We start from the raw sequence: 140,852 nt of genomic DNA, 5'->3' as shown, positions 1-140,852 counted from the left end.
TCCGTGAACACTTTGGTGCCAATATTCCGTGATGGTGAAACCGTTCTTACAACCAGCCGGACCAAACTGTTCGACAGCCGACAAACCGAGCACGAAAAGGGGGAAGAACGGGGATGATGATGCAATCAGCATTATCTCCCGTCTTCATGCCGTCCCGAAGTAGGGCAACAGCAGCAGGATGCTTGCAGGAAGCGTGTATGTTGGCTCAAAGTCGAGACGACATTTGCCCATTTAGTCCATCACATACACTCTCCAACACCGTTCCTTTGCTCGTGTGCTCATTTTTGTCCATTTTCTTACGATTCCTTTTAGGCATTTATTTGGTATAGTTTCGTGTACTATTTCGGGTGGTTTCCTTTGCGGATTGTACTGATGGGACTAATAACACCAAATGGGCCGTTCTAATGCAAAATCAGTATAGCCTCAGGCTTGGCTGCGCAAGGGTGATTTGTACCGGTGAAAGCTTTTACAAAATGATATGCCTTTCAAGTGGTGATCTAGGTATGTGAAGGATAAGGCACACTCGGTTGGCAATGATGAAATTGAAACATCTTTTATCTACATCAGGTTGAACCTGATCAAAAATCTGAGACAAGAAATAGAATTTAATTATGATGCAACTTATCTATGGACGATGTTTTAGTATTGTTTTTTTGAAGTATCGAAAGTATTAGTAGTGGTGAAAGTAGTGGAAGTTGTGAAAAGTGTTTTTTATTGTATTTAAAGTATTGTATTTTAAGACACTTGGATAGTTTTTACAGCTATTTTGCTATTTCAATTTTTTAATACAGACAGTTCAAGAAAACAACCTGTTGATTTCGGACAATGACTCCAGTGAATGTTTTAATTTATAATTGAACAATTACTACAAGTTTGGTTTTCATAAAAATAAAATTGAATACGTATGTAAAGTTTCGAATATTAGTGATGGAAATAACTACAACCGGACAACGAACGTCTTGTTTCCGCTACGTGTTTGCGACTCCTCTTTATTATCCAAATTCCATGTTACATAACCCATCGTCACATCGTCGCTTCTCTTTCTCCTACTCTCTCTCTTACTTTTGTACAGCGGCACTAATGCGGCGGTACACCTGTCAAAAATTCCTCCTTACATGTATGTAAGGGCTCATTCAATTATTACGTAACGCAAAAATTGTCAATTTTCGACCCCCTCCCCCCCTATTGTAACAAAACGTAACACTGGACGCAACCCCCCCTTGTTAAAAAAAAATGAAATTTTCTTAAGTAATCCATGTAATTCCATCGAATTTCGACTACTGCAAAAAGAAACAAACATACTGCCTAATACATTTACTACTCACGCCAGGCTGACTTGCTTCATCGTTGCTAATAATTTGAAGCGGTTTTAGAACTTACTTCTTCCATACAGCTACGTTTCTGCGTACAATACTTCCTTAACCTTGTTTGTTTTCCGGCTGTCTGTATCTTTCATCTATATAATTCATCATTGGCATGTACATGATTGGCATGTAGTGAACTAACCTAGGTTGGATAGGTTCTGGATAAACATAGTAATTTCTGGATGACGCTTCGTATAAAAGTCTTTAACACCACAGATCTCAAACGAAGGATTTATTTGCTAATCGTCCACTGAGAAAAGCTTAAGAAGCTCGTTTTAAAGTTTTCATGACGAATCGATGTAAACTATTAAGAACAAGAATTCGTACGTAAATTATTTATCAGTACTATTCCTTTCTTATTTATCTAGCAACCTTTCTTTTGCATAGTTGTCTTCAGTAAATTCTCATTATTCATTCTCTTTTTTAACTAACTTATTTTTTTATAAAACACAGATTTAAAGGATCTAAAAAAATAACGAAAGTATAAATACATTTGTTGATAAAGTAGATTTAGTGAATAATTTTCAGTTGTACGAAGCTGGGAGCATATAGAACTTATATAGCTCTAGTACTTACATACGCCAGTGAGACATGGACTTTGTCCAAAACTGTCGAAACCCTCTTAGCCGAGTTCGAGAGGAAGATGCTCAGAAGGTTTTTTGGCTACGTATGTGTGGAAGGACAATGGAGCCGCTACAATGATGAGCTCTATGAGTTGTACGGCCTACATTCGTACAGCATAATAAACGACCCAACAATTTTAGCCGGTATGCTGACTTCGAACACGGCCATACAAGCACCGATCACGATGTTGCACGTTCTAGTTGGCAAAAGTTATTCATTGTACCGTAAATGAGCTTCCGAGCACTAAATGATATCGAATAATTAACTGATGTATAAGCTCTTTACGATAGTGGATAACTTGGATGCATCATTCTGAGTCTGTTTAGAGCTCTTCAAGCTCAATGTAAGTTTTTAACAGTCGACGATGTGAACGTCGACGAAGTCGACTATGTGACAATGGATGCAAACTGGATCCACTACAACACACAGGATTCCAAAATCACCATCTGATTGGACATCAGAAGTCATCAATGAGTGGATACATAGACTATGAAGCGGGAATCTAAGTATAATCTTATTGTATGTTACGTAACAAAAAGTTAAACCCCCCATCCCCCCTATGTAACAAATCGTAAGGCTGGTACTGACCACCTCCCCCCCCCCCCCCCCCCCTATCAGCGTTACGTAATAATTGAATGAGCCCTAAGTAAAATCTTGGATTTGGGTTTTCACTAATTTCGTCTCAACATGTATGCTAATTTTGAGGAAAACCTAAATGGAAGCTTAAAACCATGACAGTGTACGAAAAAGTGTTGAAAAGTGGATTTAGAACACCAGGCACCAGATTAGAGCAGACGGAGCCTTTTACGTTGCACAGTCAACTGCACCCAACAGGGAAAAGTTTCCCGAGCCAAAACGATAAAACCTGCAGTATGGTTGCGACTGCAGTGTGAAAACTAGTTCGTTTTTTTCGGCCGCAATTTCGAAAGTTGCATGTTTGGTAAAGTTTTGCCAATCTGTTTGTGAATGGTTGTATTGTTTTGCTTCATGCGACGAATGCTCAATTATCTAATTTCGTTCGTTTTCGTCTGCGGTTGGACGTTCTGCCAGACACAACAATGTGGTATGCAGTATGTTGTGGAGTATTAAAGTTTGTTTTTAAAAAATGATAAATGAAATAATTATCGTTTCTCATAAAGAAATACAACTAAATCGAAAAGGCACAACTAAAACTCAGGGTCTTGTGGCGAACGGTTTATTTGATAAACATCCTTTCAATGTTCCTATTCGAATTAAGTTATTAATCAAAGTGGTTGTGTTGTGTTAGGTTGGACAGAAATGAACAATATCGAAATGGCAATTCGACCAAGCGCCAACAGTGCCAACAGACTGGAGGGAAAAACGGAACCGGCGAGAAAACGGACCACTTATGTTTCATTATTGCCATTTCATTGGTCGCAATCCATCAATAACGGTCGGTAAAACAGCGGAACCACGAGCTGCTGGCGTGTTTGGTACCAATTTGAAACTTGTTTCCATTTCGTATTTCCTTGCGTCCTTTCTATTCCGTTCACTTGGTGCGGGTGCGTTTGTAAAGACGGAGCAGCATGCTTATGCTGTGCTGTGCATTCAAACAAGCGCTCAACACTCCACGCGGGTTTTGTGAAGTTGTTTCTGGCGAAGGAACATAATTTGTTACATCGGTTTGATTGAGTGGGCACATTTTACAGCAGTAGCATGATTTCGTCCGTTTTCCGTAATTTATGTGAACCGTTTAAAGCTTATCAATCGATGCTTAAAGTAAAGCATTTGTAATGTTTCCGAGCGCTAGGGCCGGGATTAATAATTATATCATACGCACGAATGTGTGAATGAGTGGGTGAATATAAATTCTTCAATTTAAAGACCTTGCGTCTTACGCGATGAAATGTTGCAATCCGATTGCTGGATGTTAATTCAGATGATAGAAATGAATAATCTTCCGAGGGAAAACGATTCCATTAAAAACGGCACAGTTTCCATTAGGCGTACGGTGGCAACAATTTGTGCCGACACAGGAATACCGGAACGGTAAAGGATTATTGCATTGCATGCCCAGTTCTTATAGAGGCCCGCCTGTGCTCGTCTCGTCTCGGAATGTGAGGGAATCGGATGGTTCAGATTTCTTAGTCGTCGGTAGCGCTTACCATCTCCAGGCCACATCTCCTTCCATCGGCACTGTTCAGGCAATGCCGAATGAGACGTTCAAGCCTTATCCCTGGATTGCTGATGATGAGTTTTATGTAAATGAAACAGCACTTTGCAACAAGACCGGGGTAATTAATCATCGCTCGAGATAATCCACCGGGCACTCGTACTCGCACCAGGAGCGCTGGTGTTCGAAAGCCCATTCATTTTCTCGCCTTCACAGAAAGACACTGCAAACCAGTGCCTAAGCCGGGTTGCGCATCGGCTGCTAAGAAGTTCTTGGTGAAGGTATTGCACTGCTTTTTCTTCAACTTCCATTACCAGCTTCAGGATCAACCCGTTTAGTGAGAAGACGGATCGGTTCGCTCGGATCGCACTGTTATACCCAGATTACAGGTTATTTTATTATTATTTTCTTCTCTAACCGAACGTTTTTTTTCTCGATTATGTTTGACCCAAACTGGGCACCTTTTATTTTAGCTTTCCATCAACATGCAGCAGGCAGTGCAAGTAATGGCTTAGCCGGAAAACAACTTCTTCCTACCGTTGCCACTCCCGTTCAAGTAAGTAAACCCAATTTGAATTAAAGTATCATTTAGTCTGTGCATTCTTCATATTTCTGGCTTTATTGTAATGCGAATACGTGTCGAAATATTTGTTTCTTCTGCGGCTTTGAACGTGAGTTTTATGTGCATAGTTATTTTCTTGCATTATTTAAAATTCAAAGCCGTTAATTCGATTACTCAAAGTGTGCCGTAAGCCACGTGTTTCATGTTTTCATATTTCAATTGCAATAAGTTTTAAATAATAAAGTAATAAGTAATAAAAACAATAGAGGGCAAAATTTGCTAACGGCAAATCACATGCAGAGTGTGAAAAAAAACAGTTTGAAGGAAAAAACAGAAAACAATTTTATTCTATCCATTGAACGTTAACCAAATCCGGCTAAACCGATGACCTTCAATTGCAGCTTAAATCCTTAGTCCCCGTAACAACCGCCTCCACGACCCAACACCATGGTAACGGCATCAGCTACACCGCTTTCACGCAACCTTCGCACGCTGCATCCATCCCTTTGGCAGCGCATTTGAAGCCCGTACCACAGAGTCTGCTGCAGACGCAACCATCCTACTTTAACACCGCCGCCACAGCCAACGTCCAACAGCAGCAGCAGCACCAGCAGCAACAGTCGTTCCAACAACAGCCCAATGTCTATTACCGAAATCAGTTGCAGCAACAGTACCAGCAGCAAGCCCAGCAACAGCAACGAGTTCAGATTCACTCAACCGCAGCAAGTCCTCTGCAAAGGACTCCATTGGTTTATTCGGCCGGTCAGTTCAACCATCCGGTACCATCGCAGTACGGCGCGTATGGCTACGCTCCTCAGCAGCAGCCGGTTGCGGCCGGAGCGCTTTTCCAACCGCAGGCTTCACAGGGGAAAATCACCTACGCGCAGACCGGCGTTTCCAACAACGTAGGAGGCCGTGGGTCCATCTATCTGTTCCACTAATCGTTCTCGTTTATTCTCCGCGGGTTGAAAAGTGACAGACGATGGTGAATTTTCCTCTCTTCTAGCGGTGGTTCTCAATTCCGAAAATGTGGGTCACGCTTTGCAGCAGCTGAATCGGAAAAATGTGGAACCGGTCCCATACATAACGTTTAGACCGTTGGATAGTGTAAGGAGGGAAAACCGCGAGCGCATAGATTTAAGGGTGGTTGGGACGATTCGATTACAGGCAAGCTTTGATCCGCATTTATTGGTACCAATTACACGTAGACACACGTGGAAGCGAGCGGCGTCAGATCGCATCATCGGATTGCAGTGAGCCGAATGCATCATCCAATCGAGAGGTTAAATGGTTTCAATGGCGGTCGGTGTCGTTTTTTTTTATAACATTTCATTTGGAAGCTGTTGTGATAAAGTGTTTCTCCTCATGCCTACTCAATTGGCCAGGTAACACAAAAACGCTGTTGACTTAAGTATGCCGATTGAATACCGTGTGCGTCGAACTTTCTGTTAAATTGTCAGCCATTTGAGTTTTTGTAAAATGGGAAAAAATAATATAAGCAACTATCTGTTCAATGGGAGATTAGGTTTATGTTGCTGGTTTGCGAAAGCACAGTGTAAGGCTATGAATATAGTTTAGTTTCAGAGATAATAAAGTTTTAGAAGAAAAGAGTTTAAAGCCAACTCTTTCGCCTCTGTTTTTCGTTTATGTGTTTAAGCTTTATATGAACTTACTTACTGTTTTATTTTTTTTATTCATGCTCAAAAACTACACATCAAGCCAGAACAAAAACCAGAATGATCGTATCTATGAAGTCGATCAAAATTTCACTTTTAATCCTGAGCCCAAAAATCAGCAAAGACAATCACGATGAGGTACATCAGTTCTTTTCCAATCTACGGCTCTCGGGAACCTACACTGTGGCCTGAGACGCTTTTGCTAATAACTGAAACATAAGGAACTAAATTTGTTGTTAAAACGGTAAAAGAATAGATCAGTTGTGGGTAAGTGACATCTAGGTGTTGAACCATTTCGGTGAGAAACTGAACATTATTTACAGAAAGTACTTGTTGCTGCTGCTGATGGATAAGTATTGTTTTGGCCAGAAGATGTTTCTAGTAAGTAGATATTTATATTTCACGGAACATTCAATGGATGAACTGATAATCGTAACGAGAGTTTGTTTTACGTTAGTTCGAGGTATGCGACATAGCTCAAGGTAATTCTTGACGGATCGGGGCTTCGATCGATGGAAGCAAATGCAAAGACTTGTAAAATGTTACGGTGCACGATGGCTTTAATGCTAACGCTGAGCAGTATTGATCGGAAATAAAATCTCCATAAATAAACAAACGTAAGATTGCTACGACTACCGACATTATGGCTATATCAGTTCGTCCAAGAGTTACACAGTGTCGTTTACGAGACAAACAAACACTATTACATAAGTAAGGTACGACACCAGGGAAACATTTGAACTAGTTTTCAAGACCCATTGTCTTCGTTTATGTCTTGCTGGCAAAATTGCACCACGTACTTGAGGAGCTAGGAAAGAACTTTCGCTTTTTTTTTGGGGTGTTCCAAAGTTTGAATGCTGCTTGAAGCAGTAATCATTTTCGGCAAACTGATGCAAATGCAAACAGTCTCGTCACCGCGAAAACAATTCCCGCTAATGATCAGCCAGCGAGACGGTCGCAAACTTTGTCGTCTCAATCACATTAGAAATGCATGATAGCAATATACACCCTTGCAGGTTGCCGGTCTTATCGTGGCGATGGAAAAGTTTCGTGCCGTCGATCGATTCGCGATTTACGATAAATAATAAGGCCATAGTAGGGAAGCACACAGCGAAGGCGACTACCAACGAACTGCCATTACCCGTACAAGCGGGTAGCGATAGTGACAAGTTGAGCACATGATGTGACTTGATTGGATTGTGCGAATTGCGGCCTACGCCTGTTACAGCGTAATTCGAGTTGCGGAACGGTATCGGCTCGGACGGGATCGTGCGGGTGCGGGCGTGCAGAAGACAACTCCAATATAAATCACCCAAAGGTCCTTTGCCAAAGACAAATAAATGTATACAAAAGTTGGGCTCGAAGTTGCCGGGGAAGCTAAAAGCCCGAACAACATGCTCGAGGTTTGAAAGACAGAAAAAGCTTCCGAGTAGCTCAAGTAGCAGCCAAGTACAGCACCGAGGTGCAAAAGTTTTCCCGAACCTGCTTCCGTTGCGTTCCCCATCGTTTCGCCGGAACGGAAGCGGTCTCTTCTGTAAAGGCATCCTTCACTGGCTTTTCACACGAACTGTAATGCCAAATGAGGAGGTGGAAGGATGGTGTTCAGCTTTCGGTAGGCCAACAATACCCAACAATCGTTGCACACACACACACAAAAAGGGGAACCACGCCAAGGGAACACATTAGAAATGGAACTGGAGCACCGGGCGAAAAAGGGGTTGCCCTTGGCGCTGGTGGCGCTTACTGCTCGGTTGGCTGAATCCTGCTCGGCTCCCACAATATTAGCCATATAAATCAACCAAATCGATCGTAAAAGTATAACTTTTTCGGGTGGCCCGAAATCGACCGTCTCGAACCACACTACCCAGTTGCCGGTGTAGACCCCAAAAACGAGAGTCACACTCCCGAAACAGGCGAGCTCTGTCGTTGGTAGGAAAATTCGTTCGGCATGTGTATGTAGTTTACGAGAGTGAGTCGTTCCTCAATGGAATTATCCTCTAAATCACGGACCTTGCCATAAGCTATGCGTTGCGCTACCACACAACCGGTACCGCATATAAGGGCGTCTCAGGGCCATATTTTGTGCCGGGCGTCGAGAGCTGTAATTAACGATTAAACGGAACCGGGTGGCGTTGGTTCTTCTCTGCTTCACTGCCAGAGGTGAGATCGGTACGGGGGTTTTATTGACTGCAATGACCAAAGGCAAACGAACGAAAAGACCACCCTTGCGTTGTGATGTCCAAATCCTGAATTAGCATCATTAGCAGAGCAGCGGTGTAGTGAATGAACCACCGCCAACTGCTGCCCTTTCCACGAGCGCGACGCTAATAAAGTTTCGCACAAAAGGCGAACTAATACCATGGTTAGTTTTCCCTTTCATCGGTAGTGTACTGCTTTTCGCAATAGTACGGGTCTTTTTTCGCCGCTTTTCGTACTTCAGCCTGCGAGAGAAAAAGGTTGATACTATTCAAAAGCTTACTATGTAAGGTACCGGGGCGAAGCTGATGATGACGATGATGAAGATGATGAAACGCCCTATGGCAGTGCAGTTGGTGGCTTTTATGATGCTTGTCGCAGTGGGTGTACCGTTTGCAGTAGGTCGTACGGTCACCTGCCGGAGAATCGTTTACTAACGAATTAATAGTTCCATAGGCTCACCGTAGATGCCTCATGGGAGGCTGACCGGGTTCCGTAAAGTCGCGTGTAAGGAAACAACTGAATGGTTCGTCTGGCAACTCGATTGCATGTAGCCGCTACATACCAGGTTTGTGAATTTCTGATAGAAAGCAGAATCTAAATTGTACATTATTCGTGGTGAGTAGTAGTAGTAACATATTTATGAGAATCTTTTTTTGCTTTTCATGGAACGATGCAGTATGGTTGATTGTAGCTTGAAAACTATTTTTTCTCAAATAACTCAATGGACGTGCTGTGGATTTATTGAGCGGTTTCGGGTACAAGTAAGCAAAACGATATGCTACATTGTAGACAAAGACGCATATTAGACGCATGTCGATATCAAAACGTTATGATCAGTGGAGGATTAATCCCCTTGGAGGCCCAGGGCGGAATTTTTAAAGAGGGGCCGATAATTTTGCTACGGCATTATCGGTGTTAGGGAGGAGTACTTCAAACATGATTTAACAACACCAGCAAAGTCTCGGAAAGAAAGATCTCTTGCGTACACTTCAGAGTTCTGTTGCGTAGCTCCTCTATATATAAACGTTTGTATGCGCTAAGGAGAACCATAACGCCACTACTTGGACCACATTTTCTACGATTTACGTACATTTACGATTCCTGAATAGTCCAACGCCTTCTACGATTTTTCGCCCAAGGTACAGTTTTTAATCGGTTTACTTCTTCGGTAACAATCAGCGAAATTTCTTAGAAACCTGTTTCGCTCAAGTTGATGTTTCAGACCACTGTTTTCAGATTTACGATACCAGGAAAACATGTTTTTCAAGAGGTGACACCTGCAGTGTGGAATAAATTTGCCCATTACTATTGCATTGCATACTATCAAACCCGTGAGAGCGATCGCTAATGTAAGGAAGATCGATGAAACGGAAAGCGTCCTTCATCTCGCTCAAACTTCCCGTCAGCTGGTACGAAATTCCATACAAACCAGCTAATTTCAGATTGCCGATACCAGGAAAGCATCCACGGAAGAGGTAGCACCTTGTACAGCAATTTTGGTCGAAAACCGCCGAAAGGTATGCAATGTTTAAACACTGACTTTCCCGTTGGTCGTGAAAAATTTCTTCGAAAACTACCAGTTTTTGAATTTAAAGTACCAGGAGAGCATCCACGGAAGAGGTAGCTCCTGGTACTGCGCCGTAAGGTATGCAATGTGTATACACTAACTTTGCAACCAACTTGCAATGCAATGCGCCGTAAGGTATGCAATGTTTAAACACTAACTTTCCATACAACCCAGCTGTTTTCAGATTTTCGATACCAGGAGAGCATGTTTTTCAAGAGGTAACACCTGGTACCAGCCGAGTACCAGTTTGTTGCACAACACATGTTGCACAACATTTTGCATGCAACATCTTACATGCAACAACTTGGGATTGCAACTACCGGGAAGCGCGTGATTTGTGCTTGCTCGGCTGGTACCAGGTGTCACCTCTTGAAAAACATGCTCTCCTGGTATCGGAAATCTGAAAACAGCTGGTTGGTATTGAAAGTTAGTGTTTAAACATTGCATACCTTTCGGCGGTTTTTGAGCAAAATTGCTGTACTAGGTGCTACCTCTTCCGTGGATGCTCTCCTGGTACTAAACATTCGGAAATCATGGTGGAATTTCGTTCATACTTTAAAGTCACAAAGTCGATATTCTTCTCTGAATTTCATTTATCACATAGAAACAAATGTTTTATATAACCAAGGAAGATATATTTTATCAATTTTTTACCTTTTAAATTATTTTGTTTTTGCTATAAATAAACTCTGCTGTAAAATTTTCAAAAATCGCACAATCGGCACAAATTTTTTGGGGCCCCCAACACGGCGAGGCCCTAGGCGACCGCCTACTCCGCCTACCGTTTTATCCGCCGCTGGTTAATATAAACGTGTGCGATTTTACTAAATGCTTTTTGCGGTTAACACATTAAAAGTTTAAATATATTAACGAACAAAAATATTTGATGTCGAGATAATCAATTTCAACAAAAGGATCTTCATTTTTCTTCCAAATTTTCTAATTTTCATACAGGTTCTTTACGAAGGATTACGTTTATGTAACTCGGATATTGAAGGATGTATTATTTTTTCATCGATAAAACGTTCAAATGGAATGCAAACATCCAAAGCACCAACATTTTCACTGTGTTGCTGTGTTGTGTTGCAGTTGTAGTCACTGATTTTCTAATGCATAATTAGTACATTTTATCAACCGACCGGCAAGTTTTACTAGAGAGTTTCTAAGCTACAAATATTCATCAAGATCCGGGAACGTAAACTGACGAATTGCTTTTACTCATTCTTGCCTACATGTAAACAACTCGATATTTAGATAAAAGGAAAGGTCTTATGAAATTTTTTTTTAAGGAGATATGAGCTTAAGGACACATGGAGCTAATAGAGTAGTATTTCATGGGATATACTATGAAAGGCTGCCCTTAGATAGATACAGTCCTTCGTTATGCACCCACAAATCTCACCAAATTTGTCGAGGTGGAACGCTTTAATATAAAACCGGGTTGTTCCTTCGCGATGTAGCCGGCTGAAACACACAGGATCGACTCGTGAACCAATATCACCAAAACTTTAACGCATGCGCATAAGGAAGTAATGCCCCTGTTACTGGTAGCGAGATGCTTGCCCCCTTTCTTATACAACGGTCTTTAAGCGTTTTATCGAATAGAAAAAAATAATACATCCCAAAAATAACTCGCGTCTTTCACGCGGCTCATGACAGACACTCCATCAATTTACTCGTTTGATCTCGAGCTTACGCCGTATCCATTATCGGGCCGGACCTGCAATGTCCTGTTGAAGCACCCGGAATAAACAAACAAATGGGAGAAGATGTAAAAAAGAGGAGGAAAAATGATCACTACACACTCACATCGTCAAGTGGGTATATCGATTTCAAGCCATTGCGCTCCCAGATAAACAGTGAAATAAATTGAAAATCCACAACGTTGCGTGCGTACAGGGACATTACCATTCATGGTATCACAGACTACAAGGATAGCATGTGCTCGTGTTTTCGTTTATCCTGATCAAAATCATGACCATCGCTTATCGAAACACGTAACCACGGATCAGTCGTCTATTTCCAACCGGCTTCGGGTGCTCGGTGAAATGTGGTGTCAATTTTCGAAAATATTCCGTTGATGTTGGGTGTTTTTTTGTGTTGCTATCAAGCTGGTTTGGTCCTTGTAAATTTGCTGGAATGCTGTTACACGTGGACCTTCATTGAGCTTGAACCGATTGATCCGGGGAAACAAAAAACCTCGACGTTTGGTTTAAATCAATCACAAACAACGGTCAAATCGTTTATGAAACATAATGTCCACAGACAAACGACCGGGCGGGGCAAGAAACGAAAACAAGACGATGATTTTGTCGAACCATACCAAGTATGAAAGAAAACCAAAATCAAGAAGAAAAGTCGAGATAAACGACTCTCATAATAACGACATTTGGCTTTGAATTGGATTTTCCATCCACCAAAGCTACGTTGACAATGGAAAAGATAAAAAGAGCACATAATTTCCTTCGTAGAATTTGTATAGCTGTGACTGCTTTGAATAAGTTTTTTTTTTAGCAGAATGAAAGTAATGCGAATCAGTGAGCAACACAGGGCCGATGATTCATGCCACTGTGGCCAGTATGGCAAGATGATGACATGAAAACGGGTTCCATTTCTTTCGATATTGCATTGAAGGGAATGTTACCATTTCCGTCCGTCGTTTTTTTTTAACGAAATCTCCATCTGCGTTTTCAAACAACCGTGTTGCTATCTGGACATCGAAAGAGTCCAAAACAATATGAATCCCCAGTTATCGAGGTCAGGGCATACAACTCTTGGCAAGGGTAAGCAGAAAAATCAATCGAACGAACACAGCAGAACAGTTTGCGGGATTTCGTTATCTGTTTGATCTCTTTGACATTTCGCGTAATGAAGGACACCAGGTCACCTTAGCTTTGTTTGCTCATCGTGTGCAGCGAATTGAAAGTCCAAGGATGGTATTGCATTGGCTATTCATTGTGTTTCAAATTGACGGAGCGTATTGGGTTGGTCAGAAAAAAAAGCTATCAAAATGAATACTAAGTTCCTTTACTAAACCAACAATAGCAATAATCAAGACTGCAGAAACAATTTCAGTTGTCAATCTGACGATATTATATACATACGTTTTAATCATGCTTATGAACATGCAACAAATATACTTTATCGAATTCCATACATGTAAGAAATAAGGATACGAGCGGTGTAGGTAATTAAATGAAAATTAGTATATTGTTCAGGTTGCTTCCGTTGACAGTGACGCTCGCGGTAAGATTATTTCGCTCATCCTGCTGTCATGCTCTCGCTACCTAGCTGTCATTTTGACGTTTTCGGAGGGTAGCCCTCTCATCCTACATACATACTACGTGGATTCGCAACAATCATCGTTCAAATGGTATGTTTCTCACGACGGTAAACCTATGCATCCTAAAACTTGGTCATGCAAGAGCATGAGCTTGGTGTTCAAAAAGAAGTTTCTGTCCGACTTTCATACATCATAGGTCCTTACTCGCACACATCAGACTATGACCATTGTCTATCGTAGTTGAGCGGTGATCCAGCGGTCTAGCGCAGGTACAATCTTAAAATCCATGGTTAAGATGTGAGAGCTGTGGGTAGTATATCAACTTTATAAAGCCTCATTCCTGGGAGTACATGCAGTATTCTAAATCATATTTCAGTGTACTCTATCGTCAGAATGGTTTCTATATCAGATATTTTAGGTTTGCTTGTTCTGGAGTTCAGTACTCTGACTTCAGCTATTGAAATTTAGAAAATCTCATGGGGTCTTCAACAGCGATTTTATGGGAAGTAGTGAACCAGTATCTCTTAGGCAGACCAGGAGGAAAGCATACCGATATCATACATTTTGAGTACTTAAATTGTTTGTCGAATACCTTCACAACTTGGAAGGAAGAGAAGCATAGAAGGGAAATCTAATTTGCCTTGATGTTTGTGAGTAATAATACAATATTTCCTGAATTGATATTGATAAAAATAACCTTATTTTAAATAGCCTTTTGTATGTGTAATACTTACGTCATTAGCTAGGTGTAAAGAAAAACGGCGTAAAAAGAATACAACGACACAGCAAGACTTCAATGACGTAAGTAGCCTTACAATTGTTGACAACACTGAAGTATTTCCACACTTTCTTCTCTCGAATGGATTCAAAAACTTTACAGAGTTCATGGTAAGTAAAGGTTTATGAAGAACCGGCTTGTTAAACAGAATTTCGGATACGTGATCAATTTCCATATTGTAATAATACATCGTGGTTGAGAAATTCCATAAGTTTAGTCTGCCTTTTATTTTCATATAATAATATTTGTCTCTCTTTTTCGCGTTCTCTAGCGCTTATACACACCACCACATTTGCTACAAATTCTTAGGTAGTAGGTCTAAGAGCGTACTGCCCGGTTCTGTAACCGGCCATCCGTTAGCTTTTTTTAAAATATATCTCACGGAGCACGGAAGGTTGACGCACATGTACATTAGCAGTAAATTTCTGATTTGATTTTTAATTTGTATTGTTTTGTTCACTACGGTAGAATGAATGGTCTCTAGCGTGCCACAAATAGAGCAATCGTTTGTAGACAAGTTTGATTTCGAAGGTTTGCCGTCCACTTTCGTCTCACTCCGCCACAACGATGCCATCTTCCAACTGATGGCACACTGGACAGAATGGAAGTGGCATTTTAGCTTTGCTGCTGTTCACTAGTTGACGAACATGGTCTACTGGAGTCACACCGTTTGCATGCGACAGTGCGTTAGTTTAATGTGTTTGATTTGATTTTTGGCTGCTACCATTTACGGGGTCTTTACTCTTATCTGGCTACACCTCACCGCACCTACGATTAATAGTAATGTGTCGCGTTTATTAAAGTGTGTTCGCTACCATCTTTTATTGGTGATTAGTGTTTTACTTTTCTTCCGTTCTCCAAGCCTACTTTGATTTGCACTTACATGTCGAAGAAATCGTTTCGTTTGTGACATGCGCTTGTTTTTGATATAGCGGTTGGCATTTACACTGTTGTAAAACCTTTGTTCTGAGATAAATTGGATCTTCATATTTACTACTTACTATCTTTACTTGAGAGTTTTCTGTCATTTAATGAGTGACGGATGAGCAAGGTGCTAAAATGAGAGGAATAACTTCCAAAACAATCTAACGCACGATTAGGATTGGGTCTCTAATAAATCATTGAAACTACCAACATGAGTTTGAGTGTTTTGCTGTTGAAAGCTCTAAGCTTTCAAACTGCAGGCAGTTTCATGCAGCATTCGTAGTAGTTAACTGTCGCGTTGATTCGCTATAGAAATCGTACAACTTTAATTTGATTTTCATTTCTGCTACAAAACTAAAGTATCTGTATTGTTTCCTCACTTTCCATTATTGTTACCGACTATCTAGGTAAGTTAAGAAAATGCTCCTTTAGGTAGATGACGCAATGAAGATGTGTTTGCATCCAGCGTACCTTGCGAGTAAGGTGAATAATGCACATGGCTTGCGTGAAAAAGTTTCTCCCACACCCGAAATTGCTGGGGCTCATCGAGTGTAGCAAAAGGGGCTAATACATCCCTACAGGTTACAGGTCTAGAATGAGCATTACTGAATGATTTATTGTGCTTCGATTGTTTTGCCGTTACACGTCCCGTTTGTTCAAATTAAATCAGCACACGTTTTGCTACACTCGTACACTAATTTCGAGCATGGGGTGTTGCGTTGAAGGTAAATTTTTTTCGTATTGGTAATTTGAATATCGTGCTTAAGCATGCGAGATACACGAAGTTACAAATATTTGTAACAAAAACCATCGATTCAGTTCGAAATAGATGCACTTGCGGTCCTCCACTCTGCTTAAGCATGCAACGAAACTTGTGAAACTTTTTGACCAAGCCATGCTACAATGGTGGGGGTAAAGCAACGATTGGCTTCGGTTGAGCAGTGTCGCGCTAATGCTATAATTTACATATCTCACATATTTCACATTTCTAGCACGCGGGTGCTTGCGCAGGTACGTAAACTTATTAGTAGTGATGTAAAGACAAACGATTCAATCGAGTGAACCAAAGAACGCAAAACCTTGTAACCCGGACCCGGGGTAAGCAGCACGAAGCGGATTGAAATTGTTTTACTTCTGGTAGTGACCTTGCTGTCGTTAGCGAAGAATTGTGAAAGTAATTGAATTCCTCCCGTACAATGTTTCATTTTGATTTGCGTCAAACATGCCTTTCGTGTTGGCTTCAACATTCTTTGGTAGTATTGTTTTCTCTTCCATCTAGATCGGTTTTGATATGCAATTTTGGAACATAGATATGTTATCGGGCTGTTACATAGGAAACACTGCATGTTGACGATTGATTTTTTCGTTCAACCAAATTCAAGAACATTCAAACTTTTTCCGGAGCATGAAAGGCGAATGATTTTGCAACATTATCTGGTTTGTTTTCATGGGAAGCAATCTGCTAAACTGGCGATGAACAACGTATGACCGTTCAACTGATAACGATTTAACAAAACACAGTCAGATGTTAAGGATAATAGTTTCGCAACCACCACCATCAATTCGCCTACATCCTTCTTATCGCCCCCCGGGTGTTTGGATGGCTTTTAAATAGAGTAATCATTTATCAATTTGTCAGATAGCACCGAGCAAAGATGGATAATGTGGTCCCTGCTGTTGACATGGTGTAGCACTTATCGAACATGTTCAGCGCTTACACCGACTGTTGCTGTGTGGTTTTGCGGTTTGTTTGCGGCACCATTGAATTACAATTTCTATTACACGTGCTACCGGCTAGTGGATGCTGTCCATCGCTTATCGATCCTGTGCCAACAGAAGAGTGTGGCCCGTGCTGTGGCAGGAATTAAATTTTAAAAGGGTTTGTGAGTAGTGACATGAAGATGAATTGTTTTCGGGAGGAGAACGTTGTTCTTTGAAGATGGGTTTAGCTAAAGCTAAAAATAGCTGATGTAGAGATGGGATACCGCATACGACGGAAAGCTTTCTATTTAATATCAATTGCTATGCGATGAAAATTTTCGGATGATCGCGATGTCTGAGAGTTATATTAAGCAAGTTAGGTTCGTTCAAACGACTTTGTGCGATAAATACAACCATTGTTCATGTCTGTCGGTTGACATGCACTGAGTTTGATGCTTTGCTCATTCACCAGTGCAACAGAACATAGCCGAGATCAGGGAAAATCTAAATCAATTGTCAGTGCGAAGGATCCTCAGGTTTGTCCAGAATTCCTGTTACTGAAGTTATTATCCGATTGGCTTGCCTTGTTTCAAAAGTAAAGTTCTATTGCATTCTTGTGCATTGCTTGTGTACTACATTGCAATTGTAACACATTTCTACACCAGATATTAACCTTAACGCAACAGAAAATCTCCAGCTAAACGCAACAGTCAACCTAGCAGCATCTTTCTCTGATGTTGTGATACCAAATAGCTGGAAAAATGCGTTATTAGTTCCCAAATATTGTAATGAAGATTTAAAGCGATCGACAACCCACCGTTATAATTTATTTAATGGTACAGCAACATTTTAACGAACTTAAATGCCAAACTAATTAGCTTGTCAAGTTGTGAACCTGCACATACGATCTAGTGCAAATGGTTTGGATTGATTGAATTGGTTGCCAATTTAACAGGCGAACCACATTCAGATTGCCTGCTGCTACAAGTGCCACAAAACAAAAAATCGGATGCATATTTTTACAGTGGCACGATTTCGACGGCGAAATTACACTAATTAGCTTCAGCCAATGGCTCATTGGATTTTTTTTACTGACAAACGCCAGTTACCCGTTCTGCAGTATGGTGCTCAAGAAAAATGCTTTAGTCCCATTCCACACCGTTTGACCTATTGGCCAGTTATATTGCGTAGTAACTAACGCCGGTGGTTTATACGGGTTGTGGTTTAATGTCGGCAGGTAAATGTTGCTATTAACTGGAAATGATTGCATGTTAAATATTTGCGGATAGATTCGCGGCATGACTGAGTGTAAATAAACTTATAATGCAGAAATGTTGCCGGTATTTTATTGCTTTACGATCAGTAGCGGTTTGTGTGGGTTTAATAATTCTTACTTCATTAGTTTATCGATTAGTAACATATTTTTTTAATGACATCAAACTTTCAGGATATTAAAAAAAGTTTTTAACTTGGTGTTGATTTGTTAATGTTAAAAGTCTTTAAATAAATAAGTAAAGTCAAACAGAATTTGTGAACAGTGAAGAATTCCCCATTGTGATCCAACGCTCCAAAATGGATGCATTCAAGCATGCGCTCGATTATTGATGCGACCGGATTTATTGTGACGTTTACAAATTGATTTTCTTCCATTCGCTTGTCGAATTTACCGCCGGCCAGCGTTGTGTTCGGCAGGACCAATCATATCCTATCACACCCACATAGTCTCCGTACCCTGAGCTTCGTGTCACTGAACTGTACGATTGCCTGTTGTACAACGCAAGGAAACATTTCATTGACGCAGCATTGGGAGTTTTGTGCTTACGCTTTGTTGTGCTGCTCTGATTGATTGATTATGTGAGGCACAATTTGTCCGAATCAAATTCAATAAATGATAATCACGAGCTGATGGTGACGATGACGCGGCTATCTTTCGACCTGGAATTTGCGGAATTGCGAATACAAAATGATTACTCCGTCGTTCCGGAGGTAGAGTGAAGAAGCGGCAATTGGAGTGGCAAATTGGTGTGAAAAAAAAGAAAAATAGCAAAAATGTGCCGAAATCAGAACGACACGTAATGAAGCATCAAACATGGTATGTGTTGCATTAAATTATACATTCTTCTCGCTGCGATAAGCATGGTTCACCTGCACTGGTTTCAATAACTGAGCTTTTCATGTGTATCCACTTTGGATTAACTGGATTAAGTGGACAATCGAAGAACGGATTGATGGATTGAATGACAATCCGTTATCATCGTTTGTGGACATTCTTGGGCGGGAATCTTGCATCACGTACGTGAATATGAAAATGGTTATGGGATTGTCCGATAGTTATTAGGAATTCCAATCTCATTTTCGAATTCTAACAACATTGCGAAAGCAAAAGTATAACGACCTAAACCAATCATGTCAAAACATAAACGATCATATCAAAAACTGATGATGAATAATGATGATGATGATAATTGAGATGCAGATTTAGTAGATAGAATTATAACAGATGCACCTATTTCAAGTAGCAGATCTCTGCAGTAATTGCTATATATAGTTTATAACACATCTTTGATTAAATACCTGCCCCTAAATGATAAATACAAAATCACAGATCACAAAGCTTACAATACGGTTGTATTGTAAAAGTGTAGCTTAAAATATTGTATGTCATATATGGACTCATACAAAGCAGAGGCCAACACATCAATAGTTCAGAAGATTTTCATCTTTGAAAAATAAATAATCTCTCTTTAAAACCCTTCTGTGATCGATGGAGTCTACTCACCTCACCAGTACCAGTAGCACTTAAGAACATACTGGCACATAAATAATCGTGTGCTACGCGATCTGCATCGAAATTGACAAGATTTCACAAAACAAAATTTTAGTTTGTATTCCCCATTTGGGGAAAATGCTTTTTTCTATATGAGGTGTAAATTAAGTCATCCTACCACAGAACGCCACTCCCAAATATTGAATTCACGGCGCTACACTGGACAAGATTAAAAAAGAATATTATCAATTAAATGATTGACATGACATTAGTCCGTTCTAAACAAACTGGTTACCCAGAATATTTAGCATATATAAATATGTAACGCGGTAAGTTACTCAGTAGAAATTGTGCTTATTCGATAAACAATATATAAATAGTACATTGTTACGATACTGTTTGAATTTGTACTTTATGATGAGGAAAGATTTCAAGAATTTATGTGTTGTGTTTGTTTACACTTTTGACAACACTACGAGCTAGCAGGATAAACGGACGACAGATCATGACAGATTAGAAACAGTGTAGAAATGAATCAAATGAACTGCATGTAAAATGAACTAAAATGAACGATAGAACAGTTGAAAATTGTAAGCCCGCAAGTGATAACGCATCCACCACGGATATTACACATCATTGGCTACGCCGTGTAAGGTAGCACTTTACCAGTGGAAATTTCTTACAGATACTTTTTGATTTGCATTAAATAACACTCATTGTACTGATATCTACTGTTATTTGAAACAGCACTTTTAATAAGCTCAAATTCCAAATATTGTTTGAACCTCATACCGAATAAAGATGTTAGTCATTTTTAATATCCAAACGAAATGAAATAAATCGTTCAAAACAGAACACACTAACTGCAAAAAAATGTCCCAATATCATAATACTGAATCGTTGCCAACCAGTGGCATCGAGGATTTCTGCCTAGCAAAAAAAAATCCTTTCAGCTTACTGGTCTCCATAGACCAGTCCGCTCGATACAGTGGCGGAAGAAAGTGAATCCTTTTTTCGCCTGCCTTCTCCACTGGCTCGGCGGTGATCCAATTTAAGCATCGTTTTACAGTGAATTGAATTACTGGGTACGTGTGGTGGGCGTTCCGTTTCGTCCGTTCTGTTGTTCCGCTGCTGCGCACCGACACAGATGGAAAGACATTTGGTGCTACAGTTGCGATTTACAATGGTCCCTGTCGCTCGGATGGTGCGAAATTACTTCCTTGATGGCAACGATGGTTGAAAGCGATTCGATGGTTTATGAATTCCAACCGCGATTGCACAATGGCCGCGTGATAATTGCTTGTGGCTTGTGGTGCAGTATCGTTTCAGCTCGCCAAGACGTTCAAGTCCAGTGAATCTGTATGCGCGGTACATAAAATAAGATGCAAACCATGGATTACACAGCTATCCTTTCCGGTTTTGGCAGAAAGGCATCGAAGATGACAAAAAAGTGCACAAACGCAATGTCTACGCCTATCGGTTTATGAAGTGGGAGCCGGGCAAACGGATTGCTAGGCTGTCGAAGCAAAATTTAAATCTTCCAAGCTTATTGAAGCTCGAGCTACTTCTATACCGGGGTGGTGGTGCCGATCGTTGATTTAACTTCCTGCCAATTCAAGACGCGGTAACACATCCTTTCTCGTATTGGTAGCTGTTAAACTGATTTACTGAATTGAATGCTTTCAAAGCACCTTAGGTGATCCTTGGTTCGTTTCAAGCATCCGATGCTAGCAAGCAAACTAGTAGACAAAACCTTCCGGAACAGAACGTGATGAAATAAGAGAGAGAGAGAGAGAGGAAGAGAAAAAAGCAGAACCATCGAAACCTTTCGAACGGTAAAAAGTATCGAAGGCGATACACCCGGATACGAAAGGCATCCGTTTCCGGCATGGTAGCAATCGCGTTATTTATGTCACACGATAGGACGATTTGACTGTTGGGGTTGTTTGTGTGACTGTGGTTTGTTTGTTCGTTGTTGTAAGCAGTGCAAAAACATATTTTCCGTTCTATTAAATTTTACTAGCTTTAGTATTAACATTTTATTTTTTTCGAAAACCATGATAAATGTATTCTAACATATCGTCTTGTATGTAAAAATTTTGGTATTATAAACGGTCTCAGAAAATTCAATTTTATATAATGAGTTCTTTTTTGGCATGGTCTTTTTTAGTTTGATATGAATAATGATAAAAGGGAAGACAACAAACGTAATTTTTCAATAAGGTTAAATCTGTTGTTTAATCTTGTAATGTTTATTAAATTAAATTAAAATTCAAAACTGTAAATAAAAACAACAACAAATGGCTATCACTCCCAGGGGAAGCAAAACTTCTAAAATGGAATGTTTAAAATGAGAATGGAATATTTGAAATATACCGAACCCTTGTTTAACTAAGTAATACTATAAGTAGCAAAATTATTAAAGAACAAAAACCGCATAGTTAATAACATTATTAATGAACGATTAAGATAGCGAATAGTAGCATCGGAATGGTTGATGGAAAAGTTCTCAAGATTGTCCATTAATAATTTTAGTACAAAAGCGTGTAGTGTTAAACTTTTATTGTAGAGTTGTACTACCCCTCTTTACGAAAAAAAGGATACCCCGAGCCGGAAATATGGATATGTCGTGCAGTTCAACAATTCATTGCGATTGCTCCAGATGTACAAAAAAGAAAAAGCATGTTCGTTCGCTGGTTGGTTCCGGCAGGCTATAGTCGCGGTTTACCAACGCAACATGTATCGCACTCGAACGGTTTATCTATGATGGGCTGGATCGCACCTCGCTACAGAAAGAATAATGTGATGTGGACGATAAAAAATAGCCACGATAGCCAAAGCTACGATGAATTACTGTAGCCCACGTGCATCTGGTGTAATGAATGCAGTTTCAAAACTGAGTTTCTGTATGTGTGTATCGTTTGGCGGTCGTTTACATATGCAGAACGTATAGTATGTGTGTCTCCGCGTGTGCGACAAAGGATGGGCGACGGTTTCACTTGTTAAAGCACCACAGGATGCACCCGATTACGAGGGTTTTTTGTTCACTGTCCGTTCCCAGCTGAAGGAAGCACCAGTTGCGTTAGAATCCCGGCCTGCATCACCCGCTCCGAGGGGAAGGAAGTTGGCCAAAGGCCATATCGTCATGGTGATGGTGTAATTTGTTGCGATGCCTCAGCATACGATAACCGCCACAGAACCATGCTCGAATGCACAAGCGAATCTGCAAAAGCAAATCAAACGTACGTGATCTGGATACGCGAGGTGCCGGGCGAATGTGGGGAAAAAATTGTCCCATTGCCAGCAGCGTTCGTGGTGGAAAGTTCGTGAGGAAAGTGCGATGAGCTGGTCACCCAACCGAACCACGTGAAATGGAGAACGTGAATGAGCAAACGTGCTGATGACAGCTAACTTGCAAGGTGCACTCAAGATCCTCGGTAACTGCCAACGCTATGCAGGTGTAGACGACCACCGCCCACCTGTCCGAGGTTCACGTGCTAACAGGTAAGGATGGTGGTCGAATGTTCTTCGTTCCTGACGTCTCGTTCAGACGTAATGTTTAATTGCTGTCTGTTCCGATTGCATTGTACAGCGCCGTTACCACCGTTACCGGTTTCTGGTATCCCATAATTGAACTTTACTTTCCCCTCATGGACATGATGGTTGGTTGAATGGAATGATAAGAATAAGGGAAATAACGCATCCACTGCTGTGCTTTCATTGTGCATCAGAATGCACCGAAGCCATGTACACGATGTTCACACTCATTAGTTGGTATGAAAGGAAAAATCGTCAAGGGATGGTTCTTTGTTTCTTTTATTTTTGGTAGTGTGCCAGTGGAACAATTGGGGACGTATTGAGACTAAATGATAAAAACATTAAGTAATAATGACGTTTTGCAATTAGTAACAAATGCGATAAACGTTTCAAGTAGTTCACACGATTTCATTGAGCAGTTTCAAATGCCAAAGGAAGAAAAATAAAACCCCAAATGAAAGCATGCCATCAGGCTCATTATAGATTCACAAAATAACAAAATATCAACAACAAGTTCTCGTTCCACACTGGTGCTGGCGCCAATCAAAATGGTGTATTTGTGGTGACAGTTTTGACACAAAGTTTGCTCTTCATCACACACGTGGGGCCGGCAATGTGAACGAAGCTTTCCGTCTTCGCTGGAACTTGTTATCGTTCGAGATTAGATGCATTTTTTATTTCCACCGGGAGTTATTTTTCGTAAGCATTTCGGAATATTGTTGTTTATTTCCTATACGAAAACATACTACAGTAGGAAAAAAGATTGATCCGCAGTATTATATCCAAAACAAATGTTTGAAGACGATGGAGGCGCCTGGTGGATGATGAAATTCCAAGAAAAAAGTAAATCACTACTTGGATTAAATAAAGAACCATGTAAGGAAATATTTTTATAAATAGCAAAAAAAACAAAATAAATAAAATACATAAAATAAAATAAATAAAAAAAATCGAAAAAATAAAAATGACAAACAAAAGTAATTATATTTTCGCTAATTGCTAAGCTATTTCACACCATCCCATAGTACCGAGGCCGAAAATAAATTCTTTTTCACACAAAGCCATGTGGAGGGGTAAGATTGTGATAATGTTTTGTTTCATATTGCATCTTGTGATTGTTCGCAATTTTATGAATGGAAAATACTTCAAACATTGCCACCGACGAACATGATAATATTCTGATCGTTTCGCAAATGAAAATATGTGTCAGTTGGTCAATAAAAAAGCCATTAAACAGTGCCACAACAATCGAATCAAGAACGTTCCGAAATACCCATTTTCTGGTACCACTCAGTGCCAAAAATGCCGTTTGTTATAGGTTTGTAATCATTTTGCCAATAGCAATATTTACGAGCTATGCAACGGTTCTAGACGACGTCCGCCGTGCACCTGGCCGGTAAGCTGTCCCTTTAAATAACGCTCGTAACAGCAGTCATCACCATCACCATCACCATCATTGGCAACATACCCGTCATCACTGGAGCCGAACCGGATCGAACGTGCAGTCAATCTCGTGTTCCGTTCCATAACCCGGTTTAACTATGGTAATCATAAAAAGAAATAATCAGTTTAAACGCCAACCGATTCATATCGGCCATTAAATATCGATATCCGTTTATTTTCGCCGCGCCTCGCTCGTACAAAGAAGAAACAACAAACGAATGAGCCTCCATCGTTTTCCACTGAACCGTGGTGAGGGGATTATTTGATGAGGGCTTAAAATGTGGCTCGGTGTACAGCTTAAGGCTGGGTAGCTCGTGCACGGTGGAATAGGTCGAGACTTGGGGGAGGGCTTTTGTTCATTTCGGGAGGTTATTATCGGATTTTATGAGCCGAAAGAAAAAAGCAGCGAGATGAAAAAAAAATACAACCGAACCCAATCATATCGTGGAAGAGGTGGAGATTGAGGTTGCAGGCTACGGGAGCCTGGGAGATTCCCAGGATCAGTTCAAATTCACGAGAAGGGTGAAAAGTCTCCCCCATGGAAGGAATAAAAAAAATCTTCTGTTGCCGTAGTAAATTTAATCGAGTCTCGTTCTTTTTCTCTCTTTGTATCCTCTTCTGTCACTCTCTCTTACTCTGTCTTTCTTTATGGCTGTTTCGCTTTCTCTCCTTTTCACACACACTCACTCACTCTCTCTGTTCTCATTGTAATAGTATTTGAACCCGTGTTGTTTTCTTCCCAGTATGGTGTATCCTTTGGAAAATTGCTTTGATCATCAGTCCATATTGCCAGGGAGCTGTGCATTTTCTTGCCTGCCCTGCTGTTGGTTGCGGTCTGCTTTCACTGGCAACCTTCCGACATTTCCCTTACTAACGATTTGTATCTCCGATTTGGTAACCGATCTTTAAGCGACCCACAGTGTGACCCCTTACATAGGTGAAATACGATTACCGGAAAAAAAACGAGCGAGCGAACAAACAAAACCAAACGACCGGAACGCAGATAGTGCGAGTGCGAGTTGTTTACGAGGGCATACGGTGAGCGTCAATGAGCTTTTCATTTCGGTGTACCCTTTTAATGCCAATGGGAAAGGAATGGCTGTTTTTGGATAATCATTCCGTGCCTTTTCCACCCCCAGTCAAATGCAGCAAGGTCTGTAGAAGTCAGCTTTTAAAAAGGCAAAATGTTAAAGAGAGAGAGAGAGAGAGAGAGAGAGAGAAACCATCCCCAACGCACCAAATCGACCTCTGGCTGATTTCCGACCTAGGCTTGATTTATTTTATGAAGCTAATGTTTTATAATGAAGAAAGATGAGATTTTCTAATAGGGACGGATGGCCGAAAGCTAGAACGTTCGAAACTTATTGGTCGGGTCGAAGGGTGTTTCATTCAGAATGCCAGCAAATGTCTCAGAGCTACGAGCCATCGTCTGTACGGCAAGTGGGGAAGCCGACAGCAGGAACAAACTGGCAGGGTGAGGATGCTATTAGCAGATTTCCTTCCCTTCCGAGAAGCTTTTCTTGTGTTGTGTGCTTGGTGTAGCAAGCTCGCACACGGCACACGAAGCATCAGATTGATGGATTTTTCAATGACTGTCATTGGAAATTTATCGTCCGATGACGCGCGTATTAAAGGTTCATTATATTTATTAGCTGCCGGATGTCGAATGTGGTCCATTGGTTTGTCTGATAACGACGCACATGTGGAGTGGATAAGTTTTACGTATTGCTCACATTCCTCGTACCATAAGTCGGGTTTGCAAAAGCTTTATGACAAACTTTAATGAATTGTGATGATGAATCAGAAAACATTGCGAGCGTTTGCGACGTAAGCGGCTTGTTTGAGTTGGTAGCAAGCGACTGAAGCGGATAGACGTGGTCCTGGTAACATAAACGACAGAAAAGATAAATCCTGTCTTCTCAAACCACTTTGCTTCTCCCTGGCGGAATATCCATATCATAAAGATTGAATTCATTGGGTTTACATGTTTTTAATAATTGAATTTATCGCCATTTCCCTTAAACAATGTAAAAATTTTCCCTGTATTGCGCCAATACACTTCTAATCAATCAATCAGTCAATCAAATTACGCAAATTTATGCCAAATGAGAGAAAGATGCAATGATGATACAGTTAAACTGCTGCCACGGCGGCAACCGACTCTTGTCACCCGATTTATATTAAAGTTAGACAATCGCGTATTTTAACAATTCAAGTTTATTTTAAACGGCGCTAAAAAATCACGTCGACGTCTCGGGTTCCTTGGGTAGAGTGCCGGTTGCCGGTCGAGTCCTTTCCATCAAGGCCACTCGGTCATTCCCCCTTGGAATCGGGAATCCTCGTTATCATACCGATCGCGATCTCTCCTAGCGCCATCTGTCGTCGAATACTCAGTTTGGTCGACTTGGGCAGCTGTCAGTTGAAATTGACCGTTGATTTATCAACATAAACTTTCAGCAATTCACAAAACCAACATGTTATAAAATTTTATACAAGTGTTGTAGAATAACGTAAAATTCGTGGCCATTAGTATGCAGACATAAGCATACAATTTCTACGAAGCTGAGAATATGTTCTTTGCTAAATAGAAACCAAACACCGAACACCGTGCACTCGGTAATCGGTGTTGAAAGGTTTCGATTAACAATCACTTAAGTTTTAGCACTCGCTCAACACAGCAGACGATCAGTTTAGTTTCACGAATTCTGACAACACCCGTAAACCAGCAAAACAGCTTACTTCGTTTGTCTTGTCATTTCCGCGAAGCAAGTCTTCTGTCCTTGCTAAGGAGCAGGAAAATTCTCTCTCCATTCTACCTGTGCACCACAGCGATCCGAAGTTTGTTTCCGTCTTTCCGCTGATTTCACTGTAACATTGCTACGGAACAGGTAAGCTGATATTGGGGCGAACGTGCGAGTAGACAAAGATGGTGAGTGCTTATACTGAGAAGTAGGAAAATCCCTCTATCGTCCCATCCGGCTATCTAGCGGACACGCTCGGATTATTGTGGAAACTCTCTTTCATAGCCTGGCTAAATTGGCCCTTGCAGTCTCCGTTCTCTCCGATCCACCGGCGCAACACATCCTCCAAAAGACTTTAGATGCATGCAAATGATGCTTGTGCATTTATGTAATTACGAAAGCAATTAAATTCATCGCAAACCGTACGCTTCGCTTCAGCTCGTCTTGTCCCGAATACGCTGGGGCAGCAATGCATCCGAGCGCGTTGATAACCGGCACCATCGAGCCAGCTGGACGTACCGTGTGTATTCATGCCTTCTAAATCTCTAAAACCCCTTTATCATCATCGTTCGTTATCCGTACCGATGCATGGGGGTCATGTAGCAGGGAAGCATAAAATCGTACGGCTGGATAAACAAACGCTTTTAACTGAATCGAACCACCGGAGTCGGAGGTCCTGAAGTGGGAGCGAAGAATGGAGGTTACAAATGCAAGTGAGTAAGTGCAAATTACACGTGGGGAGAGGGTTTGGTTGTTTGAGTGTCAAATCTAAACCACGGACAAGGGACTGGCTCAGAAGGGTGTCAGTTGCAGGCAACGGGTTTCGCGTGACTGGAGCAGCTGTCATCGGGTGTATTAAATTCAGTCATCTAACGTTTTAGCATTTAATGACCATCGTATGATCAGCCTTGGGCTTATGGCGAAGCTGTGAGTATGTTCATGTGTATGTTGGTGAATGGTGGGTTTTAGATTAAATTTTTACACCTCTCATTAATCAACTCCACTGGGACTGGTTGAGCGGTGTGGAAACAAAAACAAACTTTTATTTACACTCCAACCCCTTGCTTCGTTCCATGGAGAACAAGCGCTGGCAAGAAAGAAAGAACAAAATCAAGAGAAGAACGAACAAAAAAAAACGAAACTTAATTAACTGTGGTTTTATGAATGAAAACTGAACCACTTTTCACCGGGCCACAAGCAGATTGATGTGAAGAAAAAGTTTACAGCACTAAAACGGGCACGGGTTACGAGTGTGAGCACTGTCTTACCTTCCAATCTAAACACTTTTGATGAATCGTTTGTTTGCAGCGATATTTATGAGTTTGTTGATGTTATGAACGTGAGCTCCTCCCATACCGCAGGGCTGGTGTTTTGATCGTGTATTTTTAATGAGGAAAAGGGTTTTAGCGGCACAAATTGATTAGAAACCAGCGCCTCATTTGCCCTGCCCGTTGGCAGTAGGCTGAACGGGGCCCATTTTCCAAAATTTGCACCACCCAGCACAAACGTCCAGCTTTAGTAAACGTCGTCTTGATTTATTGATTCACGTCATGCGATACTGGAAGTTTGCTGACAAACCGTAACAGTTAAGTGAAGTGAAAACATTTTATCCCAATCGCTGCAAAGCAAAATCAAACATCAAGTTCTGGTGTAGTCTCGCGTGAATAGATTGTTGACTGTCGCGTTTTTGTTGCTGTGCGTTACAGCGGAGAAATATTATTTCACGTGTTCCATTTTGTGTGCGTCTGTTGTCAACTTTTTCGTTCAGGCATAGAAAGTTTTGACTATCGATTCTTAAATACCGCAGTGAACCTTTCATTTTGAGGCATGAAATGGGCAGGAATAGACAAAAAAAATATCTTCCGGTTCTTATGTCATTTTGACATTCGCTGTAGTAGTTTCCAGAGAGTTTCGGGGTTTTTTTTCCAGCTCTTATGTTACCGTCAAAGATAGCATTAAAAAGTTGTTGTTTTTCATGGAACCTACGGAAAACAGAGCATTGAAGTAATGCGTTTTACGTGACCGAAAGTAAAAGCTATGGCAGGATTTCCCGCACCACCTACAGATGGACTGCAGAAGAGAAGAGGAGAAGGAAAAGATCACCCATTTCTCACTCATAAAGGAAAAAAAACAGCAGCCTAACGGAGAGAATATAAATTTGAAACGTAGTCCGCACCGGGGCTATTGACAATAAAAACTTTAGTGGCGCGGAGGCTTCCAGAAATCCAGATTTTGATTGTGTAACAGTGAGTCTGTGGGGTTTTTTTTGCGTGTGTGTGTGTGTTTGTGGGTGCTTTTCGTCGAGGAAAAGCTCGATTCTTAACACCCTGTAACGCTGACAAAGGTTGTCTCATTTCTGTTTTTCGCTTTCCAACTTACAATTCCTCATCCATTTGGACACGTCCTTTTCGTAAGATACATTCTTTCTGGTAAGTTCGTTATCTTGCGTACGGACGAAAACCATTCAAAACACACCTAAAATCGGTAACAATATTTGGCCAGGACGAGACAAAACGATGGGGACAAATGTAGGAAAGAAAAAAATTCACCCATTCGAAAGAAACTGCTTTCCAGCAACGAAAACCGGACACCGGACATTGGACGTTGACAGGTGATTAATGCGTTCAGAAATTAAAATCCCTGCCCGAAAGTTCGGTACGGGTGGGTATTTTTTTGTTTGTTCTGCTTCTCGCACGGTTAGTTGCTTTTCACCCAATTCACCGCAAAAAGTTTTCTCCAACAGCACTCACAAGAAAGCATCCATTGGATTTGTTTCCTTTCCCGGGCCGGCTTGCAGCCTTTCCGTCGCTCTTAAGGTTGAATCCTGCACTGAAAGGCATGAGGCGACAATCTTGTGTCCCAGGGATGCTCGAAACGGTCATAATGAAATATCAGATTTTTCAGACAAAACCGAAACAAAAAATGACCGAAATGTTTACCGGAAAAAAGTCCTTTACCTTGTGAAAAAGTCAAAATTCACACCGGAGCTGAACACAGCGTGTCGTGGCCAAGTCGTGCCAAATTAATAGCAGCTCTTTCATTCCCCGTTGCATTAGGATTCCGCGCCCGTTCGCTCATCGCTTCTGGACTCGGATCTAATCGCACCCTACGAACATGGAAACTTTTTTTTTCAGGCCAGAGGGTCAGATTGGCGCAAGATAGGAAAGCTTGGCCTATCGGTGTCAGCGGTTTTTGTCAGCAGTTTTGCTGTACCTTCCATGTGACACCGGTAAAGCTGAACCCACGGGATGACAAATTAATTTGACCATATAAAGCAACCGCAACCAGTTCAAAGAAGCCCTGCAAACAAACGACCGATCCCGCCGATCGGAAAATCTTCCTCAAAACAAAACCAACACTCTTTGCGCTGTGAGAAACAGAATTTTGGAAAAGAATATAACAAACAGTGTAACGTATAATAAACAACATGGAAAACGCAAACTTTTCCGAGTTTGATGGTATGGCACGATAAGGTCAAGGGTTGATATCCTACAGATCGGATATCTGATTGACCGTAAACGGGACGCTGATTTTTCTACATCGTGCCGTTTGGCACGGATATTTTCCCGGAAGTAAATGAGTTTGTCACGGGTCGTGGTTGGTTGGTTTGTTGAAAAGTTGGTATTTTGGGCTTGTTTTTCCTTTTGTTGTTCCTGGTAGAAAATTGTGAAAAGCACCAAAAACAGGGAGAAAAAAAAACTAACAGTACGAACTAATTGAAAAGCTTTAAAAGTTTTTTTACAATGCCCGCCAGGTAAGGGACATTACGACGTACTAAGGTAATGTTTGGCGGAATGTTAATTTTGTGTAGAGTAATCGATTAAAACACACCTATTTTTGTTGACGGGTTTTTTTAATTAGTTGTTTGCCTTTTGCTTTTAATTGATTCCCATGAACGAACGCAATAAAATTTCGTTTTTTCAATCGCCTTTCGCGCAAAGATCAATGGAATGTAAATGTAATAAACTTGATTTGACAATCAGCTGGATGTAGTTAAAATTAATGTATTCCGCTTCAACGTTCAATATACTTGAGCCATTACGATAGTAAGCTACAAATTCCAATAGGACAGTCTTTAAACATGTGATCGTCTGTAACATTTCAATAAACTTTTAAAACGAGATGAAAACTTAAACAAATGTACACAAGCCTATGTTTTCGCCTTTGATTTTACTTTCTGGTAACCGAAAGCTTAACAGCATTATTTACATTTCATTATCTTCCATCGTTCCACTGCCATCGAAAATTCACAAAGGAAAAGTGTTGCTTTCCTGCTAACGTTTATCGGTTGCTAAAGGATAGTTCACGATTCGCCTGTTGTTACTCAAGCAATCCCATGTACAGACACCCGCCATAGACACCACCCAAGTGCGTAGGGCTGCTGTAAAATTTTAGTTTGACTGTTAAATGTTTTATCAAATAGTTTGTACTGAGCTTAAATTTCCTTTCCAATATTTGTTTGCTCGTCTGGGTATTTTTACGCCTTTCCATTATTCTCTTCCAATATGTTTCCTTTGGATTTACTTTACTGTGTGATCAGGATAGGACTTACGCTAATAGTGCCCCTAGCCTGAAGGCTCTTAAGATGCATGTTGTTTGTTTAGTTAAATCTCTCCTTTGACTTTCGTTTAATTTGTTTCTACTACCATTACTACTAACACTAGTTATAGTTTTAGAAGAGTCCTCTCAGCCGCTTCTCCGGCCCCGTTCCGAAGCCATAAGAAGGAAGAACTATTGTTCGTGTGTTATTTAACATTACTTAGCATTTACACATTTCGTGACAAGCGGTACCCGGTCCACGTTCGTCTTGCCAGCTACGTGCAAGCTACACACAACGAACGGTGGTTGTCGGATGCACGTTCCGTTTGCCACGCCTAAACACTAATCTCAATTTTTTGTCTTTCACTTTGCTTTGGTTTGCGTTTGTTTTGGTTTTGTTTAGCTTATTTGGAAAGAGAGCGTTCGGTTGCGATCGTAAGACGATCGAACCGGGGCGATTGGCAAAGCTGGATGTAAAAACTACATGCACCCTTTACTGCTCGCTGCATTTTCCATTGGTTCCGCATGCATTTTCCGATGCAACGATGAGCTGTGGCTATGAGTGAAACATAATAAAAACGAGCGCTATATCGTTGTCGTTTCATTTGTTGGTTTGTAGCATATTTTACATGATCTGTACTGTACCGATATGTACAAGCATTCGTTTGTGCGTTCGTTTCGGAGCAGCAACGAAAGTGGAATAAAACAGGTCGCTAAAACAGTCGACACTAATCACTACATTACGGCTACATAGAAACATGCGTACGAGGCGTTCACTTACACCAGCTTTCAGCAACCAGAACACCTGGTGTACGTTGCGTGTCAGCTTTGTTTTGTTTAGTTTTTCCCTATTTTAGGTGTGTGTGTGTGTGTTTGCTTATCGAACTCACGAGTATTAGTTATTCTTCTATTTCTATTAGTGATTCTATCCGGGGTGTGTGTTGGACTTCACACCGAGCTTAGATACAATATTCTTGTCGTTGCTTTTTCTCATTTTGGACGAGAACGATACGTTGCAGGGATAACTATAGGTGTGCCGCTCGATGTGGACTTTTGTTTTAAATTACCTCAACCTACACGTCCCCTACTGGCAAGGTGTATCGGCATTTGGCACAGAGTTCGCTACCGAACGCTTCTCCACACAGATGCAGTCCCGTTGAGCAAAGGTCTCGTGTACACTCCTGACGAACGGATACGCTTCAAACGGTAGCAATGCGATTGTTATCCGTGAGAAAGTTTCATCATATATGTATATCCTTGCGGCTGCAGGGTGCAGATGATTCGTTTCTTTCATTTTTCGGGGGAGTCTAGGAATAACGTTCGAGACGAGCACCATGCCATGGTGCGTCGCCACGAGGGAGGATGAGCACGAATCGACTTGTGCTGATGGAATAAAACTTAAAAACAACCGCTCCTATCCGAGGTTGCACACTTCAACAAGAGAGCAGATGTCTTTCATTGCGAGAAGCGCGGTGCGGTGGAGCTGGATGTTTTATCCTTCCGGTTGATCATGCGATGAAATTGAAGGATTTATTGTGCCACACTAGGGCGTGGTGAGTGCAGATGTTTAGATGTCGATATGTTTGCATGGACTCGCCCTATGAGAAATGGAGCAGCTGCCGGCTGCAACTATGACCCACAATCATCCGGAACCGTTCGTAAGATTTGCTTAGCCCCCTGGCTCCATAGTAGGGAACCATTTCCATTGTACAGCACGTATAATCTCGTCCGTACTACACCACCACCGGACTTCGATCCAATTCCGGAGAGTTCTCCACCGCACGACGGTGGTTTGCGGCGAATAAATAAAATGGCCCCCGACCTTTCGCTTGTTTCTTGTTTATCTTAACGCTCACCTGACAACGGCTCGTCGAGGGTTCCGGGGAGAGTTGTCGCACGCCCGCACCCTTTTGCCCACCGCCGACGCAGCCCGTCGGATCGGGTTCGTTCGAACGCCGATTGCCCGGCTCCCTGCGCTCGACGGTGGCTTCTGGCTAGCTCCAGGTGACGTTACGTCGCTGGGAGGTGTGACGTCGGACTGGTTCCGGCACTGCCACGCTGCATCCGTTGCCGCGTTCCGCCTCGTCATCGTCCCGGTCGCCAGCGCGAGCTCCCGGTCCGATGCGTCCCACTCACTCGATGTGCATGATCTTTTTAAAAGCTTTCCGGAACTCGGGGTTGAAGATGGTGTAGATGACGGGATTGACGAAGCTGTTCATGTAGCCGAGCCACGTGGTAAGGTTAAATATCGTGACGCCCGGCCGGCAGTCCTTGTCGAGCTTCGCGCACATCGCGTCCATGATGTTGCAGGTAAAGAACGGCACCCAGCAAAACAGAAACACTCCTGTTGAGGGTAACGAAAAGAGAACACAAAATTACATTATTTATTTACACAACGTATGACCACAATACGCTGCTTTTCAATATCAGAGGAAATATCAAACTGTAAAATAAATGTTTTGCTCGCGTGTTCATTTTGCTGTTTCATCACATGTTTACATGTTCCAAAATGGAGCAAACCATACTGAAACTGATGATTTTGATATTTATATGTTGGGAAATGTCTAACGAATCAACAAGAGAGTCAACAAACCGAGACGATTGTTGTAATTATGCATGTGTTGCAGCCTGAAGGTTATGCAATTTGTAATACATTTAGTTTAGGTACTTGGACCTGACCAACGAAGTAGGCCGAAGAAGTTTCTTTTGTGTTAGTTTAGTACGTAAGGAAAATATTGTTACAAACTAGGAATATAAGTCTCTTCCGATTCAAACGCCTTGCGTGAATCACACGTAAATTCACCGCTGCGAAATATCACAAACAGTGCAAATGTTAGAATTACTTCAGAATTTGATTAATGTATAATTGTTGCGACGAAAGCGTTCGATACCCCTGTCGGTAAAGTAACGGCGCGCTTCGGCAGGACCCGACGATAAACGGCGCGCAATTGGCACGCGAGTAGGCAGCTAGGAAGCGTGTAGGGTCAGTACAAAAGTAGCAGTGAAGAATATTCAACGTAGAAAGTGACCAGTGAACAGGAAAACACAGAAAGGAGACGAAAGTAAGTGGACGGTTCTAGGATTAGAATAAATGGTTAATTGGTAATGTAGTTTCAGAACCGTCCGCAAATCCGTCCGTCTACAAGCTTATGAGAGTAGAAACGGGCCAAATAAAAAGTGACGGTTATCGAAAAACCTCCGCAACAATAATTATCACGACCTTAGCCTTCTCGTTAGGCTAGAAAAGCCCGCAATATACGACCCGCGGGCCACATGCGGCCTTAAAAACTCCACATGCGATCCTGGGTTCTATTGCGAATCAGAAACCAGTTTTTTTTAAATAAAGTTGTATTTTGTTCTAAACGATCAACAATCAATTATTGCTATATTCAAAGAAGCAGAATTTACGAAAAAAAAGATTCGAGCACAATATTACTGAAAATGGTCGGCAGGTCCCTATGTGAATGGCTTCCAGCAAGGGCGTTGCGGCCCACGAGTTAAAAAGTTTAAAGATTTCTGGGCTAGTGGAAAAGATGAGTTTGCTTAATGTAAGATCAACAAAAGAAACGTGCATAATGATCAGAGTATAAACATTGGGATGGAATCAATGGGAAACGAAATATGTTTTTTTGGACAACAAGCAAACCCTGCATGTAACGTTTTCTGTAACGCTTTGGAGGAACTCTGAAACGTAATCGTTGGAAGATGTGCTAAATGATGGCCAAAGCATTTATTTTTTAAACATAATTTTTCTATCGATGCTTACACTGTCCTATCTTATTTCCAGGAATACAAGTGCAAGCACTTTTTTTACCACCCAGAGGCCGATAAAAAATCGGCCATCGAAGCAAACTTTGTTCCCATTGTCCAAAAGCTAGAGATTAACGTTTTCCGAAGTTGCGCGCTTTAGACAAGTTACCAACATTTCCCAATCTGTGTTAAACCCATCCTGTGACGTGTTTGTCCTGCGACTGAGTCGCAGTGTAACAGCCGCTTATCAACAAACTGAATGATTAATATCTTGGCCAAAGTTTTCCAACACCTGTCCGTCAGCCTGTACAGCTTTGTACGACGCGTGCTTGCTTGCGCTGTCTATTCTGTCCAGAGCTTATCAAAATCATGGAAAATCAAAATGAAACCAAAAAGAGGTGCTAACGATACTTGTTTCGCTAACAACAACCGAAAAAATCACCCTTAAATCGAACGCTACATTTTGCATCGAAAACTCGTGAGCCACCCTGTCAGGCAGGGCTTTCGCAAATCGTTATGAAAAAAAACGTATCGCTTACGTGACACCATCAGAAAACTAAAAAAAAGACACGGCTGAATAAAGCCCATGCTGGAGCGCATAAAATGCTTAAAAATATGCTTCTCTACACTTTCAAACTGGCGTGACTTGCTGACACTTAACGGTGAAAAATCGGAATCGTTTCATGCTGTGACTTTTAAGTTGCAAAGAGAAACGAAAGCATTTATCACGATACCGCGCATCTTGGTAACCGTGGTGACGGTTTTACGCGCTAGTGTTGTTTGTTGCATACAGGAAAAAGGGCAAAACATTTTAATGGAACAAAAAGAATGCAACGGTGGCGCTACAATCTTAATTCCTGAACGTCCTAAGCAAATTAGTCGCTTCTGCACTGTAATTAGTAACGTTTTTTTCCCCTTTTAATTAATTTCCACTACTTACATACATTTGCATCGCATTCTTCTTCATCTTAGCTCCAAAATGATGGCCGAATCATTCCAGAATCACCATCACCACCGCATGTGGTTAAAAAGTTCATTTAGCTACACTCGAGCATAACTTTTACTCGGACGTAACCTTTATGTTTTAATTTTTCAACACATTATATTGTCCCTCGAGTCCTTTACTGGCCAAACGGTATGAGGTACGATGTTTTTATTGGCACTAAAGCATTATGGGTACTCGCTGGCTAAACCATGGGTTGCATGGCCATCAACTTGTTTATTACATTTTAAGGTGGGTTTTCTGCACCAGCCAGAAATGATCCACTTTTGCAAAACAGGATGCGGGAGATCCAAATGAGTTCGGTATGTTCGTTCATATTTTAGTATTACAGTAATGCTATTTTTTTTCGATTACTCGCATACTTACCTAAGACTATCGCTAATGTTTTGGTCGCTTTCCTTTCCTTCTTGGCTGATGATTTCTCTCGCTTCTTTTTCGACGCTTTGTTTACTTTGTAGATAGTGAATCTGCAATTTGGGCGCAAAATGAAAGTAAGTTAAAGTATGAAATTTTTTTATTGTTAATTCGATAAAAGATCATTAAAACAACAATTTAATGAAAATTATTTAATTGTCACAGTACGAAATGTTTGCGTAACAGGCCTTTGAAAGGGTGAGGGAAATTCCTTTACCGGTACAATCATACAATATCCGTAGGCGTGCGGAATTTAAAGCTGCAATAACGAAGTCTTCAATCGTCGGCACTACCGTAAACCCATTTCCGAAGCACAAATAAACCCATCTCAAACTGAAATCAAAGTGTATCGTTTTATGACGGCCATACGGTCCCAAATATGAACAGATTTCGCACCGTGATCGTCATCGTCGGTGCTGTGCTATATTACAGCTTCCCCGTTTGACCTTTGTACACGTGGTGCTTCGAACGTCGATTTAACCGTTTCAAGAGTCTGCTTGATGCCATTCCATGTCAGTTGCAGCCATGGACGGAACGATGGCTCATTCCATTCTTTTTTGGGGGAAAAACTGAAAATTCTAACACACACACGCATACAGGAGCAAACATTGGTGATACTGTCCTACCGACCGCTGGTTGCACGGTTCAAGTTGTCAGGTTTCGGAACGTGCGAACGGAAATATGGAACAGGCCTTTTTAAAATACGTTCCTGAAATGATGACAACGGTCACGATTGAACCATTCAACTCTGCCCGTGTACGTGGACAAAGCGCCCCGAGAAGGGGTTGCATTTTATGTTTGAAAAAATCAAATTAAAATACCTTTACCCGGGGTCTTATGTTGGCGGGAGAGCTGCTTTCATAAATGAATGATGTTGTTTGAATTCCACCTGCGTGCCAATGTTTCGAGTACTTTCGATTGACAGTTGACAACAAAAAAAAAAAAGCTCATCAGTTATGCAAAATAAAAATAAATGCAATCGCTCGTTCGATTATATCACATCGTTGGGACCACTCGAAGGTAAGGTGATGGCACAGCTGCTACTTTGAACCATTTTAAATTGTCCACTAAAGTTGCGAAACAGGCAATGCTGCATTTGTTTTCTTAAAAAGAGGATTTATGATTGACTCGGAAATTTACTCCAGCAGCCATCAAAGGATTATGTGCCAAGGATGCGAGTAGAACTCTCGGTCGTGCCACGGAAGTTCTCTTATTTACTTCCTTGTTCTGCTTTGTGTTCTGCAATGTGCTAAATTCGATAGCAAAACGGTACCATTTTATGGGTTAGGTTAGAACAATTTTATATGGTTTCATTCCTTTTTTTGTAACACACTCGCGCGTACTAAACGATCTTCTTGCATCGCCATCTTATGAAAACAACCGCAGCGTCTTTACCGGCATGTCAACGGTATTAAAATTTAAGAACAGTCCACAGCGTCGCGGTTTATGCATCCAAAACGATTTGCGTTTTGTCCGCACCCATAAGTGTTGGTGTAGGCGTCGTACAAGAAACGACGTAATGCGTCATGCCACAAAATAAAAAACACCCAACAGATACTTAAAAATGTACCCACAAACAGGCAGAGAGATTATCCATCTGCTGGCGTGCTTTTTGTGCGAACGGTTGTATGGAAGGTTTGCTCAGAGTCGTCAATCTCACGCCCAGTAGCGGGAGGTGCAACAAATCATGGAAATTTCATCACTCGGAGATAAATTTGGCGGAAATTTAACAAAATTTTCATTATGATTTTTATTAGCGGCAACGTGGTGTAGTTTATTTCGCGGGCACCTTCGCGTTATATGCACCGGTCTCAGGTAAGAAGGCATGCGTACGGTGCCAACCCATTGCGGGAAGGTGAAAGTGTCCCCATGGCAATAACAGTAAATTTCTTTCGCCCATTAAAAAGGACCTGGAACCATTCCTGCAAGCATTCCGTCGTTACAGTATGCACCAATGGCTCCTAAGGGTCCAAGGATTAGTAAAAGGATTTAGGGGCCCTTTTCTGCACAATGGCTTGCGTTGAAACCGTGGAAGTAAGAGAAAAAAAAGGAAACACATTTCAAGTGTGTGAACTGGTTGAGCGACGGCTCGTAATTTATTCACGAGGGATATTTTTTACTGCTTACTTCTTGTAATAGAAAACAAATCAGCTTCAGTGTAACAACCTCGGGCGGATCCCGCTTGAAGTGGAACGACAAAAACGTTACTTAAGTATCAACTATCAGGAAAATGTATGATCGTGATTTGTGGCATAATAAAGCAAATTACATGCCTTGGTACTACTTTCGTTTAATTTTTCTTTCTTTTTACACTTTTCAATTGTAATATATTGCAGCATTAAAATAAACAAGCCTTTTATAAGTAAGAACGAAACAGGAAGTTTTTTGGTCATTGATTTTCTGTACAATAAAAACTCACTGAACTGAACCATCAATCCTGCCCCCCAAAGTACTACTGTTGCGAATTACTATCAATCAATTATAGTAATTGCCTGAGCCAACCAACTTTGGCGGTTGACAGCAACGGTTTGAAAAGATTCAACAAAATGACTGATACGAACGGTTGTCCCGATGGAAATCATTTTTAAACGAAAGTCTGTCGAAAGGCGTTAATTAGATTGTGATTCTTGCATAATTTATCACGCTGAGTGATGAGGCTTCCATACGCGATGATTCAATTATAAGTACATATGACAGTATTTCATGGAGATGTCGCTTTAGCCAGTTGTGATGGTATGTCAATTTTTATGTTTAATTTTTAACGGTCTGTTAGCCTTAAGCATAAAACAGTGTGTTGTCTCAGATATAAAAGCCTGGATTTTCAAAAAATTAACAAAAAAGTTTGATGTTCAAAAACTAACCCGGAAAATGACACATCTTACTATCCTTTAATTTAGTAACTGTGTGTGGTGATAAATTCCCCAAATTACTAAAACCAAACTAAATATTTCATGTCTTTAAACAGTGTAAACAGAGAAGCCTCAAGAATTTTACAAATAACCTGAAGTAAGAAGAAGGTTTTCTCAAGCTTAGCCGATGGTTTTGCCTCATTATACGAAACAAATCATGCCAATGTTGTGATTGGTGACGCAAAATAGAAAAGAATCCCGATAACGATCCTTCCACGTGTAAATGAATGGTACGACCACCCAAGCCAAACAAAAGGTTTCACAAAATCGAAACCGAAATCGGTAGACGCGTGTAGCCACGCGCAAGCCAAAATTAAAATGCTGACCGCAAAGGTTGAAAAGGCTTAGAAATAATAAATTATCCAGCATTCAATAACACCTAGCACACTCCACGAGTTGTGTAGGTCACCGGAACGAAATCAATCAGCTTGGGGTATCGCATACCATCAGTGGCTACGATTAACCCTTGGATTGCAATGAAACCTAGAAAAGTCATAAATAGTCATAGGAAATGATCTTTTCAAATTTGTGTGACAACAGATAAAAAATGCCCTTAAATATTACAACAACCTTCAAAAACTCTCTAATAAAGAGCTGCATTGTGTTTTAAAATTAAATTGCTAAAATTTAAACACATCTTTGAACGGAGAACTCCTGAAATGATGTACAGAACTTTTCTGCCGCTAGTTGCCGCTTTGCGGTTGTATATTCTAAAGTATATTTCTATCGTATATTCGAACCTCGGTTTCCTGTACTGTCACACAGCATTAAAGGTGGCATGCATTATCAAACTTAAACTTTTCAGTAGATACAACGCACCTGGATGCTTGGGTATTCTTTTTGTCCTTCCTGGAACTATCCCGAGAGTTCGTTGATAAGGTGGAATCGTTCCGATTGAGTGACAGGGCCTGTTGGACGCCGCATCTAACTAACGATAGGGGTTTTAAGGTAACACTGGAACGATAGGGTAAATTTAGGATAATGCATGTGTTTTGCTTTTCGGGCAACTTTGTCGTTGGGCTGACCTACCTTGCCTCCTTTCTCGGCGAACCGTTACGGCTGCGGATGGTTGCACTTTTATTTACAATCACCGTGGCGGCCACGTTGAGGCTTTCCGGTGGGGTTGCATTCACCGTCAGGGCGTCGGCGATGCTGGATGGAGCATAGCCGGAGTCGTGGTTCCCGTTCGGATCGGACGGTACCTGTTGCGTCGTTGCGATTTGTGCCACCACGCTAAAAGTAGACGTCGAGAAGCTTTTGCTAATGATAAACCGATTTTGTGTGATTAGTGTTGATGTTGATTTGACGGGTGCTGTCGCACATTTCCCGTACATCGAGGTGAGTGTTTTTTTTTTTTCATTATTCCCTTTCTTGGTGAGATACAATGACCAGTACAAATCGACGTACACACAGTGCGCAGGGTTGATATACTCATCGGAATGGTTGATACTTGAAAGTTTGCAATAGTTTTGAAATATTTTGGAATCTGTTCAACCGTACTGGAGGTGATGTCTAATATGTGCTTATTCGGAATGTGATGTGATCATTTTACAGATTTTATCTCTAATTTGATGAAATGAGGAAAGTGAGCAATGGATTTTATTGTCAATAAATATACTTTCTTACAAACTGATAATTAAATAAATAAATAATAATTCGCTTATGACAAATATCAACCGTACACATTTATTCCTATCGATTGGACAAATTACCACAAAACTACCTATTTCATCACGTTTGAATAATATCTGTGCACATATTATCTTTCACATAATTGTAAAGCACAGCTAGATTTGAGCGTGATACTTGTTCGTTACACGAATAAAAGTAATAAAAAAAATCAAACATCTTGAGATCAACGCAAACCGATCATGAAAAGTCGTTTAGTGTTGCGTTTGATTAGTATTACATTACAAAGGAAACTCATGTTATACCAAACCAATGTTTGGGAAATGCAAACAACCGAGCGCCTTCAATCAAACGCCTTCAGGAAATATTGGAAGGAAGAGTAACAACAAACCAAAACCAAAACAGAATGAGAAAGAGAAAGAACAAGGGCACATACTTTCCCGCCTCCTCCACGACCGTTGCCAACATAAATTCTGTTGATTTATCGTTCACAATCACATGACAGTCGTCAATGTCAGGGGACCTGTGAAACGACCAAACGAGAAATGGGTTATCATCCGATGGAGGAAAGTGAGAAGCGATCACAACACGGAATTCATTCCATGCACAGGCCGTGTTGCGGGCATTCACACGGAGGATGATTAATCAAAGCAGTAAGGACACCCGTGCTTCAACGGTAGCAACAAAGCTCACTAGCACCAGATCGGACTTCAAGCACATCCGAACACAAAAGCTTCATCGCAACGAACGAACTCTTTAGCAGAAGTTTAAAAACATTCGCAGTAAGGCAAACAGACAGGCACAGGCAAAGAAATTGATTATTGAAACTTCTAGTAGAAGAAACGAACTATATTCAGTAGCATCAGTAGTTGATAAATGAGGATTGAAAAGAAAGGGAACTATTTTTAAAATGCGTTTGCTTATAAGAATGAAATAGCAAAATTTGTATAAATATCATATAGCGATGGTTTATTCGTAAGAAAAAACAATAAAATCGAATATTTAGCAATTGCAAGCAACGGAAACAAAAATTGTTATTTTTTTTTTTTATTTATTCAGAGACGGCCAGGCCGTATTGCTGAAAAAAAAATTGTTATTAATAAGGAATACAATATTGATATAACAAGCAGAAAGCAGCAGTGGGAGATTAAACCATACAAGTTGTAGCTCAGATATTGTTGGTTCAAGCTTCAAGCTTGTGCTTAACCTTAAACTATGATCATTTAAAAATATAAACAACTCAAAAAGGATTTCAAATATTATATAAATCAAATTATTTTGATATATGTTATACATTTGAAATATTGTATTATTATATCACTTAATGTATGTTATGTTTCAATAAGATACGAATTTATGTCTCATTAAGTTTATAATGAACGTAATAATGAATTGTGGAATAAATGTATCTTGAATAACCTTATTTTGCTGAATGCATTTAGTACACTAAAACCCAAACATTTCAAGAATATAAATTAATATGTACAAACTTCGAACAACTGAACATACAGCCAAAAATATTGAGCGAACCTTGCATGCAGCAACAAAGCAAAATTCATCATTCGCACAGAGATTTATCAAATTTCGTGTACACTCTGACAAGAAGCAACACCCAATGAATGCGACTAAATATTCACAGCAGAGCAAAATGAAAACTACATACAACACAAATCAACGCTGTCGGACGAGTGCATAGTTTCAAATTTATGATCTGCTGCGTCAAATATAAATGTCACAACAGGCATATTTATACACACAGAGCCACACACACACACAAATACAAATACACAAATAGAAGCGAAACAGGAAAAGGCAAAGATACCGCCATCGCCACTTACCCGGCGTTCTCGTCGTCTTCCTCATTGGAGCCGGAAGCTGTGTTGGTGGGTCGCTCCTCATCCGGAAGGATCTTGGACCCGCTTCGCGTACTTCCATCTAGTTGCGTTTCCGCTAGGCGCTTTGTTTGAGCAATGTTCTCGATGATGCTGCCCCCGGCAGTGATCTCCGAGAGGTGCGGCTTCCGGGCGGCTCGTTGCTTTTTCGCTCGCGTTCGCAGTGCCTGAAAAGAAGAGGAGGGCAATTAAATAATCAAATATAAATGTTTATCCGAGCCCAAACGAGATGTTTTTTTTTTAAACATTTTGTTGCTAAATCAGTAACTTTGAGTGATTGCAAAGACGAACTTTTCACAGCGTTCGGTACACATCGTGTTGTTCTAACTGCTGCATGAAGATAGAAGGCGTTTGGAGTACTACCATCCCACAGAAAAAAATCACCTTTTTTGTGTTTCATACATGATATTTCATTAAGCTTATGCAAATGAAATATAAATTTTGAATAAGGATTTGAAAAAAAAAACAATCATTAAAAGGCAGTATTATATATCATTAGAGCTATTTCCTCTGAAATTTATTTCAAGTTTCACATTCTGGGTTTGTATTAAGTTATTGTGAAATAATAAATTATTTGTCACCTTGACACGTGTGAGGTTACCGCTTTTGTCAATTGCATTGCATTGAATTTGAAAGTAAGATAATAAAACCGTAGTAGTTTCTTCTATTGCTATTACGATTTCATTATTTAGGTCAGAAAAACGTTGTAAAGTATAACACTAAGTAAAATATTCTTATTTCATTTTATCCTTATTTATTCCTTCTTTTTCTACATGTGCAACTGGATAATATAATTGCTTGTAGAAGCACCTGACAGAAAGGCATTTTGTGTGTGTCTTTTTCAATATCCAACTACTATCTTTTCTAGAAATCCGGTCTAAACCAAGGAAGCTTCTGCGTTTGTCGTTGAGACACACCTGCAGTATCCTACTTTTACGAATAAGAAAAGTTTCACTAGGCAGTAATGTTGTACCGGTTCCACACGAACACAAGTTAATCATAGTTTTGGCATTAAAAGTTCTACCCATATGCCACCGCTTCCACACGGCATATCGTGTGCTTACTTCCAGGACGCTGAAATCTTCCATTTGCGTGCTGTGTGGAGCTTCGCAGTCAGCTTTCCGCAATATGCTTTCAGCGTAACGGAAAACAAATGCACGCGATAATGAAATTCTTCCAACGAAGCCATTACCGCTCATTAAAGCAACAAGCGCGAGCAAGTTCTATTTGTCGTGTTTGACATGTTTAACTACCCTCCAGCTTGCATCCAGTCCGCCATCACCGCTACGCTCCTTTCCCAAGACTAAAACCACACCGGATGCTGGTACACAAGTCATCTCCGCTCAATCCAGCGCACTGTCGAGGGCAAACTTTGTGGCATAAATATTGTACACCAAACGAACGGCTAAATCATGAGGCAAGGCGTTTATCGGGTCGAAGGCCTGTGCAATGCAACAGACGGGCGTGACTTGGAAGACTGAGGACTGAAAGTTTTGCCATGGTGTGTGGAACGATAGCTTGACATCGGGTTAAACCTCCTGCACAATAGATTTCTGCTTCCTCACAAACAGCGCTCTATATGCACACACACACACACACACACACACACGCGTGATGTCTGCATAGGCTACTGTGTTGTTAAGTTGGTGAAATTGAAATTTTATTATTCATAAACTATCTGCAGCGCGTATACGTACGGATCGCTTCTAAATGTTGTTTGCTATGATACTGTCTAGCTCTGCCTCTGCCAAATCACGAATCGACGGAAAACCGGTCCAAAACAAAATAATACCACAAAGGCAGCGGTCCTTTGGTCTCAAAATAAGAGTAGACAACGTTTGGTGTTGTGTGTTTTCGTTTTTGTTTGTAATATACATCTTTACTTTGTATGGTATGTAAGTGTTGTGGATGTGGTCACAAAATAAATGAATAATGGTGAGCAACAAGTCACCAAAATAGGAAGCAATACTAAAAGTAGAATTAAAGCCAATGAAACAGGAAGCGGCACCAACGGTAGAGCTTAAAGTAAAGTATGTAACTATCTTAAAGTAGCTAAAATTAACTCCAAATAAACTCAGACTAGAAAGTCAATTGAAGTCGGAAGACACCGGGAAACCAGTTAATAGTGAACCCGTTTTCAATGAGTAGATTCGGAAGTATTCGCTAGCTGCTGTAACTATTTGACCTTCGTACATGATAACACTTGTCATTTCATTATAAATCAAATATTTTCCTCCGCTTTTCGGCCGTTCTTCAAGAGTTATTATTATTTCCATTCGTTATTTTTATATCGATAGATTGACTTTTTTGACAAGGCTCTATCAGTAATACTCTTCTCATACCTTTCTTGTTCTTCTTCTACTACGCCCTAAGGCCTACTGGGCCATGCATACCATTTCTAGCTTAATAAACTTATTTTATCACGTAGCCGTATAGTCAGTTTTAGCTACGGGAGAACAGTCTGGATGGGATTTTGAATGAGTTTTGTTGTGTAAGATTGGTGTCGTTAAAAAAGACAACACTGGGCCATCCAAATATAATGTAGAACGGAAAGTATAAAGATAATTTGAACACAATGTATTGAACAGAACAATAAGAAATAATTCACGATCAACAAAAGATCGCAGATAGTCAAAATAATTGAAAAATATAGGGTTTGCGGTGGTTTTATTGACAAGTTCTAGGAAATGTTGCTTAGTTCAAGAAGATAATTTATACACTCACAGTGGAGGATCAGTTCCCTTGGAGGCCCAGGACGGAATTTTTAAAGGGGGCCCTATAATTTTGCTACGGCATTATCGGTGATAGGGAGGTGTACTTCAAACATGATTTAACAACACCAGCAAAGTCTCGGAAAGAAAGCCCCTTTGAGTACACCTCAGAGTTCTGTTGCGTAGCCCTGTAAACGAGCCTAGTAAGCTAGTCTCTATATATAAACGTTTGTATGCGCTAAGGCGAACCATAACGCCACTACTTGGATCGCCATTAGCTGGTACGAAATTCCATACAAAACCAGCTGTTTTCAGATTGCCGATACCAGGAGAGCATCAACGGAAGAGGTAGCACCTAGTACAGCAATTTTGCTCGAAAACCGCCGAAAGGTATGCAATGTTTAAACACTAACTTTCCCGTTGGTCGTGAAAAAATTCTTCGAAAACTACCATTTTTCGAATGTATAGTACCAGGAGAGCATGCACGGAAGAGGTAGCTCCTGGTACTGCGCCGTAAGGTATGCAATGTTTATACACTAACTTTGCAACCAACTTGCAACGCAATGCGCCGTAAGGTATGCAATGTTTATACACTAACCTTGCAACCAACTTGCAATGCAAGTTTGGTGCAAGCAAGAAACTTGCAGCAAGATGGCGCGCAAGATGGCGCCCAACTTCGTACTTGCATGCAACAAACTTGCATGCAAACTTGCATGCAAGTTCTTTTATGCAAGTTCTTGCATGCAAACTTGCATACAAACTTGAATGCAAACTTGCATGCAAGTTTGCATGCAAAAATTTGCTTGCAAGAACTTGCATGCAAGCTTGCATGCAAGTACGAAGTTGGGCGCCATCTTGCGCGCCATCTTGCTGCAAGTTTCTTGCTTGCACCAAACTTGCATTGCAAGTTGGTTGCAAGGTTAGTGTATATACATTGCATACCTTACGGCGTATTGCGTTGCAAGTTGGTTGCAAAGTTAGTGTATAAACATTGCATACCTTACGGCGCAGTACCAGTAGCTTCCTCTTCCGTGCATGCTCTCCTGGTATTATACATTCGCAAACTGGTAGTTTTCGAAGAAATTTTTCACGACTAACGGGAAAGTTAGTGTTTAAACATTGCATACCTTTCGGCGGTTTTCGACCAAAATTGCTGTACTAGGTGCTACCTCTTCCGTGGATGCTCTCCTGGTATTATACATTCGGAAACAGGTAGTTTTCGAAGAAATTTTTCTCGACCAACGGGAAAATTAGTGTCCTGGTCCTGGTGCAATTTCGTTTATACTTTAAAGTCACAATGTCGATATTCTTCTTTGCATTGAATTTATTACATAGAAACAAATGTTTTATATATCCCAAGAAGATATTTGTGATCAATTTGTTTACCTTTTTAATTAAATTTTTTGCTATAAATTACCTCTGCTGTTAAATTCCCAAAAATCGCACAAATTGTTTGGGGCCCCCAACACGGCGAGGCCCTAGGCGACCGCCTACTCCGCCTACCGTTTGATCCGCCGCTGTTCACTCAGCAATTGAACAAATGATCGCTTTGATAAGGTCGGTAGAACTATTGCTGCTATTAGCATTGTTATTATTTATGTAAAAATATGCTAGAATGAACACATTCTTTCTAATCCGCCAAGATCGACCCGTCCCATGAGGTAAAGAATTGTTGCAGGCGATCAAAGGAGATTTAATATTAACATTCTCGCTGCCAGGATATAAAAACGGTGTTATAGCAAAACCAGTGTATAACTACATTAGCTCTACAATTCACAGGCGTTCTTGTAAAATACATAATACCAAGGCTAACCCGAATAATCAGCGTTACATATTAGGCAAAGAAGAAAGCATGTCCACGAGGACTTTTATCACTATCAAAAGTTTCCTCTATTCGGTTGTAGGCATTCTAGATCCTGATATACAATATTAATAAATGCCTCACAGAATAACGGATATCCTATCCACATAAAAGAATTTAGGTGATTGTGGGGTTGTTTATTGATGAGCCGGAACTAAAATAGCTGGTTTTGAATTGTGATTAGGGATAATATAGTAATACAGTTCGATCAAAGCTCATCGACAACTACGTATACATATTTCACAAAACATTTGATATTATTAAGCACCTGCGTTTGGACGTGCATTAAATAAGCTTTTAAAAGGATTTAAGGACGAAGGATAAAAGAATTGTTCAAGCATCTATGCTATATACCGTATTATGTTTATTAGATTGTGTTTAACCAATACGAACTCGATACTGCTGCTGTACGGTTTCATATTGACCACAAAGTTTTGAAGAAACTCGTATGCTTGGTGCAGGTTTGCATGTGTTGTTATATTTTCAAGATTGTTTTTCAACACAAACTTCTTCAAAAGGCACACGACGAATACGGCCAGCGCTACACTATGATTTATACATTATGACAAACATCTTTTTGAAATATTTTTTGTTTTCCTTACAGTGTGCTTTCGCTCAGCGCCAATAACGATCTGCCAAGATGGTTTGTTTTTTTTGTTCATTCCTCGTGTCCAAGCGAACCATATTACCGCGAATGGAGCAAAACATCGTTGCCGCTTCTGCTGGTAACATTTCGTTGGTGAATTTCCATTTCCGCTCGACGTTTCATGGTGGGATTTCTTTTACAGCTGTGAATATTCCCGTGTATACGAGGATAAATGATGTATGATTTGTATGTGTGTGAGTTTTTTCTTCACTATTTGCCTGCTTATATTTTGCCAGATGTTTTACATTGCCGCATTATAGTAGCGGAATATTTTCACACAATCTTCACATCGCACTGCCAAGGCGGTGGAGTGCGGTGGCCTGTCATATTGCTGACGGAAAGTTCATTTGTTTGTGCAAGCTGCCTGCAGCATGTTGCTTCCAGCATTCGCTTTGGCTGTGTTTAATGCTCGATAGCTCTATCTATTTGCTAGCAGCTACCGTAACGCACAAACAAAAACACGCATACACCACAATGAGATGAAGCACGAACGAAAAAAAAAACGCTCTGCAAAACAACCATCCAGCGGGATGATCGTGAGTAAAAAGTCAAACGAAAAATTGCCAACAAATAAACACGTCTACCGTCTGTTTGGTGCTGCGGTTTATCTCTGTCAATTGTGTTTGCCGTTATTTCCACATTTGCGCTTCTTCTGGAGATGCAGGGAGGAAGTCCTAGCACGAGAAAATGGAGCGTTTGTATGCGTCGCGACTTTTTCCGGTTTATTCTTCTGAGAGTTATTTGTTTGTTTGGAAATTTCATTCTTTATGCTATTTTGTCAGTTATGGGTGGTCGATTAACAGGGAAGGGGAATTTTTATTTGTTTGCCGTCTGGGGCGTTGTTGTTTGCTGGAGGAATGGCACAGTCAACATAACTATGAGCAATGGGGCCTCCAAGGAATGCCCCGGGAAGGTTTCGGTGAATGAACCGATTAAACCCATTATAAATAGAGCTACAATCTGATGGGTCGATGTCAAGATATAATCAGAGCTAATTGGAAATGTTTATCAAACGGAAACGAAAGGCTACGAATCTTACCTTAAAAATATTCCAGTATAAAAAGACCATTATGATACACGGGATATAAAAGCTAGTTAGGGACGAGTACACTATAAAATCGGTATTGTAGAACACACAGAGGTCGGGCGATCGGTCTTGCGTGTTGTTCAGTCCCAGCACTATCGGCGATCCGATCGCAGCCGATATTGCCCACACGAGCAGGATCGTCAGACACACCCGGCGGCTGTTTTTATGTTTCGCGTACTTGATTGGTTGTGTTACCGCGATGTATCTGGAATGGTAAAACGGAAAACAACATATGAAACATTTCGATTCAAAATATTTAGATTCAATCAAATAACGGTTACAAGACATTAACAACATTTCATGTTTACCATCTGTAAATAATGCTGTAAGTGAATGGTTCCAAACTTTAAAAGATTCACAACAAAAAAACCAGAGCAATGTTGTTGTTAATTTACCACTTTAATGACACCTTTAAACATACAATTTCATATTGTTAACAAACCGGTTTAATTCCCCGTTCAAATGCAAAAAAAGTAATGGAACAGTGGTAGCTTTCCTTTTAACTTCTAGCTCAGCTTGAGTCCACAGAACAGGTCTACTGCAATAATTGAATTCTATTCATTCAATTTTCTCCACATTCATTCCAACGGATGCAAATTTCCTACAGTGCTGTCAAGCCGCTCTAATATGAGACACGTGTACATTATGATGCTCTTATTGTTCCTTTCCGATCGAAGCGAAGCGAACCCATGTGGTTGGAATTTGTTTGTAAAAGTATGGTAACACATCTTCAAACGCCCGATATTGATTGCAACATTCCATAGACATTCGTGCATTATGGTTATCGAAATGAAATATTGTGCCACAACTTGTGCCACGTACGAAACGGGAGGCGGTCCGCCTTTAGCCAGCTCCGTAACTACGAAACCCATTATATCAACCATGTATGACCATAGATAAACAAAAGATATGTCCCGCTGGCGGCGTGCCATCGATTCGCAGACGTATCATTTCGAGAAGGGGAAGGATCGTTCTATTTCCTTTAAACGGAATGCCCGAGGATGATGAAATGGAATGATGCATGTACATTTCTCAATATTTGCTCATGATTCGATGAAGGTGAACCCGTGCTTCTTGGTCGCTTTGTCGTGCCCGGGTAGTGAATGGTGACAAATTGGCTTCGAAAGCGATGAAGCCTTCGAGCGCCCAGATGCTTTCGATACAATGATGATTGGAATTCTATTTTCTCTAGACATTATCAACGAAATAGATGAAACCGCTGGCTAAAGCGGCACATAAAACTACCGACGCACGTTACGGGTGTACGTTCGGCAGATTAGCATAACCAGGGGTATAATCCTTTTTCCTGGGTAAAAGACAAGGTTCCCAACCGGTTCCTAAGTTTCATGATACGTTCGTGTTTCCTGTGTACACGAGGCACAGAAAGCGCTCAGCAAACACTAGATGGTGGGCGATTTGGATAAGCACCTTCCGAACTGTTCAGGTGGGCGTTCTATTCCACCGGCAGCCCCTGCCTCACGGCCTGGCCGAAGCCGTTCCAGAGTGGTATTTGAAAATTTCTCGCTCAACCACTAGGTTTCCGGAAAATTGTGGTGCATCCTACCGACAAAGTCAACAGCTCGATCAGGGACGATTTCTGTGGGTGTTGGCAGTTTGTTTGTCACCACGCCACAGACACTGACGTCGCTAAAGGTGAACAGTTCGTGGTCCTACGAGTGAGTAGTTTTTTTTTTTTTTGTAACTACATTTCCCTTCAAGCTACGGTTCCATTCATGGTATCTTTCACGTCTCGAGAGGATGCTTTGTTAGGCTCCCTTGTGTATGGAGTCATCAATCACCTGCCGGGAAAGTTGTAATTCCTGGCAGAGCGTAGCTACAAAACATCCACAGGCCTAGGCAGATCACCGGGGTGTGACTGGCTAAGGTTCGGGATAGAAAACCGGTGCGGGTTTTTAATCAAGTTGACCGATTGATTTATTTAGCTGGTCTGTAAGTCCAGGATCCATCAACTTTGGTACGGTAGAAGAAACTCACGGCAATACTCGAGACGGGAAGACTTTTTGAAGATTGTTTACGTCTGGCGGAAAGGGCTGTTTCGTGTGCAGTATATTAATTTAATTTCTCATACATTGAGTGTGTCAGTTGTGCCGATCAAACTTGATGATGTTATCTCAGGTACGGATAAAAATTATCGCAAAAAATAACACATTTAAGTATAAATCGCTAGAATTACATTTGCTGCTGACAAGACGAATTTCAAAATGGAGCTCGCTCGTCGTTAAATGGTTCACCAAGCAAAAAGAAAACATAAGCTGGCAATGACCAAGTTGTGGGGCCTGGAAAACCCGGTCACCAAAATTTTTGTCAACAAAAACCATTGCGAGCGAGTAATGCATACAGGAAATTAGTACTAATGTCAAAAGGCACGAAAGGTACTAGTTTCCTGTTCAGTCGGAGGCTCTTGCTTCTGGTCCGAACAAAATCCAATTTTCGAAAGAAAATTTTTGAACATCCTTTAATTAGAAAATCTAATTTTTTGAATCTATGTAACTATATAGTGTTACCGATTTTGTAAAATTTACTTAAATCCTTAAAAAGATAACCCAAAACAATGGTTGATTTATTTGTTTTGAATGCAAGCTTACGTCTCTTTTTGTTTCATACATTTTCCACTATAATTTCTTGATTTTTTGCGTAAAATCGGATTGTAACCCTCAACATAACATGGAGCTTATAAAAAATACGCTTAGAGCAATAATAATGGGATAATAATCTTAAAAAAATACCAATTTGTATTTTTTTTAATAAATTTTAACTAAACACGTTCTTTGGCGATTTTCAAAACGATTTTTTGGCAAACTTACAACAATTGAAAAGACGTATTTTATAAGTCAATTAATCACATATTGATTATTTACTTTTTACTTAATGATGTTCCTCACGATCCATATCAAAATATCAGTCAATAAATATGTGTATTGTTCACCAAGTGTTATGAAATGATTACAGGGTCCTCACCACCTTCAAGAAATATCGGTGCATACATGATCATTTAAGATTCATAAAAATGGCAAATAATCATAGCAACCAGTTATTTTTAAGAACTAAAATCGAAGAATCGTTATCCGATTTTAAGCTTAATAGAGGAATTTAATCATCAACTAGGTACGGACCGGTTAGTCCTTTCGCCATACACTCAACCACCGCAATTCTCTTGAATATTTAAAAATACTATCGTATGTTTTATCACAATGTTCTGTTGTAATGAGAGATGATCGCTAAACTTCTATAAGCACGGTCTGGATAAATGACACAAAGAAGCATATCAAGCGAATGAGTGAGTGAAAATCGCATCGCATTAAAAAAGTAAATACATTTGAAACTACAAACAAAAACAAGTAAAAAGGAGCATTGAACGACATTTCCCCGTCAGATGCACTGTTCCACGTGCATTCGAAATTGGCTGCAGTTGTTGAGGCTTGCAGTGGAAGAACTGCATAAAAAGGACATAAACAATGGGTGGCTGTGTTGGTAAGCTTATTTTCAAAGTTCATCTCCATCTGTTCACTCGGGAGATTTGGTGCTAGCCAGAGGCATAGAAGGTGGTAGAAAAGCGTTTATATTTTGCATTTGACAGCCTCTGCTCAAAGTTTCATCGTCGTTCCTGCTTCAATAGTAGTTAGAGTAGACCGTTAAAAAGTACAGAGAAACAGAGAGAGCGAGAGAGAGAGAGAAGAGAGGGGGAGGGTAAGGTATAATAAAAAAACGAAAACAAATGAAATGTATGCAACCACCCAAAGCGGAGATAAAAATGCAACAAAATTTATCTACAAATAGTACACGCTTCTGTTGCTGCTGATGCCGTCGCGTTTATCCTTCGGTTCGGTCGTGTAGCACGATTTTGTTTCCAAATCAGCATAATCTGTAACTTTTACGAGCCAATTCTCCGATGCACAGCTGCATCCCGCCGGTTGACTGTTTTCGAGCATTCGAATCACGGCAACGCCTTTTTGTGACCATTTTTTTTCCTTTTTTTGTTGCTGTCACATTCGGCAGTGATGGGATGGGATGTGGGATTATGCAGCATTGTAGCAATAGCTTTGACAAGTCGTGACATTACATTCAGAGCCCACCGGAGGGGGTTGTGTGCCTGCCAGTTTTGTACGAGCCCCGAACAAGGGGAATTATTTCAATTAGCCCGATTTATCTCAACCCAACCTTCAAACTGCGAACGAAAAGCGGGAAAAATATTATTTCGATTTTTATGGTTCACATTTCGGGGCAGTGTTTGCGGGGCGTTTTTTTTTCCAATGCGCAGTGTCATGTCTGCGACCCATCGTTGTAACGATGGCCAACAAACATGACCGCGAACGAGACACGGTGTATGGAATGCATTTTCATTTCAACTACAACCTGCCCGGGTGGTGGAATGTTTTATATGCAATTGCCATACTGCCTTTATGGCATGTTTTTCACATTCGTTAAACAAACAAAGTGATGCTTCGGACGGCACTTCGTCGGGACTTGTGCTTGTTGCAACAATTTTGCGGTAAGTGACCCGAACATTTGTGTCGTGACACGTAGGTGCTAGGGGACAAGGTGTGTGGTATTAATTCTATCCGGTGTTTCGGTCGTTTTAGAGGCTAAACAAAAGCAAAAGCATGTCCTGTTTTTTTTTTCGAGCAGTATCGTTTTAATCAGAGCGTGACAAAATTACACACCGATACCTCCAGTCACGTTGATTTCCTGGCATAACTACAATAATATCTCGTTATTTGTTGATTTACACGCAATGGATGGCATGAAACATTATTCATCGACTTGAAATGCTTCATCTAAATCAACTCCAATTCAGTAAGCACCGCAATTTTTGATTATCCCAAATATTATTACATTTTCACAGTAATATGAACAACATCAATTCACTGTATCGCATCATGGCTGCAACTGGTGTGGACCATTCATTTGGAAACAAATTAATGGAAAATTTCAGTACAACAGCAAAATAAACCCCTTTTCCATTGTTCCCCGCGTTGCGTTAGTTATGTCTAGTTTGTTTGTGACGCCGGTTACTGATAAATTGCGCAGCCTTCTGGCATTCTGGAAACCATTCGCATCGCTGACCTTTTGCTCACAGATGGTGATGGTTTGTAGTTGTTTATTTTTCGTTAGTTAGTTTTATTTTGTTTTGTTTTTTCCACACCGGCACCAACCCACCCTGCACCAGCAGCAAACGAAACGCATCGTGGCATGTGGAGCAATTTTGCTTGCTGCAGTTCTACCCTGCTTTATGACACCATTTGCATACCTTTATTTGCACCATTAGATTGGTTGTGCGCGTTGCAGCCCTTTTCCCGGGAAGCCCCTTAACCTTTCGAAGGCCGTGTGAATGAAATTGAATTTCGACCCTCAAGGTCTGGCAAACCCTGCGGGGCGATGCAGCTGATTGGAATCGATGTTTTTTTTTTCGCCTCACTTTTATCCATTGGCCGCACCGTCGACAGCAAAGAGCAGTTGCATTGCTGCAGCGGGCTGTTGTTGTTGTTTTGAGATGAAAATGGCAAATGTTGACTCAGCTCGGTGGGGATCACCACCTCATCACTCACAGTCGAGTGAGGGAAAAGGTTAATTAAATACAAACTCGCACACACCCCGGGAGTGTTGCGGTTCGGTTGTAAAAACTACAACAATGCAACAAAAGGGCAAGCACTAGCAATAGTTGCACAGTGCTGTCGGTGGTGTTAATAGACGAGAGATGAGACTACAAAATGAAACCAGTGAAACCCAATATGATTATCTAAGAATGTAAAATGTGAAACGATTTGTGAAACCCTGGGTGATAGGAGAACAGAACATTCTGTTCGCGTGAAAATGGCTCCCTGGTGCGATGGACTACAGCACTGACAGTCTGGGCAGTGTTAAGAGCTGCATAATTACATCATGTTCCGGATGACCTATTGACAGACACACCGTGTAATGGTGGGCGTAGCGTAACGGTGTGGTAGAAAAAAAAACACCCCATAATGCGGTATACCTGTCGCTGACGGAAGTGATGTACCTTTGTTTGTTTTGCTTCTTTCGTCAAGCATTAACGCTTCGGAATAATGTAATGATGTGGTTTCGGGGTCTGCTAGAACAGCGGAAGAAGCGTGTTGTAATTTTCAACATAAGCTGTGGTTTTAATAATCAGATTAAATCAACCAATGCTAGTTAAAACGGTACACCCGTTTTGATATTCGAGCGATTCGATAAACTTCATGAAGCTCTACCTTTTGATGTTTCCGTGCGATTTTTTAATCTCCATTCCCATCTCTTTTCGTGTTTCGTGCGCATAAATGAAATACATTGGATAATGTTTAGATAGAATAAAATGCATGTTATGATACCATATTATCATTGCACTTCAATGAAAAGGATTTTCATATTATTTTGAATCCCATTATAAACAGATATGAAAATTGATTGGAATCCGAAATGGAACAGTGTTATCAATTTCGTTTTCAGTTGACAATTTTGAACAGAATTTTCATATTATGAAAAAAAACATTGAACGATTTAGGAAACGTAACGTGAAAACTAGAAAACTTTTTATCCGATTTTGTGCATTGAAATCAACAACCATTGTGCTGTAAATTAGCAAAGCAAAGCATAAGAAAAATTTGTTTTCTACACAGTTTCCAACACAGCAAATAAATTTTTCATTCCAATTAATTGAAACAGAATTTATAATGTTCAAATAGCCACAGCAAGAAATTGGATCAACTTTCATAACCTGCTGCCTCGCCGTAACTCTCCTTTAAATCTAAAACAAAATACTGTTAGCAGAACAATGTTCCTGCTTTCATAATTGTAAATTATTAACATTGCATTCTATAAACCTATAGTTGATTGGCGCAATGCGCAGTGCTTGTACCAAGACACGAACCGCGGGTTTATCTTCCGATAAACCGTCCCAAACGTTATTCAGAGCGATTCCTCGCAAGTTGAACTCTGTTGCAACGCTGCACTACTCTTTCAGACCTTAACAGGGACAATGGGTTCCTATGTGCCGAACGGATCTTGTTTAACATTTTAATACAAATTTTAAATTAAATTTTCCTCCCATAAACCGCCCATAGCCGGTAACGCAGGATGGAAAACATCCGCCCAAATGTGCACGATGTGTCATTACATCCGAACGAGCTGTAGGCTGATAATATTGAGCCATCCCGCTTTTGGGAAAACACGAACTGCATTTTTAAACTAAAACCCTTCCTGTGTGCTTGCCTGTGTCGGTTAGTCTGCAGTCTACACCATTCTGTATCCATGTGGCGGCCGATACCGATAACTGTCAAAATATTCAAATTAAATATGATAATAAAAGTACGCACCGGATACATGCCTGTTTCGTTGGAATTTTTGGATATTGCTATTAAGTTGCCCGGAAAGTGAAAGGATACAGTTAGGGAATAATATTTCTCGATTGGTTTTTGTTTATTGCTTTGGGCAAAAAATGATGGTGATAAACACGAGAAAGGATACGATATTCAATACACCTATTGTATCAATGGAAAATTCATAACTCTTCAAATGGAATAATGCAACGAAGCTTTTCCCCTAGGTGTTGTTTTATCGTCAAGGCGTTGTGCAATGTTTATTAAAAATATGTTTTTAAGATGCCATTAATTATCTTATCTTACCACCACATTAGTTGTATCACCACATTTGAATATCTGAATTCGCACCAGAAGGATTGGGTAATTTGTAAAAAAATATTGTTTTAATTTTAAAGGTTTTCTTCGCTGCGTTATGTAACAAATGAATTAATACAGACGTAGTTAATTCTCTAAATAACAAACAATAACGAATACATAAATTAGATTTATCGATATTTATGTTTTTATGACACATAAACATTCCTTTCATCAAAACTGTATCATGTGATATAGCAGGATGATTTCACTACATTCAACAAGAATAACAACTCGTTGTATGTCAGGGGATCCGCTGTATGACAGAGGGCCTATGGAGAAGGGGAAGTGAAACTAATTATTTGATAATAACTGTTTCAAAATAAGCATTTACCATTCAATTAACTTCACCGCCTTTCTGTTCGACAAGGGACCGAAATATATTTCCCGGACTCCCACTCTGGGAGCACTGCATAAGTTAAAATAGCGGCAATAGGCCTTCAGTAGCAGTTGGTGTACAATTTTGATTAAAATTTTCTCTCAGCACATTGGCGCAACATTGGCTTTCACCTATCACAAACTGGTTGGGACTTAGTTAAATCAATAATTCCGGATTGGTTGTGCCGGATCCGGTGGTTTATATTATCTATCAACGGATGTTTACGGAAACCGAATTGTAATCTCTAGCGGCATCTAGGTCCAATTATGAGATTCGAAAATGTTTTGCAGATTGAGTGTGGCAGACCGTTGTATTTAATTATAATTTCAATCTGCTTTTAATGATGGCCGTACAAAGGATGCAGCGAACGGATTGATAGAATTACCAAAAAACCAAAACAGAAACAAAACAAACTTTTACTCGAATCAAATTAAAAAAAAATTACATATATTTTAATATAATTAATCGATCCCGTTTTTCTGATCCTACGGCCGAGTTGCTGGTTCATTAAAAACAGCTGACATCAAAAGGCCTTAATTAAGTATTAGTAATATTATATATGCGAGCCGTATGAGCGGTAAGTCTTCTGTTTGTGATATATTGGTTGATGATATAGCAGAAATTGATAGCTTTTTTGAGCGTGTTTCAAAAAGTATAAGTAGAGTACGACTTCGCATTTAAACGTTACAATGAATACATGGATACAATGTGTATAAAGATTGTTGCAAAAAAAAAACATTTTAACGTACTTGCAGTGGTCCTCAAGCTTCATTTCTGACATTTTCGAAACATCATCTAAAACTAGATCATTCGACATCTTAGGAACAGCTCAATTATGAACACAAAAGCACGAATAACAAGTACACAAAAATTATTACATTCTGTTTCTCCTAAAATACGACGATCACTCGTTCTAGGCATGATTTGCTCAGCTCTCTTTTCACAGATCGACCTGAGTTGAGGTAATATTTCTTTTTTTCTAAAGCAATAAATTCGGAAATACACAACACAACACAAGCAAATGGTAGATCGTAAACCTTAGCTCATCTTTACTAACGTGTGCAGCCAAATGTACGAGTTTGGTTCATATTTTACCGCATTTCGTGCAGCTCCGGTATGATAAATTACTCACACTACTTTCTACGACGAGTATTCGTATTGAAGCTAGTGGGCAACACTTGAAGCATGCTTTCAAGAGGAAAATAGCATCATGTATGCTGCTCAGTTTATAACAATGTAGAAACATGATTTCGAACAAGCGCTCTACCTATATGACCCATGAAATAAAGGTTTTCACCTGCGGATTGGAGAGCTTTCGCTTTGAAAGGCATAAGTTTAAGATTTCGCCTTGACCTTTATTTACGTTATTGGTCGTTTTCTATCGCCCGCATTCCTTCTTTATTAATTAAAACATCAATTAGCCACTTGAAAATGAGAGAAGAAAAAAATGCAACCAGTAAATCAGCCCATGTTCGTACTTACCTGTCTATTGATATTGCAACTAAATTAAATATCGACGAAGTTGAGCATATCACATCCATAGCTATATAGAAATCACAAGCAAAATTTGGCAACGTCCATGCACCATTCACCTGAAAAAGCATGAAAAAAGAGACAGTGTTAGATAAAGGGCGGAGATAAATTTAACAAAAAGTGTCGACGTAAAAAAAATAGCAATCCCATGTAAAATAAATCAGGGCACATGAATGGCTAAATGGGCTCTTAAAAGTAAATTTTATGGTTGAGGCAAGCGCAAAAAATGGTCCCCCGGCCCGATTTGGACGCTGACCCATTTCCCAGTGCCGTATGCTCTGGAGAGCACTTTGAAAAGTTGACTTGCACGAAACCAAGCAAGAAGCTATGGTCGAGCGCAAAGAAACGAATGTTTTATGCAAAGTTCATTTTAGGGTTTCGGCACCCGCAAAATGGAAGGTTCCAATCGATCCGTCTACCAGACCCGGTTTGAACGTACGCCCGGTTCGTTGGGTATGGGAGCTATCTGTCAGCTGCGGAAAGTAATTATAGACTTCCGACCCCTTGAACGATCTCAACACTGCATCGATGCCGCTGCTGACAACGATGCTTTTCAGCTGACGAATTTGACTGCAGCGACGCTTCTGCTGTGCTTTGTTTGTGCTTTCTCGTCACGTTCCGGCCGAGCCACTTTTGTTCTGGGTCGCCTCATTGCGCCAAGAACTGCAGACGACAGACAAGGCCTGTCCGTGTTTGCTTCCAGCACTCGGTTTATCCGCCCTCGGGGGAATTGATAGGAAATTAATGTCCGGGGCAACCGAAACGCGCTGCCTTGGACATGGTGGCTCTGAACTAATTTTGCTACTACATTTTCATGCCTAGACGCTGGTCAACCCACGGTTTCAACCGAGTGGTAGCAGCGTCTGGTGAAACCATGCTTTGCTAATGACTAACGTTCCTTTCCGGAACAAACAGAAATTACGTCTTAATATCCTTTCCGGAAGAAAAAAAAAACATAGAATTTTAAAGAAGATATTGTTTAAAGACAAAGCATAGATAGAGCAGACAAAATTAAATGAGCTTCATGGGCACACTTACTATAAGTACTTTTTTATCAGTGCATAACAGCAGTCCTCAACCATGAATAATATCAGTGCATCTTAAATAGTTATTAGATTTTAGGTCATAGATAAGCAACCGTTCAGTGTTGCAGTTGTTTGTACAGTATACAACAAAATAAAAATTTAGAAAAATAAACTGTTTATTATAATGTAAAAACTCTGATTCAAATATTGGCATCCTTCATGTTCAGCATTTTCGTTCGGCAACATTCAGCCATAGAAATTAAATTGTCGTCATCGTGTACAAACTTTACAGGTGGAGGCGCCCGGTACTTGACAAAATCAAACCCGGTGGAGGCGCCCAGTGTTTGACTAAAAAACGGAAATACCCGATTTAAATACGATTCAGGGCAACAAAACACAAAAATTAGTCACAACCCAGCGGTCAAGCTTTTACTCGTTTCTCTGCGTTTCACCCACTTCCAACCCTCGTTGGCCTATACTTTTACGCATCGACACATGCTATCTCCGTTTTTTTGTTCGTCAAGCATGTTCTTCTCTCGCTCTTTCCGAACTTTACGAAAGTTTCGCACCGTCCGCGATGTGTATGTACACGTTGAGCTTATGGAATTATCCATGTGTGTGTAAAAATCATTTTGACAGGACCGACTTTCCGTAGTAGCCATAGTTTGTTTTGCTTCGACGTGGAAAGGTGTCTTGTCAGAATAGAAGAAAAATGGTGTATAAAACCATTAAAAACGATTAAAAATGGCATCCAATCGAAAGAACCAACTACCTCCCAGTGACTGGAAAGGGAAACCACAGAAATCGGAAAGGCAACATTGAAAAAAGTGGTGGAAAGTTGACCAACGCATCGTCGAGGCAAGTTGACGCTGAAAACACATTAAGGCTACTGCGGGATGTTGGTAAGTATCTGAATTCAATACATTTGGACTAATTCATCTAATTTACATCTTCTTTTTATCGGTGTAGGTATTTTTTTGTTATTGTAAAGTGATTGGCACGAAGGACAAGACAATGAACACTGCCCAAGAAGAATGAAGCGGAAAGGACAAAAAATGAAGCATGGTAAGTGTGTACTTTGGTGTGTTTTATACAAAATATAATGATTTATTTATTAATTGATACATTGTTTTATTTCCAGACCTACGCATAACAACATATCTATAAACAAGATAAGTGCTAGTGGAAAATATGTTAATAAAAGCAATAATAAATTATTTAAAAAAACACTTTTTGTCCTATGGTATGATGACATAATCCCAAAATGCAAGAAAATAACGCACCCATACCTAAGCGGTTACCGCGCTGCACACCAATACATGCACAAAAAAGCTCTTCGTTAAGCGGGCTTCACAGAGGCTTCACTCGGACCAACTGAAGCCTCTGTGAAGCCCGCTTAACGAAGATTTTGACCGCTGGGAAGCTGCTCCCATTCCACCTACGTTCAGATAATTAAACATTATTACACACTTGACATTTGGAAGGATGTTGTGATACTTAACTTGTGACACAAACTTTAAAGTTCCGATTTAATCATAGTTCAAGTTTCATTTAATCATACAAGAATAACAGGACGAAAGAGCCAAGAAGACAAATGCTTTCACATTCGTTTATTTTATTTTTTTTCTCGCTGAGCGAATAAATCAATACACATTGATCATTACACTTTACAACGAAGAGGGCAAAACAACTTTAAATAAGTTTTTTCAAGTTAAGCGTTTTTACTAATTAAGTCATTTAGTTTATTATTACTTGTTATGATTAAAGGAATATCAGTCATGAATTATAATATGTACAGAGAGTATGTAAGGACTTTTCTTTAATGCTAAATGTTGAGTTCCGGAAATGTTCCGGAAGTTTTTCTGTAATCGTCTTACAAATATATTTATTCACCCTAATCCTGGACTGCCCATCGATTTCCTAGAGAACGAAACGTACTTACCACAATTCGATGAACATCGCTTACGCGATACTATCTAACGCGCTTAGCTGTGGAGCTCATTTTATTTTATTTGCTTTGAAAATGAACAGCACTTCTTACTGAATATTTCTTCGAAACATTCAATGCCGCCTTGGATGTTTCGTTTACAGCATCGAGTGTATTAAAAAAAACCCTCCCTGATGCCCCTGATTGTTGTCTCATTCCCCTCTGTAAGATGTCGGAACTGTTACTGCGAAGGACATTCAAAAATAAAACGACACAAAACGACCATTACCCGCGAAGTAATGCGTGCCTGCTCCGGTAAAGGGCTTCGGTATTTTCCATAACACTTTGGGGATGGGATTTTCCGGGAAATACCATCACCCACGCGGTACACGATTTAACAGATTTTGGAAAATTGTTCTCTTGGTCCGTTACCGAGTTCGTCCGAGCGGCAAATAGCCTACAGAGTTGTGGTTACCGCGAGAAATCGGGTCAGAGCTTTAACAGCGGATGGGGGTGTGCATGAAGAAATTCCACCCCGATAGTTCGTTTGTTCTTTGCCGCTGTGGCATTACGTTGTCTTATGAGATGCTTCCGGGCACATCCATAATTCTGACCAGCTCGTGTGCTCGTCGGTTTGTTGGTTTTCTGAGCAGAAAGATAAACCTGCCACACCTGCCGCCAGTCGAGCAGTTCCGATTGCCTACGGACAGCGGGGAACATTGGAAGCACGAACAAAATCAAATAAAGGAAACAACCTTCAGGTTCGTTCAGTAATCCTGTCAGTATCCGGTTCTGCGACGAGAAGAACGCACCAAAAAAAAAACGCAACACCACGACCATCCGTGCGCACGCCGTGATTGTTCGCATGAGTGCCATTTCGAAATGACACGAGGGGTTCTAGTAATCGATCGTTTCGGCTAAACCGTCCGTAACTAATGGCACCATAATTTCCCTCGGGGAACGAGAAACCGAAACACCGATATCTGAACGCAGAACGCACTCGTAACACGGCAAGCGCAATGCTAGGTAGCGCCGGTGTGTATCCGGAAACGAGTGGCCGGATTTCTGGCCCGAGATACAAAACACACTCAGGACAATGATTTGGCCGGAGGAGGAATCGTAACAAAACACACGCACATACCTGCAAAACTGCAGGAGTGAGTATCGAGCTGCATGGTTCACCACAAATCTTTCGAATTCCTCAGATTCACGCGCGTGAGTCCACAGTTCTTGCAGTGCTTCCCAAAGAAAATGACCGCACACGATCTCGTTGGAAGTGTAATTGTTGGCTGGCAGGGAGTGTTGGGTTTCTCTCAGGATTCCGTAACCATTTTCCCACGAAGAGCTGCACACACGTACAGACCCGTCACTATCGTTCGCCTGGCAAAAGGGAAGGATATATTCGGTTCGTGCTGTTTACAGCGGGGATCTTCAAACAACGCCACTGACGGACAGCATTACGCTGGTAATCCAACGCCTCCATCGTCTGACCCACTACAACATCAGCAGGTGTAATGATTGGGGCATGGGTTTTTTTGTTCAGACGGGGCCCAATACCTCCCGCGGTTCGCAAACATTCATTTCATCTTCTGTTGCTGTTATCCAAAACATCCCGGGGGAAATGATTTCCCAAAAAATCCTCGATTACATATCGGACGCAACCATCTTTCGGTTCCATGCAAGGAATGACCAGAAGCGTATCTCGCGTATCCGCTTGCGATAACATTGACATCCTACGGGTTCGCTATTGCGTGTCACCCGTGTCCACACTTTGATCCACCATTTGATGGTGCTGCTGGTTGATGGTGTTTAGCATCTGGAAGGTGCCGAAACCTGAGCTCCCGGCCACCCAAACCCAAACCCACCCGGGACATCTTCCCTGTCTCGCATGGCCGAAACCATCAATATTCGGTTTCACGACGACTGATGCTGACGGAGTTTTCCCAGACGCGGGAGACGCAGCAAAATGAAAATACGTGGATTATGTAGGGAAATTTAGTGGTGCGATTTATGGAATTCGAATCCATGCCCGAGCGTTTGGGTGGCGAATTGGCAACATAGTGTGCTCAGCTGCTCGTTAGCGCTTGTACGCCCGAGGTGAGCTGGGAATCGTAATGTCATTTGGCGGATGATCCTTTGAACGAAATTTCGCCCCATGTGCTTTTTGGCACTTGGCTGGCTCGTTGGCTGGCTGGCAAAAGCGTTCCGCTACGATGGATGGTTGTATTGCGAAATGGTGTACAAGTCGTTAATGTCAGTGACGCCTTAGTAATCGAAATGTGCGATAATTTGCGAAATTAGTTCCGTTAGGTTGCTAGGATTTACGCAATACGGCAGGATAAGGCGATAATCTTTGGGATTTCAGCTTATGACCATACAAGAACTGTGATGGTCTCTTATGGTTGGCATTGCATTGAGTAGCGTCATAATGTAAATGTTCTTTGGATGAAGAATTAAAGATAAAATATTTTATTTGACACTTACATTAAACATGATGATTGAAATGATTATTATTTAAAACATTAAAAGATACAACTTTGACTATTTTTTGCATTTGATGTTATTACGAATATTTTGGCTGAAATAATTTTATTATTCCAACATTGAGCATAGCATCTTCGACAGCTAATAGAAGCCAAAAGTGTAAAGCTTGTTGTAAAGTTGGTTCTACACAATAATTGCCATAAATTGACATAAATTGCTTGCTAAAACGACTGACCTGATCACATAATACACTATTTAAATTCAGTTAAAATAACCTGCCAATCATCTGTAGTTTGTAGATTTTGTCTTAGCTTTCTCCAAACTGTCTACAAATTTCGTTTACCATCATCCTATGAACGTGACATTTTTACCGTACAATCATAAATTAAATGAAAAATGCAAACGCCAACGCACGTGACATTCACTTTCCGTGGAAAGCTTGCATAATTAATTGCTCCCGAAGGTACATTCAGGTGGTACGGCGAACGCAGCAAAAGAATAAATAATGCTCGCGTTGAAATTAAATCTATGCTGAAAGTCTACGACCATTTGAACACATTTTTCAACACACGACGTTCGGATTGTCAGCTGCATTATAAAACAAACATGAAATACATTTCAACAAAGTCTATCCGATATTTTTAAATTGTTAGTTCTACTTTAGCAGGTGCTGGTGTGCAATTGCGCAAACGTTTCTCACTTCACTAAGCAGCTTTAATCCGATTCCGAAAACCGCCATAAGCTAGGAATTGAATCGCCCGATTCAATGCATATAAAAGAACTCGCACAACTTGTCAATTCATGGACGATTTCGGGCAACAAAACTAAATGGTGCTGGGACGTGATAGAGACATTGCATCACACAGTGGCTGTGGTCAAAGGATCAGGAATGGGAAAAAGGTAAGACATGAAAAATGAAACCGTCGCTCCCTTTCACCCCCACCGCCAGCAGCGCCATCGGTTTGAGGGTCGAGCGTGATTTACGACAATCTGCGAAAATCTATCAATTTTCATGTCTCGAGCTTCAACAAAGATCGCCTACTTTGCCAGCCCGTGAAGGTAAGCACGGGCCACGCCGGACCACGCCGCAATGATGCCAATCGAGTGACGGTATGGTGGGAGAAAATAAGTAGAAAAGCGCAAGGGGATTTGGAGGATTCGAATTTTTTATCATTCCCACAACTGGAAAAAGCAAAAATTTTATCGAGTTAAGATATTTCATCCTTGCTTTTCCTTGCCTTCTGCTTGCTGCCCAGTCGGTACGGTTAGGCTGGTACCTTTTTTTGCTGTTGCTTACTTTCGTTTAGTTCTGCCGTCTACCAGTATTTCGTTTAATATTCTTCGGGAGACCGCGTGCTGCGATACCCTTGACGACGCAGACGCTCTTCCGGGAAAATCTAATTTTGTCCCTTGAAAGTTTTGATTAAAACAACCGCTATCGCGGCCACTTTCCGCACATTGTGACGTATCGCAGCCGAGTGGTTTCCGTTGTTCGGTCTCTGGACCTCTGCAGCCCTCTACGTTTAGTTTCGGTTGTCTAAATATTTATGGTACGGGATTTTGGTACCGGGGGGAACTTTTTATTGCCCCGTGGATTTTGTTTTGATAACAACAATCACGTTAATTGATTGTACCGATTTTTTACCTCATTCGGTGAGATTTGCTTTGTTTTCAATGCAGCCTCATTGTCCTGTTCATTACCGTGTGGTCTGCTGTGTACGAAACTGCCTACCATTTAATTTGATCGGTTTTATGAAACGTGTTGAGGTAAATAGACCAACAACAGCAACAAAAGAAATAGAATAGAACATAAACGATGGTGTGCACATCAAAACGAAATGAAAAACCATCCTATTCTGCTGGTGAACATGTCATCTCTTTACGACTGTCCTTGATACTTTATGTCCATTTCAGAATGAAATGAAACACAATTTGTCTAAATGATTTCTGTGGAAAAAGTGCTATTGTGTGAGCATTGCCTGCAAATCGCCGAAGGGTACGTTGGCATAAGATCTTGATTAGAGAGGGGAGATTTACGATCGAAGTGCCAAATTAATTACGCCATAAAGTTTTAAACCACTGTGATACGGGCAACCGGGATTCCAACGAATACGCGATACTTAATCAAGATGGTCAAAAAACCATGCTGACCGACTGAATAGCCCCAACCCAAAAGGCTAACGGAACGTTACCCGGCAACGTGCTGGTAGAAATTACAAATGGGCCACGTTACGTGCTATCGGTTCCAGGTTTGAGCGATTACTTGGCGCTTTCGCCACGGCAAGCGAATGGCCGGAGGCTTCCATCTCACGATAACTTTTCTATTTAATTGGTTGGTAATGACCTCAGCGTACCAACTAAGCATTACATTTGAATGCTTAATTATTTTTGAGCCTTGCCCAGCTGTGTTGCGCGTATTTTGATATCAATTATGGTCAAACACTGAACCGAGTGAATTACCAGGATGAGTAAAAATGCGCGCCAGGAAATGTGCTAACCATAGTGCACTAAAATTAGCTCAAACATTATTGCTGGTAATAAAGCAAACATTATCGAAATTAATAAAATGGAAAATAATGTTACTCTGGCCAGACATTTTTGACATTTCCGATACAAGAATCTGGCCTCCCAATGCAGTTTATAAAAATATTCATAATTATCATAAGGGCTCATTCAATTATTACGTAACGCTAAAATTGTAAATTTGAAAATACGGCATTGCCGTCATAATATAAATTAAATAAAATAAAATTGTAAATTTTCGACCCCCTCCCCCCCTATTGTAACACTGGACGCAACCCCCTCCATTAATTACGTAACAGTTCGTTGACCCCACTCCCCCTCTTGTTTAAAAAAAATGAAATTTTCTTAAGTAATCTATGAAATCCATCGTATTTCGACAAATGCAAAAAGAAATTTGTTTCTTACTGCCTAATAAATTTACTACTCGCGCCAATTTACTACTAACTTGCTGAATCGTTGCTAATAATTTGAAGCGGTTTTAGAACCAGCTTCAATCTATACAGCTACGATTCTGCGTACGATAATTCATTAACCAAGTTTGTTTTCAGACTGTCAGGCGATTTAGACTAGCCTGGGCCCCGGTGGGCTGGTCACGTCAAGAGAATGACGCCGGACGACCCTGTCCAAAAAGCCGTTTTAGGTTGTCCTCATGGACGGAGAAGGCTTGGTAGTTGGCAAATTAAGTTAGAGGGATGCCGTTGATGGGTCCAACAGACCGATCGGGATTATGGATTTGCTAACGACGGCACTCGACCGTAGGTGGTTTAGAGAGGACCCTTGCAGCGGGTCAAGACCACGAAGCGCCGGAAAACTCAAAACTCAAACCCATTGTTATCATTTAACACCCAGTTGAACATCATTAATTTAAAAAGTCAATAAAAAATTGCATTTGGTTAGGAAAAAACAGCTAAATTGAATTGATACGCATCGTAAAATTCAGCACCATTAAAATCAACTATTATAGCTGGTATGCTGAGTTCAAACACGGTCATACAAGCACCGAGCACGATGTTGCACGTTCTAGTTGGCAAAAGTTATTCATTGTACCGTAAAAGAGTTTCCGAGCATTAAATTATATTGAATAATTAACTGTAGTAAGGTTAATGATTGATGTATGATTGTATGAAGCTCTTTACGATAGTGGATAACTTGGATGCATCATTCTGAGTCTGTTTAGAGCTCTTCAAGCTCAATGTAAGTTTTAAGAGTCGACGATGCCTGCTATGTGACAATGGATGTAAACTGGATCCACTACTCCACACATCGGAATTCAAAATCACCAACTGAGTAGACACCAGAAGTTCTCAATGAATGGGTAGCAGAAGATACCAAGAGACTTGACAAGTAGATAGATAACATGGAATTTGTATAAAAATCCCTTAAATAAGTTAATTTTTTTTTACATAGACTGTGAAGCGGTAATCTAAATATAATCTTATTTTATGTATCGTAACAGAAAGTTCAACTCCTCCTCCACCCTATGTAACAAATCGTAACGCTGGTACTGACCCCCTCCCCCTATCAGCGTTACGTAATAATTGAATGAGCCCTAACAGTTGTTCAGTTTTACTCACGTATGCAAACTGTTAGCTATTATCTCCTGCAGTGACTGTGGCGATCTTCGTCAACGTATGCAAACTAATAACGGATTTACAGTGTTTGAGTTACCACATTATCTTTTATCATACCCACATTAGCGCTAATACTAACCGTAACAGCATTCAACATTGTCGAATTATGATTGGAACCGGAAAACGTAACGGCAGGTTGCCATATGCCTACCATCCACTCAATCGTGAACTTTTCAATCCTTAATAGATGTGAAGGGCAATTTCAACCACAAATGTTGATATCCACCGCCGCAAGGTGTGCTTCGATGTTTTTCATCAAAAATTGAACATACACCATGTTGGCCAGATTATGGCACCAACTTTACCAACATTTTGCACCCCAAGAAAAGTGAACGCGGTGTGCTATAAAACCGATTTGTTATTTTTCAAACAGCAGCCGTCTACGACATAACACAACGTAACACGTAACTTCACAAATTGACCTACTCCACTGCTGGCAAGAAGTAAAAATTTAATCTTTATGGTACTTTCTCACAACTTTCCCGGCGAGCGACGGAGCTTAGAACAAAACGATGCAGATTATGATGGTGCGACTTACGGCGCCGTGCTCTCGAGCGTGGTAAGAAAAAATAAGTTCAAATTATGATGAGCGATCGTGTTAGTGCCCGAACCGACTAAGACACTTTGCAGAGCATATTATCGTCATTGTCATCATTATTAACAGCATCATCGTTTCACTGCGGATGGTAATGGGTGAAAGTTATGTTCGCCCAAAAAAAAGGCCCCTCCCACAGCCCCACGGTGGAAGGGTTTCTGGAAACCACCGAAATTGTACGAATATTTCGGTAAGCATGTGTCCGAAAGAGCGTACGGTTATCGCCCAGTGGACTGTTCGTACCCGGCAGAACTGGTAAAGGAGTCGTAAAAGAAAGAAAGCGCAACACAAAGAACTCACAACACGCGCACGAGAACTGCTCCAGGAAAGGCCTCTAGCCTGCCGGCACGCTGCGGAGCAAACTCATAACGTAACTAATTTACAATGTTTCGTAGCTCATTTATTTTCAGCCCTTAGTCTCAAATTTCTGCCCACTTGCTTGCTCTCGAAGCAGGGGCGCTGAAGAGTCAGACTTCTAAAGATCTTGCAAAACGGGGTTCTGTAACCGAGAAATGGCTTTCGTTGTCCATTTTTAACCTCTTTCTTTATGTTTCGCTTGGGCAGACGGCAGAGGATGAAAAATGAGTGTCAAACTGTTGCTTCGCATCACCAGACTGCGGAACATTGTAGCATAATAAGCACACAATAATTGAACAATGTATAGACGCAATTATTTTCGCCAAACTTTTGGATCATTGTAAAGGAATATTACTCATGGTGTTTGCTACTTAATTAAATTTACCTTACAACACCTTTGCGTGTATTTTTTGTTGTACAATAATTGACATTTGTTATATACCTTCGAAACAGATAACAGTCTTTTCCCTACGTCTATTTCCCGAGCGACACTCGAGATGGATTCACGATTGGGCAATATGCGAGATTTAAAGTTTTTAAAGCTCATGTTATTATGTATGAAGGGTTCAGTTTTTTTTGTTCAAAATTCAGATATTTCCAAAAACAATTTTATTATAAAAATTTCTTACGGAAAAGCAAATTGTCGAAATACACTTAAGTAAATCAATTTTGAATGGGCTTCATAACGAGAGTAAATTTTCTAGACTTTAAAATAAATAGTTCCGATTTTAAATTTTAAACGAAATTTAAACAATGCTATAAAGAATATTTGATATATTTGAAAATTCCAGTGCCTACTTTGCCGACACACTTTTTTCGCGCAGTTCGAAAAATTACTGTTCTTTAATTTACCCAACACGTTTATCATTTTCTTCTCACGCATTTAAAAAAGGGGCATAAAACGACTTAAAGTTATCATTTATTGGCATAGTGAACCTTCATGGTGTTGTTAGAATGTGTTCCACACAAAACAAGATAATGTTTTGCCGCCATTTTGCGCTCCACTGACAAAATTATTAACAATGCACTATGCGACACACGGTTCCTATCTCACCGCACTACTCGCGCATAATTGTACACGTATACGTACTTATGCATGATGCGATAAACAGAATGATGCCGCAGCCAAAATGGGAGAAAAGGTTTTACAAATGCGGCTTTTGTCTAGACATGAGAGGGGATTTTATCAGTCATACTGTAACAGAGCTGAAGCTTCACTACTTGACAAACGATATCATCCCAACACGTCAATTGTTGGGCGACGCTGTTTATTAGAACGATGAACGAACGTACCCGATTTCCACGTGCAATGTTGGGCTGCATCTAATTAACAAGACTAAACCCCCAGATGCATACGGAAGTCAGCTATGTTGGTTCACAGTGCTCTATAGCTGCCTTCGACCGTACGCACCGCAGAGAACCAGGCAATTAAGGTTCCTTGTACCATTCAGTTGCGTTCCACAAGTACGAATTCCCATGCACATTCCTCGTACTGGCAATTCTTTTCCAGTTCTAACCATCATGTGCTTGGATGGTTGTTTCGCAGAAAAACTCCGCTAGCTTCATGCGCTCCGTCCCCTATCTGGAGAGATTGATATCTCATTTTAACAATCTCTAAGTGGCATGCATACAAAAAATGATATAACCACGTAGTTCGAGCTGCAAGCGAACAAATTTCGCTATGACAGAGTGAATCGCCGGCATTCACTACTTGCTGGCAAACTATTCAAATGCGGAAACTGACTTTTCCCGCGGGATCGGCACATGATCGCAACCGATAAGGTAACACATCGAAGGTGGAATGCACGTTAAATAAAGCATTCGTGAAGTTTCAGCACCGCAGCGCGTTTCACCTGCTGCCTTATGCTGGTAATCAGGGCGGCTACCCACAGCCATACGTGTAGCTGCCAATCGTCGCAAATCCGATCTGAAGTTCTACGGGTTGCGTTCATATCGTGCTCGAAACGACATGACAACAACCTTCGTGCAAAAGGGTGTACAGTTGTCAACCGTAAAAGGATGAGCGCTGTTACGAGAACTTTGTTTGCCGCCAAATGAGAGACACTCCAGCGGGATGACGGAGAGGCCTAGTGGGCGGAACGGGGAAACAATGGGAAAGTTGTGATACACGAGAAAATACTGTCGTGTTTGCTTCGGAAACATGACAACATTGATTTCTTCATGTCGAAATGAGTAAAGCAAAAATACAAAAGAAAATGAAACCGATTGGGACAAGTGGGTAAGTTATCTCGTGTCATTATTCTTTTCCTTTCGCTAACAAATACCATGTGTATTAATAAAAGGACATCCGTCATACCGGATCGTATGGCTTTGTTGATGAATTTCATAGGAAAATGCAATTCTGCTAATGCTGATTATTTTATATTTTTATCATCTATTACAGTCCAAAAATCCATCAGTAGCACAATTACAATACCACAAATAATACAAAAACATCCCACATTGCAACGGCACAAGATATGGAGAAACATCAATGAAAATTAGCTTAGTTCTAGCGAAAGAAGTATTCTGTATAAGTTGGTTTATGAAAGAATGTACACTCAGGAATTAAAATTTAAATATAAAATGGTACAGCATCCTAACTGCGAAAATTGCAAATATGTGGACAGTATTGAACACAAACTAAAGGATTGTAAAATTAGAAACAAAACTTGGAACTATTTTTGCCAAATCTTTAAAGATCACGAAATTAAAATGCCTACATGTAGCCAGCTAAAGAAACCGGAGCTAAAACTGATGAGTACAAAAAAAACGAATTACAATATTGTCAATTTTTAGCAAATACGATCAGTGTTTTTTCAATAATGAATCAAATCAGAACGTTTCAAAAGATGAGCTAAAACAGCTGATAGGGTAACAACGGCATGGTGCATTAATAGGAAATTCATAATGTAAGCTTATATATACGAATAAGGTAATAAACTTTGAAGTATTGTTTTATATATAAAAAAAATACTTAATTGTCGTAAAAACCAAGTTAATGGGGGCACCAACAATGGTCCTGCTAACAAATCACAACTTACGCAGGGGTGACGTACAAATAGGTGATCGCACTTTCAACGTCATTCAAAATTTCACTTATCCGTCAAAAGTGGTCAAAAGTCAGCACTGACAATAACAGAGATGTTGAGATACGCGCTAGGGTGCTGGCAATCAATCGGTCTTTCCACAATCTGAGGAAACTTCTCCACTCAAAACACCTATCGCGACGAACGAAGACGGGACTTTATAGAACTTATATAGTTCCAATACCCACATACGCCTCTGAGACATGGACTTTGTCCAAAACTGACGAAACCCTCTAAGACGCGTTCGAAAGGAAGATGCTGAGAGGGTTCCTGGGCATAGCATGTGTGGAAAGACAATGGAGGAGCCACTACAATGATGAGCTCTAAGTACTTAAGTTAATGTAATAGTGTTTACTTTGCTTCAATTGCTAATTTAAGCATTTGCTTCTTGTCTTTGGCCTTATTCCGGGCATGCTCGGCTATTTAAGCAATCAATAATTAAATTGTCACTCTTTCAACTTAATATTATCTATTGTATTAAAATATGGAAAAGCGATTTTTTGGCCGAGTAAAACTAAACCATTCATGAAAACCATTAGATATTATTGAATGCTTCAAGTCCCATTTCTTTTCATAATAATACACCTTGAAAGCACAAATGACTAGAGTCCTTGTGAAAGCGTCTGAGTAAAAGGAATGACCGCATAGTTTTACCACGAAGTAATGTGCGTTTAACAGAAATTGTATATGTATACGTGATCATTACATTCAAGCGACAGGCAGATTAAATGAATGTTTATGCAAAACAAGGCAAATAAAACAACAATAGAACCGACACATACTCGAGCACATTTATCGATGCTTAAACCCATAACGACGCCGATATTAGGAAAATTCTTCCGTCCATCGGTTTGCTACGGGAAGGTTGGGTTTCTTTGCAGCTGCATGATTTCCCACGATGTTCGCTGTGGAGGGCAGGATGCATCGTGTGGCGAGGGAAGAATTTAATATATATCCACCGCGCTGAGAAGAACAATAACATTTTCTTGTTTAAAACGCAACACTCGGGTAGCCGCGTTGCGTCTCCAAGCGAACCATAAAACCGCCACGTTCAAGGCTTTTGTGATGTGGTTTACGGTGCGAGCGGTGGTGAAAAATTATGACATTCACCATCATTTGGTTGCAGTGGTCTCACTTGTTTTCTTCATGCAAATCAGCTTGAAATGAACCGCAAGGCCGTAAGAGCGATCCCCATCCATCGGAGGAAGTGTGAACGGAAATGTTCCGTCCTTATTGTCAGCGTTTCATTTCTTTTCATCCGGCGTTGTAAAACAAATCATTACCGTAAAAGCTGGCAATAAACGTTACAAAAATTATTCAAAATGTTTCATGACATGACGTATCTTCACGGCAACTATGAATAAAATTAAAGTTCTGAGGAGTTAATAATATCTCGTCACAAAACTTATACTAACGCATGAGAAGCTGTCAGTGGAAATGACCTACAATCACGCATACGTACGGTTTTATTACCATTGTGTATCATGAAAGTGCATCTCTAGAAGCATTTCACCGTGCCAGAATCCATTGCTCTCCTGAATGCAACTGCACTCTATGTATCGCTACTGAATATTGTAAGCTTTCTATCACAAGCTAATATAATCGATCGGAGACGTTGCTACCACACAGTACATTACTGAATCTATTTCACTAGAACTGAAGCCCTAAAGAAATTGCATTCACTCGAGGGAACATAATTAATGCCAGCTTAAGAAGCGAATGGTGCCCTCTACTGCAATTGCGATTAGTTTGCTTGCTGGGAATTTCTCGTTCGTCTGGAAGGATGACCTTTGTTAGGGTGAGAGTAAATCGATAATGGGTATGTCGGAACATGAAACTACTTAGTCGATGCACTTTGACACTATTTGTAAGCCATCGAAAACCAACCCTTTTCTAAGATGACCAGACCGTTCCAGACCAGTGGAATCCTTATTAATTGCGTATCATAAAAGGAAGGTTTAAGTTAAGCAGTGCAAGAGATAATGCATGATATATAATATTAAACTTTGTACTAATGTATAACACATCAACTCAAAAATATGTTCAAATAAGGTTTTGTTATTTTATGATAGTTCTAATTCAATTTATCAATATTATTATTACACAATTACTTATACGTAAACAAAAATTGCAACTATCAAACGAGTCTTCTTTTATTAATACACAACACAATCTTTTCTATCAATTATTCACTAAATAATGCAAATAAGGCCAAATGACTATTTTGATTTTCCAAAATCAAAGGCACTGTGTATGAGAATATTGATTTTCCACTTCTCTTCCACTTTCATACATGTTTAGCCTAATTGAATATCCTTCGTTATAGTTTCACCATCTATGACATTTCTACTATCGCCAAATCGGATCATTCCAGCAATGCGACTGCAACGAGAGAGATAACATTTTGGTTGCTCCTTCTTTCGCGTGGTTCATTAGTAGAGATTTATGATCAAACGTGTGCAGCTGAAATTGCATTCCACCCAGCTATGCTAGTTTAGCTAGTGAATATATGCGGTCGTTATGGTGTACGCAAAGTGACGCAGTGAAGAAAATAAAACTCAAGTGCTTAATGTCGATTGCAAGAAGATAAAATTACGTTTTTCTTGTTTCATGGGGGACGGTGTGGCCGCATTGCTTTATTGCATTATTTTGAAAATGAAATTGAAAAAAAGGAATAAATACCGTAGGTTTGTGGTTTAAGGCAAATAAAACATCCTTGTTTCGTTACAACGACACAGTTTACATGGATTTCAAAATACAGTTAATTGCAAAAGTTTCTTCAGTTAAAAAAAAGTTTGAAATAAAAATATTCAACACGATCAACTTTGATTGCAATTTTCTTTCACATGCCACAACGCCACAAGACGATCCATGTATCGTTCTACTCGCCCCAGTTGCAGTAAATACTTTCGATTGGCAATCACTTCCCACAAAATGCCAACGAAGTTTCGCGCATGAAGGCCACATAATCTATCTCAACGAAACTCTTAAGTCTTTTCCCATGCAAAAGCCTACCAGCCACTTGGCATTGGGACGTTTACGTGCTGTGCTCTTCTTCTCGCGTTTCATCAGTTTGCAATTTTGTTCCAATTCGAATCAACGTAGGCATTGCGACGATTCGCGCTCACGGAACACACTGGCGTTCATACACGTGTTTTCACACGCCCAGAAGCTGAAGCAATTTTCTGAAGGATACTTTAACGTTTCGGTCGATTGATTTGTTCTATTGCCTTTCGCACTGGACCACTTTTCACGTGCAGTGAGTTGGGGTAAACATATTTACAAGAAAGTCTTGATACTCGCAGATTTGAGAGTCAAAATCCCCTTTTGAGTTTTTTTTTCTCAGAATCGTATGCTTTGCAAGGATCATAACGCAACCGGTGCGCTTCGCTTTTTTCTATGTTGGATTTGTTGTTAGGATACGTTTGTTGGATGGAATAGTTCATCCATCACATCAGTAACGAAAAGTTACCAGGCTTTAGTTTATTTATGGACAAACAATAATTCATAATGTGTCTCATACTCAACTAATATTCAAATAAATTAGTTTTTAATTTATCAGTAATTGTATGTAAATTAAGCATGTTAACAAAAAAAAAACAAAATATATCAGTATCATTAAAAGAGAGCTTTTTTCGATTGTAACATTTCATGCTAAGTCCTGTAATCTCACTTTAAGCTAATTAAAATCTTGGAATCATGTTCAATCGTGTTTCCGACTAGTTAAGTATGTGCATCACTCAAGTTTATAAAAAGAAAACCATATTTCCCAACGACAATACACCACAAACTCCATTTACTGGACTCGGATAGTGATGAAATTTTGTTACCTTTCATGAAAAGCGTGTGTGCTCATACATGCTCATGTTGCTAGTCGCTTTTCATCAACATCAACATTCCTTCCCTTCCAGTGCGGCATGGCACAGTGGGAGTCATTCATTCTACATCACCTACTAACGGTTGGAAGAAAAAGGTAACGGCCACGAGTTAGTTATGATTTACGAGAGCAAGCGCTGGCTCAAAATCTACAATCGGTACCGCAACCCGTGAGCAATCCATGTGACCTTCTGCCTCGGTCTGTTGGATATCTTTGGTCCATATTTTTCTCTCGTTACCCAACCATCTATCTCCATCACATAAATAATGATCCTAACAATGAGCGGTCGCTAGCATTGGCTTTTGGTTGAAATGTGACTTTTTCTAGCAGCTTTCGCCTCAACGCAGCTGGTTTATTTTTCAAGACCGGCAGGAGCGGAATATCCATTTAGTTCTCTACCCGACGGGTGACCAATGTTATACATCGGTTGGTCTTAAATCCTTGCCTCATTACACCGGGACCATTCGTGATCCTTCGTCGTTCATGTGATCCCGCAAGGACAAACACATGAAATTGAAGTTCGAACCACGTTACAACGGCCCCTGGACCGGCGGCACCGACGGATGTTGGGAAGGGTACGGACAATAAAAATAAAATAAATATCATGTAGCGTTACAGAATGCTTCAACCGTCGCTTTTTACTCGTCTGTTTGTTCCCCGTAACAATTGGAAAGAATCTTAATGTGTTGCTTACTCGCTTTACGTTGTACTGTGCTTAGAAAATATGACATTTTTGTACATTTTACTGTTGCTTTAGGCTCATTAAATAAAACTAATGTAGGGAGTAAATGTTAATAGCTGCATTGATACACTATTCTAACATGATAAAGTTTAATAAAACATCACATGCTTTTTTTGTGTCAACATTTTTCCAGTAACATGGCCTCGTCATGGTTTGAATATGTACAGTCTCAATAAAATGACCCAGTTTCAAGAACCCTCGACCAGCTGTTTTATGGCCAGTTTCCTAACGCAGTTTTTGTGCAAACCAAACACAATTATGTTCGGTTCAATGAGCTCATAACCATCATTGTGTGCATTCTCTGCTATCTGCTGCCAATATACGAGACATGTACAGCAAATATTTTACGACAACCGTACCCCTTCTCGTGCCTGTATCGCTCCAACTCCCAAAACATACACGATCCATTAGTATGCCCATTTAATCATTTTCCGTTACTGCCTTGCCGTTGCTGCTAAGCTTTTCTGTCTATGCTGCCTAGCCTAGGGATTAGCGGAATTTCGTTTGTGTGCCGTTGGCTCGGCAAGCAACAACCTCACTGCGAAATTGTTTGATGTAAGCGATTATTAAATTATTACCAGTACAAGACAGCAAAAGCAAACAGTTGTCGCCCGTCTTAGTCGCAGCGAAGCTTCAGTTCACGTGAATTGTCACCGCCACCAACGCCGCGTCTCATAATCTTTATTGGCCATTGGTTGTAGTTTATGAATTATAAATTACTGGATAATTGGACAAACTGTCGGCTGCATTACATTGATTTACGCACCCGGTCGTTTGAAGACCTGCCTCGAAGACCTTCTCACTGTTTCGTTTTGTTTTTCTTTGTTTCAATTTATTAAACCACCATGTGAATGGTGAATGGAAGCATTTCGGTGGCTTGGCAAAAACGAAGAAATGGGGTTTGGATCAGCCACCGAGTGTCATAAAAGAGTCAATAACAAGAGCTGAACGGATTTGATGCTCGGTTCGTGATAAAGGCTGAAGCCAAGCGCAAACCGAACGAATGTCATCTGCACAGATTTATGCACCACCATGCTTCTCCATCATTCGGCCCAAGTACAGTAACGGACATTAACGGCATGCAATGATTTCGCCGGACGCAGCGGCGATGAGCACGCACGCCGCTTTCGTGAGATTTGTGGTTGCTACGTGCAGGTTGTTTAAAGGACGCGTGGGTTAGCGTTGCTGGATGGTATTATGCACATATACGGTAAGAAATCAAAACACACAAACGTGCTAGACATTGCGGTACGGGCTGCAAACTCGAATGATCTGAATGAAAACATTTTCATGCCAGGATGAATCATCTGACAACAAACTAGGATTATAGTGAATAAAATGTGAATACTCTAATTCCCATTAATTGATGGAGTAATCAAACTTAGGCTTAACGTTTCATGGCGAGATAGATAAAAACACTAGAGTAAGTTAAAGTGTCACATGTTCTCAAGTAACTTATCCTAAACTTCACTTTTGCATCATAATAAGAGTTACTTCAGCCGAAGGCTACTAAAAACTAAAATGCTTTTGACGAAATATAGAATATTTCATAATGTTCGTTATGCCTTCTTAACGATTTTTTTAAAGTATCCAGACGTCACCACCGTCTGACGTTTGGAACCGTGGAATAACATCAGTCAGTGAGAAAAGTCAGTGAAAAAGAAGCAAGCGTTGGATTTCTGAATAACACGTGGAAAAATACACACAAGTTGAAAACTACTCAAATAAACTGTACAGGCAGTCCCCGAGATACGCTATTATAGCGGACCGCTATAATCCGGGAAAAATCCGCGTAACTCGAATTTCCGCGTAAGTCGAATCCTGGTGCAAGTTTGTTTATACTTCAAAGTCGACTTCCTTCTCTGGACTTAATTTCTTCACCGAGAATCAGTCGATTTTAAGAAAGAATACATTAAAATAAGTTAGAAAGAAATGTTTTATGTGACAAAAAAAAGGTATTTTCGACCAATTTTCATTCGTTTGCTTAGATTTTGTGCTATAAACTAGCTCAGCTGTCAAATTTTCAAAAACCGCGTATATCCGAATCCGCGTATAAGAGGAACCGCGTATCTCGGGGACTGCCTGTACTCGGATTAAAAACACAAAACTGAGCTAAACACATCACATTAAATCATTGATTGGTTTGTACAAAAATATCTTCTGCTTTTTTATAGGCACAACAACCTCAAGAGGACTGAGGCTGCCATTTCTGGCTATCTTTGTCTTTATTTGCCCGTAGTCCTGCGTACAGAAGATTTTTCCGTTTGATTTAGAATTTCATTTCAAACTGTTTTGGTTTGTTAGTTAAATCATTTTCCGATGACTCAAACGCATACCGTGTGGAAATATCTTTCCAATGTGCAACAGCACCCTTAATGTAATTACGTAGTAAAAACCGACAGCAAAAACTTCATTATTTGATGAACTTATCAACCGTCCATCTACAATAGCATGTTATCATCACGTCACCAAATAACACCCGACGACAGGCGTTAAGTTTTTCCGTAATTTCACTTTGAGTCTTTTACGTTCTTTTGCTTTCTTGCTGTGGCTTACCGCAAACACATCCAACAGTTAATTTCCAGCCAGCGTCGGTTGGTCTGGGCATGGGGTAACAGTAATTACAACTACCCCTTCGCCGAACAACGCCAAACGCCAGCCTACTGTCACATGCACTCCGCCCCCGATCTGGTGGCTGGTGACAAATGGGTGTGAATTTGTGATAAATTGCAGCTATACATTATTTTCACAACTTCCCATATCGGACACAGGGCAAACACCATGCCGTGGCCGGAGTGGGGTTTTTCTCACGATTGGCCAGAGGCTTAGAGTACGTTTGACGTTGGTGTGTCCTTTGCCGGATCCGAACCAATCCTTAAATGCGTTCGTGGAACGAGTCCGGCGGGGTTCAGATACGACAAAAGGCCAAAAATGCTTTTCGGTCCTAATTCTCTCTTTATCAGTCTGTTCCGGTCGATGTGTTCAACAGCAAACTGCGTGCACGAGGTGCAAGAGGGGATCGTTGATGATGGCGAATGCGCCCGAAAATTGTCCATCCAACGTCCGATGTTCGCATGTGTTCGCTGGACTAGGGACTGGCAAAAGAACGTCGGCTCCGAAAAAGGCTCAATGAAATGGTGCGGTCATTTGAAATCACAGTGTAAGAATGGAGTTTACCTTCCCACATTCGGTGTCCCCTGCTCACCATACATTACCATCTTATGTCCAGTTTCCGGTTGATGGTAATGGGACGCCTGCACATTGCCATTCGACCCACTGTGGGGCTTTGGATCGTAACTTTGCCGAGGCATGTTTATTCCAGGCTTTCGCAGTTATTACAGACGACCGGTGCAAGAAGAATCAGATCCAAAAGATGGGTTGGTGCAAAGGATACTCAGTCAACGCTAGGCTGGTAGGCTTAAAACAACAGTCAGGAATAATCAAAAGCAGTGCACGGTGCAAGTGGGACGATATTGGAATCATCTCCATACTAGCCCTTTCATATTCTTTTTGATGTATCATGCAGCAAGCAGCAGATCGTAGTGTATCAGTTTTACGACCAGAAATATTGCGATGTGTTCTCGCAGCGTTCACTTACCTGCAATGAAAAATGAAAACAGAAAATTATGACAAACTTATTTCTAACATATGATCTAAACATAATATTTATAGATCTTCATTTCTAAAACTATTTTTATTAAACCATTCCATTATTGATTATCCCACATCCCCACTTACTGTAAGCCCATCATATGTTATTGTTAGACCAAGGTATTTTCGTCGGAAACACAGCAAACTAAAAACGAAGAATTACGAGGAAACCGTTTTCTTTTCTTAACACAGAAATTGCTCGGTGTCAGCAAGTGTTCGATCTCCTTATGCGAGATGGAAAAAGTTTTTCTTCCAATCATCGATTGTTCATGCTGATGCGTGCACTAATAAATGCATGGGATTAAATCATCAATCTTACATCCGTTATGTCTCGTTGCAGTAAACGAAAATATTATAGCCCCATTTGTGTTTCTCTCTATCAGAACCATAGCACACGTGCCAGAAAAATGATGAGTAAGTATGATTTATTCTACTGTACCGACAAATCCATCAACCAACCTTCTCATCAATTGTGGGCCTCGGCGCAGGAACGATGATGGAATGGTAGAACAATATCTTGGAAGGATAGCGTGCAAGTTCCTTTCGAATCGATCAACTTTTGTGTCAGTTCCATTAGGATCATGCCCAAATGGTCAGCTCTGAGTGATGCATCGATATCGAATAAAGCTGATTGAAAATTCTTGCTATGAACGCAAGAAATCGTGAGCAGCTTAATTAAGCGCGAGCGTTTATAGTGAGGCTGGATAATGTACTAACCCGCTGCTGGTAAAACAATGGTGATGAAAACTTTAAATATAAATTGATCTCAGTGGCAATCAAACAGCCATAGTACCAACAAGTATTTCCAAATCCCTCAATCAACTTCCCAGCGTCAAACCCAGCTTTTGTTTACAAATGTTCAACACCCAATTGTCGCCTCTTCTGTCAAAACCACCTTGAGCACTAAGCATTTGAGATAAAATGTGACAATAATTACGAAGTTTTCCACTTCCATCCTAAATTAATTGCTACTAACACCACACCACGCTATATCTACGCATTGTAGCCGAAGATCTTTGCCTTATCTTGAAAATGAAATACACTTACTACGATTATTGGTTCCTTTACATTAGCTGATAATGAAGGCGAAAGGCCATTCCACGCATACAAACAAGTGTGTTGCCGAGATTCTGCTTTAGCACCGAATCATCCACCTCGGGTGGAAAATTATCAAACTCCAACGTACCGCTCAGGCAAAACCATTCCACTGCTATTCACCACGGATGTAACGAGCCACTAATAGGCTGGACGACAGCGAACGCTGCTGTATCGAAGGCGTCCCAGGAAAGGGTGGCGCCCACCGTGAAGCGAAAGACTAAATGGGTAAAAGTTAAAGATTGTCGCACCTTTTTGTGTCCCATCAGAAACTACTTATCCTGAGCGGTTTATCAGCGAGATGTATCTCATTCGGGCGGTTGAAAAACTTTTACTTGCGCCCTAGCGCCGGTTCCAGATCCACCCGTTTGGGCTGGATCGCTTCGAGACGACCAACGGAAGTGGCTTAACAATCGGCAACAACTTTCACTGGAACGGGTACGGTATAGCGATACTTTTAGCCCATCTTGCCCCAAAGAGAAAAGGTAAACAATCAATATTTAAGCACCTCCTGGCCGCCGTAGGCATCTGTTTTTGTTCTAGTTGCCGAGTACACATGGGCCGCCGTTCGCCGTTGAACATTTTGTTACCAAAGTAGGCTCGAGCCCCCAAACAATTCATCCACCACAAATCCTACACCGAAAATCTTTGTGGCTACGAATGAGCCGAAAGATTTCCGAACTTTCTTACTACCGCTGGTTGTTTGGTCTCAGTTGGCCGGACGTGTTCTTAGTTTTCGCGACTCACTGTAGCACCGCATCTTGACAAAGCCCTCTTCATGATAAAGTTTCGGACATTTGTCGGACTTTTTCTTCGCTCAACCCATCGTCACATCTTACGTCACATTTCCAGCCAGCCAGTACCGAACAGATATCCGTTCTGTCACATGAATCCACTCTATTTGACCATCTGCTTTAACCCACTGTAATGGTGGATGAGCCCCGGAGGACAATCCCGTGCAGGATTGTCGATTGAGAACACCCTGTGGGGATGTTTACCTTGTGTCGGTAAAGATGTATCGAAAGTAAGAAACTGTGTCACTATGCCCCCTTGGGGAAGTATCTCAGCTGAGATCGATACTGTAGGTGATTCTGCACGCTGAGACCGTATCACAGCTGGCGAATTGGCGTTACGAGTCTCGAGTGAACATTTTGCCGCATCGGACGATGACACTTTTAGCAAAACTTTCCCGTGCAGGGGCATAAATGGAGCGAAACTATTTACGCGAGAGCGGCCAACGATGTGACCAGCCTTCACCTGGGATTGATATAGTCTCGTTTCTGTACAGCATTTTGAAAAGTGTTTTAATAATTCAATTACTATAAAAGAAACAATTGGTCTATTTGATCTGAAAACCAGAACCTATTATCTACAAGCTTCAATTAAGGACTTCATACCTTAATTTTGGTCATCTGTTCTGTTTTATTTCAAAATTTAAATTAACTTATGAAATAAATACGATCAGTAATACACACGAAAAGCAGTTATTTGGTGTTAGCATCGAAACTAAATCGCGGAACATGCTCGGTATCTGTAAAACTTTTTTCACGATCATGTTTACCCCGCTAAAGACTGATTGGTAATGCTCCACACTCATGAGTTCACAACTCCTGCAGCGGAAGCATGGCTTCTCCCGATGGTCGCGCTCCTTTCCCTTGTTCTCGAACGTAACTTTCCACAAAAGTTACTCATTCTGCCCGAAGTAGCTTTCCCACTCGCCGACCGCAAGCTAACCGGCGGGCAGATCCGATTCCACTGGATGTGGAGCGCATGAAAGCTGCAAAATGTTGCCTCTGTCGTCAGAAAACCCGATGAATAACAGCAGCACACACCGAAGCAACGGAAAACTTTCTTCCACACATACCGAAGGGCAAACGTAAACGTTGCGACTTTGTGTGTGGGTTTAGCCAAATGAGATAATAATTATGCGGATTCACACATAATTTGTTTGTTCGAAATAAATCCTCTCAGGATAGCGATCCATCCCCATGTTGGGGCAGCTCGCCGTAGTTTAGCAAAAAGCTCAATTTGGAGCTGGAATTTTCGAAACCGAAAGTATTAATCAGAAAAAAGGTTTTTCGTAAGTTTCGCAAGGTTTTCTTCTGGATTTGGTTACCTTTAGTGAGGTTTCCTTTTCTAACCTTCTTCGAAATACTGAAAAAAAACAGATGTTTGCGTTGCATTTCTATAACTTATTGATTTCCTTGAGATTTTCAAAGAGATTTTTCTTGCTTTCTGTCTAGACGTAACTGCAATCGATATCGCACAATAGCATTACGCTACAAGTTTGATGTCGAGTCATGAAATGTTACCTACACCATGTTTCCATGTATGTTTCATTCGCATCTCGGTGGTGATCCTTCTCCGATGAGATGTTGACTGCAGATATAATCGCACGCGAAATCGCATTTCTCCTTCGCATCGTTCGTACAGATCGAACCTTATCGTGAATATTTGCATTTGTACTTGTGCTGCATTTGTCGAAGCAATGCATTCCATTCACATCGCAAATGTTGCACTTGATGTTCGGAGCGTGTCTATTCCATCCAATGGCGTAGTACACAGCACCGGATGCCGTATTTGATTTGCGAAATCGCTTGCCGTTCCCATAACCTTACTGCTAGTATTGCTTGTTGCAATGTGAACGGTAAAGATGAGGAAAACCAAATCGGAAAAAATGAGACGATCGAAGGATGATTGGGCAATTCGTATACTTTCTGCTTCGATAAGATTCCTCCACACTCAAACACCGAAAGAAGCAAGTTTTGATCGATTTTGTTATAGAAGACGCATGCGGATTTGAGTGAAAAGATTCCCCAACAATCCAGTGGCATTGAAACAGATAGCAAGAAACGAAGTAACGAGCGTACATGATTGAAATTCATCCTCGCTTCGTCGAATTTCTGGATGCTGGACGGCGGTTAATAAAGGACGGCGGTGCGTATTGAGGCTCTTGCGAAGTTTAGCAAGTTTTGTTCATCCATCACTATTTGCTGATTCCGAAAAGGGCATTTTCTGTACAGCGTTCTACATTCAAACGAGAAAGATTGATGCCAAGGGAGGGAATTGTCTTATTATACAAATACAAAACTTCGAACCGAAGTTCTCTGAGGAGTATGACAAAAAAAAAGCGTTCAGTTTCTTCTTGCATGATGATAAATTGTGCAAGCTCGGTTTGATGGAATGTTCAATGAAAAACGATGCTGTTAAGTAGGCATTAAAGATTGACTTTAGCTAAAGATTTATTACGATCTGCTACGGATGTTTAGGTGATATCAGTTTCGGCGAAAGTATTAAACATCGTTTGCGTGGAGGCTACTGTCGGCACAACACAGCGAAACTCGTCCATCTTCCGTTGAATACTGCTATGACATGGATTGTAATTACAAACCTTTAATTATTTATTGTTTTTCATTAGCCAGACTGTGATTGAATGTGGAAGCTAAAGGATGATTGATTGATACTATTGTGTTACTGATAACATTATCATTTTCACGGAATATTTTAGCTCCGCCAAGTTCTTTAACTATTACCTTGCCGTGATTTATAAAGACATACTGAATCATCTTGGTTCAAACATGTTTTGACAAAAGACTGCACAGGAAAATGTGATCAATACTTAATAAGTTTACATGCCATTTATGCAATTATTTTTAAGCAACTATTAACAAGGAATAGCAACTGTTTATTACTGCTTCAGAATTCTTTTTAACACATAAAGGATGATGTTTTGTAGTGGAAACTATGCTCTGTGACCTGGGTTTATGCAATGAACGCTCCAAGGGAATTTTGCCATGTTTTCGTTCGAGTGAGAATGATCACAACTCCTAACCGGACCTTGGTATATCCAACAAGACCAACATCAAAAACTCTCCTCCCACAGGACATTTCCGTAAAGAAGCGTGTCGTGTTACACGGAATCACCCAACGCTAGCGACAAACTCTGCCAAACCATCCGGGCGCAACGCATACCAACGAGTGCTGATGGCAAACCGGCCCTTCCGGGCGCTCCGTAAGGTAATTGGTTTGTTTTGGTATGTACAGCTTGACACCTGTCCAATGTCAACCTCCCTTTTACGTCCTTTTTTTTTTTTTTGCTCTAACAACATCGCCCTCAGGCGTATTATCGAACCCTTGTCAGCGCCCGCTTCATCCCGTGGACATCCCGATCGCCGGGAGTCGGGACCCATTTTGCGCTCTGTTCCGATGAGGAAAGTTCTTTTGTTTCTTGTCATTCTGTGTATGCATAAAACCCAGCAACTGGATGTAATGGGGGGTCAACTGGGGGACTGAATATGATGGTGTGTGAAATGGGAACTGTTGACTCTACGGTTAAATGTGTCCTATGTGTGAATGCGAGAAGGTGTTGAAAGGTTCAGGAACACCTGCGTGCGAACATCGGAAAAGAATAACAAACCCTTACCAGATAGAGCATGGGCAACATTTGTTTGTTCATTGTTTGTTTCATTTACAGCACGACCAGTGCGTAACATGATATTTCATCTTACTTGGAAGAAAGTGCTTAATTATCATCGCGAGCACACCAATGTGCCTTATTTTTTTGTATGGAATTTAATAGTTATTGCCGCCTTCCCATCTTTAGTATAAACAATAATTGTTGCAAGCAAAGCTATGATTGCACCCAACAGTGGCCATACATTAGTATTACGTTAGATGGGGATCGTAGCCGACAAGGGATCGTGTGCGACGATCGATTATCCGATACGCCAAAAAACCAGGAGGAAAGACCAGAAGGAAGTTCATTCCAAACCAAAAACACGAAGAGAAGGTTTTTGCACATTACTAACGCCACTCAAAACGTAAAGATAAGTGGTTGGCTTTTCTGTTAGGCTTTGTTTCAAGACGCAACACAAAATTTATTGTACGTCACTTATTTCCTTTAGAACTAAATCCTTCAATAGTTAGTTCACACCTAAATGGACTGTTAATTCAATGCATTGCAGCAAGCAGTGCTGTCAAACACTCAGAACTTTTACTTAGGAACCAATAAATGTGAAATTAAGATTACTTTATTATTATCACAGGGTATCCCGCAATTTTTTTACAGTTTCCCATCAATTTTTGAATCCGTCCCGAGGTTTTCTGACGGTTTCCCATTTATTATTGAATTCGTCCCGAGGTTTATTGACGGTTCACCATATATTTTTGAATTCGTTCGGAGGTTTTTTTTTATCTTTTCGATTGGTGTTTTATCGTTCTCTCAATTATCTGTGGTTCAATACAATTGCAGGATACTGTGGTTGTAGCATATCTGCTATACAGTCTTAAAAACATTCACCCCATGTCTTATGTTGAAATTCACCCCATGCTCCTCTATCAAGATATTAGAACCAGAACTGCAATTAACAATTAACGCAAATAGCATAAACCTCAGGCGCAATTAAATCAAACATTAATCGCTCACAAGTTACAGGTACTCATTCAATGCACACAAGTTGCAGGTACAAACCCAATAGGCAAAACATAAAAAACATACACCATAGAAGCGTCGACCGCGCAAAGAGCTTACGCAAACCCAATCCATACCCGATCAATACGCAGCGTCAAAAAAACCCATCGCGACCTCATTGCAAGACAGTACAGGTGCGCTTCACGCCAGAGTTGCAACCTTTGCAATATAGCAATAGACCCTATTGCTTGACTTGATTCAAGTTAACAACAGGAAACGACCTGTCCATACATAGCTTATATGAAACAGAACTAAGCCGCCCAATAAATAAGAACTAGAACTCAAGAAAACAATTAAACCAACCAATCAAAATTCAGACAAACAAAAGCAAAAGCTATACATGGTGTGTTGTCCCGTGGTGATCACATATGACCGTGTTGTATCTATGGGACAAGCAGTTATATTACATGGTTAAGCGAAAGACAATTTATTTAAAGTAGCATTCAAAACTATTTGGGAAACCGTCAAAAAACCTCGGAACGAATTCAAAAATATATGGGAAACCGTCAAAACATTGTGGAACGCATTCAAAAATTGATGGGACGGATTCAAAAATATCTGGGACGCAATCAAAAAATCTTGGCAAACTGTCAAAAAAATTGTGGAATACCCTGTATTATTATGATAATTCAGTCAATGATAATAGCAATAACTGAAAATGATTAATAATGATGAATCCGAATGCGTATACGTTTTCTTCCAATCGCGTAAAATGGGTTGGGAAAGCGGTTGGAAATAATTCACTGGTCTCCATCTCACTTCTGATATTAAGTGTCTGATATTACGGAAATCGGTCATATAAACTATAAAAATACATTTCTAATGAGACTGGGTATTCCTTTTAACCTCGACTTAAATCATTACATGTGTATTTCTGTCAAAAGGAATTATGAAGAAAGAAAACCTGCATTAATCTCTCCTTTGAATCATTAGCTCCGAGGCCGAAGCGAGATAATGCACGTGTCATGCCCTACGCAAACATTATCCCTATGGTTCCAGTTGTCCGCAGCAGAAAGTAGACAGTGCTTCGCACCTCGGTCCGCGCACCCTTACCAACAACCCAACCAACACCGACAGCAAAGTCCACTCTGCAGGCGTACGTTTTTTTTTTTTTCATCTGCCACCGAAGCTGTTCGTGTTTCCCACAAATCAACCAGTTCAGCCAAGCATGCACACTGACAAAGGCTGCTGCTAATGCCGGTGGATGTGGATGTGTGCATGGCGTGGAAAAAGAAATCTTCTTTCCATTCCAAGCTGACAAGCGTGCGCTACCGACGCCTACGGCACGAACCACGCTCTTGGTCCATTTACACCGGAAGGTAAATGACTGCCATTGTCTAAATTGATCCGATTATTACAGGGTGGAGTCTATTTTCCGCGGTGGGTTATTGCAGGTGGAAGACGCGGAACGAAACCGTACCACGATCCCGTCCAAACCCATTCGGCGTGTGTCTTTCCGGGATGGTGGAACACAAACACTCTTATCCGCTCCTGGTTATCCTTTTGCCATCGCACACACAAAGCCAGGCCCGGTAAAAGGATCCGACGCAACCACGCAGCGGAAGCTCACGTCGCACATATTCATCTCAATTTTTCCTCCATTTCCTATGCTTCCTATCACTCTCGTACCCGATTCGTCTTTACCAAGCACGTGTCCACACACACACATACACACGAACGATCAAACAAATGTCCAAACGTTTGCTGTGACTTTCGCACCTTTTTAGGAGCTGTCCCACTTTTTTTGTTGTGTTCGCAAAATGCTAACAGAAAACACGAAAGTGAAACAGCAGCACCACTGATTCGCCCAAAAAGTCCGACCAGCAAACGATCAAGACTTTGAAACGGAAAACGTCACCTACGGAACTTCGCTTGTCACTTTGAATCACAAGTCTTTCCAAGTCGCGAAAGAATGGGCCAAACATTCAAGCTGCGTATGAGAACTTTTGTATACGTGTACGTGCATGTGTGTGCGTGTGTAAAGCTGTACTGAAAAGTTCGAGAAACCATCGCGATTGCATGAAAAAAAAAAATCATCCCCAGGCTTTCCGGGTGAGCGATCAAAATTCATTCAACGGGCACAATCGTCGAAAGGATCTCCCGCACACAGCATAGGCTGTGGAACCATTAACACATACACGGCCCACCCGAAACGTGCGGTGTACAGTGCATTCGAGACCATTGGCACGTACCGGGAATCGTTGGAAAATGGTATTGAAAATACGACCTTCTTTCGGGACGCCCCGGATGAACATCAACAATCCCTTTTCTCGATTAAAAAAAAAGGGTCACAAAGGCGGTGGAACCAAAAACCTTCAATAATAACAATGAAAGGGACTCTCTACTTTTTCGGCTCGTCAATATGTCCGCCTTTTTGCATACAGGCAAAAGTCCCTTTTCCCACCTATGCGCTAAACAGGTAGAATGAAAAATGGTAATGATGATGGCGATTGTACTGCTGATGATCGAGCTTTTATTTACTTGTTTGATAAGATCCGCTACCGGGGTTGGGGCAGATAGGTCATTGGTTGACCCGCCGTTACGGGAAGAGGCAATAAAGGTTTCCCGTTTCTGTTTAGAGCGACTTTCAAGCTCGTTCCGAATGAATTGAGTCCTTCTGTTATTTGTGTAGGATGTCGTTATGTACACCACATTCATTTTCAAATGCTGGCGAAGCGACCACATTCCAGGTGGTGAAGGATATAAAATTGCTTGGAATGTCAATTTTGTTGGTTCTAGGAACGCAAACAACTAACCATGCTAGATTCATTATTGGGGTATTAGGTGCCAGCAATTTATTTAAACGATCTGTACATAAACAAAATATCGAAAGGTAAGTTTTTTTTCTTTAGAAAATACGCAATGCACTTGAAGGAATACGAATAGTTCGATCCAAGATATTTTTTGAATTTCTGTAGTATTAAACTTGATGTTAACTAAATCTCCATTGAAATTCACTGCCATAAAATAATGCAGATAACCTTCCGTGTAGTTGATCTGTTGGTATATCACCTCTCGTATGTTATCCTCTTTTTTCTAATTAGCTATCTTCCTATTTTCTTTTCCCTTTCTCTTTTTCTTCCCACGCTGTTTACTCTGTTTTGTGAATTGTGCATTTCCTCTTCTACTTGTTTCCTTCCTTTTTGTCTTTCCGGTTTAGTTGTACTCGCTTGTTCCTGCAGTTTTCTTAATTTCTTCTTTTCGTTGTAGGGTATAGTTTAGGGCCACTTTAGGTTTAAAAGTTTTTTTATACCATTGTACAGCCCGCGAGCCAAACAATTTGATTAAATAAATAATAATAGTAATAATAATAATAATAATAATAATAATAATAATAATAATAATAATAATAATAATAATAATAATAATAATAAAAATAATAATAATAATAATAATAATAAAAATAATAATAATAATAATAATAATAATAATAATCGACCGAGTACACCCGGGATAAGGTGACCTTTCACCGTTTGGAGAAGGAAATGTCTTCAGACGAATGTGAATTGTGCAATAGATTAAGTTACTCTTAGTTGTAAGCAATACGGCCTGGCCGTCCATGAATAAATAAAAAAAAAATAATAATAATAATATAACCTACAGTTGTTTATCGTAGCTAGCTAGTTTTGCGACAAGTCTTATTTCAGAAAAAGCCTTATTTTTGATCACTCATCTGTAAGTCAAGGCACACAACCACATGATAAAGGTCTGTGTAAGATAGAGATCGAGTAATATAGAGCAATTTGACAAGTATGCAAAAGTTCGTTACACGTGATTTGACGTTTGGACGCCGTTTTCTATTAAAATGTTTTGTGTGTAGTTGTGTTAATTAAACGGGGCGATCATAGCAACAAGACTTTTCTTGTTTTAGATTTGGTTGGAAATTTGTGTCGCTGTTTTTCGATTTTAGTCCGGAATAAGATCTGCAGATCTTATTGGCGATTGGTGTTAGGTATGATTGGTGTTCAAGGTAGGTGAGAAGGCAGAGAATCGTATTTAGTAAAACGATCATTTGGCAACGAGTAGGTGAGGCTCTTGACATATGAGGAAGAGGCTCATCATATCTCCCGGTTCACAGTACGACGTGAAAGTCTGGTACCATGTGATCAACCCTTGGTTCCAGAACACTAACAGGTGATGACCACACACCACTTTATAAAACCATCAACACTTTGCTGTTTTAACCAAAGGCATTCAAAACGAAGGGAAACTTTAACGACCGAGCTAATTGTGAAACTTTGCGATATAGTAAACAAGTAGGCTAGACGCAAGGAATCGCGGAATTCACGATATAGTAAACAAGTAGGCTAGACGCAGGGAGTCTTACACGGGCGACCAAACGTCAAATGAAATCCAAAATGGCGAACCTCTATCTTGGCTATCCTATACAGACCTTGTACATGATCCTGATCTTTTTCAATATGTACAATTGGAGCAGTTCATTGTATTTATCTTCAACCATCCATACAAAAACTTTATGCCCTAATAAACAACTTAATGAACAAACCACAATATCAGGTACCACATTGCACCAACGATGCGGTAAATCTCACTCGGAATTTAATTCCGATTCTCACTCTGACCGTTAGGTTTAAGTTTTGTGCTGTACTAGAGGATTCGCATGGTTTAGTGAGGTACAAAAAAAATCAAACAAACGCAGTCAACGGTTAAACTAGGCCCTGGAACTTTTTAAATTATCTGAAAACCCTTAAGTGGGGTACCATATTTCAATCGCAAAAGTTTATCGTTTCCAATAATGGATGTCCTTTTTCCGACGCATTTCCCAAAGGGTTGCTGCTCCGTTTTTAAGCACAGGTTTGGGGGTTGGGACTGCAAATGGAACTTAATTAAGACACAGACACCAGGAAACCAGAAGCTCCCGAGGTATTCGGCAAGGCAGTGATGAAATGTTGGCACGCCAAACTTTGTCTCACTTGACCTGTGGCCCTTATTGAAAGGCACATTTAATTGGAGTTGATAAACGATCATTCCACTGCGGTAATGGGATGCAATAGGGTCCCCTTTTTTCGGTCCGTTTTAAGGATCCATTTCAATAAATACCCTTTCCAGAGGTGTGTTTGTGTGTGCGTGTGTGTGTGTGATTGTGTTACCAAAAGCAAACAAACTATGCCTTTATGTGAGCTTAACGATGTGTACCGAATATCTTAACCGAACGATTAAACACACCGCTCCAGGTTCGGTAGCAACGGACAACTTTTGATGGTACAGTTTTCTTTCTATTTGCGATGAAATCACATCAGCTCGAAATGCCATTGCCTTTACATCACAGGCGCTGAGAGTGTTAAAAAGTGAGCAATCGAAATAGAAACAATGCCAACTGCAACAATATGCACTCGCTTTAGGCACCGGTGTCACTGTAGGACCCACTCCTTCGCAAGTGCTGCCCCCCGCCGTAGCGGTGCGTCGCTTTACAAACTTTACTCTTTGAAGAAACATACCCTCAAAGGCAGGGACATTTGTTCTCTTTTTGTTTTACTGTTTTCATACCACACATTCCAGTCACGAACACTCCATAGCATTTGCCGTTAATGTAAGGTATTACGTCTTAACGTTCTTTTCCATTCGTCGGGCACTCGTTCGACAACAATGCACCTACTGCAGAAAGGGTTTGTTTTCCAAGCCAAGCAACCATCGCCTTTCCAAAACCAGCTCTTGAAAAACTCGCCCAAGCGAACCTAGGTGTCGGGATTGTTGTAAAATACGGATAAGAAAACCTTCTTGTTCCCGGTTCGTCCCAGTTTCCGGACTTTGTAGAACCGTGTTATCAACGCTCCGTTTCCGATCCGATGTTTGCTTGTTCGGTATTGAAGCAGAACGAGGATAGTTTACACCTGGTCCACTGTGATTGCCATCGTCAAAGCGATTGTAAACAGCTCTGTTTCAATTCGTTCGATATCCACTCCACTTAAACGGAATGTTCGGCTGATTGGGTTCCTCGAACCAGTTCGTTAAGCTGCGACACATGTTGGTTCATGCTTATTCCTGCAGAAGCGCAAACAGGTTTTGCCACAGTTCACTTAAAGTCGGTTGTATAGCTCAGTTTTGTGTTTTTAATCGGAGTACAGTTTATTTGAGTAATTTTCAACTTGTGTGTATTGTGCTCCACGTGTTATCCAGAAAACCAACGCTTGCTTCTTTTTCACTGACTTTTCTCACTGACTGATGTCATTCCACGATTCCAAATGTCAGACGGTGGTGACGTCTGGAAACTTTAAAAAATTCGTTATGCCCTTTAAGAAGGCATAACGAACACCGGCCATCATTCTTTTTTCAATAATGTCACAAATATCTCATCATACGGTTTTAATGGAAATTGTAAGAAAGCTATTCCTAAAAAAATAGGTAAAATCGATAATTTGTATTAAAACGTCAACAATGACTAACGCTCACGTACGATCGATTGATGCCCAGAAAGGAGCAACACGACACACACTTCAAAGAACGGAATTCCTTCTGTTGGCAGATAATGCTGGACCCTTAAACAAATTTCCTGTCGTAAAAGCACCAATAACGATGATAACGTACGACAGTGCCATCAAGTACTACTTTTGCATTCTTTGTTTACCTTCCGTTCAAGTGATGGAACAATCGCCAACCGCGCTTCCTGCGTACTGCGATGGTCTGTCGAACGTTGCTCTAGCGCTCACCCAACACACGCTCGCACTCGGGCCACACGGGACAGCAGGACAATGCAAAAGATTCAACCGGTGAAAAGTCAATTTAGAAGGTTTTGCCATCATCGTCTGCGTCTTGTTTGCCAGGCATGGTGACGTGCGACAAACATCATATCAAAGCGCTTCTCAACGCTGGCCTTGTTTCTTTGGATAACGCTCCTTACCACAGGATGCTTAGCACAGGTGTATATGGCGGAATGGCCAAACAGAGAGAGAGAGAGAGAGAAGGAGAGAGAGAAAGAAATCTCCTAATGGTACCATTCGTCACCTCACCTGTATCTGTAGGTAGATGGAAGGCACCACTCTACGGACGTACTCGGTTTGTTTGATGTTCGTTGTACGATTGCAGTCTTTGTATGGCGAAAGTGCCACTTACCGTTGCTACCGAAAGCACAATGTCTGGAAAGCGAAACACAAACTTCGCATAATATACTGTTTCAAACGGAAAGCACTCTTTCATCTTGAAAACATTAGCCAATAAAACCACTGCCGGGGCTAACCGGGTGTGGTTTAAATGATCAAAAGAGGCACTCCTTGCGTTGATTGTCTTACGTGCGATTATTTGTTGTGTCTACGCTGCTTGACTACTTGACACTGTAGAACAGTGTCACATAAGCGTCGCATTCACCTTCAATTAAAACTAATGTACCTTTGCCCTATTGTTACAAAACCATAACGGAAACGTTCATTTGGCTGCATTGGTTATCCACAGCGTACAACGAATGAATCAATCACGTTCCGCCTAATTGCACCGACAACGATCGAATAACTGCCGGCCTAATCAGGTCACAGATAGGGCCGTATTCTTGCAGCGAAAATTACGGCCAGTAAGCGTCTCGATTATCGGAAAGAAAGATGACACTGATAAGATTCTTGTACCACCTGCACGAATGGCACGTCTATTAAGGCTACACGTAATCATGATAATTATTGAAAGGTGGAGGGCCCATACAATCCCATTTTGCTACGTCTCGACGTTCATTAATGTTTCCATACAATAGATCCATCTTCCCACTGACCCGTCGCTAATCTTTAAATAGTTTGATTTATGCTCTCCTTCGTCGACCGTGACGAAGTCTTTAACTGGCCAAATTGCCGAAGCGAGCGCAATGTTGTGATGTGAAATCTGATGCCGGCAAATCGAATGGAGACATAATTGAACTAATGACGTTGCTAATACGTTCATCGAATCAGCTATCTAATTAGGCCGTTAATGCAGCAAGAAAAACGTGATTTAATCGAGGAAATATCGTTGAGTACATGACGCGCGAATTGATCATATATGCATATATTATTATATCTTGCTTATCTGGTAATAAGTGAATTTCGAGCAAATTATCCATGCAGTGTTATCATAGATGATAAGAAGTCAAATGTCAATGACACAACAGTGACGTTAAGATAAGTAAATTTGTGTTGCAAAAATTGAATTCCATCCTTCTCACCTGTCTTTCAAATATTTAATTCCATTCTTACTTGCAGAACAACATATTCCAACATTTATCATACATTTGACAAAAATATGTTTCGTGCATTTACTGGCAGACAATGAAAGAATCCGATTAAAACGACCTTACTGACAAGGAATCTTCGTATGTCCACGGCACATGGCACATACGGCAAATGAAACACAGTAACAAACAGCGTTTCGCATTGCATTTTGATGCCGCCGGCGTGAAAAGTGGGCCTCGCTGGGCTCGGAGTAAAAACTACACTTAGCACTTGCCTGATGAAGCTGGACCAGAAGTTCAAAAGATACGAAGTTGTTACAATCGGAAGGCCAACCCACGGGCACACAAGTGTTGCTGGCGTGCCGTATCGTGAAAATAAAAATGTCAAATCGAGCACGACGCTCAACGGAACGAACGGACCCCAACGAAAAGTGTCGGACTAGAGGGGTAAAATCATAAATCCTTCAACCGGGTTTCGAAGTGAACAAGGCACAAGGTAGGCGCGACAAGTGTGCCATTCACCTTAGGCTGCAAACACAAAGGCTGGCTGGCCCCTGCTTCGTAGTGACATGGAGAGTGTTTTGCTTTTTATTTTCCCCGTTCCTTTTGTTCAAATGGGTTTGTGTCAAGAAACACTTCTTACGACGAATGGGGGTTTCCCCACGCCCAGCAGCACATCCGCAAACAAGCAGCTTTAGCATCAGTTTGTGAGAGGTTGATTTCCGAATAACGCCTTGTTACTATGAGGCTTTACAATCACGGAGGAATTTGGGAAGGAATAAAATCTTTCACGGAACCGGAAGAACGGTGTTACCTGTTCTCTTACTGAAAACGGGCAGATTTTCTTCCTTCTTTTCGATCGAAAAAGCATTATCACACTTATGTGCGCACGTAAGGATGTTTGTTGAAAGCAGCAACAACAAAATTCATAGACGCTCTAAACCTTTGTGTGTGTTTTTTCCACCTTTTTTTTTATTTTCAGTTAAGGATAAAACTCTAGCTGCGTGGATTTATAGATAAGCCCCTCAAATGCTGCTCAAAATTGCATATGGCAACAAAAAAGCCTCCGTACCTCAAGGCGGGCTGGAGCCGAGTGATACCGCTAAGAACACAAGAACAGAAAGCAACCGATCAGTCTGTTTACACGCGCTAAATCAAAACGGAAGCTTTTTTACCTTTTTCTCGTACTTCGCGGTAAAGATTTTTCGGATCCCACCGCTAAACAATCAAGTACGCATCCGGACGGAAAACATTTTCACTCGCAAATACTGCAACGCAGCCACATGAAAGCCGATTTTAATTCACCCCGACGGCAATACAGCGTTTACCACTACCGGTACCGAAAGCTGAAGCCATGGGACGAGTATAAAAACCACCAACCCGAGCTAAGGGCTGTAAGCATCAGCCGCAGATTAGGCGTAAATATGAACCAGCTTCTGGGTGTTAAAATTGATGAGTTTCTGAACGCATTTTCGATTGGCCCAGGCATCGGGTTACGCGGGCTGCCATTGCCGTAGGCGTGTATTTGGTGGGGAAGATTTATGTGGCTAACATACCTCTGGAAGCGGTTGAATACAGACTAAATGCGATCGCTAAAAGAGGGATTGTACAAGAACGCAACAACAAACCAAAGGCACCGCGAGGTTACTCACACGCAAATCAAAGCATGGGTGTGTTTATGACCGTGGTACGGCGTACTATTACCGTGATTTAGAGATTTTCACTTCGTGCCATTTACCGACCACGTACGTTACCCGTTCGCCCGTTGAAGGTCACAACAAGGGCTTATCGTGTGCGCGAGATTGCAGCTACGAAACCTTTTCAAGAGCACGCAAATGAACAGCAGCTTCTGGAGATTATCTTGAATAATACGTATGCTAGTGGGTAATTTTTGCTGCGTGGAACAAGTAAGATACGCAGCAACGCAATAAATAAGATCTCAATTTTGCGGAAGTTGATTGAGTTAATTGAGTTGAAAGTACTACAGGAAATATGTTCATAAATAGCAGTATGCAGTAGTAGAACTTTACACTCTGCTCTTAAAAAATAAAACTTACTCCTATCAAATATTCTTCTTACAGTTCAGTTACAGCCATTTAGAAAAAAGCCATTTATAAGTTTGATAAGAATTTAGCTTTTCAAGCAATTAAAAAAATAGAAGCTGCTTTTCATGAATTTCACTTGTTAAACTTCATGTATTAAAATGTTGAAAAATGATTGATAAAACCGTGAAAAATAGTACAATATAATTCTAAGTATCCTTTAGTTTCGAACAATTTGGTCATATCTGCTGTATCAAATTTAGATCGGACAATGAACCCCTAACGACTGAGAGGTTCATGTAGATCAGATGTAAAGTGACTGTTTCGGCCAGGACAAAGGTTTTTATGAAAAACTGGTGTTTTGCAGTTGCCTCGATTTATTTAATAGCTTTGTGGCCTTTATTTCCTGTTTAATAACCTTTAATAATTTAGTAACCTTTGTAGCAATTAATTTAATAACATGTTTGTTTCAACGAAGTGTTATCAAATTTTCTTTTGCATCTAATACGTGTAAAAGTATAAAGTATCGTATCAGATTGACCATAAATTGAATTCCCTTGGTAAACGCTTGGAATAAACAGAACCGCACAAGTAACCGAACAGCAGTAATAAATTAAACGTTGTTAGATAAATTACCCCTTCACAAACAACATCTCTTGATACGCCCTAACACTTTCACCAGTGCGGTCCACCCATCGACTACCACAAAACTAGAAAAGCCCTTTCGGCTGTCATAAACCATTTAATACCGACGCTGTGTCCATTCAGTCCATTATAACGGTTGCTAGCTAGCGGGTCGATTGATTTTGGCTCTCCAAGGGGTGTGACTACTTTCCCCACCGAGACTCGCTTGAAGCGACAAACAAATTGTGTTTTTTTCCTTACGTACGCTTGCTTTTCTTTTGCTGCTTCTCCCCATGGAGACGCCTGGTGGCGCAACTGGTTGGTACATGGCAAAATAGAACAATGTGTTAAGTTTTGTGCACGGAGCGAAACGAGCAAGCTGACACCTAAATAAAAATTCTACTATCGTGAAACGACGTGATAGGGAATTGCTTTCCATTGAACCGGTAAATAGTCAAGAGCGGTGAATAAGACGGGACCGTTGACCTAAACGAGACTCACTGTGCATGGACTACCATTTAACAATTTTTACGACAGATGCCACTATTTATCAATACGCTTTTGATTTTTCACTATTGTTAAGATATTGAACTTTATAGTAAATCTGTTCAAAACAGTTGTGCTTACCTCAACTAAAAGAAAGACAAAATTAGTTCCATTGAATGAATTTTGTCTCACGAATTACGAAACAGAAAGGATACTGCCGGAAAATACTCATATGCAGAAACAGAAATCGTGACTCCCCATCTTTACTACTGAAACAAACCGTTACATCTATTAACTTGCATTGACTGCTCTGGCCATTAACCAATAACCAATAAATTATTGTACATTATTGGTAAAAAAACAATGTTGTGTTATGTTTTTGTGACAATTAGTAATTCATTATTATGTGAATTAAGGTTTATAAAGGAAACCGCTTACATGGACAGCTTACAGCGGCGGATCAAACGGTAGACGGAGTAGGCGGTCGCCTAGGGCCTCGCCGTGTTGGGGGCCCCAAAAAATTTGTGCCGATTGTGCGATTTTTGAAAATTTTACAGCAAAGTTAATTTATAGCAAAAAAAATTAATTTACAAGGTAGAAAAATAACCACAAATATCTTCTTGGGTTATATAAAACATTGGTTTCTATGTGATAAATTAAATGCAAAGAAGAATATCGACTTTGTGACTTTAAAGTATAAACGAAATTGCACCAGGACCAGGACACTAATTTTCCCGTTGGTCGAGAAAAATTTCTTCGAAAACTACCTGTTTCCGAATGTATAATACCAGGAGAGCATCCACAGAAGAGGAGGCACCTAGTACAGCAATTTTGCTCGAAAACCGCCGAAAGGTATGCAATGTTTAAACACTAACTTTCCCGTTGGTCGTGAAAAATTTCTTCGAAAACTACCAGTTTGCGAATGTATAATACCAGGAGAGCATGCACGGAAGAGGTAGCTCCTGGTACTGCGCCGTAAGGTATGCAATGTTTATACACTAACCTTGCAACCAACTTGCAACGCAATGCGCCGTAAGGTATGCAATGTTTATACACTAACCTTGCAACCAACTTGCAATGCAAGTTTGGTGCATGCAAGAAACTTGCAGCAAGATGGCGCGCAAGATGGCGCCCAACTTCGTACTTGCATGCAAGCTTGCATGCAACAAACTTGCATGCAAGTTCTTGCATGCAAGTTCTTGCAGGCAAATTCTTGAATGAAAACTTGCATGCAAGTTTGCATGCAAGTTTGCATGCAAGTTCTTGTATGCAAGTTCTTGTATGAAAGTTTGCATGCAAGTACTTGCATGCAAGTTCTTGCATGCAAGTACTTGCATGCAACAAACTTGCATGCAAACTTGCATACAAACTTGCATGCAAACTTGCATGCAAGTTTGCATGCAAGAATTTGCTTGCAAGAACTTGCATGCAAGTTTGCATGCAAGTTTGTATGCAAGTACGAAGTTGGGCGCCATCTTGCTGCAAGTTTCTTGCATGCACCAAACTTGCATTGCAAGTTGGCTGCAAGGTTAGTGTATAAACATTGCATACCTTACGGCGCATTGCATTGCAAGTTGGTTGCAAAGTTAGTGTATAAACATTGCATTGCTACCTCTTCCGTGCATGCTCTCCTGGTACTATACATTCGAAAAATGGTAGTTTTCCAAGAAATTTTTCACGAAAAACGGGAAAGTTAGTGTTTAAACATTGCATACCTTTCGGCGGTTTTCGAGCAAAATTGCTGTACTAGGTGCTACATCTTCCGTGGATGCTCTCCTGGTATCGGCAATCTGAAAACAGCTGGTTTTGTATGGAATTTCGTACCAGCTAATGGCGATCCAAGTAGTGGCGTTATGGTTCTCCTTAGCGCACACAAACGTTTATATAGAGACTAGCTTACTAGGCCCGTTTACAGGGCTACGCAACAGAACTCTTAGATGTACGCAAGGGAGCTTTCTTTCCGAGACTTTGCTGCTGTTGTTAAATCATGTTTGAAGTACATCTCCCTAACACCGATAATGCCGTAGCAAAATTAAAGGCCACGCTTTAAAAATTCCGCCCTGGGCCTCCAAGGGGATTGATCCTCCACTGACAGCTTACAGCATGTATAAACCTCTAGATATATATTAATCTAGATCAATCACATGAATGAACTCTTGTAATTGTAATGAACTTCTGTAAATTACTCTAGAGAAATGAATAAACAGTAGCAAACCGAACAGCGGCAAGCATAGACGCGTATTACCGGCAACACTCAGTATCACACCAGTTTCGTGAATATTTCACAGTTTTATTATAAAATCCTTTAAATTTTAAAACGACAGATGACAGATTATTGTGGATGTAATGATCGTATGTTAACGAAAAGAAAGTTTGTACAGAATAATACAAACATTACTTCTTTTCCTTTCTGAAAAATAAGCAGTCCTTCCAGTTTCTTCTATTCCACATAGCGAAAGACACAAATTTTATTTCTATTAACCACAGCTTATAATTCACCTGTCACGCTTCGTGATCCTGGTAGCCCTAAAGCACCACCACAAGTAAGGAATTGTGCACACAACATATAAAGAACGACCGTTGTAGCAAGATTAGAAAATCCTGTGTTGTCTTTTATCTTAAATATCCTTGGCAAATATTTGTTTTCTCCACAAGGCATCCACACTCCACCACCACCACTTCGTTGGGGTATTCATGCTACAGGTGCTGGGAAATGTATGCCATGGTTTAAACAGTCCGGGGATGTTTACGGCAAAAGAGTAAACGCGAGCGTTCGAATGTTTTATGAATAGACCAAACAACCTTCTTTCAACAGGTGCTGCTCCAGCCGGCACGATACGCACTTGGGCGCCATTCTTTTCATCCTAGCGCTGGGGACTGTGCACTCACACAATATTTCAACGTTATTTATATCTTCTTTACGGATATTTTATTTTGACTACAAGAATTTCTTAAGAGTAAGGCAGAGCTAATCAAGAACTATGGTCATTGCAATTTTGTATTTTATATTTACATTTGGTCCTCTTTTTTACTTCCTAAAGAATATTCTATATTCTTTGTCACTGTCACCACCTATGTTTGAATCTCATGCCGTTTGCTATGGTGCCGCTTGCTTCGATTCACATGCCTATTCGTTCGAATGCGTGCCGCGTTGATTGGATTTTTAACATAAACATTTGAAATTCTCTTGCGTTGTTACCAGTTGGATACCATTTGTAAAGCAACAAGGTAATTACAACACGTAAGGATAATTGTAAAGCAAATTTGCAAAAAAAAACAAATTGATAAAAACTATGAACGGTACTATAGGAATTTTTGGTCTTCAAATGCTCCAGGCAGGAATTCTCAAAAATACAATTTTGGCGACAAACGATTTCAACTTAGTAGCTCATGATCCAATCGTTGTGTCATGCATCTGAACGAGATGGCATGCGAATCGAAGCAAGCGGCACGAGATTCGAACGGCATACGTTAAAGTTTATTCAACGACTACAAATATCATCAATGTAAGCAGTCACTGAAGAAATCATAACCTAACAAATATTCAAAGCACTGCACACATTTGAAATCTCCCCCCGTTACATCAGAAGTCATGCCGACTGTTTTGTAATAAAAAAGTAAATGTATGAATGTGCATGTGTATAGCAATAATTTTAATAAAGTGCCTCAGCTTTTCTCTTTGTCGTCTTAAAATGCTAAACGGTTACTTCCTCCCATCATACCATTAACAAAGGTGCCTCACCGCTTTTGTCGAAGGTGCTACGAATCATTTGCCAGCTGTTCGAATGCCAACGAGTGCCACTTTTCAAACGACACTTTACCACTTAGCGCTACCACCTACTAGCAGTAGTTAGTCTCGCTTTCAAGTAGAGCGAAACGGTTAGGAGATGCAAGCTTACACTGCATCGTTCGCGCTCCAACCTCAAAGTGCAGTTTATTATTATAAACTGCCCTTTTTAGCGGCAGAATGAATGTGCAACACGCCAAGCAAGCGTGAAAGTGCATCGAACGTAACTGAGTCGTCTTTCGCCGAAGCTTTCTCCCACTTATCCTTGACCTGCCACCTCGGAACGATACGAGGGGAAGAGTTCTTTACTGTTTCCATCCAAGCGGCCCGCTTGCAGCACCGGATACCATGATTTCATTCTTCTTCATCAGCTATGTTGGAGCTGTGCGAAGGGCTTAAGATGCTCTGCCCCCCGGGAGAAGAACCGCATTCGGAAATGTGTTTCTTTCTGGCAGCGCAAAAGGGAACGTTCCATCCGCCGAACGAACACTTATCGTATTGTGCGCGCACTATCTTCTCGTGGGCACAATACCCATGCCGTCAACAGCTGGAAGGCATTCTTCTCGCTGGTGCATGTTTAGCGAATGGGAGAAACCGTGCTACACCACGGATCGTTGCTTCATAACTATGCAACCAAAGGCGCAAATGCGCTTATGCTAAACCGGTGCACCGTGAGAAGTGGTTGCACAAAAATGTCTTTCGAACTAAGAAATGAAACGAACAACAACATAAATATGACGCAACGGGATGGAGCAACACAACATTTCGAAAAGGTAGAATCTCGAAGGTGACAGTTACAGTTATCCATTGTCATGTAAAATAAGTTCGCAGCATTACAGTGCCGAACAACGAAAATTTCCAAGCGCACAATTTCCATATTGTAGGAAACAAACATCATTTACATTAGCTATACTTAAGCCCGAACACGTTGCTTTATTCAAGTAGTGAACAAACAAAGTCTTCGTTTGTTGGTTACAATCAAACGGTAATTAAAATGTTTTTCTGTTCAGAAAACGTTCAGTGAAAGTGAACTCTTGCTCGCCAAATTGCCACCTGAAGGGAGATGCCTTTAAATTGAAGAACTTGTTCAGTAAATTCCATTACCGCTCCTCGGTTTGCTCCCAGCCACATCCTATGCTGTGTAATTCTATTTAGAAATTGCATTGAAAGCAACCCAACCGCAACTGGTTGCAACATGGTTATTGTTTTATTTTGCTGCATTTTGCTCCAACCACAGCTCGCACTGTTTTTCCAGCGCGTTATACAACTTTTTTACATTACAATTTTGCTGTTCTTATGTCTGCCACGTGCAAACGCCACATCTCAACAAGCGGGTCGAAAAAACACACGAAATCAAAGGAACAAAAAAATCATTCCATAAATTATCTAACAGCACCAACAGCACTGGCAACATGCGCTTTTGCCGCATGCCAAGCAAAAACTGCAAAAAGCAACTTTACCTTTTATATCTTGAAAGCGTACGAGCTGCAGTCACACTAGATTCACACAGACCCGGAACCAGCAGAAAAACTTTCCCCGGTACAAACCAACACCGACGAAAGTGAACAGCATCAAACAACGGCTGCCTGCAACACAAAGAGGGAACGCTAAACGGGTAGCGCCAAAAACGTCCGACAGGTTTAAGGTAGAAGAACCAGACAGACAATGCCACTGCTGCGAATACAATACCGAAAGGTAGCATAAATGTTACACGTTTGTTCATTATAACAAATTTAGACACCCTTTGTTTCGTATCTTATCCTCGTTTCTTCATAAAACCACCTTCAACCGAATGGATGAAGAGAATAAACATATACTCAATTCAGTTGTTTTGTTTATAATTTTATTGTTATTGTTATTAATAACGAACCATTTGTTTTATGTAATAAATCTTTTATGCCTCTTTTTTTAATTGCTCCCTGCATTCTTAATTATATTGTAACACTTCTATTTGTTAATAAAAACAGCAAACAGTTAAGCTTATAACAAAACCATTTTGTCAAAAAAAGGATATTTTCACCAGAAAAGTATTACAGAAGATAAAGAAACGCATGTCAACAATGTTTGGAATGTCAAAGAGTGCAGTGTAAAATAAAAACACAATATTTGGAGGTATAATTAAATATGCACAACCAAAACCCAGTATAACGGAAGTGTAATTAGATAATGTTCGTTATACCTTCTTAAAGGGCATAACGAATTTTTTAAAGTATCCAGACGTCACCACCGTCTGACGTTTGGAAATGTGGAATGACATCAGTCAGTGAAAAGAAGCGTGAAAGAAAAAGTTGAAAGAAGTTTCTGGATAACACGTGGAGCACAATACACACAAGTTGAAAATTACTCAAATAAACTTTACTCGGATTAAAACAAAAAAACCGAGCTAAACAGATAGAATCTTTATTACTTCATCTATCACATGTAAGGTCATTTGCATTTGAAAAATATGCGCATGATGGCAACATAATTAGATTATTGGTTTTATCATTTATTGAGAAACATAACTAATTTCATTCTACGAAATGTGAAAGCATTTCAACGAACGAGATGCAAATTTTTAACTAATCCTGTAATATTGCCAATTTTTTCCCCGCGCCCTTTAAGTTTGATACTCATTTCTCCGGCAAAGCAAGAATAATTCTGGCACCAGCTAAGAAACATGTGCGACCATTAACGAACGTACACATTACTAATTATGCACCACATCTTATATCCAGAATTTTGAAAATCATGTTCAAGGCGCGTTCTAATCTGCCACCAAACAGATAGCTATGATCTTGGAAAATGGTCGCCGAGGACCTCGTTCGCTCACCAACAGCTAACGGCCAGGCTGACTGTTGAAGTTGCAGAGCAATGCCTTACAAGAATTTTCCATCGTTAGATTTTAACAGCACTTTTCTGCACCATTACTATCCGAACACGACGGCTGAAACACTCTGCAAGTCGCACTCTGAGTGTAAGTTATGACACGCGCCTTCACCAACCGACGTCACTGGAAAGTGAAAACCTTTCTGCGGAGTATGCTTAACATTTCATTCCATCCTGCAATGCTCGTAACCTTCAGCGTCTTACTCGTGCCGTGGTAAGGAAAGAGTTTCACAAATGCATCGTACTCCACTATCTGCAGGCACGTCTAAATTAATTTCCAACCCATTTATATCAATCTTTTCATTTGACAAAGGGTTTTTCGTAGTCTGGGCACACGCCGCTTCTCGGTGTGCGGGTGGTAAGCAAAAGTAAGTTGAATGGTGCATCAAAGTACGGGTACTGCCAGAAGCGGAAGCTCGCATCGTGCGCTTGTAGACTATCTGTTTCCAGAAACAGCTGCACGAACATCTGGGAAGTAGTAATTACAGACCGCTAACCTTTGATGGCGAAAGCTGCTGCTTTAAGCAAAGAACTACATTGTGCGCTATCCATTTTATTGCGAAACTCATTGTTATTGTAGAGTAAATTGACGACGTTCATCCATTTGAGTTCTTCCTGTCGAGCGACCTGCAATATCCACTTCCATTATTGTTGAATTGCTGACATGTGTGATTTTACCTTAGAACTGTTAAAATGCACTGAAATCGTGGTGCGTGTTTTTCACTCATACTAAATTACATTGTCGCATCCATATAATATTACCTAATTAAATTATGCACCGAAAAGCTATCCAATTTTGAAACATCAACATTTTTTCGACCTCGGCGCAATGCTTACTTAGATATAATACTTACTAGCTTCCTTCAATATTGACTGATGTTAATACATTATTTATTACCCCCACTTAACTTAACAAGTCTAATTGGTATCGGTACCACCCTTTTTATATGCATGAATCGATATCAAACTCCAAGCAATGAAATAAAGAGATGAATTTAAATATTCCAGTAATGCCTAGGCCAAGACCTTCAAATACCCAAAAAAAAATTGTTTGCATTCAAAATAAAAGTAAACATCTCAAAGATGTTTATTACATCTCAATTTCATCGGTCACTTTGACTATAGATTATGCATTCAAATGCCACATAATCCCTCCTTCAATGCATTATTTCTTCCTGTTCGACCACCAGCTACTGTATCTCGCTACAAATCATACCTACCAACGCAAAAAGAAAGAAGCATCGTTTTTTTTTTCAGTGCCAGCTTTGATCATTCGCGATTCGTACAATGTCAACACTTATATTATTTACCATACTTGACGCCCACTAAGTGTAATCCTATCTCCATCGCATAATAAGGAAATTGCACCCGAAAACAATATACAAACAAATTTTGAATCCTAAAACCGAAGGAGATCCCTTCACCTTACACCCTATGAAGCACGGGCGACCTAGAAAAGCATATTCAAACTGGCACTAAATCTCAGCCATCAGTCTGCTGTTAAGGATGCACGGGACTAATACACGATCAGCAGGGACGACACGGCACTCAAGCACACTTAGATTTCGTGTGTATTTGTACGCAACAACCAAACACCCTACATGAAACAGAACAATCATCTCGCTTAAGCCAACTGTGCCGAGAAACACAATTCCAAGCAAACAATAATGGTTTGGGATGTATAGAAAAAAAAAACCTACCAACACAAGCACATATCGAACAAGTCGAATGAAACAATACCTCCCAAAAACCCATCAGAGCCTCTCTGCGACCGTAAAGCAAGCGTAGGAGTTGCGGATGTTCTTTCACACCGTCACTTCAAGAGGAAAAGGACGTGCGTTTTATCGATTCACCATATGTCGCTTTTTATGCGCTTCAAGTCGGCCTGAAAGTCGAAATCGTTTATTTGACATCCCTGTCCCGGCCTATTCTTTCGAGTGCGGTGAATTTTCTCGCCCCTTATCTTTCAGTCGTAGCTCGTAGCCAATTCTTGGAAAAACTCTAAATGTGGCCCATACGATACAACATTGCTGGGATGAATCTTACTTGATATTGAATATGCCGGCAAGTGGAAGCAATGTTTGAGCTCCCCATACACGTTCTGTCAAGTGGAAACGAATAGAACCAAGTTTGCTTCACACTCTCTCCACTTCTGTTGACTGCGGTTGGGCGAAACTAAGGTGCTTGCGGTGATTTGTACTAGGGCAGTGGTCGGCAAAGTGTGTCTCGCGAGCTGCATATGGCTATTTGGCACTTACTTTGTGGCTCTCCGATGAATTCCGAATGCATCCTCGTTGAAATTTCCACATACACCATAGTACCTGATTCGACCTGATTTTATTGATAAAGTTATTGTTTAGAGCATTAAACTCCTAGTACGGGTTCATCTACGAGCGTTGCGATCGAACGTCTTGTTGCCCTAAAACTTGTGTCATGTTACAGTGAGTAACAAAACTGTACAATCGCTTCGTTTTTCACTACTTTTATATGAGTTTATGCACACTGTATTTTTTTTTTATCGGAAGTTACCCAATAACTACTAGCCTATACCATTATCCCAAAGAAGCTGCCCAGCTCAAATTCTTTATAAAAATAAAATAATAATAAATCATAAAGCCACTTCTAAAACAAATATCTTTATGTTGTGAATGTAAAACTCATTCACAAATACAAACAGTGTGGACAGCCAATATTCATGATTCACGATAAATTAAGGCTTGTTTTCATACATTATCTAATATTGAATATCAAACGTATAATTCTACATCAAATTCCAAATTCCCTATTTAGCTTTTCGAAATTGACTTTTGTGTAATATTGGGTTCGCTGCTACGAGAAATTTTGCCTACCACTGTACTAGGATGATCGATCCTAGAACGCGCTCAGACATTCGGATTGCTGCCGTATCGATAAATTTATTTGACACAATTATCTCCACGTGAGGTAACGCGCCCAACAAACTAAACGCCTGATGGGTGGGCAAAGAAAACCTGGCCCCTTAAAGATGCGCCTGGCCAGGCAATGCGGAAGAAGCCAAACGAAATGAGTTTTTTTTTTTGTGTGCAAATTTGTTGTTTGGTTCGTGAGCCGCAGTAATATGACATAAATACTAACTCGGTCGAATCCATCGTAACGTCGTTTCTTTCTGCTACAATCTTCCATTTGGACCAGACATTGGAAAGACCCGCCGGTAGTGGTCATCGCTTTTTGGTTCACATTATAGTATTGGCGACATGAGTGTCACTTCGAGGATGTTTTCTGAAGAAGGGAGACTGGTCATTTCTCTTCGCTTAACACTATCGCATTGAATTCGATTTGTCAGTGGGAGCCACTTTATCCCACGTATTTTGTCGTGCCCACCGATTTCAAACGTCCCCACAGGCCACTGGAAGTTGTTGTTTCTTTCCACACAGTTTTTACGTTTCTTTTGATCCCCCTGCCATGTCCGAGGGGTCGAGCAAAATGCCCATTGTGGAAAGCTACACAACGGAAAGCTGCCCATGTGGTGTGGCAGGTTTGCTTCCTGGGCGGGTTTGATATTTATCTTCCACCGTCTACATAATTCCGCCCACCAATTTCCCGAAAAAACGACAAGCAAACAAGCATTCCAAGAACGATAAAGAAAGAACTCGCACGATGAGGAGCACCAAAATCAAAGAAAACAAGCTAGCTTATTTGTTACCTCTAATCCTATTCATGAAAAAGATCAATGATATCATGGGATGTTCAGAGGAAATAAAGACAACGGCAGATAAAAAAGCGCCTATAACGGTAATCCAATCTCAACACAAAATTAGTACCCAGACAATAAAGTAAATGCCACGTGCTGATTGTCTAGAAAAAGTTGCTGTGTGAAATTGTCAAACGAACCAAATTATTTATTTATTTATTTCCTAAAAACATCTCCCATTGCTCCATTTTTCTGTTGAAAAGGCTTTTGCTAAATTGTGCAATAATAATAATAATTAATCATAATTAATCTAAAATGTCTAATTTGGATTTAAGCAAATATTAATTCAATCGTTAAGCGGCACAACTCTTCTAAAAGACGCTTGTTTAAAGCACTGTAAGAAACCACAGTCCAATAGGCCATGAACACTTTAAATTTAAATATCGACCCAGCTTGAAGCTGAAACAGCTTTAATATTTTACCATTAAGCACAGCAAACTAACTAACCTGCTCGCCAAACCCCAAACACCAAACAGATAAAAATTTGCGGGATATGACCAACAACTGGTGAACGATCAAACTTTTCATTCAACAGCTCTTTCCAGCGGCACTTTACCCATTATCGCTCGACCGTTAAACAACGCCAAATCATCGACAAATCATCGCTGTCACGGGCAAAGACTACTCACTCGCACCGGAACCGCACTGTCAGTAGCGGAGCATCTGTTGACAGAAGCTTGACAGGAAATTATTTCCCAGTCCAGCTGGAAAAAAAATGCTCAGAAAAAGAAAACCTAGCAGGAATTTATCGCGCCCCAAGACGTTCATCTGCGGAATGCAAAATGCTAACCCCGAACGCTTCGTACGAATCTCGTACCGCTCCAGTCCAGAGAAGCGCGCCTTATCAGCACTGGGGTCGAAATTCGTGCAGCCCGAAAGCTCGACTCAATGCAGCACTAAGTGTAAAGAGCGACAAAGAACGAAAAAGAGTAACTCCTCACCCGTCCTAGATCTTCCGTCCCAAAGCTTTGGCTTTGGTTTAGGTTAAGGATTTACCTACCACAGCCACAACTCACCCACGGGGCCTTATTCTGCGCCATACCGAAACGAGCCTTGCTTCGGTACTCACGCCCAGCAGTTCTCCGGTCCATTTCCGGGACGCTCCCATCCGTTCCCAGATCAAAGGCGGCTAAACTTCTTGGAGTTCCAGCTTCCACGCAGTCCACCAACTTTGGCATCGTGCCTCTATGTATTCATGCCTTCAGCGCAACCAACCATCGCGCCTGTAACCGGTTCCGCCGAGTTACACCCAGACCCAACCCTCCCCCTGGCGAGGCGAATCGACTCCTTAACGGCTTTCCGGTTGGCCTTCCGGGTTGCGAATATTTCCGTGTCACCTTTCCTGTGCGCCAGCGGTCCCATCGAGCGGGCGATGTATAATTCATGAAAACTTATGCCTCGTCAGAATTCTGAAACTAATCATACGGATGCGTACCGTATGGGAGGGAGCTCCAAGATGCGGAGAGTGACACTTCCCACACTTCCCGGTCGTGGTAACGGAAAACATAAACTTGAAAAACCTTCCGCCGTACGGTTGCTGTATCGCAGTACACAGGACTTAAGGAAACTGCTTTAACTTCCTATTGACGAAGGTGCTAATGTAGCCCTAACGTGGTTCGTAAAGAATTCCTCGAGCTGACTGTCCTGCGGAGAAAGGGGGCCTGCTTAAGTTGAAGCAATTACTGAAGCATTCAGCTTTTGCTCACGCAAAACATCTTTTCCCCGAACAGAAGAAGGCAAAGGTTTTCGATGGTATGGTAATGTAATCCAAACCGGGTTCTATGAGCCTGTGCCCCGGGATGTGCACACAGTCACTGCGTGAAAATGTAATTAAGTTTAAATAGCGTTTATTGCTGAACCAAGTTGGTGACGAGTACGGAATTCCTTAGCAGCCGGAACCGATGCCAAAAGCAACTTTACAGCGTATGCAAACGCCATGCGATACTGTGCGCGACCGTTGAGCAACAACATGCGGGGAAATTAGCTTCCGACTAGCAATCAGCCGCAGTGGTATCGTAACTGCCGAAAGCATGCAACGTAACCGAATTTTACGTCAATTCACCCATTATCTGCATTACCCTGCAGCTGTACCGGATCGTCTGTTCCGGATCGAAATAAAATGGCTGTTTCAAATCGAATTGGCTTCAATTACACACAATCGATTTGTTCATATTCTGTTTGCCTGCTCAAGCGCAAACTTATTTGCCTGCTGCTCGTCTATCAACTTTCTGACATTTCTAAGAAGTCCTGCAAGACCCAGCGATGCATGTGCCCTTACGCTCTGATGCCAAGACGTAATGGTTTTGTATCCGGCTTTACTGGTGACTGCCAATGGCTAATGCAGTAATTCGATCGTTAACAGTGATAATACCCCAATTGCATATTGCTGAGAGGCTGCGCTAGGCAAGGAATGCAAATTTACTGAACTACTGGATTATGAGTGCTTCAATACAGCATTGCCATATAACGCAACCAATTTTTTTTTATATTGCAACCTAATAAACCGACTTTTAAAGAAACGCACCATCCTTTACAGTATCTCACCAAACTTAATTTAAGACATTTTTTTATAATAACGAGGCATTGCATACGATCATAAAATATGTTTGCTACATCTTAAATTTTGAGTTCTTTTTTTGACATACTCTCGTACAAGCACCTAATATCGATCAATAAGTACATAAGCTCAGCAGCGGGTTTAACGGTACGCGTACTGATCGGCCGCGGGGGGCCCCGAGCTAGCAAGGGCCTCCGAGCAAGTAAGGAGCATCGAGCTTCAAACAAGCTCCTAGCTAAGCCTTCCTAGCGCACGTTTTACACTTAATTTCAATAAAAGATGCTCACAATACTCATTTCTATCTAAACAGCTAAAATTTACTTACAAAATCATTACCTATACGTAACACGTCACGTCTATAGCCTACCTATTCCTGGATTCAATGTGTGGGAGTGCGAGGAGCTAGTATAAGCGGTGAGAATAAGACGATGACGGTCCAATTTCACGTGAAGTTCCTCTCCCACTCTTTTTACCGGTGTAATTCGTTTCACCTAGAGTCACACATTGAATTTACACCAAAAGAAGATTTTAAAGTCAATGTATTTTATGTAATTTGTGACAATATCATACAGCAAATCACACATAGAGCAGAAAAATATGAAGAGGTCCTGAAACCTTTTAAAATTTTCTTTATTTCTAATATGCCAGTGTCAGACAAGGAAGAATGTATAGCCAACATAGTATAGTATAGCTCAAGAAATTATATTCATCGGATATAGATGAGAGCGTACTTGAAGATGAAATTAATCAATTTTCAATATTCTTGAAAGACTCTTACGAACAGGAAGGAGGAGCTCAAAATGACTGTCTTAGCTCCCTAGAAATTGCTAAGCTGTATAAAATATCCCGCGAAATGTCCTGTACTTTTCCAAACGTGGAAACAATTTTGAAAATTTTGCTCACCATTCCCATTTCGAATGCATCAGGTGAAAGATCCTTTTCTGCTCTAAAGCGTGTGAAAAATTATTTGCGGAACTCAATGGGAGAATGTAAATTAAACAATATGGCCATTCTTTACATAGAGCAAGAATTTTTGGATAAAATTGACACAACAACTATCATCGAAGAATTTGCTCGAAAAAAATCAAGGAAAAAACTAATATAAGTGTTATTTTTCATTATAATGTTTAATTATTAGGTTTAAGTATTTTTTATAGAATTATTTACTTCATAAGTATAGAATGTAATGTGAAATAAATCATAAGATAGTTGGTATGTATTTGTTTCTACTTATTTAACAATTTGACAAATTGAAAATATTATTGAAGGTTTTAAAAGTACTTTGAACACATTTTCTCTCCTGTCCAATGGTTGTAGTTTTTCACTTTGTATATATTTTTTTTCAACTAAAACCCAGCATTAGAAAATCCAGGGTTAGCAAAATATTTAAAGTGGTTATAACCTAATTGCCTAATCGATATTTTATTAAAACTTAAGTGATAAATGGTTTACTAATTACTGAAGCGATTATTGCGTATTATTGAGCGTATTATTAAAACAAATAAAATAGGATTTTTAATGCGATTTTACCGGCCGTATTGCTTCAATTATAAATTTGAATCTATAAAGAAAAAAGTACGAATTGAAAATAAATTGTAATTTTACGGGGGCCCCATTTTTTACCGCTTAGGGCCCCGGGACGTGTAAATCCGCCACTGCATAAGCTTACCGAAAACCGAGTTTAACATTGTACATTGTGCTTTCTACTTCCAAAACAGTGGAAAACAAAATTTAAGGATCTTTGGTTGCTAAAACTATTATTCGCCTTCAATTTATCGACATTTGTAGAAAACCCGTATGACAATTAGCAATAGCTGATAACGCAAAAAATTGGCCGTCAGCTTATTTTATTTTTAATCTTTTGAGTAACATGATGTGGACATGATATTCATATAAACGATCAAGTCAAACCGACATTTTCCGTATATACCATATTTATTTCATACAACTTCAGCATCATAACGCCACATCAAACGAATTATCAAACGCAAACTCACACAACAAAAAAACACGCTAATTAGGACACCATGCTGCAAAACATGCTATGCATAACGCATAATAAATGCCACTGGCTACAGTTTTCCTCGACACGTGGCAACTTTTCCTCCTGCTCTGCTAATTTCCATTTTGATGTCAAAAAAAGGCAGCAAAACATAGTCACAAACGAAATGAAACGATCCCAGGTCGCGTATCACAGTGATGTCTGCTTTAAATGATCGACCCATCGACCAGCACCACTGGCTCTCGCTACAAATAATTTCACGAAGCTAATAATTCCCCATAAATTATTGTTATTTCCTTGCCCTATCACCTGACGTTTGTCGCTCCTAACGAACCCCCCCTAACAACTAATGCAAATATTATGCTAATATATGGATCTGTTTGCTCTTTACATCGATGAGCTGAATGGCCCAAAAGTCAGACCTAGCACAGGCCTACCTTTCACATCATTTGTACTATCGGTTCGTTACCTTTACCATTCCTGTAGCTATCATGTAGCAAGTCGTCCTCAATGTTGCAAATGAGGATCTATTCAATCGGCCCCACTCTCGTAAACGACCCCACGTCCAGGATCGTCAAAAAGCGTCCAGCTACTTCTACTTCCGGCTTACCGTTTGCTCACATTCAACTGGAACTCAATATGTGGTTGGTAGCTCAGGAAGCAGGAAGCAAATTCCAATTAACCTTCAAGCAAAACTCTTTCTTCTGGAAACGAAAATGCCACCCACACGGTAATAAGTTCCAGCGAAGGGAAATAAATTTGCCGGCAAAGAAAACGCAATTGGAAAACGTGTCGGGAATGATAAAACTCTACCCAGGTGGTCCCTTTTTCAGGTTAACCGATTAATCGCTGTCTCGAGTAGCAGGAAACGTCTTCATTCTCCTGCTGCGATAATACCCCAATCCGCTTACTCGTATCTATGATTTAAGCTGAGTGTGTAAAGCATAAATTTTCTGCTCCGCTATAAATGTTGGTAGGTCAGTAAATAAAAACTTTAGCTCGGAAACGCTCTATTCGGTGTATTGGGAAACAAATGACAAATATTCATTATACACTCTAAGAAAATTGAAACAAATTGCAATGTAAAAAGTAGATCCGATAGAATTAGTTATATTTTATAAATTTTTGAACTTTTCTTAACAAATTTCTGTAGGAAATGAATCACCCTGTCCTTGTGACAGTTGAGGCGAGAGCTGGCAACACGGTTGTCAGAAGTAGGATAGCGAGGATCAGTCAGTCTGTTTCGAGAACTGACCGATGTCGGATGCTCCTAGAATAAAAGGAACTTGCATTTTCGTTAATACCCGTTCCTACATTTCTTGCATCTTGAAAACATTCATACATAACGAAAAACATAAATTTGAATTTAAAATTGTATCAAAAATTTGCTAAAAAATATTGCCTAGAAAATCATTTCGCATACAATGTTATTGCATTTTTCGACTTGTTGTATTTATTTAACTGTATTGTGTGGAGAGCAACAAACGAATATGATATACATTCAAGAGAAAACCCAGAATTCTTTTGTTTTGGGGTGTTTCTTCGACAACACAATAAACATCACCACAGTCGTAGTCGTATTGCATTACTAACACCACTAAACCAAACGAAAACCTTCATCACATGGCCCGCGTTGTTAACAATACATTGAGGCTACAAATCAGGCAGTCCCGAGACTAAAATAAACAAAACCAAGAGCACGTCCCAGTTCCCGGACCGGAGTGGCTGATAAACACCTTCGACAAATGGAAAACATGGTACCGGTTTGCTAGTTGCGAATTTCCCACGTTGCATGGGAGTTAAAAATTAATCCAATTTCAAACCTAACCGCTCGCCCTTTTGTGGGCTTTTCCTTCCCTCCAGGGTAGGATCTGGTGCTGTAAACAATGCTCGAAGTGTGGCAGGGCCAATGCTGGCAACGCTTTCCGTTGCAAACAAGTTGAACGTAGGACAAAATGTAGAGCAAAATCACGCAAACGTGTGGAAAAGCAACAAAAAGCTCCGTCCGAGGCAACACTGTAACAGTTTCAACCGTGAAATGCATGAACAGTTCATGGAGTAATACTCACCACGGTTGTTGGTTGCGAGCGGTAAGCCGGAAGAAGGACTATAATCAACCAGAGTGCATTCCAACGACGCATACGCACACCAACATTCGTGCCACTGTTGCTTTCTCTGTCTGAGCCTGCTAAGTTCGGGTAGCTGAAAGGCGCACAAAATGGACCGAATCGTCAAATGCAGGCGTGAAATCTCCAGCACCAAAAAAGGAAAACATTGCAAACGTAGCACCACGCTCGTTTGAAAACGTTGGAAAACGCGAAAAACTGCATGTAGCGGAAGCTAGGCGTCAGCACGAATTCAACTCTCATAATGAATAGCTTTCGTTGTGGAGAGCTTCAGCATAACATACCGTTGTATGTTTTGTTTGCTTCCCTGTTTATTTGCTTGTTTATTTATTTTCACAATCATTCCAGTTGGATGCGATGTCAACATAACGTAGTGGCTTTATGTACACAGCAAAAGCGGTATGAGTGAAAAAAGAATTATAGATGAACAAATGCAGTAGGCAAGCTGATCATTTTTGATTTGGGTTACTTTGGGTTACTTTGGGTTACTTTGGGTTACTTTTTTATCCTTAACTCTAATTACTGAAAGTTTTAATGGTCAAAACCAAGGTCTGTGTAGGATAGAGTTCGAGTAATAGCCAAGATAGAGATTCGCCATTTTGTATTTCATTTGACGTTTGGTCGCCCGTGTAAGATTCCTTGCGTCTAGCCTACTTGTTTACTATATCCCAATTAATCAACACAACTACACACAAAACTTTTGAATGGAAAAGGGCGTCCAAACGTCAAATCACGTGTAACGAACTTTTGGATACTTGTCAAATCGCTCTATATTTACTAGACCTCTTTCCTACACAGCCCAACCTAACCACAGTCAAAACCCAACGAGACCCGCCAAACGAGATAATATTAAAATAGATAAATTTATAAATAAAATTAAAAAATTAAATAGCTCTAAACAAATTGATCAAACAATAATTATCAATCAGTCAATGTTAATGGTATGCTAATACCAAACCATTCTAAAAAAGAATATTAGAAGCAACTCTACATATTTGATTTTCAAAATTCACAATGTGCATAAGCAAACAATTGCGATGCCAGCCAGAATGATTGATTCCCAGTTTGAAACTCCATTTTGTCATTTTTGCATTTATTCAAGATGATTTCAAGAGAGTCTCAGTAAAAGAAATTTAAGGTACATTATTTCCATAGCGGTATTGGAAAAGCCCTTCAAGCTCTTGTGCATCAATACGAACAAATTATTATCAAACGGCTACCTGTAATTACAAACAAGCTGGAAGCTTGTCGGGTCTTTTTGATTGAAACTGAATTCACTCTCAGCCATATGGTACAATGCATTCATATGCATCATTCTATGCAAAAGTACAAGCCCATTACAGTTGTTCAAGATATATCGTACAGGAATTGTTTATCCCCAAGCTCAAGTCTGGCTTCACTACTAGCTTTCTTACCACAACACAAATCCAATCAACTTCATCTTATTGAGCTTCTCTGCATGGCAGGTCCTTTCGCTTGTACGAAGATATACAACACAACGGACATCGGATAAGCGTCGCAGCTGATTTTATTTTCGCCAAATAGATTCACTTTTTTCACCAAATCAACGCATAAGTGGTCTGATTGAATGAAACCGAATGCAATCGAACTGAGCAGCCCAACATACGATTTCTAGCGCATGAAATGCCGTTGGTTTGCTGCTGCCTCATACAATCACTGCTGAGGCTGGTCATTCCTCTTACATGTTTGAAATTGGCTTTCGACTAAACCGCACCAACATATGGTTTGCTGCTTGTTGTGATGTTCTTCTAACCGACGGCAAATATCCCCGCAGAGCACGGGAAGGACTTCTCCCCCAAACGAACCGTCCTTTTGTTACCTACGGGCACGGAAGCCATCTTCGAAGGAACTGGAACCATTCTTAAGTACAGGCGACATCTAGACCGCAGCTCAGCCGACGCGTTTCGTGTACGGTACAGCACCCACAACCGCAACCATGACGTTCACGATGATAATCACACAAACGTGCGGTAAATATGCAAAGTTGCAACCGAAATCCCATTCGAACGGAAGCAGCAGAAACTGCATCGCATCGAACGATACCAGCAGGGTGCTGGTACAAGGATTGAATTGGGGGGAAAATTGCTCGTTTATTACAGTTTTGCAAATGCCAACGACTTGTGAGACCCATTGCTGTGCTGCCGTTGTCGTCGGAAAGTGGTCGTTAAGCTCGAAATCGCTACACTTGCTCGGGCATACTTTAAGTTTTGCGTTTACGGTTAAGCCCTTCCACTACATTGCGTTGTTGCGCTTTGTTGGAGAATTTTCTGAAATGATTATTATACTCTAATGCACCGGTTGCAACAAGTACGATCAAGTGATTGTTTTGCAAATAAAATGCTAAATTAACAACAGTTTGTTTATGTTATTTTATCATTCACGGTACCGACATGTTTTTATTTTTGCTTTGCTTTGGTTGTCGTCGTTATGAAAACGCTTGAAAACTGCTTTCATTCAAAATATGGACGAAAGTTTATCGTGATTCAATATCCGGTTTTTTTCCTCTTATCTGATCAATAAATTGAAATGTGATATATTTTGTATACAACTCGGAAGCACTCGTCTTTCCCGGGAAAAAAAACATTCTGTAGTGCGGAAATTTGGAAATTGCCCAACAAATCGATTGACCTATCGCCATCGGCCAAAGCTCAAAGACGACATCTTAAAGGGTCACGGTAATTGCTGAAGGCAGTTCCGGGTGCGAAAACATCGTCCATCATGTGTCCCATGAATAACAGATGAGACTGATTTGTCTTTCTTCACAATTCTCTTCCTAAGCTGGTAGAAATGGCCCAGTAATAGAGCCGGAAGATCGAGCAAAGCGGGCACCGATAAACTTAATATCCAGAGCCAAGAAAAAGTTTTCTTTTTTACACCAGCGGCACCGGCTGGCGTTTTGCACCAGCGACATGCGACGATGTGTCATCACAGAAAAGTGAATTCTTTTGCTTTCGTTACGACAGCACTACATCATCTACAACGTGAGCTGTCCAGTTTGCGGGTCTGTGGCAATTGGTATTGGGGGGTGTGCTATTCCCCAGTGACTGATTTTTTATTGAACATTGAAAATAAACTTGTTGTTGAATGTAGATTGATGTTTGTGCCACGTTTCACTTAATCCATAAATTAACGATTGAATGTTAAACATCGATGATTTTTCATTCTTCACATGTTTTCAATATTTTATTTTTTTATTTAATTTAAATTATGACGGCAATGCCGTATTTTCAACACCGCTTGTTTCAATATCATATTTTATTAACTATTTCTAAATTCTCTCGGCATTTCAGATGCTGATCAACACTAAAACTAGCTCGTAACACAGTATTTTCAGCTATTTGTAAGGAATTAACGTTTGATGTGTTGTTCTGGATTATATTGCTGATCATATATTATATTGCAAGCTAAGTGTTAATACTGATTCTGAAGCACAACCCAATGGCCTTGTTAGTCCTTCTTTTACCGGGGTGAAGATTTATTTACACGAGACTATGCCACATACATTTGCTGCTGTCTCATGTTTAAACTGGAGTGAACGATAATCGAAACATTCTATGCCCTTTACACTAATCAACACTTTTCGAATACCCTAATCAGCCTAATCATCGAATAATAACAACCACATCAATACGACGTGAAGGAATGAAGCGAAGGTAAATACTCGCTGTACTTGTTGGCGTCGTTCGCCGAGCACCCATTTGTGTGTAAGTAGAAATAGTGAAATACCATACATCTCCTGCGACAAATTAAACATAATAAATACGAAACATTCTCTGCCCTTCTACGTAGTGTTTAAAATATAAATAGCCTCATTCTGTGAAGAATCAGCTTAAAAATAAAAAAATTTCTCACAAATAATGATTACATCTCCACGAATATGCCTAAAAAAATCGTTGATTTATGGAAATACATGGAGATACCTTCAAGTATAATTTCATCATTTCAACTTTTGTTCATTTTGACCATAGAGCCACTATAGAACTACAAAAAACAGATGTATTTTTAGTAGCATTTAAGTCGTGGAACCGACAGTAACACGCTACTTGGAATGAATACAGCAAAACACTATCGGAAACCTGGAATTTATCCCGGATCATAAGTATTGCTGTAATATAACAGACGAGACAGGAGTTATGCATAAGCAGTCGAGTAAACTCTCCGAACCTTACTGTTTGATAACTCTATATAAATCGCGTTATGTACTCGAAAATAGTTTGATTGTTTGGCGTCCATCGCCCGTTGTATCATCAAATAATTTATAGTCTGAGCAGCAAAAAAAAACACATCTTTTCTTATACAAAATCTCAAATGCGGGCGGCCCGGTGGTATGATGGTGGCGGAGATAGAGTAGAATAGAACGGAGATAGAACAATAGAATGAAAAAGTGTATTTTTTTTTCGTTATGTATTAGCGACATTTCATGAGGCACATCGTTGTTTTCCAAGGAAGATATGTCTATCATTTTTCATTAGGACATCGAAAAACTCCTTCGAAACATCTTCATCATAGTTCAAACTGTCTGTATGCTGACAAAAGTGTACCAACACACTTACCTTAGCTATCTGATTCATGCATGCGTCACCAGACATGACGTCTATTTTGCCTAAAATGTAGCCAACTCTCGCACTAACATTAAACGTTGCTAACCAATCAGTTTAGCATCAGTGAGTGAGTGCCTTTTAGTGTGAGCATGAACTTTGCGGTTTGACACGGGTAGTGAAAACATTCGCCGCCATATTACCCATCTTACCATGCTTCCATTCTAGCTAATCGCCTTCCGTTGGAATGGGTACTTTGTTAGCCTGCTAGTTTTCTATATACGCAACCCGGAACATTAAAGCCCTGAAAACCCAATCCCTTTTCTCGTGTACACTTAACGAAGTATATAATAGCTTACTAACCTTAGCTTCATATAAACAACACCGTTCAAGAGGCAAACGAAAACAACGATCTAAAATCCTACGGGCACTACTTTCTCTACGTGTCCCACATTACGTGAGCACAGAGACAATCGAGAGGGAAGAGCGGAAAGAAGGAGGAATATAATAACCTCTATCTCGGCATTGAGAAAACCCTTTTTGCCCCGACAACTACGTAAGTCCTGCAGGAAATCTCGGCCAGGCAAACTGTCACAAGTAGTTGCCGGGTATTCAAACAACACCTAGTTGACATGGAAGACAACCCGCCATCACCACCTCAACCAGCGAATGGTGGCCAACCGCGACTTTTCCGCAAATCTTGTCGTGAACTCGTCTGACGGCTTGCTGTGCCGACCTACCGGAAAATTGTCGGAAACAATTAGTCTAAGTTCAGGTAAACACCACACTTTTCCTAGACAATCTCCCCAGAACTTATCATCGCAGCACGCAACACCGAGTACGTTAGTGCTGTTAGTAAAAGCCCTCTACTATTGCTATTAACTCCCCCAGTTTGCACGTCGTTCTTTTAAAACAAAACCAAGCCATAACAACAACGGAGCGTTGAACATGGGAAATTGTTTAAATTTGTTTCCTACATATTCGGTTGGCGACTACGGTGAGAAGAATAGGTAGCAATTGATTTATAAAGCTGCAACATATTCTCCGGGAGTGGTAATTTACGAACAATTTATTGAAAGTGATTTGCATCCGATAACTATTTGGTTATTTGGCATAGCAAACCGACCTAGTAATAGAATTACTTTATATGTATTAATATGGCAGTGTGTATATTATCATGTTTTTACGAACGAAAAAACACTGTTCTATATCTTTGGTGATGCTAAACGACTCTAACGTCAAAAATTTCAGGAATACAGGGGACATCCGATCAATTTCAATACCTAAAATACCCGCATTTTGCATGAAAATTTCTTCCCTCAAACACAAATCCCAAACTCTTCAATATATTTGATATTGATATTATATTTTTTGTATCTTTTCAAAATTAATATCAAATAAAACGTTTGCTATTTTCGAAGAATATAGTTAAGACGGATTAATGCATGTGGATTAATGGTGCATTTGTCTATTTTCACTATCATCGTAAATTTCATACCGGATATATGAACACCTTTATAGATCAAAAATACATTTTGAGAAACATTTGTCCGTTTTCAAAAAATAATTAAACCTATTTTTGTTGTTATGATGAATTCTGTTCTTGTCGTCTGTTAACAAAAGGGAATATAGAAATTATTTTAAATTCTATCAATATGTCAATTATTGCATGTGATATAGTTTTGATTCATGTAAGCTAAAAGTTATGTATAACTAAAGGGTCCCAAATCGTGTTAATGCTATGCAAACTCACATCGTCACTCACGACCATACAATTTTTAACGATTTTTCATTTCTAGTTCTAATGATTAAATTAAATTTGGTTCTTACAGTAAAAGCTAAATTCCGTTGAAAATACATACAATCCATGTACTAGAATCATTCATCTTTCCTTCGTCTCCAACCAGTTGTATTCCTGCTACAATGAGTTCGAAATTGGCATGATCCATTTTGATGAACCAATATCAAACACACATTAATTAAGCATTCAATTAGTCATTTGCCTACAAAATGCTTGGCCTTAGCCTGCTTATCCCACATGAAAACACTTTTCCACAACGCACTGACAATCGTAAAGTATCATAGAGGATAACGAGTCCAGATTTCCGGGGAAATCCCTCGGAAAAGGTAATCATCCTTCGTATACGAAGGACACAAACACTAATGGGATAGAGTGGTTCGTTAAAAGTAGCAAATCAAGTAATAGGGTGTCCACTTCACTTTCGGCAGTCGAAATCCGGCAGCAACTGCTTCGGCATAATTAATGGCCAGATCGGACACATTTAGCAAATAGGAAAATTACAGACGACACACGACTTTCATCCAGCAGAAACTATGTTCCGTGTGAAAATCGACAGCTCCAGAGCGATACGTGTGTGGTCTTTACCAAATGGAAAAGAAGCCAATTTTGTTCCTGATCTCTATTTGATGTGAGCTACTTTCAATGCCAATGACGATCAGATGACTATGTGATGCTCTTAGGACGTTCTGGATCGAATTAAGCGATTACTTTCTACCCCTTACTCCTCATCAAAGCATTATTTCCAAGCACGATACAACAGAGCGGATTTATTTCCTTAATTTTCGTGCCTTTGTTCGTTCGCTTTGCAGTACGCACCTTTTCATCTATTTTCTATCATAAGATTCCGCAACCCTAAATTACCCTTAAAAGTGATTGGAAACTTTCACGCTACTACACTATTAATTAGGGACAAATGAAATGGAACTTTGTCATTCAAATCTAACCGTTTAAAACCTTTCACCAAATTTAATCACAGCTGAGCAAAATGCTTCACATTTTACATCACAAGGTACAGCCGTTTGGTCATCGGTCTCACGATTTCCGTTTGAATAAAGCATGAGCATACTTCCAGAGCTCTTCTTTAATTAAATATCATCAGTTCTAGGGCCATGGGTTTGTTATATCAGCACTATGTTGACCCTCCTGCACGAAACCGATACGCTGTGGGCTGGAAGAAAAACGAAAAACTTTTGGCAGAAAACTGCCAGCTGTCTACGGGACAAAACAAACCTATTTCGTCGGTTTTGGAAAACCTAACCATGAACGAACGTCCGAGAAATGACCATACCCATTTTGCAGCAGTATCAGAACGATAGAACTCCACCATATGCCATGGCGAGTCGAAAAGTTGATAAATAAAATTGCTTATTAAACATTAATTTCATTTCGTGCTAAATATTTACCACACCTCTGTTTCGGGAACAGTTTTACCATTTTTCTAACCGAACGCAAACAAACTGAATGTGGGACCATTTATCGGATTGGCAGCTGCTTTAGACTGCCGGTTTGCCGGCTACGCACAGGAAGCACATTTTTTAGAGGAAAGAACTTTCTTCAAAATCGTAGAAGAAGAGTTAGCCTGCCCGACCGAATGCTACAGGAATCCAAAACAGTAAAATTATGTTCGAACCCAACTAGACAAACGACAAACAGAACCGAACCTTGCTGGGAGCATTATTCGATGATAAAATTTATACAGCAAAGGGAAACATTTCTCTAGGATGGAATTTCTCTTCTGATACCAAAGCATACCCAAAATAGAATTCACCAACCTACAGCTAAAGTTTTCAGGTGCTACGTTGCCTATGAACAGGCTCAAGCTAAATTTTCGCAACCTGTGCATATGTGCTGTGTTTTGTGTTGTTTAAAAATAACAATTTTGATTGTAACTTGTCGATTGTGATGGTCATTAAACTTCAACGAATCGACAAAAAAAATAAATTCAGCGCCCCATAACGGTCATTCTTCAAAAAAATCCAGCATTATACATTGTTACACACACTGTGGTATCGCCCTAGAGCACTGGTACATTCTTTAACTGTTATTTCAAATACAAAAATTTACCAAAAAGTAAACTATTTCTGCGTGAACCATTACCTTCTTTTACCGACGGTGGACAACATATTGGAGAACGTGACCTCACAACATGACTTCAACCAGCTTACTAACATGGAACGCTTAAGAATTTTATGAAAGCAGATCTGTTTACTTCCACCAATAAAGCTACGCATCTTGGCCAATACTACGTGCATGGCATAAACATGATTAATTGATTCATATAAATTATTATTCTGAGGCATGATCGCGTAAAACTAATTGACTTTCATCCCATCAATACTATCGTTTTATGAGTATCAATGCATTAGATGTATCATGGAATCATGGAATAATTATTCTCTCTCAACAAATATAACTAAAAGATGACAAACTTACCAACACGTACACGGCGAATGGCATCACGACTACGGCCACCAGTAGATCAGCTATCGCCAACGACACTATAAAATAATTGGTCACTGTCTGTAAGGTTCGTTCACGGCAAACAGCCAATATCACCAGCACATTTCCAAATAGAGTCAGGATCGGGAACAGCACTAGTATCAGGCACCAGTAGTGATACTCTTTCACTAAAAGGAAACAAGAATAACGATTCGTACGTTCATTAAAAATTGTAATATAAATATTTAATACTTTTATGAATAATAACTGTGTACCATTGAAAAAATTCGAAACGAAATATATATCTGAAAGCAACTACTATTCACATATATTGCGAGATGTAGAATACAAGCTTCTATGAGAGTTCTGACCAAGGTCTGTGTAGGATAGAGGTCGTCGCCAAGAAGGAGGTTCGCCATTTTGGATTTCATTTGACGTTTGGTCGCCCGTGTAAGATTCTTTGCGTCTAGCCTACTTGTTTACTATATCGCGAAGTTTCACAATTAGCTTGGTCGTTAAAGTTTCCCTTCGTTTTGAATGCCTTTAGTTAAAACAGCAAACTGTTGATGGTTTTATAAAGTGGTGTGTGGTCATCACCTATTAGTGTTCTGAATCAAGGGTTGATCACACGGTACCAAACTTTCACGTCGTACTGTGAACCGGGAGATATGATGAGCCTCATCCTCTTCCTCATATGTGAAGAGCCTCACCTACTCGTTGCCAAATGATCGCTTTACAAAATCCGATTCTCTGTCTCTCTCACCTGCCTTGAACACCAATCATACCTAACACCAATCGCCAATAAGATCTGCAGATCTTATTCCGGACTAAAATCGAAAAACAGCGACCGAAATTTCCAACCAAATCTAAAACAGCAAAAATCTTGTTGCTATGCTGACCGGCCCGATTAATCAACGCAACTAGACACAAAACATTTGAATGGAAAAGGGCGTCCAAACGTCAAATCACGTGTAACGAACTTTTGCATACTTGTCAAATTGCTCTATATTATCCGACCTCTATCCTACACAGACCTTGGTTCTGACTGCAAGTATCCATTCTGGCCAAGATATCAAATGTAATCAAGGCCTACCTTGATCTGTTACTCTCACTAACCCTGCAATCCACTCAATGCAACCATGAACTGTCATGAACTAACTACATTACTCGCAGTAGGCCTACTATTCTTGGTTCTTCTGTTGACACGATGTTCCAGAAGGATTACAAATCAAACCAATCGAGAGACGAAAGTTGCTTACTGTTCAGGACAAGATACTCCGTTTGTTTGTTAGATGAAACTCCCGTCCGTTGTCTAGACATCGTCTACACCCTCATGGGGGAACTCTCATATCACCCCTTGACCGCTACTCGAACGGTGCAGCAAAATCTCGACAACTCAAAGCCTATACGCAAACAAACTGAGAATCTAACCCGGGCACAACGTCGGACTGCTTGCAAAACACCCTCCATCTCGGAACGGACGAAAGATAAATACTCACATTTTATTCATTTCGTAAACACAGAATTATGACATCTCAATATTAATAAATCTTCATGCACGGCCCAGGGTTGCGGTGGTTTCTGCACCGGAGTCATTCTACCATGCTTTTTCGGCTGTGCAAACGTTTGTTACCAGAAGAACTCTCAAATGCATAATTCCATCGCGACGAATGAGACTACTAACCAGTCTGAATGAACATTGTACCACTCGAAATTTCGATAAAGCAGGTACGCAAGATCCTTGTAACCGGATCCGGTACCGGTTATCTGCCGCAGGAGGTAAACACGGTAAGCGAACGTACGAAATGTAACGCTGCGCCACCATGCTCCATCCAGGAGGGTGTTGAACCAGGCGGAAGTAATATAAATACAAAAACCCCCTTTAAACAACCCTCTGGCACGGAACTTTGGTTTCAAGGCTGTTCAACGTGCGAAAAGTCATGGAAAATTAGGTTTGTAGCGCAGGTTGCAGAACAGCACGGTGGGCTCCCATGAGACTTTACGGAGGCAATGCGGAATTTGAGACCTTACGGAGGCAATGCCGAAAACGGTTGGTTGTTTGGGATATGCCACACCGCTCACTCCGCAAAAAAGTATCCCAGCCGCGGAATGAGTCAGTGTGTGTGTGTGTGTGTGAATGGCTAAATGAAAACATGATTCAAAACCTTCAACGTGAACTTTGCATTGGAAGTTGTGTTTGAAGTTTGCCTTAATAAGATTTCTTTCCAGAGTGCTCTCCATGCAGCACATAGCGTATTGCTTCCCATGGGGATATTCAAGAATGATATGAAACTTTTAACTCACTGCTCGCCTCTACGAAGGCAGTTGCACACGATCTTTAATGCCCGAGATTATAGCAGCAGCCGTATATTCGTTTTCTCTTGAGCAATGCAAAAAGGTACGATTTCAACGTGAAGCTTTCGGCCGAGATGCCTAAATAAACTCAAGACTTTGTTTTAACATTACTGAAGGCTTTTCACCTCAAACGAACATCCCACTGAGGTGTCGGAGATGAACTCTTAAACGAGAAGCTGTCCATCGAGGCAATAGAAGTAATGCGATTTCTAAGAGTGACCACTTAGCGTCGTGTGGAGTGTTTCTGCGTAGTACCATCGTTACCAGCGAGTTGAACGAACAGGAAAGTTCATTCGGTTTAATCATCCGAAATTGATTCGTTCAACCGCTGTCACTTCAACGAAATGGTGTGAACGGACGTTGCTTTTTAAAATTGCCTCCATGCTGTTTGCGTTCTTCTTTCACTAATTCAATTCTTCCGAAAGATTAATCTCGGCGCACGGTACACCAGCACCGGGTAAAACCACTTCTAATTACTGTCTTACAAGATTTCATTTCTGCTTGACCATCGTTCGAAGACTTTAGCATTTTTGTTGGGCAATGTGTTTTGTCAACCCAACGTGTTGGAGATAATCTCTCAATTTCGCTTCCAATATTACAGTCACAGTCGGCTTTCGCCATGCAGACCGAGCATTGAGCGAGCTGAGTACCAATCATCATCACTCCCATCACCTACAGTGAAGCAAACCCTGTTCCTTTGTAAAGACCGAGGTAAATATAAATAAATAAAATGTACTTTGCCTTACCCCAGAGTCTGGGGACATTAAAGTACATTTATAATTATAATTTATTCGGCAGATTAGGAAAATGAATTCAATTTCGTCGCACAAGCACACAGCATTTCAGCGAATTGGAAGGATCAGGTGGAAAAAGAATATACACCAGGCCGGACCTCCCCTTTCCTTCCGGAGCAGCAATGAATCAACGTAGACAAGTAGCCTGGATGAGCAAGAATAAAACATGGGAACGCTTTCTGCCCCTTGAACGACGAACTGTTCGTCAAGAATCCAGCTGGGACATTTATACTCAGCTTTGCTCAATGCTGTGGTAAAAACACGAGTCTATCTGTTCCGAGAACCACTAAAGCAATTTTGTCCTTGTCAAACGCTCATCCTGCGAGATTCCCACGAGACGTTTGAAAGAGGGAGAAATTTGGAACAATTTCTGCGCCAATGGTTCGGCGTCCCAATTGTCCAGTGGCTGTTCGCGAAAGTTTATTTAGTGACTTGCAAACTCCGGCGTGAATTGGCTAGAAATTAAGCTCTAAATTCAAAGTCCCGGATCATTGTTGCTATGGACCCACACCGCTAGCTGTAGTGTTGCTCATTGCTCATGCTCATTGCTCTCATTGTTTGATGCATAATTCTTTTATATTTCCTACCATGTTTTGTTTTTTTGAACACCCTTTCTTCGATTCATCCAACATCTTGTCTCTGCGTACATTTTTCATCTTTGAAATACTTTCGGCATGATTTAAAACTAGACAGAACTGTAATTGAGTTTATCTAGTACGTCAAGAACAGTTATTAGAAGTCATTCGAAACTGAAAACACCTTCACGATTAGCGCATACAAGCTAATTTTTTTAGTTATCTTTGAGTTTTCCAGCAAAAAACTAACATGCAAATAAATTCCAAGATTGTGAGAAACTATCACCAAACAAGAACAGTCTAACAGTCCAGACTAGTTGTGATAAAAAATAATAAAAATAAAATAAAATAAAATAAAAACAATAAAATGAATAAAATGAATAAAATAAATAAAATAAATAAAATAAATAAAATAAATAAAATAAATAAAATAAATAAAATAAATAAAATAAATAAAGTAAATAAAATAAATAAAATAAATTAAATAAATTAAATAAATTAAATAAAATAGAATAAAATAAAGAAACAAAATAAATAAATAAATTAAAATAGGTTTACACTATGTTGTTATTTCCTTCCTAGTTGATGACAGTATCATATCACCAATTTATTTAAACTTTGGAAAGATTACATAAACAGCATTACGGTAAATGCCAAGAGGTGTCCACCAGAAATATCCAGAATTAAATTTCTGGAAATTCTATAGTAATCATATTTCAGTAACTTCGTATAAAACCATTCGTATCTATTTCATTTACTTTCTCTTTTATGCTTAAAATATGAGTGGTCGAGCCAACCTGGCGATTTGTGACCTTTTTCCTTGGAAAAAGACACTCTGCTTTTCGCCTGAGAAAGGTCAACTTCTGTGCGCTGAGTATCAACGCCTCAACTCGAACGGTGAGCATTTTTTGGAATTTCCTTCACCTTGCGTAACCTACCCGTAACCCAGTTTCATACCAGCTCATTAAAGAAGACAAAAAGACAGTGCTAATCAAATTTGGTAAATTTTACTTCCTTTTCTTTGCCACCCAACCATTTCCCTACCCGGCCGGTTGACTTAATTCAATTATTAATTAAACGCAAGGATTGCTGTGCAAATTGACGATGAATATTTCCCCGGGAATCAATCCTCCCAGCGCTCGCCAGGTGTGAGATGGCGGAAAACTTTAAATCTCCCCGGAAAATGTGGCCCATTCATCTATTCATTTCAGCGCGGAGTAAAATCCCATAACGGCTGATATTGTTAGAGCATTAGCACGGGCGGAGAAAATTAGAAAGCTAAAATGTAATCCGTCCCGGGGCCAATTTCAGACACCGCTTCTTGGGCTAACTGTTGCCATTGGAGATGGGTTTTGCTGATGTTTTGCTGTAAAATTATGCCAACAAAATGTGTCGACAATGGCTCTTTTCCAGCAAAATGGATGAAACTCTTTGTTCGATAAAGAAGAAAGGTTTTCCATTTTTCCTACGATAAACATCTACTGAAACTAGATATTGAAATCATTAATGATGTTAAAAATATATGATTTTTTTTTTAGAAGCTCTTTCTTTAACCAATACTAGCCAAAATCTATTTGGCATTAAAAATTACCAAAAACCGACAATGAGAACACGAATGATCGTAAATGATATCATTTTGACTTTTACGTATTCCTACCGTTTTCTTTATCGTCGTCAAAAACAATTTAATAAAAGTCGGTTTACAAAGTGCGTTCCTCCTGGTCTACGGTACCAATAACATGTGCGATGACATGACATGTGTATTGAAAACGCCATATTACATCTTGATCGTTTGAGAATCGAGCGGAAATTAAAATCCTTGCCATTTTACAAACAAAGGATGATAAGATGTACGGCTTTATGTTTCTTCTCAGAAGAATGGCCTAAGCTTGCATAAGGAAGATTTAAAAAGTGCTATCGCAACAGTGCTTTATTGCCTTTAATCCTCGCCAATTTCCTGTGTTTGCGAGATAAGTACAATGGAAGACAAATAAACTAATTTCCTATTCTTCAATCAACACATTTTCAATGTTGAATTCTGACATCATTCGTCATTAGCATCCATTTGTTGCTTAAAGCAAAATTAATTTAGAATTCAAATTATGTTAAATAACAATCTATAGTAGAAAGAAACTCTTATACAGCTTTCAATATTTAATTCTACCAGGTTACCAGCTCATACCATTACCACCCACTGTACCCTGTTCCCTTTTACAGTTTCCTGCATTGAGATTCCTTTAGTAGAGCAAGCTTTACTTCGTTTTTTCCACTTCTTATCGTGAAATGCTTTACATAAAATTCAAAGTGAACTTGAAACCCCTAGCCATCCGGACCAGACAAACCTCATGCGGTACCAATTATACAAACTCCATTAACCATTCCGCCCGAAATGAACCCAAATTTCACGAAAAGCGCACTGCACCCTTTATTTTCCAGCCAGTGCTACGTTTCCCTCGAGGTTTCGAGCTCAATTTGAAGAAACTGGAGCAGCATCGCATTTGGGAAATGAACCACTATCGCATCTAAAGGCAGGAAAACGGAGCGCGTCGACCCGGGCTCAGCTGAGAAACTCACTAATGTCAGCAAGAAATTCTCTTCATCACTGTGCAATGTATCTTGCTGGAGCACATTTATCTAAAGAGTGATGTTTTTGCGCTTGTCCCAACGCAGCACGCTACTCGAGTGACAGAAACACACCAGCATGCGGAGCCATCAGCAGCATCGCTTATCGTGCCTACTGCTGCTGGACACTGGTTAAGACCATGAACCCAAAACGCCCAGCCGAGAGACTATCATAGACTCTGGCTTCCCTGCCCATTTGAAGCTTTTGCCTTCAAGTGGCACCGCCCAAAAAAGCCCATTAACACGCATGGCGCTGGATCGTTGAAAATAATTTTAATTTATTTCATGCAGAGAACTCATCTTCATTTTAATTAACCGCTCGGATGCTGCTCTAGGCACATTTGTTCCATCGCGCTCTCTCATTCTATTTTCCATTCGCTATACTAACTACTTCCTGCTTCCACTAACGCTCACAATCCCACCAAAACGCTCGTTTGCCACGTTTCATTTTTACCTTCCGCATTGTTCAACAAGGTTACAACATAATGCTACCATTATTTCACGGCGGAGCGGGACCGTGTTATCATTACTCGCTCCACCAAATGGAAAACGAAATGGAAATTCACAGAGCTTTCGTTTGCCCCTGCATTGCCCCACCGATGAAAGGCATGGAACAACACTGACCGCCATTAGGTAGTATAAATATTTATCTTCCATCAGTTCTAGCTCATATTCATGTTCGTTCTAGCGCCCGACGCAACTAAATCGTACGGTTTCATCATATCATCATCATCTCAAAAAGCTAAATTCAAACATTTTACTACCTGTTGAGTGCAAGGGGTGCACAGCATGGTTTAAGCTACTTGTACCTCCGGACATGCAACGTGAGGAGTCCAGTAACAGATGAATAATAAAAATTAACTTTGAAAAACTTCTTTCTGTGGAATTTTTTAATATCTTAAGTACATGAGACGATCCATGGGGTGAACTTAAAATATTTTGAGAATAATTTTGCCTGCCTTCAAACTCTCCCAAAATATACCGTTGCAGTGAAGCTTGTTTGCGCTATGTGTTTCGCATTGTAATTCTACTACTGCATCATCGTCTCTTCACTCATGTTAATCACTAAAAGCTTTTCCCCATAAACGCTTTAGACAGGCAACAAAAAAACACAGAAGGGCTTTCACTTTAAAAAAGGAAACAACGGCTCAACCAACTCGTGATGAAACATCAAGCATTTAGAGTCGTCTGCTTGATGGTGGGAAACAAGTTTTACGTGCACCATTTATGTCGGTACCCTACAAAACTCCGTAATCCTGTTACATCTGGCTTTTCCTTTCGGTTTTCAAATTGCCCAACAACAAAAAACGAGAGGTTTGGTAAAAATTCTTTCCGACACACGCAAAAAAACGACACTCGACCGCAGGAAGTTTTCTGCCTTATACCGAAAATGGAAAATGTTCTAATCCCAAAAGAATCTACACACACACACACACTCAGACAAACCCAAATGTATGGTATTTTGCGCAGATTCCGTAACCGCTGTAAGTATCAACATTTTTTCATTAAATTCTAATGAGCATAAATAATGCGTTGTCTGTACGAACGATGTTGAAAAGATGTTTTGTTTCCATCTCAAGGACTCATCATATTACCGTCAACGATTCGTGATTCGTGCCCCAAACAATACCCGGCAACTTAATGTAACCATCCATTGCAGAGTGATATATCGCCTAAGTTACAAAATAGCTTTATCCACTAAAAAAAACCTATTCTATTAAATATTAGAATGCCTTCAATTCCGTCACGAAGTATGATAAGTAATCCAAGGTCTGTGTAGGATAGAGGTCGAGTAATATAGAGCAATTTGACAAGCAGCCAAAAGTTCGTTACACGTGATTTGACGTTTGGACGCCCTTTTCCATTCAAATGTTTTGTGTGTAGTTGTGTTGATTAATCGGGATATAGTAAACAAGTAGGCTAGACGCAAGGAATCTTACACGGGCGACGAAATGTCAAATGAAATCCAAAATGGCGATCCTCTATCTTGGCTATTACTCCACCTCTATCCTACACAGACCTTGTAAGCAACCATCACGAATGATTTTAAACAAGATGTTTAAAATTACGCAGGGTACAAGATTAAATTTAAAAGATTAAGGGATTAAAGATTAAATTAACAACTTTACTAAAACAATTGAAATGACTTGAATGACTCTTGTTTTATAGAATTACTAACAGAAAAAAAACAGCAGATGTTTCCTTCTCCCGTTGACTTACTTTCGATACCTTTAACATTTCTCTTCCGCATGTAACGAATATAAACAGTCTTCCAAACCGGTTTAATGGTTTGTTCACTACTGTGCTATACCATCTACCTTTAAAATGTGTTCAGCAGCAACCGAACAGCCATAATACAGCGCGGAAATGATAGTCACCATCAAAGCAACCAAATGACAAAGTTGCGTACACGGTGCACATGGTGCATTAGAAAATATCCACGAATACTGCCATCGAACTTTGACAGCTCCATTTTGAGCTGTCCCCTTCCAGCTGGCCACCAGTGCGCCAGCTAGCAGTTAATCAGGATTTATAACGATCGTTTTACACAGCCGGACGAGCATCCGTCCCATCGAACTCAAACAAGAACAACATTTGCAGTCGAAAGCTTTTGCGCTTACCTTCCGTTGGTCCGATGCAAGTCGTGTTTGTGAGGGAACAGTTGACGGCCAAACCCGTCGTATCGTTCCCATACGTTCCGTTGGCGTTGTAGAAAATGGCCCCAATATCCTCGGCTAGCAGCTCGAAAATGCTCCCCCGCGAACCGGTACCATCGCCGATGGGTGACTCGAGCGAATCGTTGTAGGGTGCCGGATCATCGGCGTAGTATTGGTCGGTATCGTTGGTGGCGGCATCGGCGGTCGCATTGGTAAGCACGGTAGCCACCGAAGGGACGTGCACCGATGGTGTGGCCGTTTCTGGTGGTACCCGCACATCCAGAACGGTGTCGTTGTAGACACTTTCACCAAAAAGCCGGAAGTAGTCGGGCGACTCCCAACCTCCATTCCAGTTCAGCGACGTGTCGTTCTCCATCGTTGGCATCATGGCGTCTGCAGTTGCTAGAAGCCTCTCTCACTTTCTCCTGCCGGAGTAGTTCCTCAATGGACGCTGGAAGAGCTGTGTTCTAGAGATACGACAATAGTTATGACTCTGGTGTCAGCCTGTTCTGCTGAGACACTGATTTCAGAGTCGTAATTTCATTTGACCACTCCATGGGAACAACTTCTTCGGTGGAGTGCGGTCGTGCGGTCCGACAGCTTTCCTTATTCATCCAATGCATCAGATGGTCTTTTTCCTGAATCTCTTTAACTCTAGTGGAACAGGAACTAAATATTATAGCACCAGGGAGTTTGCAAATCCTGCTGCAAAATGCTGGTAAAGATGTAGTTGCGCTTTTATGCCGCCACGCGTTACATGTAGCTCATATCATCAACTGCCTTATGATTCGCGATGCTGACTAGATCAAGCTTGATGATGGTTCGTTTGTGTTCGCATATGTTCTTCACCACAGCTGTGTGGTGCGTACCATTTCTCCCTGCTCACTGCCTACGCATTCCGGCACCATTTCTCACCGTTGAAGATTCATTCACACGCGGCAGGAAGATCAATTTTCCACTTTGGATTTCATTGTACGTTCATCTAAATAGGATTCTAGCCGACAGTTCTACATCTTATGTACAGGACAACGAAAGAATACGACCTGCGTTTCAGCGAAACTAGACCGAAATATTGATACCATCGGAAGAACTCAGTAGATCCCTGAATGGGAGCTAACTACATCCGTCTTATACACACTCTGGCGCAAAGACATTCATTCGCTCACAACGGCGCAACAGGTGCGCTAATGATTTGTTTATACCACCACAAACCACACGCGTCTTTATTGCACACTTCGCAAACCATATCGCACTGTCGCACTATTTTTGCACCATTTTCCTCCTCAACTATTCATCGTTGCACTTTCGGAATGCATTCTTTTCACTGAAACAAAATTATAAACCATTTGAAATTAAATACGCATCGGGAAGCCGCATTCACACGGCAGCATTTTTTTTCGCCTTCACAGAAACGGTACCGGCTATAACAACAAAAACAGAAAAAAAATCCGTAATTAACTGCTAATTAAGGCATGCATTTTTCATCCACTCTGCGTTTTCCAGTTCTGGTATGTTTCGATGCTCTTTTCCGCCTGTTTTTCCCATATAATTTGACGAAAAGCTGCACTTTTTTTCGTCCTCACGTTGATTGCTGTCCTGATAATTTTAAAAGCGCCGAAGGTACAACGTGTGTAATTACTACTGGCACATTTTTGCGCGCTCCTGCAAACGGGTGTCAGGGTGATAATTGTGAAATTTAATCAGATTTAACACTTCTCATCTTTCGATTCCACAAAGTTGGAGTTTACCGTGGTACGCTTGTCCTTATATCCGTATGCATTTTCGCTTATCTGAACAGTGTATTATATTTTAATTAATCGCACAAAATTTGCAATGTACAACGCTTTTTTTTTTGTTTTGTCACGTTTCCATCCTTAATCACTAGCAAACGTTCATATCGGTGCTGATTTTCTTCGCAAACATGCAACACGATGGTGCCGACATAAATACTGTTGATTTCTGGCCACAATCGCGAACATTGATCCGGTGATGGGATGCATTAATAGGCTTTATCTGGAATGGTATCGAACGAACAACAGAGAAAGAGAAAATTATGCATTAATCATTTGACGGCTGCAAGTGGAGACAGATATGATTGCATTACTAGGAAACCTCGTTTGAATTGAAATTTCTCAATTTAATCACAGGATCGTGTTTGTGTCTTCGTTTCGCTTCGGTGTGCACTTGGTTGTTATTCGTTGGGGATGTTTTATTTTCAAGAACAAAAATAATTACTTTCATTTTACCGGTAAGTTCTGCGGAAAAACTTTGAGCGATTGCAATAAAAACGGAAGTACGCATCCGAGATGAACCGTAATGGACAAAGTTTTATCCACTGTTAAACAAGCTACAATCGTAATGAATTGTAAGAAATGTTTAAGGAAAATAGAAGTAAGCGAGCTCCATGTATCAACGATCAACCTCCACACCGTAGAGGCGCGCCTGGTTGAAACATTCACCGATGAAAAGTGGAATGACTCGTAATTTAACTGTGCCACAACTTTGGACATTAAATTATGATTCCGAATTAAATATGTCATGCTTCCATTCCATGTCCCTGCCGCTACGCATACCGCACAAACCAGCAGCCGGAACTCGGAACAAGTTTCACTATCCACCTAAAGTGCACCAGCTCTACAGCCCACGGCAACACCCATTACAACTGTCGACAAAGTTCTTTATTTCCCGATTCGCTGTCGTTACTGATGGAATTGGAAGCAAAACGAAGCAGCAAGATCTGTGGTGGGGCTTTAACCCACGCACAAGAAAGTTTTCCTAAAGTTATCCTTTTTTCTCCTCTGCTTTAAACCACCACCAACGGAACAGTGCTGCTTGATGGATATATCGTACACGGAAGTGGCTTAAGTCAAGTAAGTAACAGCAGTAACAGCATAGTCCAAGAGAAATAGAATTCATTGCAATTATTTAGACTTGCTCCTGTATGTTAAGCGTTTAGCTTCTGTATAAAGCTTATTTTATATTTAGATCTCGTAATTTGCTTAACGCACTTTTTTCTTCACTATTCGCGAAATCACGTGTCGTTCTCTATCGCCACTTGAGAAGGAAGGGCTGATCCTTACGTCTTACAGCAAACGTCTGCTCCTGACAGTTAGCGTCTTGCATCGCTTGTTCGGCGTGACAGCTACTGTCACCACAGTCGCAAATCTCGTTGACCGTTACCACGGTCGCTACAAGCGGAACTGGGATTTAGTTTAGCTGAATATAGCATTAGTAAACTATCATAAAGTTAAGTATGTACCTAAAAATACTCACTGCTAAACTTGTTAATACAGATGAATAGTACAATCCACATTACTTCAGTGAATGCACTATTATGGCTAAATTCATAAACAAAGCTTTCAGCTACAAACAAATTAAAAGAATTCGAAATCGTTCATTTATTCAGATTATCAGATCAATATAATCGATAGCAACTAGAGGTACTGTTAAGTTCCTTCATCGTCAGAGGTAGATTGCCTGAAGGTCATAAAATAAACATCTCATCAGCATCCCCCCCCCCCAATCAGCAGTCAAATGCCGCTTAAATATATCCATTTAAAAACTATCTTCATAAATTTATGCTTTTGAATTATTCCTATTCCTTCTGCTCAGTGCTTTCGCTATATAATACGGCATCGAACCATGAAGTACGATACAACTTTACGCTGGAATCCCCTTATGTTGGAAAGTTAGTGGAAGCGCTCTGCTCGAAGAACAACCCAACCAAACTGAACCCCCATGCGAAGGAAGCTGTAGCTTGTCCAACTTTGGCAAAGCCCTCAACACGATTCTGACCCAACTTCTGTGCGTTAGTCTCGGGACGAAAGTTAAACCAAAACCCATACCACCAACGTTCCCTTTAACTTATGGCCCACGCCTCACGCTAGTAGTAAGCCTTTTTTCATTCTGTTTGAATTATGGTTTAAAGTTTTTCCTTTTCCCATTCCATGTGGACGGCCAAAGCGAGGCGGCAATTAACATGCAAGCCGCTGCGCAAAACTGACCGGCAAGAAGTTCCTTGTCGACTGAGAACTATACATCCCTAACCTTCATCTGCTCCTGCCGTAACCCATCCTGTTAGTTAAGTACACGTGATAGCCGCCAGTGCTTTGTACCCCATGGGTAGAGAATGGTAAAGCTTTTCCTTTATTTCTGCAGCAAAAAGTGATCCACAGGTTGCCTCGTCTAACTGGCATACTAGACCACGGTCACCCCCGGGCTGACAGGATACACATTTTACCGTTCCTTCGCAAAGCTCCCGCAAGGAAAGGAAAGTAGCAACATGTTGCCTTATCCGGTTATTCTTTATGTTCCTGTAGTTTTTAAACTGCATATCGCGCATAACCTTGCATCGCAATGCCACCCCTCATCCATTTAATGCAGAAAGGCACGATAGCGAATCCAGCCGTTCCATTGCTCGTCACCGAACTGTCCAATCTATTCAGCCGCGTACAAACGATGCACTCTAATGCACAACCCTTGAAGACTATCCCGGCAGCATGGTGCAACGTAATGCAGGCTCGAGCACCCCTTGCTGCACCTACCCGAAAGGTAAAGAAGAATAGTGCAACGTGACTCGCTACCGTCGTTGGCTGGATTGTAGGTTATGTTGGTTAGATTGTGCTCACCGATTCGACCCTCCCGAAGGCGATGCAGACAATTCCTCCACGCAGAGTAAAACCAGTGTTCAAGTGCATGATGCAGGCGCCGGGCAACTCGAGGAAACTGCCACGAGTGCCACGGTGGGCAACATTATCCTGGTTGAGATCCAGGCAGAATAATGCTGACACGTGAAGAAAGCATAACTACGTGGGGCTCTGTCTACCCGCTCTTTCAGAACGCACCGATGGGTTGCAACCGACCGTTGCAACTAACTATTCGAGTGCGAATAACATTTCGCAATAAATCCTGCCATTGGAATTATAACACCCCCTGGGGAATGCTTTCTAAGAATTAAGCGTAGCTAGGTTCGACTCTTCAGCGACGACGTTAATTGAAATATCGTTTTACCACCTGCGAGTGGGGTACTTTTCATCGCCCTGTCAGCGCTTACAAGCTAGCGAAATGGGAAGTCATTAACTCGACTCCACTCACCGATCAACCCATCGGTCGATTTTGACAAGGAGCGTTACATTTTTATGACACGTGCTAATTTTCTCACCAACCTAGCCCATTTCCGGGCAACCTCCTGCAATCTCCTTAGTGATCGTTTCCATAGCAACAAATTCATGCAGCACAGAACGAACCACGGTTCGAAACTGTCAACCCAGAATAACGAAGGAAACTGGGCGGTGTGTTGAACTTCTTTGGCCGGTGAGTGACATTTTCTCCAAAAACCACATTTCCCACTTCCACAAAATTTCTCCAGCAGAAGCAGAGCAATAACGCCAGCACTACGAAGGGGACGGGACACATTCTTTCCGGGTGGGGCGAACGTGGAAGAGTTTAGCATACCGTACTGTCAAGCATACGCCCGGCTTCAAAGCACACTGTGTCCTTCGGCAAACGAACCCAATCTAGCATGCCACGAAACACACGCACTTTGCTTACACTCACCCGACGACGGCAACCGCTTCTCCTTTCAAATGGACCAGTAAAAGCTGTGCAAATTCCAACCGAGAAAGTCCCCTTTCTGGGCGCCCGAGCTGTGGCCAAGGAAAAGGTATATGTTCGTTCGACTTCATGCGATTGCATCTTGGCGTGAGCATGACGTAATGAAGCGCATCAAATTTGACGCCTGACGGTACCTCCACTCTGAGTCTTTTTTTGTATTCACGATAAAAGCATCATATTGTAAAAATGTTTCACAAAGTTCTTTTTTTACAAATTTCCTACTTTCGTTCGAATTTTCTTCCAGCACATGGTGGTCATGTATCGTGACAGATAACCATTTAATTATATGAGCCAAACGATGATAGTCAATGTGATTGAAAGGGCATTAGCACGCATCAATTAACCCAAGTAGCTAAAATTTGGCATCGATTCGTAATTTCGAATCGGCATCGTAATTTGAAATTTCTTCATATTGGAAAATTGCTTACATCTCCTGACTGATTTTTTTTTTCTAAGTATTGGTAATATGCATCTTCTTACGGCAATAGCATTTCACTAATTTTAACAAAATAAATAGTATTCGTAAAAAATAAACCTGTCAATAATAATATTCAGAAAATTTAAAAATATCAAAACTTTACTTTTAACATCAGAGAACACTTTAACTAAACACTACAACTTTAAGAACAGTACAGCGGTGCGTTGGAAAATGAGTCTGTAAGTCAAAAAGTTAACTTACGCAGAATTCTAGCTAGCCAATGAACTTTTTGCGACAATTTTTTCCCTAGCCGTACGTAATTTTTATGCACAAATTAATCCAAAGTTCCAAATTTTAATAAAAGGCAAATAATCATTAAAAACTATAACCAAGGTCTCCGTAAATGTTGACGCGATATAGAAAGTACCGCTTAAGTTGTGTGCTTTTTTTGCCTCCTGAACGGTCAGCTGTCTCGAAGAGTCTTCGAAGGATTTACACCATCATGATTAATGAGTTCTACTGCCTTCATTGCTGCCTATACGGACAGCAGCACAACCGTAACTCCTCGAGCGACCACCGTACCATATCGTGCCTATCGAATAACGCATCGCTACGTTCAATCACGTAAAATTCAGCGCCCTGATTTATGTGTACTTTATCAAATGAAACTTGTGTTGTGCTTACACGAGGCAATGTTTTTCCACGCCATCGCGTTACCCAACCTCCGCTCGCCCGTGGCGTTCTATTCCTTCAATATCTCGCCACCGCTCTTCGGAAGATGAAGCGGAGTACAAAAAGATGAAGTTTTTAAAGAAATTTCCAATGTAACGAAAAACCCTCC

General features: G+C 40.6%; 1 protein-coding gene and 1 long non-coding RNA gene across 2 annotated transcripts; one reads left to right on the top strand and one right to left on the bottom strand.

Annotated features, from left to right (window-relative positions):
- Nucleotides 1-33,971: 33,971 nt before the first annotated feature.
- Nucleotides 33,972-134,368, bottom strand: LOC128310469 (dopamine D2-like receptor). Its single transcript, XM_053047116.1, has 10 exons — nt 133,945-134,368; nt 124,972-125,165; nt 59,294-59,403; nt 49,694-49,946; nt 43,383-43,603; nt 41,981-42,067; nt 40,945-41,175; nt 40,735-40,869; nt 36,959-37,059; nt 33,972-34,183 (listed from the first exon to the last, which is right to left on the bottom strand). Exons 1-10 carry the CDS (start codon nt 134,366-134,368, stop codon nt 33,972-33,974), a joined length of 1,968 nt encoding a protein of 655 aa, XP_052903076.1.
- Nucleotides 61,040-61,574, top strand: LOC128310470 (uncharacterized). Its single transcript, XR_008288876.1, has 3 exons — nt 61,040-61,271; nt 61,339-61,434; nt 61,511-61,574. It is a non-coding gene; the product is annotated as an uncharacterized LOC128310470 (long non-coding RNA).
- Nucleotides 134,369-140,852: the final 6,484 nt, after the last annotated feature.

Source organism: Anopheles moucheti, chromosome 2 (genome assembly GCF_943734755.1).
Source record: "Anopheles moucheti chromosome 2, idAnoMoucSN_F20_07, whole genome shotgun sequence".
Classification (NCBI taxonomy): Eukaryota; Metazoa; Arthropoda; class Insecta; order Diptera; family Culicidae; genus Anopheles; species Anopheles moucheti.
This window is presented reverse-complemented; position numbering and strand designations above follow the sequence as displayed.

Coding starts and splice junctions, on each gene's coding strand:
- LOC128310469 (XM_053047116.1), bottom strand. CDS start 134,368: ATGATGCCAACGATGGAGAACGACACGTCGCTGAACTGGAATGGAGGT. Junction 43,604..49,693: donor TATACTGGAATATTTTTAAG/GTAAGATTCGTA, acceptor TCTTCTTTTCAG/GCACTGCGAACGCGAGCGAA. Junction 37,060..40,734: donor AAGAATACCCAAGCATCCAG/GTGCGTTGTATC, acceptor CCCAAATTGCAG/ATTCACTATCTACAAAGTAA.